Consider the following 110,854-nt stretch of genomic DNA (forward strand, 5'->3'; position numbering starts at 1 on the left):
CTTGTTAAACATATTGGCAAATGTCCTTTTAGGGGTTTTTTTCCCCCTTATTAAAAAATTCTGTGTGCTGTATGGAGAGAGAGAGAGAGAAGAAAAACATAACCACCCCTTACCACAATATTGTGAATCCTTTCCAGGTCAAGAAAAATGATTGAAAACTATCCTGGGGGTCTGTCGCTGTGCCCTGGAGGTGCCGTCATTAGCCGCCCCTATAATGGTGTGCTGGGCAGTTGTAACGGGCTCGTGCCACGGGACCAGTCTCTATGCCCCAAGATTACCCGGGAGGAGAGTGCCAGACATGGGGGTTCCAATCAAGGCATTTAAGTTGCTTAAAAACCTGCAAGGGCTCCCTACTGCCCTTTGCTAAGACTTGGCTACTCGCCTGCCGAAAAGGACCCGCAGCACCTGGCCTTCCTTAGCCAGCCCCTCCGCCCCGCCGCTAGCTCCTGCTGGGTTCTCGGACCTGATCGTGCTTTCTTCATTGCGCCTTCCAGTTTTTGTCTGGAATGCCAACTCCTACCCCACCCGTCAGCTCTCAGCCTTCTCTGCCTCCCCAAGCTGGAATGCCTGCTGACTGCACACAGCATAACGCCGTGTGTCTTCCTTCTAGCTCATTCTTTGTGGCAGAAAAGCACTGACTTGGGGGGGCTTGGGCCCACATTTAGGTCACACAGGTTCTGTGGGTCAGGAATTCCAATGCAGCTTAGCTCAGTGGTTCTGATTTGGGGACTTTCTTGGGCCTGACTTGGGCCTGACCGGGGCTGGTGGGTCCACTTCCAAGATGGCGCCCTCCCTGCCCATGTTGGCGCTGCTGGCTGTTGGCACAAGGCGGTTCCTCCCCATGAGGACCTCTCCCCACAGAGATTCTGGAGTGTCCCTCACAGCAAGGCAGCTGGCTTCCCCCAGAGCAGATGATCCGACCGAGAGCACGCACCCCCTGCAGTCACCTGTTTCCACAATACCCAACTGCTTCCACAGTCAGCCCTACTCAGCGCAGGAGGGGACTACCAACTCTGCTACTGGGAGGGGCCAGAGCATTCCGGGTCTCGGAGTTCAATTAAGCAGAACCACTGTCAGAAATCAACGTCAGGTATTATCGCCTTGACTTGGCCTTACGCGGCTGTGAGTGGTTGAACCGTCCCAGTGAGGTGGTCATGTTCACGCCTCATGCTGGAGCTCGAAGTCCACAGGCAGGCAGTCCGGGAAGACGGAGGTGAAGCAGGAGAGCGAAGGCAAGCTGGGATCGGTGAGGTGGACTGGAGCCCATGTCCGTCTGCCCGCAATGGTGGAGACGGGGGGCGTCCCCCAGGAGAAGCTGGGGCCCCCTGTCCTGCAGCCAGACAGCCTCCTGTCCCAGGTATTGGAGAAGCTGAACAGTGACGGTTGCAGGCCCCAGGCCAACGAGCCAGCGGTGACAAGAGGCGTGAGTTACGACAGCGCCCCGGGCCTCTGTCCCGGCCTCAGAGCCTGTGAACAGTAGGGCGGCTGCTGCTTTCCTGGCCTCAGACCGCACGCAGGGTCTCCTGTGGCCCACCCGAAAGCAAAGCTACGGGGAGCTCTACCCACCCAAGCTGACACCTTACGAACTGCAACGGAGTGAGGTTTGTGTCCCCCTCCCCCCCATTCATACGCTGACATTCTGCCCCCAAGTGATGGTGTCAGGAGGTGGCGCCTTTGGCAGGTGATGAGGTCATGCGGGTGGAGGCTCACGATGGCCCCAGAGAGCGTCCCCGCACCTTCCGCCACGGGAGGACACAGCGACGAGAAGGCCATCACCAGACACGGCGCCTGCTGGTGCTGCGATCTTGGACTCCCAGCCTCCGGAGCTGGCGAAGAACGTTTCTAAGGCACCTGGTCTCTGGGGTTTTGCTGCGGAAGCCCGAGTGCGCTAGGATAGAAACCCACCACAAGCTCAGCTCTCCCTCCGCAGAACCTCAGGGATCGGGGCCTGATTTTGGAACTTGGTGAAAAGAATCAGAAAAAGGAACTCAAACCCCAATTTCCACTTTCAGCTAAAGAAAGTGAAGCCCCTGGAGGCTGCGAGCTGCGGGTGGCCGGGGTGGAGCTCAGGCAGACCTGCCCCTCTCTGGTTAACACCGAGTCCCTCCCAGGCCCGTTTGTGTGCTGCCACCTACCGGAGGGGTTGTAAGTAAGGCCTTTCCGGTCACCAGCCCCGCAGCTTTGCCAGTTCGTAGCTCTAGCACCCCGGGCAAGCACTTCAGCGACAGGAGCCGGGGTTCGAACACCCGCACGCGCCCAGCGGACTCTGCCGTGCGTGGCTCAGCTCCAACGCGGAGCCCCAGCCCGGGAGTCCCTCGCCTCAGCAGCAGCCACGCGGGCGTCCCTGCCGGGCAAGCACAGACCCGTTGTCTTTTCGAGGCCTCATTGGCCACACGGACTCACCCTGGCTCTCCTCCCTTCTAACGGCCCCAGGAGTCACCTGAGCGGTCTCCAGTTCTCCTTCCCCTGGCCCTGCTGTCCTGGGAACCTCCTTCTGAACGAAAGCGAAGGTGCCCCGATGGCCTTTCATGGTGGGCCTTGCCCTGTCCGGGGCTCCTGGGGGCGACAATGGTTGAGGAAGGCAGACGTGACCCCCGTGGGCCCGAGGGCTGCTCCTCTCTCCTCCTGACCCCTAGGAGCCAGGCCTCAAGGCTGGAGGCTCAATGGAATCACGTGAGAGTGAGTTTAAGAGTTTAAAAAAAAGTAAAAGGCAGCAAGCGCGGGGCCCCGGACCCATTACATCAGAAATTCTCGGCTAGAGCCCAGGGGCAGAATGTTTCCAAAGCTCCCAGGGGACTCCGAAGCGCGTCCCCGGGTTGAAAACGCCACGTTAGCACTTCTTTTTGCAGGCAGGTGGCTGCAACACAAAGGTGGCCCCGTCCACCAGCACGTCCACCAGCGCAGGTGAGCGTGAGCGCTGGGGAGCAGGGCCCACGCGGACCGCCTCGCGGGGCTCCAGCACCCCATCTGTCTACAGATACCATTTATGCCACTCGACGTGGCAGATGCCTCCGTACAGGAGGGCAGGGTGACAAGAACTCAGGTCCTTTAAGGGCGACGGAGGGGTCCCTCGAGTACAGAAAGCGCTGTCGTGTGCTGCACGATACGTAAATTCTACTTAAGCTGAAGCTAAATTTTTGTTTCCTCCCTGAATTATTTATTCCTCAAACAATGAATGGCGGCCCCGGGAGGTGGTGGTGACTGCGTGGGTGAGTCGGGCAGGAATGACTTTAAAAATCGTCACTACAGATGTGGCAGTAATGAATTCCACAGATGAAACGGCCCTCGGAGCACTGGTCTCTCACCAGGTCCTTTGGTGAATTTAGGAGGCCCCTACCCACCATCCGTCATCTCACCCTCCTGGGGACTTGCTCGCACATCCGGAATGAGCCAGAGCCAACAGGAGTGCGGCAGAGTCCCACACCGCGAAGGAAGCGCACTCACTTCTGTGGCCGTCGGCAGTCACCCTGACTTGCACGTCTGCACCCATCGTGTCCCTGGGGGCTCCGCTCACGCCCGCCCAGCCTCTCCTACCCTCCCCAGCCTCTGCCTGAAGGTGAGCATGCTTTTCTGTCGGGCCAAGCCCCCAAACAGGACTGGCCACCAGGGCTGGTCGTGACACACCTCGTGACCTCACAGATGAGATTTCACCCCAAGAGCCGGGGGTGGGGGGGCTGGAGAACATTCTGGAATAAAGCAAATCCCCACCATGTGCTGTCTGCAGACAGACCACGCGGCAGGCTGAACGGGCCTGAAGCACTCTGCTGAGCACACTGACGCTGAATCCCACCTAACTCAGGCCAGTTTTCCGGTTTCCACTTTTAATTTCACCAGTTTCTCTTAAAATGGAGGTTTTCACAAAGAGGGGTACTGTCTACCAAATCCCAGCTGTGAACTCAGAGCGTAGAGTCAAAGCTGCAGCAAAGAATTATCATTTGCGCAACTAATTTTAGAAAATAGTTTAGTACATTTTTGTTGTAAAATCCATTTACAGGAGGTTATTCACATGTACTTATCAAATTTGCTCCTGGTGATACATGAAAACATAGAACCAAATAAACCATGCACATAAATCCAAGGAAAAATATATATAGAGAAGCAAAACAAGTTTTTAAGCAGAATATATTCATGTTGAAAGAACGAACAGTGAGAAGACAGGCCACTTTCTTGTAGTGCCGTGGCAAGGACGAAGCAAACAGCCGTATTCCTCACTCTGCAAGATTAACTACCACTCACCAACACTGCTGGGATAGCCACATCGAGAAGGGCCCCATTTACACATAGGAAATGCTTTATACCAGTATTTTTTTACCAAGCGGAACAACAAACAGTTTCAAATGCAGCGTCAGGTGGCATGCGTTCGCAGGGAGAGGTCGGCAGGGCACAGGCTTGGATGGGGCATGTGGGCAACCAGCGGACGGACAGGGCCTTTGAGAGCACACGTCACGCTCATCGGAAGCCCACGGTCCGGGCGTGGCAGCGAAGTCCGCAGCCTGGGAACAGGAACCCTTCCTTCTTAGTCCCCGTGCTGCACCAGCAGAGGGAGAAGTTCCTGACCCCCAACTGTGTCTGTCACGCCTGCTTTCTAAGCCTACAGAGTTTAGGCCCTTTACACCGCTACCGCCAAGAACCTGCTCAAGAAGAGTAGAAGGAAAGTAAACTCAAAGTAACAGTGCCATTTCTTGCCAAAGGCACAAGCAGGAAGCTTAGAGAGCCCCTGACCCGGACAGGGTGGGGCTCGCCCTGCCCCTTCTCACACTGCCGGCCGAGGACCCATGCTCTACCTGCACGCAGGGAGCAGGCCGACCGTGGGGCTGGAGCGTGTGCTCCCTGAGGCCCGGGGGTGTCCGCTCGACGTCAGCAGACCCCTGCTGGGGTGACGTGAGTAATGAAGAAGCAGAATGTCTAAACTTTTGGCAATCAAACATTTAAAGCTTTTAATAACCAGCTTCAGTAGAATTTTCTGACACGAAGCCCTCTTTGCTTAAAAAGCAGATGGCAAAATTTCAAACGGTGCACAGTAATCTTCAAAGGGAGGCCCTCACCAAGTTAGCTAACGGGCTGCCTGGCATTCCCGACAAACCACTAGTTCTGACAGGTGCAAACTGTTGATACCATATATTCTCATGTCTGTGAGTTTGGAAAACTGGACTTTGCAATGAGCGACCCCCCCACCCCCCCCCCCCGGTGCAGGTACTCAAACATCCCCTCCCCACGGCACCCCAAACCACAGCACAACCCCCTCTAACCAGATGACCCTACAAAAGTGGCATCTTTTCAGGAGTTAACACAGTCTCCAAAGATCACAGGAAACCTGTCAACTCTCCTCCTGGGTCTCAACTTCCAATGTCTGCACTTCCCTTCAGCCTTCTCTTCTGAAAGGGTGTTTCTTTCCCGCCTACAGTATTCTATCTGGCTGGCCCTCCTGGATCCCAAGCTGCCAGGTCGGTGACCCGAGGCCCCTGGGTAGACATCTAACATGCAGCTCCCCAGGCTCCCCCAGAGCAATCTGGTTGGATTCTCCCGGCAACCTGCCGGCTTTCACGCACAGGGGTCCCCACGCTGCTCCAGCCCCGGCAACCGTGGGACCTGTCACCCACCAGTTACGGGACACTCACAATATGCTGGGGGCATCTGAATGGTAGGTCAAGAATTATTCTTCTGTTTCATCTGCGTCTATTTCAAGGGGAACAGGAATTTTAGCTAGAAACTCTGTGCTTCCTGAAATAGGAGGCTGGACTCATCAGAGCAGTGCAATATCCTGTGCCAAGAGCCTCATCTGAAAACGTCCAACAGCAGCAGAACTTTACCGAACAGGACTCGGCTGCCCGAAGTTTCCCCCAGGAGACTCCACTTGTTTTCTTAAATAGAACTAGAGCTGTCTGACCCACCGGCATGAACCCTGCCTCCCAGAATACCTGGGCTGCTGAACAGGTCTTGCCGGAACAACATCTGAAAGGGCCTGCCCTCCTCCTCCCACCTTTTTGTTTTGTTTTGTTTCTTAAGTATAAAGTTTGTTCTGCTGAAAATGACTAACATTTTAAGTAGGGGAAAGAAAAGCGGTCTACTAGATTACATTTTAAAACGATTTTGTTATTTGCTATACAAATATACATTTCAACTTCTACAACACCCGCCTCAGTCTGACCCCTTATCTCAGAAGGACAGGAGCTCAACATTCTAAGTCTCCGACTTCAAGGACAGTATTACAGACACACAAAGGCCCTTGAAAGCTTTTACAACTGACAAAAAACTGTGGAAGATGACCAAGAGGCTCAGGTGTTAGGATACATTTTCCATGTTTTCCAACAGCACACAAACTCCTTTAAGGAAAAAAAATAATCTTATCTGGACAGTCCCACTAGCTGGTCATCTTAAGTTTGCAACGATGCCATGGCTGACAGTCTGTGCCATGTGGCTTCACTATAAAAGCCTTCTTTTCTTTGAGCTGCAGTCCTCCTTCTCCAGTCCCCTCTTGTCCCAGCCAGGGCTCCTCTTCGAGTAGTGGCTCTCCGGGCTCCACCTGTCCTGGTCGCCCTCACTGAAAGCCCGGGTCTCTCTTCTGTGGCTGAGCCCTCCTTCCCAGTCACATCTTTTACTTGTGGAGACATCAGTCCCAGCAGCTGGAGGTTCACACTGCGCGTGAGGTTTGTAGTTGTTCAGAGCGGTTCCTCTGGCAGTGGACTGCTGTGCGCTACCCAGATCCTGGTGACTCCCAGGGAAGCCTGGCTCGCCCGAGGGAGGTGTCGCTCCGGGATGCTGGGGGCTCAAGGGCTGCGGATCCCTTAGGCACACCCCTTTGGCTTCGGGGTCCAGGCCCATCCTCCTAAGCAGTCGTGGGTCCCGAAGCCGGTCCTGAAGGAGAGGCCTTTCAGGGTCCTTTGTAGTGACAGTACCAGAAGATTCAGGGGGCATGTGATACAGGGAAGAAGTGAAAGATGTCTTGGCAAATTCACTGTCGAGCTTGTTGCTGGGCAAGCCGCCCTGGGGTCTGGACGCCTCCGGGGCTACGGCGGGAGGGTGAGTCAGACTTCTCTGCAGCACGGGCTTGAGCTTCAGAATCTTCGCTGCGTCGTGCCTATAGTTTTTGTCGCACGTCTTGATAATGGCACCCCGCTTCTGTGCATCCTGAATCAGGTGATTCCAGTGCTGATTTTCCTTGAAACAGAGAAGGGAAAAACAATTACACCCCCAAAACACTCATACGCTTGGGAAGCATGAAGTTTCTGCTTTCGTTTCTGAATAATAATAAATACACTTCACGAACAGATTCTTAAGAATCCATTAAAGGAAAAATAAGTTCAAATACGGAATTATGAAGCCACGTTACCAGAAAAGAGCACCAGTCACTGCCTATGAGAAAGAACTTCCACCATTTTACCCTGTGGCTCATGCCATGTGGGAAGCAGAGCTTCTGCAGACCGGACCAGCTGTCTACAGCCACGAGTAGCTACTTACATTTCAATTAGTTAAAGTTAAGTAAAATAAAGAGTTCTGTTCCATAGCTGCACCAGCCACGTTTCAAGTGCTCAGGGGCCACACGTGCCTAGTGGTTAGTGTGCTGGATGGTGCACAGAACAGCTCTGTCATCCCAGAAAGTTCCCTTGGACACTTGATCTAGAGTCTTGCCTATCTCTCGAAAGGCTAACATTCTGGAGCAGGAAGGCTTGGTTTCAGAGAGCCCTAACTTTTGGGTGTGTGTGGCTATTCTAGAAAGAGGCTCATAGCCTTCACTGAATTCCCAAAGGCCTCCCAGACTCCAAAGGGCTAAACTGTCTTAATCCACTGAGACAACTATTCCACAGAGTTTTCCCACTGTCTGTCTCTTTTCTGGAGGAACTTAAGTTACGAAAGCAAACCTAAGGAGAAGGAAACCCCACCTGCACACATCTCTCCTCTCTTCCCGTTTGACTTTCCTCAGCAGTAAACTACCACTTTACAACCATCAGAATGTGAGCGTGAGAGGAGAAAATCCAAAGCCTAAAGAAAGAGGAGGAGACAGCTGCCCTCACGTGGCCTCCTGCCCTATTCAAAAAACTGGGTGAGGGCAGCAGTATTTACTTGCTGCATGACCGTGGTCAAGTCAACCTCTCTGAGCCTGTTTCCTCATCTGTAAAATGGGCATAATGTTTTATTTAATGGATTCTAAAATGCACATTGTTTTCACATTTAACATTTCTTAATTTGGGGCACCTCCTGGCCAGGTAGCAGTTTCCGAGTACCTAATCCTGGAGGAATTCATGGTTAGGCAACCACAACCCCTTGACTTTCAGTCAATAAACCATTTAAAAAAAGACTGAGTCCCAGCTCTTGTCTGAAAACCTATCCACAGATACCTTCTGATGAGGCAAGACAGTACCAGCACTAACGCCTGGGAGAATGGAGACTGGGAGCTGGAAGAGAACCCTGGAGACCCTGGTGGGGTACCCTTAGGAAATGTGCAGTCCCCAACCCGCTGACTGCACAGGGAACAGTCTGTGGCAGAAACAAGGACGTGTGTGACTGGGACCTGGGGAATGATTCTGTAGTGCTAGACTCGGAAAGTGAAGTCCTTCCAGGAATATTGCAGCCTATTCATTTTGTATTTTCTCTTTTATGTATGAACAAGGGTGATAGAAGTCTGTCTTGTCGAAACAAGCCTAAAAGAGTTCTTTTAATAAATATAAAAATTCTACGTGAAAATAGTGTCACAGTTTAATAGTAATACATAAAATAATGATTCCTATCGTAATGGCTTCTTGGATTGGACGAACTGGGACTGTGTGAGGGCTGAAGGCTCATGCACAACGCGCACGCCCAGGGCCGGCATGCACCAGACAGGCCCGCGCGAGCACTACTGGGCCCGGGGCCTGGACCTCCTTCTCACTCTGGAGCGCTCCAGAGCATCTCACCCTGAGGCTCAAACACAGATGTGACGTGAAGCAGATGGCTTCGCTGCTATTTTTTGCCAAGTCTATGGCACCTCAACTTGGTATTTAATCTGATCCTAGGATCACAAAAACAGTTTTGAGAAGGATCTATTACTCTTGGTTTCTCAGAGGAAACCAAGTACCTTCACCATCGATTCCGTTTCCGTAAGGGAAATTGGGCTAAGAATTAAAAAAAAAAAAAAAAAAGGAAAAAAGCCCCAAGGACCACAGAAGTCAGTTGGAGAGCCCAAGTGATACCCTGGGAGTTTTCCTATTCTGGTCTTTCTGTGCCACTGGTTTCCGAGAGTGCAGACACCCCAGCTCCCCGCGTGCTCTGGGGACACCCCCGCCCCGCTCCGTCCCGCAGTCACCACTCATCCATGCCCAGGCGCTCCAGGGGGTGCACCACCACGGCCAAGGCGCATGCAGATCCCCGGGTGCCACAGAGAGGGGGCAGTAAAACCGGGGGTGCCCAGCAAGCCTCCTTCAATCAGGGCGTCGCTAGGAGACACATAGCTCTAATACACTTTTTACCTTTCAGGTTAAAACATTACCAAAATTCAACCGTGTAAAAAGGATAATTCTAATAGGTTAATCAACTGATAAGAAATCATTTTTTAACACTTAGATCCTTATGGTACCAGGAAAAACAATTCTATAAAAAAATCTTTTAAAAAATTTTAAGAAATAATAAAAAAAAAAAATCTTTTCTTCTGAGGTAAGTACAGATTCACAGGAAGTTGCAGAAAAAGTACAGAGAAGTTCCGTGCACCCTTCACATAGTTTCCCCAGGTAGTTATAAAAATACTTTTTAAACTTTCAATTTATATGTAAATTTTTGTGGCAGAGAAACGTAACAGTGTGAGATAACAGAAAGGCTTTTAAATTATAAAAATATATATCCCCCTGAATTTTATCCCAAACAAGTACAAGTGGAAATTCAATTTCAAAGAGCAGAAAGAATCATACTGCTATCTGTTCCAATGGATTCACTTAAGAGTGATGTAAAGAGGGCGCCTGGGTGGCTCAGTTGGTTAAGCGACTGCCTTCGGCTCAGGTCATGATCCCAGGGTCCCGGGATCGAGTCCCGCATCGGGCTCCCTGCTCAGCAGGGAGTCTGCTTCTCCCTCTGACCCTCCCCCCTCTCATGCTCTATCTCATTCTCTCTCTCAAATAAATAAATAATATCTTAAAAAAAAAAAAGAGTGATGTAAAGATTTTTAATAGTTTTATTTTACAATGCCAATATTTATAATATATTCAAAAGCAAAATCTTAAGCAATACTTAAACTTACCATAACAAATTTTCAATATCAACTTAAAAATAGGTGGTATGCAGCTTTTAAAAATTCCTTCAAGGGGGCACACAAATAACAGAAGCTGAAGACCACAGATGTAGGGAAGAACTGAATGGGAAAGACTGTATTTGAATGCCCTCTGGTGGTACTAACCAGAAAATGGGAAAAATACTGAAAAAAATCTAATGAGTTAGCTCTTCTCCTAACATAACCACTGACTTTGGGAAACACAAAAATGAGAAGAATTCGAAGTTGTGACCCCCTGAAGAGGCAAGCAGCAAACACCTGTGTTAGCCAGCTATCACCGACGGAGGCCACACTCTGCCTACCACGGATGTAAACCCGCCCCGTCTCCTAGAGGAGCTCTGACACGGCCTCCCCCACCCAAGTGACACAGGGTGAGCAGTACGCTCCCCATGCCAAAACAGAAAAGAAGATCCAAGCTTCCTCTTGCAAACTCCCTCGAGCTGGCGTTAAGCTGGGCCAGTAACAGCCACAGTAGCTGAGTGTGTGCTTAAGTGCCCACAACTGTTCTAGCACCTTAGATGTATGGATGGATTTATAGATCTCAACAGTCCTATGATGGAGACGTAATTTTTTTTTCATTATGGATAATGTGGATACTTGGGCCTTGGACTGGGAAAGGGTTAGCAGTTTACATCTATAAAAGTTCCCAGACAGAAGTTGCTGAAGGACAGGACAACCAGTGGGAAGAAGCTCATTATTTTGTAACCCTGCAATCAATTCCATTTTGATGGAAAATAAAAACAAAACCTCAACCGAGTATCAGTCACAATGGGCAAACTTTGGAGCACTCTGGTCCTGAGAATGCACCTACCATGAGGGTCCTTAAATGTCCGAGGATGAAGAGGCTGTACTTGGCTCGTGTGATGGTGACGTTCAGTCTCTGCAAACTTGCCAGAAATCTAAGCAATAAAAACAAAGTTACTTCCTTCTGCAGAATGACTTAGCGTAAGTGTAGGTGACACAGAGACAGTGCTTCAGAGAGCTTTCCCTGCGCTCCTTCTCCTTAAGATTTTATTTATTTATTTGACAGAGAGAGAATGAGAGAGAAAGCACATGAGAGGGGGGAGGGTCAGAGGGAGAAGTGGACTCCCTGCCGAGCAGGGAGCCCGATGCGGAACTCGATCCAGGGACTCCAGGATCATGACCTGAGCCGAAGGCAGTCACTTAACCAACTGAGCCACCCAGGCACCCATCCTTCTCCTTCTTTAATGGTACATCATTTTCTCCCTCTTCCCAACACAGGGTCCCCAGCAAAGAAGCAACTCCCATTAAAACCTGGAAACAAAAGGCCTGGAGCTTTCCTTGAAAGTGATGCATCTGTCTGTCAATCTCCTATTTGGACTTGGAAAAGATACTGGGAATTTTAACAGTGTCATTTTTTTTTTTTCTTAAAGATTTTATTTGACAGCGAGAGAGAGAGCACAAGCAGGGGGAGGGGCAGAGGGAGAAGCAGACTCCCAGCTGAGCAGGGAGCCTGATGCGGGGCTTGATCCCAGGACCCTGGGATCATGACCTGAGCTGAAGGCAGATGCCTGACCGACTGAGCCACCCAGGCGCCCCTTAACAGTATCATCCTTAAAGCTTTAGAAACATCCTAAAAACACGCTACTAGATCAGTTATTCTTAGTATATCTGAGATCAGTAAAATGTTGTGGAGCCAGAGGAGAAGCACACACATATCAGACAAATGTACCAACACATCTGAGGAGAGCTCAGCAATAATAGAACTGCTGTACGAAGAAGTGGCCTTTCTGCTTCACAGGATGCCCCAGAGATACCAATGTCTTCACTTGTCCATGTAGACTCTCTCCAAACAGGGGAAGAGGTAACTCATGTTACTATTTTCTTTAAGAGCAAGAAAACTCATTTATAATCTATAAATTTCACCTGCTCCTCAAGAGCAGGAAAAGGCAGCCACACAAGAGTCTCGGGGCTCTGAGACTCAGGGGAGTTTTCTGTCACTCATTACAATGTCCTTGGCATCTTTAGTGAGTAAACTGACAGGAGTTAAGGTTTACAAACTTAGCAAAGCACAAAAACACAGAGAAGACGAAAAGCCACTCTATGACAGATCGTGGAGAGGACAAGCCCCCTGCAAACTACCCCCGAGCCAAGAGTTAGGTTACTCTTAGGAGGTCAAAGAACAGACTGCCCCTGGACGTGGGTGATAGACAAGGTCCAAGAGAAGCAGACGTGACAGTGGATCAACTTTACAAGTGAAAAAGGAAACTTTCATGAAGTGACACAAGTTTTTATAAAGGAAAATACCGCAAATAATGATATTCTCCAACAGTGATCAAAAACAGATCTGACTCAAGATTACAGACAAGTAAAAAGCCAGTGACACTCACCCAATTGAGCCCTGCATGGTATTTGCTCTGACGCACGTAACAATAACGCAATCCTTCTGCCGGCCCTGGAACCCATCCACGGTATCTACTTCTGCTGGCCTATTTACAAAAGACAAATATGTTTACTGAAAAACGTTAATTATTAAATATGCATATTTATACAGTAGCATTTTTTCAGCTTTTGTCATGGTATCTTTTATCAATATATAATTCACGTAACATAAAATTCACCACTTTAAAGTATAGCATTCTGTGGTTTTTAGTATATTCACTATGTTGTACAACCATCACCACTATGTACTTTCACAACATTTCCTTCATTCGTGCCTATTAGCAGTTAATCTCGATTTTTCCCTCTTTCCAGGCCTGGCACCCACGAATTTACTTTCCGTCTGGAAATTTTATTTATAAATGGAACCATAACATATGTGGCCTTTCCTGCTTGGCTTCTTTCACTTAGAACATGTTCAAGGTTCATCCCTGCTGTAGCGTAACGGTACTACTCTCCTTTTAGGACTGAATATTTGGTTGTACAGACACCCCATGGTCTATTTATCCATTTACAATTGATGGACATCTGGGTTGTTTTCCCTTTTTGACCATTATGAACAATGTTGCTATCAACATTCACTTACGAGCTCTTGTGCTAACATTTTTTCAATTCTTTCAGGTATTTATCTAGGAGTGAAATTTCTGGGTCATACAGGAATTCTACGCTTCACTTTTTTTGAGAGAGAGAAAGCACAAATGTGAATGTTGGGGGAGCGGGAGGGGGAGAGAAAAGAATCCCAAACCGGCTCCACGCCCAGCAGGGAGCCCAACATGGGCTTGATCCCACGACCCGAGATCACGGCCAGGCCCGAGCTGAAATCAAGAGGACACTTGACTGACAGAGTCACCCAGGTGCCTCTATGCTTCACTTTCTGAGGAACTGCCAAGCTGTTCTCCACAGTGATCTACCATTTCACATTCTCACCAGCAATGCACAAGGGTTCCAATTTCTCAACATGCTTGCCCAAACTTGTTATTGTCTGTTTTTCTGAGTCATTTAGATGGATGACATGGGGTCTCACTGTGGTTTTGATTTGCATCTCCCTAATGACAAATGATGTGGAACATCTTTTCATGTGCTTGTGGACCATTTGTTTACAACCTACTTTTGAGAAATGCTATTTGAATCCTTTGCCCATTAAAAAAATTAGATTACTTTTTATTTTTGAGTTGTGTGAGTTCCTTATATAATTCAGATACATGATTTGCAAGTACAGATTTCCCTTGACTTAGGATGGGTTACATCCCAATAAACCCATCGTAAGTTAAAAATACCCCAAGTTGAGGGGCACCTGGGTGGCTCAGTCGTTAAGCGTCTGCCTTCGGCTCAGGTCATGATCTCAGAGTCCTGGGATCGAGCCCCGCATCGGGCTCCCTGCTCGGCGGGAAGCCTGCTTCTCCCTCTCCCACTCCCCCTGCTTGTGTTCCCTCTCTCGCTGTCTCTCACTCTGTCAAATAAATAAATAAAATCTTAAAAAAAAAAAAAAAAATACCCAAGTTGAAAATGTAATTGACTACACTTAACCTACCGAACACTGTAGCTTAGCCTGGCCTACCTCGGACATTAGCCTACAGCTGGGCAAAGTCATCTAACACAAAGCCTATTTTATAATAAAGCGTTGGGTATCTCACGTAAGTTACTGACCACTGCTCTAGGATAGGTACAGGATGGCTGTCAGTGGCCGCGGGACTGCCCGTGAGCTGCACCCACTGCTGCCCAGCACCGCGAGAGGACTGTGCTGCGCATCACCAGCTGGGGAAAAGATCCGGATTCAAAATTTGAAGTATAGCTTCTACTGAATGTGTACTGCTTTCCCACCATCATAAAGTTGGAAAATTCTAAGTCAAACCATGGTAAATCAGGAACTATCTGTATATTTTCCCATTCTGGGGGCTGTCTTCTCCCTTTTTAAATGGTGTACTTTGACACACAAAGGTTTCTAAATTTTTAATTATGAAGCCCAATTTATCTATTTTTACTTTGGTAACTTGTGCTTGGGTGTCATGCTGAAAAACTGTTGTCTAATCTGAAGTCACACAGATTTATACCTTAATTTCAAGTTTTATAATTTTATCGCTTAGATTCAGTGCTCTAATCCACTTTAAGTTCATTATACTGTATGGTGTGAGACAAGAGTCAAAATTCATTTTCATAGTGCCCGGGCGGCTCAGCCGGTTAAGCTTCGGACTCTTGATTTGGCTCAGGTCATGATCTCAGGGTGGGAAGGGAGCCCCGTGTCTGGTTCTGTGCTGGGCGTGGAGCCTGCTTAAGATTCTCCTTCTCCCTCTCCCTCTGCCCCTCCCTCCCACTTGCGCATTATTTAAAAAAAAAATACATTCTCTTGCGTGTGGAGATCTAGTTGGCCCAGCACCATTTATAAAAAGGCTATTATTTCCCCACTGAATGACGTTGGCACCCTTGTTGAAGAGCAACTGGTCATAAATGAACGGGTTCATTTCTGAACTCCCAATTCTATTCTACTGGTTTCTATGTCTATCCTTAGGACAGTACCAGTTCTGATAACCAGCTCTGCAGTAAGTTTGGAAATAGCAAAGTGTGAACCCTCCAACATTTAGTGTTCTTTTTCAAGATATTTCCACGTGAATTTTAGGTTAAGCTTGTCCGTTTCTGTCAAACAGGCAGCTGGATTCTGCCAGAGACAACACTGAAATCTGTAGATCAATCACTCTGGGGAGTGCTGCCCCCTCAACAGCACGAAGTCTTCCAATCCACGGACACAGACTATCTTTCCATTTATCTTGGTATTCTTTAACTTCCTTCAACAACGTTTTGTACTTTTTGATGTGTAAGTTTTATACATCTTTACTACATTCGTTCCTAAGTATTTTGTTCTTTTTGATGCCATTATAAACAATTGTTTTTTAAATTTCCTTTTCAGATTGCTAGTTGCTACTGTATACAAATACAACTAATTTCTGTATACTGATCTTGCATCCTACAAGTTGGCTGAACTCATTAGAATGAATGGTTTATGCGGTTTTTGATATATAAGGTCCTGCCAACTATGAAAAAGGATAGTTTTACTTCTTTTATAATATGGATGCCTTTAATTTCTTTTCTTGCTCAATAATCCTGCTCAGAACCTCTAATACAGTGCTGCACAGAAGTGGTGAGGGCAGGCGTCCTTCCTGATCCTGGGGGGACAGCACTCAGTCTCACCATCAAATATGATGTTAGCTGCGGGTTTTTCATAGATGCCTTTTATGAGGTTGAGGAAGTTCCTTTCTATTCCGTCTATTGAATGTTTTTATCATGAAAGGGTGTTGGATTTAATCAAATGCTCTTTCTGTATCTACTCAGATGATCATGCGGGTTTTCTCCCATTATTCTATTAATATGTTGTGTCACATTGATTTTTGTATATTGAACCAACCTTGCATTCCTGAGATAATCCCACTATGGTCTTGGTGTATAATCCTTTTAATATGCTGAATTCAGTTCCCATTATTTTGTTGAGGATTTTTACATCCATATTCATAAGGGATACTGGCCTGTAGTTTCTCTCTTCTTGTGATGTCTTTCCGTGGCTCTGGTAAGGTAATTTTGGCCTCATAAAGGGAGTTAGAAAGTCTTCCCTCCTCTTCTATGTTTTGGAAGAGTTTGAGAAGGATTGGTATTAATTCTGATCTTAATGTTTGATAGAATTCACCAGTGAAGCCTGGTCCTGGGTTTTCCTTTGTTGGAAAGTGTTTGATTACTAACTCCATCTCTTTACTTTTTACAGGTCTGTTCAAATTTTCTTATTTTTTTCTAGAGCCAATTTTGGTAGCTTGTGTGTTCCTAGGTTAAGAAATTTTTGAATTAATGGATTTCCAATAATTAATCTTTAATTTTATTGTTGAGGTAAGAAGGAGACAAAAACATGATCTTCACCCTGTACATAAAGGCATGAAAAGGATTAAATACTTTATTCTAAGTGAAAGTGTTACTTCGTGAATCTTACTAGAATGAGAATTCAGATTAACAAGTCATAGAAGTAAAGGAAGAGGCCTGGAGGGTTTCTCAGTGGGTTCCACTGCCAATGGTGGTGAGGACATCCCGATCAGCAGGAGGCACTCTGTCTATGGCTGGTCTGCAGGGCCGGGAGTCTGAGCGTTCCCTACCCAGCATGACCGAAGCCTTGAGTCTCCTCCTGCTATATTACCACGGCCTAGGACCATTTCCTAGAGTTAGGTTTCCTTTTATCCCCTCTTTCTTCTTTTTAATTCAACAGAAAAACTGGAAATATCTGTAAAAATATAGATGCCTCACCCTTTTCTATCAAATTCTTTGTCCAAATCCTTCTGAATCATCGTCTTCTGAGCCTTGTAATGGGTTATTATGCCAATGTTCCGGAAAGTAACATCCCTTCTTTTGTCTTTAATAAGTTTAATTATTTCCATTACCAGTTTTATTTCTTGAACATTTACATATGAGCTAAATAAGATGAAAAAAACAAAACAAAACACATCAAAACTAATAGCAGTCCAACTGCTAGCTTTAGTCCTACTTTGTTTTCCGTTACAGTGAAGGGCAGGCAGATATGTTTCACCTTTATTCAGTCATCAGCGGCTCAAAGAAGCTGTTATAATGACCATTAATATTGCATACTTGAAGACCTATAACCACCCAGTGAAACAGGAAGTTGTAAGAAAGAAAAGACTCTGAAGTCAACTGAAGTTTACTCACCGATATCTTCATTTGTTATAACAGGGATAGCAACAATCAGAACAAAAGTATTCATAATAACGAAGATATGAATAATAAATAGCGAACACTAAGAATTTGCTATCTTCCACACACTGAAAAAAGTGCTTTATCATATTATCTTTCTTAATTCCCCACGCTGGCTGGGCACCACACGGCGAGGGGATGCCATCCACACAGGCTAAATGTGACGTAGCCCCCAGAGGTGAACAACATGGAATCCTGCAGCAGGCCTGCATCCTCACTGGCCTCTTCCTGCACTCCCAACTCACCTCCCAAACTACACGCACCCCTTCATTACTGTTCTAGGAGCAACATGCACGGCGCCCGAGGCCACCTTAGCCTCTCACTTTAAGGGCCTTTAATACCCACAATCTTAACTTCTGACTTACTCGACAGAAAACCCCATTAGCCAGCTCTCTCTTCCATCACTGAAGTCTAATTTACTTTACTTGGTCACCTCTCAGGTCAACACTCTTCTGTGACCTTCACCCCCAACAATGCTTATGGCCAACTGCTTCTCTGTATCCCTAACTTCTTCACTCAATGTCCTGTCCCCACACCTCAGTAGCTCAGCTAATACCTAATACTTACTGAGGACGCCCCCTGCTCTACAGCGCTCAGGGACACAGAGGTGGTATCTGTTCTCTCCCCGTACTCCATGCTAGGACCCGTGCTAACAAACACAGCCTACAGACCATCACCCCTCTATTTTCTCACAAGACGCCCTAACTCCTTAGAAGTTTCTCCTACTTAGCAGTCACCACTCCTTTTCAATCCTTCACAGACCACATTAATACGTTCCCTTACACACAATCCCAGACATCAGGTACTGTCCACCCTCTGTCTCCTACCTTAATTCAAATGGATCTATACTGATCCGCACACCGCTTAACCCAGCTGGAATAAGTAATTACCTTGGCGATTACCCAGTTGTGTCTGTCTCTCCTCTTAGATCACAAGAGCCATGCACTGGGGCCATGTCTGTCTTACAACAGCTGTGATCTTATTAGCATGTATTTGCTCAAGTGCTTACCATGCTAGGGATTACCATCCCCATTACACAATTAAGAAGAACTAAAAAGCCGAAACGTATAGAGAAAGATATTAGTAATTTATGATAATAAAGGAAAAGCTAGTAGCCTAGCTCCAGAAAAATGCCTGTGCCCTGGCACTAGGCAAAGAGATGTATGGAAAATGTTTCCCATGTAAATATGAACAAAAATAACAACTCTGGGACCATCCCTGGGGATTGAAGAGAGGAGAACATACTCATTATCCCGTCTTTCTGAACCGTCTCCGACATCAAACACCAAGTAAGGTTGAAATGGCCAGTCTGATGAACACCGACTGGTTTCAGTCTGTCTACAAAAAAGCAACCACCATTCAGAATACAAGTTATAAGAAAATGTTTTATTTTTATTACTATTTTTTTGTTAGGGAGGGAGCTAAGGATAAGAAATACCTTATTTTATCAAAATGTGTTTTAGCGAAAGGTAAAAAACAGATTTTATTTCTGTTCTAGGCTAGGGAGAGTGATCGATGCAATTAAAGATAACTGCAATTGAAAAGTCACTCCTAATATAGTAAGTGAAAAAAGCAAGCCAGAGAATACAGACAAGTCCCCGACTTTGGATGGTTCAACTTAAAATTTTTTGACTTAACTCTGGTGCAAAAGCAATACATTTCGGTGGAAACTGTACTTGGAATTTTGAATTTGGATCTTGTCCAGGGCTAGCAACACGCAGTACAATCCTCTCACGAGACGCTGGGCAGCAGTGAGGAGCTACTCCCAGTTAGCCCCGCAGTCATGAGGGTAACCAACTTCTACGCTGACAACCATTCTGTTTGTAACTATCAGTACAGTATCTGATAAATTACACGAGATATCCAACACTTTATTATAAAATAGGCTTTGTGTTAATGATTTTTGCCTAACTGTAGGCTAATGTAAGTGTTCTGAGTACGTTTCAGTAGGCCAGGCTAAGCCATGTTTGGTAGGTAGGTTTGATTTATGATACGTTTATTGGGACGTAACTCCATCGTAAGTCAAAAAACTGTACTATGCTGAGTATGGTGTGATTCTTTTTTTCAAAAATTTAAAAAGTAAAAAAGTAAAAAAAGATATGCATAGTACAAGGACTAGAAATAGATATACCAAGATGTTACCAGTGATTATTTCTGGGTAGCATAAATAAGGGCAATCTTCCCCCCTTCTTTTTTATCTGCATTTGCTAAAATCAACATGGCTTTTGTAATTAGAAAAAATTATTAAACCTCTGATTTATGCTTTTTATGACGACTTAAGAACACAGTAAAATAGCTATTCTTCCTAAGCAGCTAAGCCCACAAATAAAAATAAGCTAATATAAGCAATGAATGGGAACTCACCTATGTGTTTTCAAGCTTCTGTTATAAACATAATTAGAGGGGAAGAGACATATGTCTGGGTGCATCCTGTACTGAACAGTAAGCTGTAAAATAGGCAGCCTGCCGATCATATTGTGCTCCACGTTGTCTTCCAGCAGCTTGTAGAAGCGTGCCATCATTGACTGGTCATAGCCATATTCCTGTGCTTTCTGGAAAGGGTGAGAACAACAATTTCCAAGCATTTGTTTATACTTTTCCCACTATTTTAAGAACAGCAACTGAGCTCTGATATGTGAGCGGCGTAAGATGGCCAACAACCACAGATTCAGAGAAAGATGTTTCTGACTCCAGGCCTTGAAAAACCATGTAGCTTGACTATAAAAGTTTATTTAGAAAACCCACATACTGCTTATGAAAAGGATGTGATCTGGGGCACCTGGCTGGCTCAGTCGGTAGAGCATGTGACCCTTGATCTCAGGGTTGTGAGTTCAAGCCCCATATTGGGTGTGGAGCCTACTTACTTAAAAAAAAAGAAAAAAAAAGGAAAAGATGTGATCTTGTAATGGCCATAACTAAAGCTATTTTGATGCTAACAGAGATCACCTGAAAGAATCAATAATAAAAGAAACAAAGAATTGCAACACAGATTTTAACAATTATATCTAAGGTATTCTCTCACAGATGGAAATATTGGTTGTCATTGTACACAAGCCTTTTAAAGACCAATCTCATCCATCCAACATATACTGAGAGCACCTAAAAGTTGGAGTGCTGAAACTGTTAAGGTGAATTAGATCAAGTGCCACAGAATTTGTATTCCAGTGGAGGAGAAAGACAAGTGACAATAATTACTAAGTTGATTTCATAAACCTATTAATGAGTTAAGACCTGAAAAATTAGTGACCTAAAAGATAAATGAAGAGAATAGTTCTAACGTTATTGTAGCTGTGCCGTGGGATATACTTTTCGATGTCAACATCATACAAATATTCAAGAAGTATTGTGTCTTAAATCATCTAGAAGCAAATGTGCACTTAAGAATGCACTAAGACAACGGATATGGGATCTTCACACGTGATGCTGAAGACGTGTGTGCGAAGTTCGAAAAACCTATTTCACAAATTAGGAGGGGGGGGGAAGGCATTACTTCCTAAATCATAGGTTATTTCTATATGTGATTTTAAGTAAGTCTGTGTAACTAAATAAAATATTAGTAGTAGACATCCAACGATTTCATCTACATCCCCAGAAGTTGATCTATTCACAAGTTAGCCAAACCTATTTTGAAAAAGAAAAAGGTAACAACAGTTCCACTTCCAGAAAAAGACTGAGTCTACCCTACAGAATGACGTGGATTTCTACGTTCTGACATGGAAGGATATTCCTGATCTATTTACAGACTGGAAAAAAAGACAACTTGGCACAGAATGCTTCTGCCCCCTTTAAAGCAAACCCTATACACATACAACCACCACACACAAACCTTATAGCCACCTGACATACCATATCTTAGCGACTTATTTACTGTTACCCCCTACATGCAAGCTCCAAAAGGGCAGGGACTTTTGTCTGTTTTCTTCACTGTTTTAACACCAGCACCTGAAACAGTGCCTGAATTAGGCTGGCACTCAATATTGATGGAAAGAAATGAATAAACGAACACACAAATGCCCAGCAAAATCTGTTAAAATACTCACTAAACTGTTCCCAGTAATTCTTCTTAGAAACAGGTGGATAGAAAAGCATGTTGAGAAAATTAACTTTGTAATTATCTTCTAAATTTTTCTCAATAAGCCCATATTATTTCTGTGATAATAATAAGCCCAAGCAGATTTTTCTCATTTTTGCTGCTTTTATCAATCACCAAAGTAAGCAGTAAAGTTGGGGCCCATCAACAATCCCTTTTCACGGGCGCCTGGGTGGCTCAGTCTTTAAGTGTCTGCCTTCGGCTCAGGTCATGATCCCAGGGTCCTGGGATCGAGTCCCACATCGGGGTCCCTGCTCCGCGGGAAGCCTGCTTCTCCCTCTCCTACTCCCCCTGCTTGTGTTTCTGTTCTCACTATGTCCCTCTCTGTCAAATAAGTAAATAAAATCTTTAAAAAAAAAAAAAAAGGAAAAAAAAAATCCCTTTTCACTACATGCTGAGTCCCTTCAAGAAGTTAAATCAGTAAATTTGCGAGATACCATGTTATTTAAAAGAAATGCAATACAGAGTCGGTTCTTCATTATTCTCCATGAACAGAATCACCCGCAGCTTTTCCTACGGACACAGGTTTTCACTCAGAGATCTCGGGTGTGCTTCTAGGCTAACACCATAGTGTGATCATGCACGTGTGCTCAGATGTCAAAGAGCTGCACTATCATTTTCAATAACTCCGAAGTCAAAACACAGTAATGACAACAAAAACCACTTGCTTTCATTCCACAACTGAACAGACATGCTTTGAAATGATCTGTTCCCTGGGGTTATTTATGCAACCACTCCTCTGTACAAACAATCTTTGTATTAGTGAAATATACAACTATTAATTAAATTCAAAGCCATGGTCTACACCTATTCAGATTACCCAAAACATCTACAAAAGTCCCGATTCTGGTGTGCATTTCTCTAGGAGCCCTCTGTGGTGCGGTAACAGCAGAGAGGGGCGGGCCACGTTCAAGGTGCTGGTTGGTCCTCCCCACAAGCGGGGCTCACGACCCCTTTTCTCTTCCTGACACTGCACTTTCAGAGGACGAGAGAGGCACAGCGTATCTTTTTTTTTTTTGTATGACAGGACACAGATTTCTAAAACTGGAAATGTACTCTAAGAGTACATTTAAAGTACTCTTGATAACGTTTTCAAATTTGCATACATTTAAATATAAATCAGGAGGTTAGGAAACTTAAAATTTTTCTTTTATTATTGTTTTGGTGTTTATGTTACTAAAATGGATTGGATACAGCCCTTAAAATAGCTGTGCACCGCCTTTCCCCAAGATAGAGCAGGCCGCACACGGAACACGGTCGTTCTCGTCTTCAGGTCTCGGGCACGCGCCCTGCTCGGGTCACACATGCACATAAGCACAATCAGGAACAAAGGGACATTTTTACAGACTTTTACTCTTAAAATTCAAACAGTGGTTCTCTTTCCTTAGCCATTCCCTACTTTGCCTTCCAAATAAGAGATGATGATCCAAGACAGACCCCCTCCAAACACAAGAACAAAAAAGGCCCTTCCACTTTAAAGCAGTATGAACATGAAACTAACTTACCAGAGAAATGACCGTGGGAGGGAGCTGTTTAGGATCTCCTACGAGGATGAGCTTGTTACAACGATGGATGAGTGGAGTAAGAGTCTCAACCTCACAAGACTGCCCGGCCTTGGGAAGAAAGTACAGAATGAGAAAGTGTTCTTAATCATCTTTGCTGTTTCTTTATCCATGTATACTTTATCTAATTCATAAAAGTTCTAACATTCAGAAAAGTATCACACTTTCTCCTTCTGCACTGAGTATCAAAAATAAGGATTTCTGAAAAGTACTTATTGTGATGAACACCAGGTGATTAAAATAATAAAAAATAAGAAAAATGAGAAAAAAAAAATAAGGATTTTTTTTTTTTTTTTGGTTAGAAGATAAAACAACAACAGAAACAAACACTCTAAACAATCAATTAAGAAGAACCACCGCAGGTGCATTGTGAAGCTGGCACCAGTAGGGTACCATGACCACCTGGGAACCAGCCACGGGCTGGAAGGCGTGTAATGCCCCAGTCCTATGTTCTCTGTTCCCTCTGGGCACTTGCCCACGGGAACTGCGTGGCTGTGTGACCCCCCCTCTCCCTGCCACCCCCTTTCTTCCTTGTTCCCCGCAGGCCTCATCATCTGCAAGACTCAAGCTTCTCTTCAATAACATTTTCTTCAATTATTTCATCATTTCCATGGTTTCTGTTCTTTCGTTTTGGTGAAACTGGATCTTGGATTGATCCTCTGCATCTCATTTTCCACGTCTTTTGTCTTCTGGCTCTACATTCTGGCCAACAGTAGGTACCCAACAAATGCTTGCTCAATGAATGAACTACGAATAAAGGATGTTAGCTGAAAACATTGTGGCTCAGAGCTGTCCAAAGTTATATTAAAACTGCTTCAAAAGGGAACCAGAGCTATTCCAAGCAGAAGCGAGATACTCCTTGGGAAGGATCTGTTGGGAACAGTCAGGCATCCTTAAGACTATATAATCCCAATTCTGGGAAAGCCATTTTAACCGTGGGGGGGCCGTCAGCAGCACATTTCAACATAAGAGACTACACACATGTGACAGCAGGTGAAAACCAGCTACACAAGGACTCTGCTCTAACTCAGCAGCAGCACGGTTCCCTCAAGACTCGGCCCTCACAGCAACATCCAGGTCATACCGCTGACCGCCTACTGACCTCATCGACAATGACACAACTGAAGGGGACACCCCCTTGCCCACGAAAAGCAGACTCAAGCAGTAAACCACCACTTGTGCTCAATGTGCAGCAGATGACATGAGACTCTAAGATGATGATGCTCTGTGTTTTTTGTGGGCGTCCTTGAACCTAAGACAACAAATAAAGATGAATCAATATTTCCCTGTATATAAATTGATTATGGGAGGCCTATTTTTACTGTAAAACATCCAACATTTATTATGTGATAAAAATATTTGGTGAACGCTGAGGGGGAATCTCAAATCTAGAGAACGGCAGAAATGTTTAAGATAATCAGAAACCACCGGAGAGAACACTGTGCACTGCAGTGCAGTCTAAGCTCAGAACAGGATTTAAGCACATTAGGAAAAATTTATTCAGGCTTGATTTGGTCAAAGCAAATTACAATTCTTACAGCAGATGTATGTGGGCAGGTATCAGAATGCGTAGAGATAGTTGTGAAGCAATTATCTGAGTTAAACTAGGGTCAGAACTCAGCTTGAACATACATTTTTCTGTCAGTTTTTAAGTATATAATATTGTTCTTTCTTTTACAAAGGCTTGTACCAACGACGACAATGCCTGTGAAAACGAGAAGCATTCTGCTTGCACGTAAGAAAGACCACCTCGGCCCATCTCTGCCACATGGATTGTGTGATGGCGCCAGACAGTGCACCTCCCATTTAGTGTTCAAGCCACTAAACCAGGGTTCTTATCAGAGATTCAGTGAGCCTATTTCGGTTCCTAAACAGGGGTTCATCCCTGCACATTTGTTCAACCCCAGACGTGGACTCCCAAGCATGTGTGGAAGCTTCAGGGAGATGGTGGCAACTGTGGCCCTCCCAGGGACACCCATGAATGCACTGTCACACACCTCTCCTCTCAGCCACCTGAGGAGAACTGCCAAGTACAATTAATTCAATGGCCCACAGAACAAGGTGATGAGCAGCAAAACCCACAGTATATGCAAAAACAGACTTCATCCTTAAATACAGGCTTCATCCTTAAGTTTGGGAAGTAATTTTGGGCTCAGTTTACAATTTTAATAGAAATCTTTCCACATAATTTTTTTATTTAAATGAACAAACAGCTAAATTGTTCAACTGTTATTTATTTAGCTATACTGGGAAGGCTAATACATTCAAGAGAAAAATCTCAGCTTAAAAATACTAATAACGTTACCAGTTGCTATAACCTGCTCTCCCTGACCCCCACTGGCTTATTAGGGCTGCAATCTGGTCATGAGGATATATATCAGGCTCATCCTAGCTTTGATCAATCTAAATCTTGTTCATTTTTTTTTTTAAAGATTTTATTTTTAAGTAAGCTCTGTGCCCAACGTGGGGCTCAAACTCAACAACCCCGAGAGATCAAGAGTCACATGCTCCACCAACTGAGCCAGAGAGATGCCCCTTGATGATATTTTTATACCCAAAGAATACTGGGGAAGAAGTTACACACGCTACAGAAGGATTCTTATGATCAAAAACAAATAGGGTAGGTTTATGCTTTCAGTCAAGAATTGTAAAAGACTTGTTTGTACTCTCTTTTGCCAAATCCCCAGCCACTGTCACGCTACTTGAATCTAGACATCTCATTTTCCTTTTTTTTTTTCCCTTCTCTTTTTGGTGTCCCTGGGTGGGCACGGATTTTATTTTCTTTTTAACAGGGAAAACACCTTCAAATCTACTTTCACTAACTATTCATCTGATGATAGTTATCATAAGCGACTTTGCAGCGCCGGGGGTGTGGAGAGCACCTAACAACGGAGTTTAATACCCAGACCTAGAAAAGGAAAAAATACTTTATAATCACCTCTTTCTTAGAAATCTCAATGACGATAAGAATTATTAGGCTAAAACAAAAACAGCAAATGTACATGTAATTGCATCATTTTCTCTACTTTAACATTTAAAAAAGTTTTTCATAATATTTAAATGCAATTGAGAAAAGCCCATCAGTTGTGTGAAATAATTCATAATAAAGAGAAAGAGAGAAAAACCCGGAAAATGCTACAGGTGAACCACTTACCTCTTTAATTTTAGAAGCTAGTTCCTGCCTCTCTTTTGAAACTTTCGCAATTTTTTCATCTAATTCCTGCCTCTGGGAAAAGTGAGAATGCAATCATTAAAGTTAAACTGAGCCATTTTAAAATGCTTTCCCGCTGACTGCCTTGCCTTTCAGGTGGCACTATAATCTAGCTGCCCAAGACTCGCTTTTCCCCCAGTTCCTTCTCTCTTCCCCAGGAGTCCTGACACCAGGCTGTGCTGCGGCCACGCTACCCCATGGTACTGCGGCCTCGTGCACACTGTCCAGCCAGGCAGCCTGAAGAGACCCTCCATGGACACGAGCCCTCCCGCGAACAAGGCCCCAGGTAAGAGAGCAGCCACAGACTCCCAGCAAATGGAAGCTCCGACAGGACTGCCCTCATGACCACAGTCTCCCCTGCCTCCAGCGCCTGTGTGCCTTATGCACACCCATGCAGCTTATCTAAGCCCTGCTCTTTTGGGCTGAGTTGCCCAATCTGGCCCTAGCCCAGGACCCCCAAAGCACCTCACCCACAGACCCTAACAAAGACGAGCGCCCAGGTCCTGCCTCTCGGTCTGCATTCTGCCTTGACCTCCCTGTGTGGCCCCTGGAGGCGGGACGTGTACTTCCTCCAGGATCTGTGCGTAATAAACGTCTCTATTCAATTTCTCTGTGGTCTGGCACCCTGAGCTTCACTTAAGCGTTAATCTGATAAATCCTTAACACTGTACAAGATTCCGTTCTGTCTAGTGTGTCCCATGTGTGCTATTTCTGTCTGCTGGGCAGTCCAACCCCTGGGGCTCATTCCTCCATTAATTTCTGGGTGATTCAAACAGGTTATTAATCACATCCCAGTCATTCCTCTAGCCACAGTGATGGGCATATAACATAGGCCTGGTAAACTGGCTCACATTCCCTTAAAAACAGGGATTAGACCTGCTTGCACACCCAGGGACTAATCAGACTCCCTCCATGGAACTGACGCGTGGATAGCAGGGAAAGCAGCCCCTTCTTGCCCTATGGGTTTCCTTCCTGCCTGCCTTCCTCCCTTCCTTCCTTTCTTAAAATTTATTTATTTATTTGAGAGAGAGGGAGAAAGAGCATGGGCAGTGGGGGGGGGGTGGAGGGGGGAGGCAGAGGGAGAGGTAGAGAAGCAGACTCCCTGGTGAGCATGGAGCCCAACACGGGGCTTGATCTCACAACCCTGAGATTATGACTTGAGCCAAAATCAAGAGTTGGATGCTTAACTGACTGAGCCACCTAGGCGCCCCTCCCTTGGGTTTTCTAAGCTGGAGCGGTGGTACCCAGAGATGCTGGCACTTGTCTTCTCCAAGATGAGAAATGTCTGACACACAGAAAAATCAAGGGATGGAGAAATGACATCTGGAGCCTCTGGATCCAGCTACACTGGAGTTAATCACTCCCAGAGTTCCTAGGTATCTAAGTCAGTGAATTCCCTTTTTGTCTAACTTGGGTTTAACTTGCAACTGAAAGATATCTAATAAATTCACTACAGCTTTAATACAAGGCAGGCAACAGCAAACTACAGCCTGGGCCAAATTCAGCTCACCATCTGTTTTTATAAATAAAGTTTTATTGGAACACAGCCACATCCATTTGTTTATGTATTATCTGTCACTACTTTTATGCTACAACAGCAGAGCTGAGTAGTTGAAACAGAGACCATATGGCCTGCAAAGTCTAAATTACTTACTACCTTTCCTTTTTAGAAAGTTTTTTAATCCCTAATATAAGGCATACCGCTTTTTTATACATCTTTATACACCAATTATGCTATTCCACAATAAAACATTGGTATCAAATACTCATCACTAGCTTCTGTACTTATCAGCTATTAAAAAATATTCATCAAGACATGTTTAGATACCTGTATTTCCCTTCCTCCTCGGCATAAAGCACGCTGGCGGGAAAGTTCATCAAGTTGATGATCTAGAAATTCCTTTCTTCTATGCATCTCCTGAACATGAGAAGGTAAGTCTTTTTCTTAAAAAAAAAGAATGCTATGGTAAGTCTCACAAATATACACATATGCATATGCAATCAGAAGAAAAACTAGTTCTCAAAGCAAGGCTATTTCGAGTGTCTACAAATTACCTTTAATGCCCAACACATTAGCTATCACATAAAAGGAAACAGAAGTAATGTTAGTATGTGCTTTAATGAGTACTTACTCATTCTGTGGTTAACTTGGCTGTCCAAACTGAATTTTAGGACCTCATTATTAATAGACTTTTCTGGACCGAGACGTACTAAATTTATATCTCCACAGTTCCCTGTTGATAAAAAAATCATACTTAGAGATTAATAAGGACACTGCCAATCTCTGTACATAGTACCTATTTCTAAGCGAGCATACTAACAATCAGGGAAAGGAGCCAACATTAACTATCAATCAACTCCACACCTGAAACTACACTAGAGGATTCATACACATTAGATATTCTTCACAACCACCCTGCAGGGTGAGTACTGACCATTTCTACCTAATAAAAGCTACAGAGGTTGCATAAACAGGACATTACAAAGTTGAGATTCAATTATACCAACATTTCTCAAACTATGTTCTGTACAACATTCCATAGTAAAATACATTTGGGAAAGGTGAGTTGAAATAAGATAGATTTCTTAACCACAGGATATATCAGATATGTAAAGACTTTCATATATTAATACATATTTGAATTTTCAAGACAGAATCATATTTTACTATCAAATCCTTTCGTGGAATATTCACAACAAAGTTTTTGAAACTCTACTCCATATCATGCTGCTACTCCAGAATCTAAGGGACACAAGGTGCTGAAACTGTGGAGTAGATAACTGCAAACAGTGTAAATGTCATTTAAGTGGCTAGCTGTTAACCACACCTTTATTTTCGGTCACCATATTTTATATATTACTTAATCTAAAAATCTCTCACTCCATCATAGGGCTAAATTATAGCAATCAGCACTTATCACAATCTGACACATCACATGCTTATTTGTTTACTGTCGATCTCCTTCCACTGAATAGGGTTTCGTTGTACTCACTGGCTATGATAGTGGCTGGCACGGAAGCACAATCAATGTATGCTGAATGAATGAATGACTTACTAAGCAGTTGTCTACAACATATTTTGTTCCTAGTTCAGCTCATTCTTCTAACTTTGAAGCCATCTTCTCTGGCCAACATTTACTTAAAGGTTTCAAAACTGCTAACTTACTTGTGTTTCCATGAGAAAGGTGGATGAAATTACCTGGAAACTCACCCCCTATAAATACCTAGAAATGCTCCATAAATTAAAACAGACTCCTTGGGCACCTGAGTGGCTCAGTCGTTAAGCGTCTGCCTTCAGCTCAGGTCATGATCCCAGGGTCCTGGGATCGAGCCCCACATCAGGCTCCCTGTTTGATGGGAAGCCTGCTTCTCCCTCTCCCACTCCCACTGCTTGTGTTCCTGCTCTCGCTATCTCTGTCTCTGTCAAATAAATAAAATAAAATAAAATAAAATAAAATAAAACAGACTCCTTTAAACTGCAGGGTGAGCTCACAGAAATGGAAGAGAAATTCCTAGGGGCCAAAAACAAAAAGAAAGCTCAAAACCAGAGTTGAAAGCCCACAAGGTGCTGAGGCTTCCCTGGGGGAACAGGATGAGTCAGGGTTGGCGCCGTCTAGGTGCTCAGAATTTTTTTTTTACTGTACATTCAATAAAATGCAGATGTTTCAAAATCTTTAGTTCTACAGTCTGACAAATGTCTACACTGGCAAAACTACCATTCCAGTGAAGACATAGAACTTTATAATGGAGGCTTGGATTTTAAAGCCCACTGGATGGGGCGCCTGGGTGGCTCAGTCGTTAAGCATCTGCCTTTGGCTCAGGTCATGATCCCAGGGTCCTGGGATCGCGCCCCGCAGTGGGCTCCCTGCTCCGCGGGAAGCCCGCTTCTCCCTCTCTCACTCCCCCTGCTTGTGTTCCCGCTTTCTCTGTGTCTCTCTCTGTGAAATAAATAAAAATAAAATCTTTAAAAAATAAATAAATAAAGCCCACTGGAAAGGAAGAAGGCCTGAAAGAGGTGGGAGGATGAAAAGGAAATGAATCTAACTGCCCCTGGGCTTAGCTGGGAAAAACCAAAATCTCTTCCAGGACTTTCAAAACATAGGCTCATACCACATGTGGATTTAGGGACTAAATATATAATTCAGGGAATGACAAAGGTGACCCAATCAAAATAGAGTTGAGAGTTTTAAAATGAGAATACAACGAGCAACTTTATGCCAATATATTTAAAAATTAAGAGGAAATGTTGATTTTTCTTGAAAAATACAAATTAGCCAAACTCACTAAAATACAGAAACCTGAATAGACCTATTAACAGCTAAGACATTCGGACAGATTAAAACTTACCCATCTGTCAATAAACAAAACAACACTAAAAACAAATTAATCTTCAAGGAATAGATAATCTCTGTCATATATAAAACATTCCAAAGAATTAACAAAAAATTATCCCCAATTACATTTTTAAAGTCAGTGTAATGATACCCAGACATAGATATGACAAAGAAAAATCACAGGCTGGCTTCATTCATGAGTACTCATTTTAAAATCCTAAATTAAACATTAGCAATCTAGCAACGTGTTAAAAAATAATAATACATGACCAAGTTGGCCTTATTCTAGGAATCAAAGATATTTTAGTATTAGAAAAACACTGTACTTTACCCCACTAACAGATTAAAGAAAAAAGTTTCATTACCATTTCAACAGATGCAACAAGAAAAATGCATGCAATAAAATTCAACAGCCCTTCATGACAGAAACTAATGACAAAGGACCAGGACAGCTGCAAGTAGTGGAAGAAATGACAATGAATGCAGTATAAAAGACCAAAGTTCTCTTCTACGGCCAGAAGATATCATTTTTTCTCTAACAAAATGGAAGATCCAACCCGGATGCCTGGCTGGCCCCGTCCTGATCCCGGCCCAGCTGCATGGTCAGCACTCGCCTGAGAGTGCTCACCTTCCCTCAGCCAGCCAGGGACAGGCACGTTAAAACCACACCACTGCGTATGCACTGGAGCTGCTCCTGGGCGTGTAAACTGCTACACCCACGTCTGAGGACGATTTGGCACTATCTAGAAAACCGAAGATGCACAAATCCTTCAACCCAACATTTTCACTTCAAGGTCTACCTATGGTAGACCAGTGTTTTTATAAACTCTTGACCTTTCATATGAGGTACACCTGACCATCAATACCCAATAGAGAACTCACACACCTCCCCAAGGAAACAAACACAGTCCCTGCGTACCCTCACTGCCTGGATCTCACTGGAGAGAGCGCAGCAAACGGAATGCCCAAACCCTCGCCTTCGTGGGGCTTATGACATTCCAGCTATCCTGCACGGAGGTTCTCTCGCCTCTGGTCCCTGTTACTGACAGTAACTTCTGCTAGAGCTCCCCATACCCACCAATCCTTTCCCACGGCTAACTCCTAACTACTCTCCAGGTTTCATCTTAGACATCATTTCCCCCAGGAGCCTTCCTTAACGCTCCACAACTGAACCAAGGGCCGCTCTAAGGTGTCTGAAAGTAGCCACATCTTACTGCTCTTACAGAATGTCCAGATTTATACTCTAACTGCCCACTGATCCACTTCCTCATTATCGTCTCCTGGAAGGTTTCACTGTTGAAACCTCAGTACTTAGCACAGGGCCTTGGCACAGAGTAAATGCTCAATAAAACTTGCTAAATGAATTGATGAGTACGTATGGGCCACAGCCCCAAGCAGAAGTTATTACCACAACTGGCTTATTCTTTGGCATTCAAAGCTGCCCACACTAAACACAGAACAAAACCAAAAACAAATTAAAAGCCATATAAGTATCATACCCAAAGGATTCTTCTTGTCTTTACATTTTTCTTTAAATTCGAGGATGATTTTTTTCATAAGTTCATCAACAGCTGCGTTGGAAGGCGCACACACAAGGACACGGTTTTGTTTGATTTTGGCATTGGAGTTTTCATCTGAATGCCCCTTCCTCTGGTTCTACAATTTGACACACACACGCCAAACAAACAAACAAAAAATACTGATGAGCTCTATTACAGAGTTTTCCAGTTTTTCTCTACTTCCGTGTATGTTTGAAAGTTCCCCTTATAAATACTTAAAAATAAGTAACAGCACCTACATCTTACATTGACATCAAAATGGCTCTAGCAGGACATTTTATCATAGCTTCCCTGAGCCTCACCTCACTACCCAGTTATTTTACTCCATACTCAATCCAACCAAAATGTAGCCCAGGAATACATTCCAGACAGTTTCTTGGCATTAGACGTGACGAGACCACCATTCTAGCCCTTCAGCTTAGTGTCACACAGGACATTTTCTGCTCTTTTTACTTTTTACACCCTTGTCTCCTTCTGCTACCTCTTTCTCAGATACAGTTCCACACAGTATCAAAAAGATACACCAAAGTGCAGGGAGGAGGACCTGTAGCGGTCGTTTACGTATGCCCCCAGTTAACTCCTGAGGGACGACGTGCCCGGCCCCCAGCGCGGACGCCCTCACGTACTCTACCTCTGTCAGCAGGCGGTAGAGGAGGCCAACGATCGTTTTTGATTTTCCTGTTCCAGGTGGTCCGTGAATCAGACAGATCTTGGCAACTGACGGGGAGTGTTTGACCATGGCATATGCAGTTTCTATCGCTTTCTTTTGGTCTTCGTTGAAATCTCTTAAGTAGGCGATCTATGCAAAAGACATTAGTGAGAATGAGCTGCTCTTCCTGGAGTGGCACAGGAGAGGAAGAAGAGAAAACCATTTGAGTTTCTTCTAACCTTTATCAGACAGAAGCTTTGGTTATGATCAGGAAAGACCCCAACATGACCTTTAATCTACAGAACCAATTTCACTACTATGAAGTTATTTATGAGCGTCTGTAGGCTTCAGCCCACCTACAACTACTACAACTGCATTTTTATTTGTGATTCTTACAAAGAGGATCACAATAAATTGTTCAATACTTTTCTTCTATTTATTCTTTCCATAGATAGTACAAAAACGTTCTGAGATTTTCTTTCCTAACATTCCGGATTTTGGATCAGATCTAAGTTTAAACCTCAGCTTCACTCACAAGCTAGGTCTCTAAACTCCTAACCTCTCTGCGCCTATGCCTTTGTCATCCATTAAATCTGGGATTCCTGAGAGGACGAGAAGTGAATGAGATACTGCACAGAAAGCCCCCGCACACAGCAGCGGTCCAAACACTGTTACTTTTCTCTTGCCTTCCTCAGTATTAATCTCCTGGAATGAATATATATAGGTCTTACAGCAAGAACATAACATGCTCATGCAAAATGGCAACTTTACCTGTCAATTCTCCGTCGATCTTTCAAATGCAAAATTAACTCTATTAACCTACTCCTACCTCTGAATTTTAATCACCTAACAAGCATTTAAGTAGGATGCTCATCTAACATTTTAATGCTCCTCTTTAAGCATATTTTCAATCCTTTATCGCACTACACTTTTTTCCTGAGGTAAGGTGAGTAACATAACGAAGCGCCACACGCCCTCACTGTGCACACACGGGGATAGAGCTTTGTCCCAGACATACAGGAATGTGCAATGAATAAACACGACATGATGCTGTCACATTCTGACACGAAATTTTCAGACTTTTTGTTCCCGTTTAACCATGACTCACAATTCTCTCAGATGTTGTAGTTAGTAAATCTTTTGTACAGAAGTCCATGGGGTTTGGATTCAGAACAGCTCTGGCCAGTTGGTTCCGTCCACTCAACAAAGACATGGCTTTCAACTTCCTTTGTGTAGTTACCAGAGAACTGATTACAACGCATTTCACGAGTTCATTTAAATTGACTGGCAAATTATCTTGAGTCTGGATGGAAAGGGAACACTCAGATTTCCCATTGCGCACTATTATCAAGAAGGAGAAAAAGCAATTTCAGTTGCCCGGGAATAATGTTGTCCAGCTAAAAAGGTTATTCAGAATTATGTATTTTATAACTTATGTTTTTTGTATGATGTTGTTCAAGTAATTCACTCAAATGTTTACTGAATGCTTCCAAAGAACCAGGCAATTCCTTTCAAGAAAAGGGAAGCAGATAACCAAATAAACATGTCAGGTGGTGATGAGCACCATGAAGCAAGCAGAGGAAGGGGATGAAGAAGTCATGAGGGATGGGAGGGAGCTGTTACCGTCACAGGCAAGTCAGGGAAGGTCTTCCTGATAAGATGGTATCTTAGTAGACACTTGAAATAAATGAGTAGGCCACGCCCTTATCTGAGGAAAGGGTGTTACCGGCAAAGAATCAACAATTGCAAAGACCATGAAGCAAAGATGTGACTGGAGTATTTCAGGAACAGGGACAAGCCTAGTATGGCTGGAAGGAAAAGTAGGGAGACAAGTGCTGCAAAGACTCAGAGAAGAAAACGGGGCTCCATTTTATAGGGCTCTGCAGACCACAATACTGACTTTGAACCTTATTCCAAGTCAGGTAGAAAGCCACAGGGCAGCTTTGTACTGGGAAGTGACATGCTTAAACTTAGACATTAAAAGAATCGTTCTTCCTGCAGATGGAGAATAAACAGCAATGGGAAAAGCACAGAAGCAAACAGGCCACCAGGAAGCCACTGCAGCTGATGGTTGTGTGGACCAGGATGTAGTAAGCAGACGTGGGGCTTGGATTCTGGATACTTTGCAAAGAAAGAGTCAACAGGATTTGCTGATGAATTACATGTAGGATGTGAGACAAAGAAAGGATCAAGGATGACTGGGGTTTTGGGCCTGAGCAACTAGAAAAAGGCAGGCCCCACTTGCTGAGATGGGAAAAACAGAAGGAATAGTAGATGTCAGGCAGAAAATCAAGCGCTTCCTTTGGTTTTTTTGTCTAACAGATTTGCAAATGGAGATGTCAGATAGTTGGATGCTTGAGGAGCTGGAAGGAGAATACCTTAGAAATATAAATTTGGTGCATGTCATCATTTGCAAGAGTCAAAAGCACAGATTAAGCTATGTACCTCTCCTGCTACGCCCCTAAATGCACTCTACAGGAAGAACTGGGCTGGACCACACTTATGATAGAAATACAGCACACCAGTTTCAGTGCAGCATGATGCTAAACTCCAAGGAGCTTCGTTTTTAAGACTGGATGCAAAAAGGCGAAGGAATAATGAACTCATGTTCTTGTCACATGGCTGAGGCTAAGAAAGCAGCAATGTTAAAAAGGCTGCTCAGCATACAATGAAGAATGTGGGCAACCCTGCAGTCGAACAAATGTAGGTTTCAATTCTCGGCCTACCACTTAATACTGAGAATGACCTTGGGATGAGTACTGAATATCCCTGAGCCTTCATTTCCTAGTGAGCAGGGAATACATAGATCTTACTGCTTTGCAAGGCTTTGAGGAAGACGATAAACGAGCGCAGGCAGGACAAGGCACGTGGCCTGGCACGCAGCAGGTACCGATTACCTCCAAGCTGACGTTACTTCTGCGATGCTACTCCCAGGAGACGGGTCCCTACGACACAAGGGATGGGGGCAAGGGAAACAGCAGAACCTTCGAGGTGCCTCACAATGACTTATATGTTTGGTCTTCTCATTGATACTTAGCCGCAACACCAAGGTTGTGATTTTAAGATACAAAAAACAGATGGTTTGCAAATTGTCTGTTTAATAACAAACACAATGACAGATGAAGAAATGTATCAGAAAGAGAGGACATTACAAAAGAAAGCTTTTAAATCATAAATCTAGAGCAATAAGTACTGGGCTTTTCCCAGATGAGTCTAGAAAAATTAAAAAAAGGACTCTGGATGGCAAGTAACCAACCTGGCAAATACACGTCTCAAATATGTTTAACAAGTATGTGGCCGGTAAAGCACAACTCAGAGGGAAATTAAAAGATGAGCTTATATCTGACAGATTTCTCTTTACAGTCTCATTATCTACTTACTGACTGAAGTGCGGCGAAACTTATGAATATAACCGCAATGATATTCACGGAGATCCTGCATGCGATTTCTCTCTGTATCTTTCTTCTCTCCATTTTGTCTTTCAGGAACCAAAAACACCAAATCATTTTCCTTTGGATGAAGCTGTTTAGCTAGTTCACATTCCTCAAGATGAACTATGAAACAATAAGAAGTTGGCATTGATTCTAACAGAATTATTTTAAATGAGATTAACTTAAAGGATATTAACCCCTTGTACTAAGTTCAAGCAAGTATACAGCACTAGACTTTGTAATATACTTCAAAATAATACTCTAAGCCAGTCAACATTCTCAAATACGGATTATACAGTATTATAAAATGTATTCTTCGCAATGGCTAAAAAGCCAAAATAAAATCATAATATTCAAAAGTAGCTAGTAAACTTCCTTTCCTTAAAACTTATTTTAGTTTTTAACCAAAAAATTTTCTCTTTTGTTCCTCAGTTTCAAAATCCCAGGAGAAAACCCCAAAACAGATCCAAGGACATATAAGAATTTTGAGCCTACTGGTGGCATTTCACACTTGATCTTAGCCAAAAGGCCGAGAAGCGATTACTGGTGGCATTTCAAACAAGGGGGAAAGACTAGTTGTAAACTACGGGGGCTGGGAAAACAGAGCAAGCACTACAACAAAAAAGTTGAGCACACCAACCACCAGATCCAGTAACAATATAATGAACTAAAATATGAGGCACTGGGATTAGACAGACAGAACCACTAAATCCAAACAAGATTTTAAAATGTAGCAGGTTAGGAGTGCCTGGGTGGCTCAGTCGGTTAAGCTTCTGACTTCCACTCAGGTCATGATCTCGGGGTCCTGGGATAGAGCCCCACACCAGGCTCCCTTGCTCAGTGTGGAGTCCGCTTCTCCCTCTCCCTCTCTCTGCCCCTCCCCCCTGCTTAAGCAAGTGCACACGCTCTCTCTCTCTCTCAAAATAAATAAAATCTTTTTTAAAAAATAAATAAAATGTGGCAGGTAAGAAATATCTATGTGAAGGCATCAGAGCAATTATAACAGTGAAGAGTTACTGTGTTGAGATCCAGAAGAATGTGGAAATCCAATGGAGTCAGCCCAGTATTTCCCCTAGAAACATCTCAACTATGCTTGGAGTGGCAGCCAAGAGGCCAGGCCAGACCTGGGATGGCCTTATTGGACTAAAAAGACAAAAACTGGAGTCCAGGGCCTGTCCAGAGTGGGGGCCCTGGTAGCCCTATATGCTTCAGGTTGGGACTACGAAGGACTCAGGACTACACCCAAGGATGAAGCAGAAGCAAACCCGCCTTGACGTGGGCTACAGCCCAGCTTCCAAACAGCTGGGTGCTCCAGAAAAGCCAATCCCTTAAACCAGATTAAGATGATCCCACATCGCAGGTGCCCCAAAGAAGCCTGGCAGAAGCAAAGAAAAATCCTCTGTGGAGGAAGATAGTATCATCCTAGGCCTCAAATTATTTTTATAAATAACATTGCAAAGGTAATGACCAACACGCACCAGGGATAAGCAAGGCACAAGGAGAGAAGAAAAACACAAAGCGGTAGCATCAGTAAACAACCGAGGACTCACTGGGGGCTACCGATTATGTCTCACACAGTTTAAAAGGTTTTACCTCATCTATGGAAACACTTAAAAGAGCTACTAAAACTATAGATTTTGATAAATCAAGGGTGCATGTTTTAAGTTTTAACCTAACTGTTCTAAAACAGCAAAAGATGTATACATTGAGAGATAATTTCCAAACTAACAAGAAAAAGTAAAAAGAAATTTTAAAATGAGAAAAAAAGTAAAAGTATTCAACCAAAACAAAAGGTAATACATGTAATATATAATTAGGTTCATTTACTTCTGTTGTGTTTCACTTTATGGTGTGCTTTTTACAATTCACCTTTGGTAATTTAATAGTTCAAAGTCTCATATATGTGTAAAAAGTATACTCTAGTTCTATCAGGTTTTTTTTTTAAAGATTTTATTTATTTATTTGACAGAGAGAGAGAGCCAGAGAGCACAGGCAGGGGAAACAGTAGAGGGAGCGGGAGAAGCAGGCTCCCTGCTAAACTGAGAGCCCAACGAGGGGCTCAATCCCATGATCTGAGCTGAAGGCAGATGCTTAACTGACTGAGCCACCCAGGCGCCCCTCAGTTTTTTCTTTATATATTTTATTAGGTATATATACATTGAGAATTGTCATCTCCTCTGAACTAAACTTATTATGATTCCCTTTGTATGTAAGTTTTTTTGTCTTACAGTCTATTTAGTCTGATATTAACAGAGCTAAACATGTCTTCTTTTTTTTTTTTTTAAGATTTGAGAGAGAGAGAGAGAGAGAGAAAGCGCATGCACATGTGTGTGAGTGACTACCTGCTGAGCGCGGAACCTGACATAGGGCTTGACCCCACAACCGTGACGTCACAACCTGAGCCGACATCAAGAGTAGGATGCTCAACTGACTGAGCCACCCAGGCACCCTAAACACATCTTCTTTTAGTAGGGTTTACGTGAGTGTCTTTCTCCAATCCTCTGTTTTTTCAACCTTTCTGTATTCTTATGCTTACATGTATTACTTGTTCATACATACAGTGTATTATTATATTGTAATCATATTGTTCTTGAAATAACCATTTTCTTCTACAGGATGCTAAGGCTACTTATAAAATTGCAAGTTCAGATATGGGATAAAAGAATATAGGTAATATTGGTCATATCAGATAGCAAGTCAGCTCTCAAAGACTTGTAGGGTCCTACCTAAAGGGCTTAAATGATAATGGATAGAAACACAAGTATATGTAAGTCCATGCATTTATGAAGTTAAAAAAAAAAAAGCACATTGGTCAACATCAGTGCCTGTGGTGAATTAGCTTATTATTTTAAAAACTGGTCAAGAGTCAAGTACTTTTCTACATTTCTTTATAAAGTACACCAGAGAGTAACCAAATAATATAGAGAAATTTCTTTATAGAACTATTCCAGCTAATAAATGAAGAAATGATCAAATAAAAATATCACCATTTTGTACCTTTAATAAATTAATCTAGGCATTAAGCATCCACAGCTGTAAATATTACTAAAAGAGAAATTAGAGATCATGCACTTCCTGATAAAGGAACATAACACCATCTACGAAATAGTTTTGCCAAAAATAATAAATCAAACTTGAATCAGATCATGCCTCTAGATACAACTATCAATTTACAGGAAATACAGAGGACAGAAAAACGTACCAACAAACACCAGGGGGACACAACAAGTATAGACAATAATTCTAAAGGATCAACAACTCAACTTTTTCAACAAACAAATTACAAAGGGGAAAAAAAACAGAATGAGAAAATTATAGTTAAAAAAACCTTTCGGGCGCCTGGGTGGCTCAGTTGGTTAAGCAGCTGCCTTCGGCTCAGGTCATGATCCCAGGGTCCTGGGATCGAGCCCCGCATCGGGCTCCCTGCTCGGCAGGAAGCCTGCTTCTCCCTCTCCCACTCCCCCTGCTTGTGTTCCCTCTCTCGCTGTGTCTTTCTCTGTCAAATAAATAAATAAAATCTTTAAAAAAAAAAACTTTTCAACTAGTGTCAATGTGTGCACCTAATTTGGACCTTATTTCAAACTCGCCGAAAAAAAATTGTTATTTATGATGAAACTGAAAATTTAAACACTGACTAGCTATCTGATATTAAGGAATAACTTAATATTTTAGCAATAAAATGTAATCTTATTATAAAATTTTAGGTCTGTATCTTTTAGAGATATTCACTGAATTACAAATGACACCCCACCTCCGCAAAAATCAAACCAAAGATAATCTGCAAAACCTCTCCATCGTAAACTCTAAAACATCACTGAAAATAAACCAAAATAACTGGATGTATTTCTTATTCATGAATTAGAAAATTATCAGAAAGATGTCAATTCTCAAAAAAAAAAAAGATGTCAATTCTTGCCCAACTTCCCCATTTTTTCCTCTAAAATTTATATGGGAACTCAAGCAGACAAGAATAGCTAAGGCACTCTTAAGGCAAACAAGGTAGGAGGAACTGTTCAGTCGTTATTAAAACTCATTATAAAGCTGGACTAAGTAGTTAGGCAATGTGATGTGGGCACAAGGGTAGGCAAATGATCCAATAAAGAAATGAGTCCAGGAAAAAAATCCATGAGTTAAATGGACACTAGATTTATGGCAAATATGGCACTGCACAGCATGAAGAGGGTGGTCTTTTCAATAAATGATACTGGGATAACCACAATTCCATTTGGAAAAAAAAATGAAACATGACCCCTATACATCCCATTCATGCATAAAAATAAATTCCAGGGTGCCTGGGTGGTTCAGTCGTTAAGCGTCTGCCTTCGGCTCGGGTCATGATCCCAGGGTCCTGGGATCAAGTCCTGCATCGGGCTCCCTGCTCGGCGGGAAGCCTGCTTCTCCCTCTCCCACTCCCCCTGCTTGTGTTCCCTCTCTCGCTGTGTCTCTCTCTGTCAAATAAATAAATAAAATCTTTAAAAAAACAAAAAAAAAACCACAAAAAATAATAAATAAATAAGTAAATAAAATAAAAATAAATTCCAGGTTGACAAAACAATGAACTCTAGAAAAGGGGCTACAAACTTTTTCTGTGAAGAGCCAAACTTTTTTTCTGCAAGCCACACATAGGGTCTGTTGTATATTCATCATCTTTTTTTCAAAGTTCTTTGGGGCACCTGGGTGGCTGTCGGTTAAAGCATCTGCCTCCAGCTCAGGTCATGGTCCCAGGGTCCTGGGATAGAGCCCCGAATCGGGCTCCCTGCTTGACAGGGAGTCTGCTTCTCTCTCTCCCTCTGCCCCTCCCCCTGCTTGTGCATGCTCTCTCTCTCAAATAAATAAAGTCTTAAAAAAAATTATTTAAAAATGTAAAAACCTGGGGCACCTAAGTGGCTCAGTCATTAAGCGTCTGCCTTCAGCTCAGGTCATGATCCCAGGGTCCTGGGATCGAGCCCGATGCTCCCTGCTCAGCGGGAAGCCTGTTTCTCCCTCTCCTACTCCCCCTGTCTGTGTTCCCTCTCTTGCTGTCTGTCAAATAAATAATATTTTTTTTAAAAATTGTAAAAACCTTACTCTAAGGTAGTACAAAAAACAGGATATGGGGTAGATCTGCAAGCCATAGTTTGCTGACACTTGTTCCAGATGTTAATATATTTATGAGCTGCAGCAGGGAAAGGTTTCCTAAATGAGGCATAGAACACCAACCATAAAAAAAAAAAAAAAAAAAATAGGGGCGCCTGGGTGGGCTCAGTCGATTTAGTGTCCAACTACAGAGCTCAGCTTAGGTCTTGATCTCAGGGTTGTTAGTTTAAAAAAAAAAAAAAAAAAAAAGATGCATTTGCTATGTTAAAAATAAATTCTAGGGGTGCCTGGCTGGCTTGGCAGGGAAGCATGCAACTCTTGATCTTGGGGTCGTGAGTCTGAGCCCCATGTTGGGTGTAGAGTACTTAAATAAATAAATAATAAAAATAAGACATTCTTAATAAAATAAAGCTTTTTAAAGACATCAGTGAGAGTCAAAATGCAAGCCAAACTGAGAGAATGGCATGTATCCAGATTATATAAGGAACTCCTACAAATCAATAAGAAAAAGATAAGAGAAAATTAACAGTAACTTTGAATAGGCACTTCCCAAAAGAGATTACTGAACCATCTACTAAATATATAAAAAGGTGCTCAACCTCACTGATAACAAGGATATGACAAAATAAAACCACAAAAGGCCAGCAAGACAAACATGGCGTAATGGCTAAAACTAACATGACAATCAATACAAATGTGTTGGTGAAGACCGGGAACAATGTGACTTCTCGTACACTGCTGGTGGGGTTTAATGCTGAACAACAGGCTGAGCATTACCTAGTCAACTTGAACATACACATACCCAGAGACTCCATAATCCTCCTCTGGATAGGACTCAACAAAAATGCCCTCCCACCAACACAGGAACGTCAGGGTGGCACTGTTCATGAAATTCTGTGTCAGATTTAACAGAGCACGCCCGAGGCTGCTATCTTTAGAAAGGTCTGCTTACAAGGGTGGCCTTTGGCATGTGGGATCCTGGATCTCGGGATTATCATTTGCTGACTCATCAGACTCGCTGTGCCTAAACCATCTGCAAAAATATGGTCTATACCAAACACCTGCTTTACTTCTGGAAGTCAGGAGTTTAGGCCAGGCAGAGGGTGTTCTGGGCACTGAATCTCTAACACGCTTCCCTAGTAGGTAACATTCTACATGCCCTGCACTGTGACAATTCCTTACTGGGAAGTTAAGTACACTGCATGTAACTCTACTGGGAGAGGACTCAGGCTTGCTCCTGGTGTCGTCCATACTTCACCCCATGTGCTTCTCCCCTTGCTGATTCTGCTTTGTAGCCTCTTAACATAACAGTCACAACCATGAGTATGAGTATATGTTAATTCCTATAAGCTGTCCTAGTGAATCACTGAACCTTGGGGACCCGACACACAGGCCAAAACTACTGAAAATAAAAATGTCTGTCAACAGTAAAATCATAAAAACGAAACAAAAATCACACAGTAACATCAGGACATGTTCACATAAGGAAATACTACTATAATGATGACACACAAAATTGAATTTTACATACATGTTAAATGAAAGAAGCCAGATAAAGAGTAAATACTATGTAATTCTAACATATGATCAAGTTGATGCCAGATAAATTTGTGATTTAAATATTTAAAAGAAATATAAAACTACAAGAAATTATGAAAGTATCCACTTTTTTTTTCCTAAAGATTTTATTTATTTATTTGACAGAGAGAGAGAGAGAGAGAGAGAGACAGCGAGAGAGGGAACACAAGCAGGGTGAGTGGGAGAGGGAGAAGCAGGCTTCCCAAGGAGCAGGGAGCCTGATGTGGGGCTCAATCCCAGGACCCTGGGATCATGACCTGAGCTGAAGGCAGATGCTTAACGACTGAGCCACCCAGGCGCCCCTGAAAGTATCCACTTTCTAAGACCAAAATCAGGCGGGTGCCTGGGTGGCTCAGTGAGTTGAGCGTCTGCTTTCGGCTCAGGTCATGATCCTGAGGTCCTGGGATCGAGCCCTGCATCGGGCTCCCTGCTCAGTGGGGAGCCTGCTTCTCCCTCTGCCCCAGCCCCCCACCCCTCATGCTCAGGTGCGCTCTCCTCTCTTTCTCTCTCTCTCTCACAAAAATAAATTTTAAAAATCTTAAAAACAAAAAAAGACCAAAGTCAGAACCATAAAGAAATAAGTATAATAGTTTTGAACATGTGTAGAAATCGTCTGTGCCTCAAAACCTGGATGTGAAACTGAATAACAAACAACCAAAAGCAATTTACAACAAAGCACACACATTAAGAAGAAAACAATGTCCCTAATGGGGGGGGGGGGCGCCTGGGTGGCTCAGTTGGTTGAGCGATCAGGTCCTGATCTCAGGGTCATGGGATGGAGCCCTGCAGAGAGGGGAGTCTGCTTCTCTCCCTCTTCCTCTCCCTCTGCCCCTTCCCTTGCTCTTGTGCTCTCTCTCAAAATAAATAAAATCTTAAAAAAAAAAAAAAAAAAGGGGGAGGAGGAGGAGGAGGGGCAAAGGGCATGAACCATTATCCCCACATTCCGGAACCTCACTAAGAATACTCATTATCAGAAAAAATTTGGGAACAAAGCTACAAGCTCAGATGAGATACACTTTACATACATAAAACTGGAAAACAAAATTGAAGCTAGCAAATGAGGGAGATGTACATTCTTATATCTTCATGTTGGAAGTGAAACTGATATTCCTTTTGGTAGGCAGAGGCAATATGGAACAAGTCTTAAAATACACATGCTGTTTGACCTAGCAAAGTTTACACTGAGTGTTTGCAACAGTGAAAAACTATAAACGATGTACATGTCTAACTAGACACAACTGGTTAAGTAGATCTGTGGAATATATTTACAATGGAATAACTATAAATATTAAATATACTGTTATTGGGCGCCTGGGTGGCTCAGTTGGTTAAGAGACTGCCTTCGGCTCGGGTCATGATCCTGGAGTCCTGGGATCGAGTCCCGCATCGGGCTCCCCGCTTGGCGAGAAGTCTGCTTCTCCCTCTGACCCTCCCCCCTCTCATGCTCTCTCTGTCTCATTCTTTCTCTCTCAAATGAATAAAATCTTTAAAAAAATAAAAAAGAAAAAATAAATATACTGTTATTTAGTAACTCTGAAAAGACATTTACAGTATATTAAATAAAATTAAGTAAAATACAAATTTCATGAAGGCAGGAATCTTATGTTTCTTCACAGCTATATACCTGGCATCTAGAATCAGACCCTATCAGGCACTATAAAGTCAGTATTTGCTGAATGAATGAAAAATGTCACTACATAGTTGAATGACCCTACTACATTCACATGTACCCAACTCACACAGGTGAGCAGTCTCACAGTAAGATATATACTAGTATTTTCATAGGACTATCTTGGAATGATCGGAATTGGTGATATTTTTTTTCTGTTGGCTAATATTATTTCGGTGTCCTACAATGAACATATAGCACCTTTCCCCAAAAATATACATACACATGTATGTGTATAATTGAATCTATGGAGTAGGATGGGCAGGGGGTGAGGGGGGAGGCAAAAGAGGATTTATACTTTTTATTTTTATTAAAGAGTTCTGAATGTTTGGTTGATTTATAACTAATGCATAAGTGTGGTATGTGTTTCAGACCAATGATGAAATGAGAAGACAGAGAGCAGGAACATTTACTCAGAATCTATAAACACTATGATTTTGGGACACCCTCCCCCAACCAATCTTGTCAAGCTCCCTTCACTCACCCTCTCTTCCATGCCCAGCTTCCACTTTGGCCTGTGGTATTCTAATTATAGAATGGTTACAACCATGAATTTTATATTCATAACTGTCCCAGTAATTGTTCTCATTAAAAGACTTTAAACATTCCTTGTAAGAGGTTACAAATTCAGCTTAGGAAACCTATGTCCCAGAAAATTCAAATGATGATAAGCTTTCCTCAAACAGAAATTTCCAATTATTATATATTCCAAATCACAGAAGAAAGAACTTACCCACAAACTCCCAGTATTTTTTATAATCAGCAGGAAATTTTCGTAAATGCAACTGATAGAATTTCTCTTTGTTTGGAGAGCTGATCCACTCCTGTGCCACCTATATACAGCAAAAAAGCATATTAAGAAAGCAAAAACATTCTGGAAAGCCAATTCTAAACAGCAAAATTTCCCAAAACAAGCAACAAGTAAAGTCTGGAACCTAAAACCTCAAGTGGCAGAACATGAAAAATTAACTTGTGACTTCTGGTTTCCAGTTTGACATAAACTTAGAAGTCACCACTTCATCCTAATGAGTAAAAAGCAAGCTGGAAAATCAACAACCCTTCCCATAACCAGAAGTGACAGGAGCACAAAGCTCAGTGCCAGGAGAGGAAACCCTGAACTGGGACTGATGAGCTGCTTGAGGCTCATGTGGACAGCTCTGAGTGACAATAACTCTAGGGGACGCAGTCGTAAGGGGGACCCCTCCACTTTGTTGAGTTCTACCTCTGAGGAGCCCTTCTAGGCCCTCACAGCGAGTACTGGAGAAAATCCCTTCATGCTTCTAGCACAAGGAGGAGGAAAGAAACCATTTTGAAATATATCAGAACATTCTGATCTTAACAAGGCTTGATCTTGGAGAAACTCCTATATTACCAGAGTTAAACTATTTGAGGGAAAAGAAATAACCAACTGAGCCCGTTCTGGCCATCCTGTCCCACCTAAGGAGGTGGAGGGAACTGAGAAACATGTACGGTTCACAGTCTAGGGGCCAAACCTCACCAAAAGACTGAGAGACTACCACAGGATTACAGAACAATCCCCCTCCTCCACAACTTACCATCATATTACTAAAAGCCTACTTACTGCTGGCTGTTCCTTGCACCTACATCATGTCCACCTTACAACAAAAATTATAAGGCATACTCAAAGGCCAAAAACAGTCTGAAGAGACTGAATAAGCATCAGAGGCAGATATGGCAGGAATGTTGGAATTACCAGAACAGGAAATTTTGTGTATTTTTTTTTTTTTAAGATTTTATTTATTTGACAGAAAGAGAGACAGCAAGAGAGGGAACACAAGCAGGGGGGGAGTGGGAGAGGGAGAAGCAGGCTTCCTGCTGAGCAGGAAGCCCGATGTGGGGCTCGATCCCAGGACCCTGGGATCATGACCTGAGCGGAAGGCAGACGCTTGAGCCACCCAGGCACCTCCTGACCAGGAAATTTTTTAAAAACTATAATTAATACACTAAGAGTTTAATGGAAAAAGCAGAGCACACAAGAGATGATAATGGGGGTGCCTGGGTGGCTCAGTTGATTAAGCATCCAACTCTTGATTTTGGCTCAGGTCATGACCTCACGGTTGTGAGATCAAGTCCTGCCTTGGGCTCCACGCTGGCCATGGAGCTTGCCTAAGATTCTCTCTCTCCCTCTCCCTCACTCTATTAAAAAAAAAAATAGATGATAATGTAAATTCTAAGAATCAAAAAGAAATGCTAGAGATCAGAAACACTGGCAGAAATGAAGGATGATGCCTCTGGTGGGTTCATCAGTAGACTGGACATGGCTGAGGAAAGAACTGCTGAGCTTGAGGATCTGGCAACAGAAACTACTAAAGCTGAAAGGCAAGGAGAACAAAGACTGGGGAAAAAGAACAGAATATCCAAGAACTGTGGGCCAAGTGCCAAAGACCTAATGCAATGGGACAACCGGGAGCAGGAGCAAAAGTAACAGAAGCAAGATTTGAAGCAATCATGCCTGAGAGTTTCCCCAAATTAATGTCTGACACCAAATCACAGATCCAGGAAGCTCAGAGGACACCAAGCAGAATAAATACCAAAAACTATACACAGGCATATCATATCCATACTTCAGAAATCTGAAATAGCGAAGATAAAAAAGTTGTGAAAAAAGTCAGTGGAGAAAAACATCTTACCTACAGAGGAGAAAAGATAAGAATAAGAATTACACCTAACTTCTCAGAAACCATGCAAGCAGGAAGAAAGTGGAGTGAAATATTTAAACGTTGAGAGAAAAAAAACCACCAACCTAAAATCCTGAACCCTACAATTCTCCAAAAGTGAAGGAGAAATAAAGGCTTTCTCAAAGAAAAATTGATGGTATTTGTCACCATTAAATCTATCTTGCAAGAAATGTTGAAAAAGATCTTTTTTTTTTTTTTTAAAGATTTTATTTATTTATTTGAGAGAGAGAGAATGAGAGCGAGCACATGAGAGCGGGGAGGGTCGGAGGGAGAAGCAGACTCCCCGCCAAGCAGGGAGCCCGATGCGGGACTCGATCCAGGGTCTCCAGGATCATGACCTGAGCCGAAGGCAGTTGCTTAACCAACTGAGCCACTCAGGCGCCCTGTTGAAAAAGATCTTAAGAGAGAAGGAAAATCATATTGGTCAGAAATTCGGATCTACAGAAACAAAGAGCATCAGAGAATGAATAAGTGAAGGTAAAATTAAAACCTTTATGTTTCTTTTTCTTAACTGATCTAATAGTTTATTCAAAATAATAGCAATGATATACTCAGTCATGTATGTTTATGTGTGTGTATATATATATACACATATATCTATGTTTATACATAAGTGAAATGAACACCAATAATGATACAAGGGATGGGAGGGAAGAATTAGTAATATTTTGTTATTATGATGTACTCACAGTACCCATGAAGTGTTATCTGAAAGTGGACTCAGATTAGTTGTAAATATGTATTGTAAGCTCTAGGACAACCACTAAAAAAAAGAAAAGAATAATTGATATGCTAAGGAGAAAGAGAAAATGGAATCATATAAAATGCTCAGTTAAAACCACAATGGCAGAGAGGCATGTGGGTGGCTCAGATGGTTAAGTGCCTGACTCTTGATTTTGGCTCAGGTGATGATCTCAGGATTGTGACTGAGCCCTGCTTTGGGCTGGGCATGGAGCCTGCTTAAGATTCTCTCTCTCCCCCTCTGCCCCTCCCTACCCCTGCTCATGTACGTGCTCTCTCTCAAAAAAGGAAAAAAAAAAAAAAAACCCACAATGGCGGAAAAAGCATGGAAGACAAAAATAGGAACAAAGAACAAGGGCAACAAATAGAAAACCATAACAAATACAGTAGAAATTAATCCACTTATATCAACAGTCACCTTAAATGTCAATGATCTAAATACACCAAATAAGGGCGCCTGGGTGGCTCAGTCGGTTAAGCGACTGCCTTCGGCTCAGGTCATGATCCCAGGGTCCTGGGATCGAGTCCCACATCGGGCTCCCTGCTCTGCGGGGAGCCTGCTTCTCCCTCTCCCACTCCCCCTGCTTGTGTTCCCTCTCTCGCTGTGTCTCTCTGTCAAATAAATAATAAAAATAAAATCTTTAAAAAAAAAAAAATAAATAAATAAATAAATACACCAAATAAAAGATCGTCAGAGTGAATCAGAAAATAAGACCCAACTATATGCTGTCTACAAGAAACTCACTTTAAATGTAAAGACACATTAAGGATTAAAGTAAAGGGATGGAGGGGGACCTGGGTGGCACAGTAAGTTAAGCATCTGACTCTTGGTTTCAGCTCAGGTCGTGACCTCAGGGTTGTGAGATCGAGCCCCACGTCAGGCTCAGCACAGAGTGTGCTTAAGACTCTCTCCCTCTGCCCCTCCCCCACCCCTCCCCGGACTCTCTCTCAAATCAATCAATCTTTAAAAAAAAAAAAAAAAGTAAAGGGATGGAGAAAGATAACCATGCTAACACTAATAGAAAGAAAGGAAATAGTAACACACAAGGCAATTTACATGTATTTCTTGACACCACTGCACCTGCTAGTAGATGCCATTTCCAGTTGAAGAAACTAAGAATATTCAAATGACATGCCCAAAGCAATACAGCTAGTAACTGGGCAGACAGGATTTAAAAAAAAAAAACTTATCATCTACATTTTCTAACAAACAATACAAGGAACAATTTAAAAAAGAAAGAAAGAGAGAGAGAGAGAGAGAGAAAGACAGGGAGGGAGGGAAAGAAAGAGGTAGTAGCTATATTAATTTCCAACAGAGCAGACCTCAAGGCAAGGAAAGTTATCAGGGATGAAGAGGGGTATCATTGAGGGACAAATAAGTCACTACTCCAAGATACATGGGTCAATACTCTTAAGATGACACAATAAGCCTTCATATATATGTGCCCAACAACAGAGAATCAAAATAAGTGAGGCAAAAACTGATGCAACTGCAAGAAAAAAATAAATTAATCTAATATTTTAACACTCCTCTATCAGAAATGGACAGATCTAACAGGCAGAAAATTAGGAAAGACACAGCTGAACTCAAAAGCACCATCAACCAACCAGATATAAATGACATCTATAGGCTACTCCATAACAGTAGCAGATCACACATTCTTTTTTTTTTTTTTTTTTTTTTTTTTTTTTTTTTAAAGATTTTATTTATTTATTTGAGAGAGAGAGAATGAGAGAGAGCGAGTACATGAGAGGGCGGAGGGTCAGAGAGAGAAGCAGACTCCCTGCTGAGCAGGGAGCCCGATGCGGGACTCGATCCAGGGACTCCAGGATCATGACCTGAGCCGAAGGCAGTCGCTTAACCAACTGAGCCACCCAGGCGCCCCAAGATCACACATTCTTTTCAAGCTCACATGGCGACCACATCTGAGGCCATAAACCACACCTTAACAAATTCAAAGGACAGAAATCATACACAGTCTGTTCCAGACTATAACAGAATTAAACTAGAAATCAACAACAGAGATAACTGGAAAAGCCCAACATATCTGGAGATTAAACAACACATTGCCAAAGAAGAAATCTCAAGAGAAATTTTAAAAATATACTGAACTAACTGAAAATGAAAAATACAACTTCTGAAAATGTGTGAGATGTAGCAAATGCAGTGCTTAGAGGGAAGTTTATCCACACTGAATGCATAAAAAGAAGAAAGATCTAAAATCAGTAATCTAAGCTTCCACCTTAGGAAACTAGAAAAGAAGAGCAAATTAAATCTAAAGCAAGCATAAAAAGAAAAATAATAAAAGAGCAGAAATCACTGAAATTGAAAACAGGAAATCAGTAAGAAAAATCAATGAAACCAAAAGCTGGTTCTTTGAAAAGATCATAAAATTGATGAGCCTCTAGCTCATGAAGCCTAAGAAAAAAAAGAAGACACAGATTTCCAATATCAGAAATGAAAGAGGAGACATCACTAGAGATCCCACAGACATGAAAAAGATAACAAAGGTTATGAACAACCCTATGACCACAAATTTGATAACCTAGGTAAAATGGACCTATTCCTAGAAAGAAATAATCTGCCAAAATTCACACAAGAAATAGATAACATGAATAGGCCAACATCTATTAAAGAAATTCAATCAGTAAACAAAAGGAACCTTCTGAAACAAAACACCCAGGCCAGCTGAATTCACTGGTGAATTCTACTAAATTTTTGAGGAAGAAATTATACCAATTCTCTATGATCTCTTCCAGAATACAGAAGCAGAAGAGTACTTCCTAACTCATTCTATGAGGCCAACACTACCCTAATACTAAAACCAGACAGACATTACAGGAAAAGAAAACTATAGCTCAGTATCTCCAACATAAAAGTAAAAATCCCCACCAAAACATTAGCAAATGGAATCCAACAATGTATAAAAAGAATTACACATCACGAGGGTTAACCAACCAAGACTCCCCAGCATTTATGGAGTGGAGCATGAGAATTATTTGCTAATGAGGTCAGACTCTGGTCCAACACAGCTACAATCAGTTTGTATCACCCACTTCCATGTCCAGAGTGCCCCACAATGTGGCAGGTCTGAAGAATCACCTTCAAAGACGCATACTATGTTCATAACCTCATTCACGATTGCCAAAACCTGGAAACAACCCAAATGTTCATCAACTGTGACTGGAAAAACAAATACAGCATTATCCATACAATGAAATATTATCTGAGAATAAAAAGCCATGAACAACATGGATGACCCTCAATATCATGCTAAGTAAAAGGAACCAGATGCAAAAGACCAAATATTTTATCATGCTATATATAGGATATATCCAGAAACAGCAAATCTGCAGAGTCAGAAGGTAGATTCGTGTCTGCCTGAGGCTGGCTGCAGAATGGGGAGTGACTGAAAATGGGCTCAAGGGCTAGTTTTAGTGCTACTGGAAATGTCTAAAAACTGGATTATGGTGATGGTTATAAAACTCTGTAAATTTACTAAAAATTATTCATTTGCATACTTTAAAAGGGTGAATTTCAGAGTATATAAATTCTACTTCAATAAAGGTATTAAAATGCATCCTAGTAGGTACAACAGAGAGTGAGAAAGAAAAGGACCGATCAATAAAATCTCAAACCTGCTTATCTTAGAGAACAGGGTATCTGCCTGAGAGTGCCCAGAAGGTCCCAGATAGTTCCCATCCTGGGGAGAGGACAGACTTTTAGTTTGAAATTATTTGGACTTATATTAATTTCTAAAGCAACCTTAGGAACCAGAACTAAAGAGGATCTCTGATCGTCAAGCTATAATGGCCTCCTATTATAGGCCAAACTTATTGAGAGATCACAGAGAAATTCAAAAAGTACTAATGAATATACTCAATATATACTATATATTCACTGGTTTGTACATTTGATGAAGTTACATTTTTATCTGTTTCATAACCTTTTTGGACTTGGAAAATTTAAACATCATGAATGGCAGGTGCTAATATTTTCACACTAAATGAAGTAACAGTTAAATGTACAAGTAAGTGAATGTTTGTGGTCCATCAAAGCAGTATTAAGTTTAGAAGAAATCACCTAGGTTCAGAGAACAAATAATCATGCATATAGTTAGAAAATAAGCTCCCTGAGTAGAACATTTACAATGCACTGAACAGAAACTAACATTCACTGGCTCTTCAAATTATTACAGGACAGTGGAAATGCTGTAATATCATACAATTCACTGTAACTACAAAAACATACCATGTTCCTGTTCTTTACACTGGGAGGAGGGGGACATGTCCAGTCAGGCCCTGTCGTCAGAGGATATACCAGTCTTCTTTTTTCCCAATAGAGAATGGGATTATTCTACAAAACCGTATGTTTCTAAAAATTTGATAATTTTTCTGATCAAATATTCTATTACATTTTGATAAAAATATTACCACTATATACATTTTCTTTGATTATAATGGGACGGTTAAGATAATTCTCTTGATTTAAAAAAACTACATTATTAAAATAACAGCTATTTCACTGTGGAAAAGGAGTTTTTACAAGGGTGGTTCCCAGTAACCAATGTTGCTCTTGCCTTACAAGAAGACAGAACCAAACACAAAACCTACAGAGCAACTGCCACTCATACTCATATGTCCTATCTTCCCTTTCTTCACAAAGTCAAAGGCGAAACCCACTGACTTTTGTTCTGAATCCCTCTTGTCCTCCTTAAGACTCAAATTTCTGAAGTTACCCATTTTCTTAACAACAATTTCTTCCTGCCCATTGTTCCTTCCCATCAGCATACACCTTGACTTACCTCTTGGAAAACAAAAAACCCACCCAAACCATGTGGAGACAAGGGGGTAATAGAGGAACTTTGTGCTTTGTCCTCAATTTTGCTGTGAATCTGAAACTGCTTTATAAGGTTTCTTAATGAAAGGGGGAAAAAAGCACCACTAGCAAACAAAACAAACCCTTCTTTAACTCCCGAATCACCATCCAACTACTGCCCATATTTTTCTGCTCCCCTTCTTTTTTCAAAACAGTCCAGCTATTCACATCTTTTATGCCTGGCTTCTGTCCTAACCACTCCACCAAAATTTCTCATCCAGGTAGCATACTTGACTTTCAGAGATTACTTCCTTGCTCTCTTGTTGCCTCCTTGCTTTTGATTTCAGGTAAACAGTAAATCAGAATTCAAGATATACTCCCATCAACAGTCTATGCAAGGCCTCTCTTGTTCGATTTTTCCTTTTACCCCAGATGCCCACTCCCACAACTTCCACCTTCCACACCCACCCTGTTTCTGGTACTAGTTATCACTAAAAAAATCCAGTGCAGTGTGTTTACCCAAAGGACACTGTGGTATAAATCCGCTTACTTTTTTTCAATCAATACTTAAGAGTTTGTTGCTACTGATTGCAGTTGGAACTGTTGTTACTTCATTCATCCATCCTAACTGGTTCTAATTCCATAAACAATCCTGTAAATAACATCCTGAGACGCACAGATCCCCATGGATGGACAAGTGTGTGTTCTGGTTAGTACACCCCAGTGTGAGACTAAGCAGTCAGAGCGATCACAAACTTTGGCTCACCACTCTGTTACTTTAATGTCCTTTTCTTTGTTTGAGCAGCACTTCATATAGTTATTCACCATTTAGTCTTCCTTCGGTGGACTGCTAGTTTTATTTTTTGTCCATCTCCTATTGATTTCCCTGTATTTTTGTTGATTTACAAAAGCTCTTTGTATATCCTAGTTGTCTCTTGTCACTTTTGGAATATTTTAACTCTTCTTCCTATCTGTTAACTATGAATATGGGGTCCTTCACTGAAAAATTCTTAACTATTACAGAGTAAAATCCAAATTTTTCGTCTTAGGGTTAATGTTTCTTGGGTTTTTAAGACGTTAGTCACCTAAATTGACATGTGTTTTCTGATATTGTTTATTCTATCTTATGTAATTCTACCTTTCAAATATATGTGTTAATTGAAGATAATGTGCTGTAAGATAGTAATGTAGGCTAATTTTTTTCTGCTGGAGTAGGCCAATTTTCCCCCTACTATCGAACAGTCTCTCCTTTCCCTGCTGACCTGTGGTGGCCTATCAGTCTTACCCTAGGTTGTCATACATGCAGGGAAGAGTTAGGTCTCAGGAGCCAAAGGGTCTTTGTTCCATTTCAGTGAGTTGTCTGCCCTTTCCCGTGCCCCTCTTATCTATTTCTATGCTTCGAAATATGTCTTTATATTGAACGAGGGTCCCCTCTCCCCATTACGCTGATTCTTTTTCAAAGTGACTATTATAAAGTATGTCATTCTTCCACACAAATTTTAAAATGCTTATAAAGCTCTTCCAAAAAATCCTGCTGAGGGGCACCTGGGTGGCTCAGTCAGTTAAGCATCTGCCTTCACCTCAGGTCATGATCCCGGGATCCTGGGATCAAGCCCCCAGTTGGGCTCACTGCTCAGTGGGGAGTCTGCTTCTCCCTCTCCCTCTGTCCCTCCCCCCGGCTCGTGGTCTGTCTCTCTCTAATAAATAAATAAAAATCTTTTTAAAAAAATCCTGCTGGAATTTTAACTCAAACTACATCAAATGTATAGATTCAGAAAGAAGTCACATTTTTACAATGTTAAATTGTCTCATCCATGAATATGGCACCTCTCTTCATTTATTCACTCTTCCTTAATGGCCTTTAAAACAGAGTTAAGTCTCTTAATTATTCTCCGTAAATACCTGATGCATTTGCTGTTAGGCTAACTCTTAACACGTTTGCAGTTTGGGTTTTGTTATAACTGATACTTCTTTTATATATTCTAGCTAGTTATTACAGCTATAAAAGAACATTTTTTTTTTTTTTTTTTGGCACATCAATCTTGTACCCAACTACTGATTCTATTGGGGTTTCTATGTAGATAGTGATACCATCTGCAAATGATCAGAATTATGACTCTTCCAATTATTCACTGCTGTTTTCCTCGCCTTCATGAACTGTATTACGGACTATTAGCTGTAGTGCCTGTCATCATCCACAACAACTGCTCTGTCAACTGCTGCTTTGTCTATTTTGAGATTACACTATTGCATCCATTCATGCTCACGGCTGATTGTATGTTCTTGGGTCACTGTTCCTTTTACGAGTTATCTACTGTCTTTGTGTTTCTGAATTATTTTCACATTCAATTTTGTTTGATAATAAAACTGCAATTCTGCTCTCTTTTGGTCATGTTATTCTGTTACTCTCTTTTTCCATCCTTTCATCATAAACTTTTCTGGCTCTTTTTACGCGAGCCTCTGGCAGACAGTATTACTACTGGAACCTGCCTCTTTAGCACGTTCTAAAGGTCTTGCTGCAACTGTTAAGAAGGTGTACATGTGCTTAGTTATATTCCCTTGGCACACTAAGAACCCTTTCAACCCAAACTCTTAAATCCTTCCCTATTTCTGGGAAATTTTCAGTTTTATCACCCCAGCTCATTTTTTCCCTCCTGAGATCCTTATTACACATAGAATAATACTTGTGCCCAACCTTGTGCCTTTTCTTTTCTATTTCCCACTTCCATCCTTTCCTGATTCCTCAGGTTGTGTATATTTAATATTTGTGCCACTTAATGAGTTCTTGATTTCAACTATTCTCTCTTTCATCCACACTATCTTCTGTGTGTTGTTATGGTTTCTCCCTCCTGCTTCATGTTTCATGTTCTCTCCTCTATCTCTGAAAATATTTAACAGGCTAAATCTTCTTCTGTCTGCTCCACTACTTTTGCTTTATCTTTCTATATTTTCCAGGTTGCTACTTTTCTCTTATAGTGACTACACTCCAAGGAGATTCATCTCCCCCTCTTGAATTCATACTCCCCACAGATTCTAGGCATATCAGTTGGAAAGGTATGGGTGGTGGGTGGGGGTGGGGGTGGGAGAGACACAAGGGGCTAAATCAATCCTAGCACCACTCTAGCTTTTGTGCCTCTGCTAATGAATGGGGTAGGGAGTAATGGAGGGGGGGGGGGGGAAGAGACATACCTCAGGAAATGAGCATGAAGTATTATAATCTGCAAATCTACCCCAGCACTTACGTTTTTCAAACTCTAACTCCCTTGGTTATAATAACCTAGCCCTAGGGACAAGAACTCTCAAGAACCAAGAAATTCAAAGACTAACTGTGAGCCATGCCTCACATGGGCTGGGCTACAGAACCACCCTAATGCTGCCTAACCTCTTTTGGCTGACATGAGCTAGCTGCATCTTTTCTGCCCTGTACTACACGGTAACATCAGAGCAGTGTTCTAGCCCAGGGCGATGAGAGGAAGGAAAAAGGGCAAACTAAAAAAATCCACTCTAATTTCCATCTGTAGCAGTTCTTCTAATCTGGTCTGTCATTTCCTTTCCACCCTGAGACCCAAATCACGTCCTACTGTCCCAAGGCTTTCTCACAATATATATTCGTCTGACACATTCAACTATACCCCTCTGGCTTCTGTGATGTCACTTCCAGAAGAGACTGCCATTAGCCCAAACTCATGTGATGCCCAGTAAACAGCATCACCACCTAACCAGATGCTTAAGCCAAAAGCCTCAGAATCATCCTCTCTACCCCTTAATTCCCACATCCATTCCATCAATACATCTCCAAAACTTACCCACAATGCATTCACTTTTACTTCCAGAGCTGCCACCCAAATCAAATTACCATCATCTTTCTCCCAGGCTACTGCAACGGCTCCTTGACACATCTATTGCATCTATACTTGCCTTTCCAGATTATTTTCCATGGAGCAACCAAGAATGATATGTAAAAAATTGCAATCTACTGCATATTACTACTCCCCAGCCTAACACCAACCAACTAAACATCTTCCAACACTTTCTCACTAAACTGAGGATGAAACCCAACCCACAGCTTCCAGGGCCGTACACCATCTGGCTCTTGACTATTTCTCCAGTCTTATTACATTTCCCTTTCCCCCTCAGTTCCTTCACTCCAGACACACCAGCCTAATCTCTCTGCTCATACATGCGCAGTTAGTTCCTATCTCAAAGCATCATGTTCCTGACACTCCCCTCTACCCTGCACAAAATGCTCTTCTTCTGGCTCCCAGCCAGGTCTCAAGAGCAGCTTCCCATCACTTATCGTATCAGCCTGTTTTGCTTCCTTTGCAGAACAAATTACAATCTGAGATTAGCTAAAGAAATGAAGGAATTTCCCTGCAGGGGATTTAGGTACTGATAATCAAAGTTAGTACCCAAGAAGAGCACTTACTTCCTACCTACTCCCTGTCCATACAACCTAAAATGAGCCTGGTGACAGGAGAGGACTGCAGACAAGGACAGCAAATATAAATGTTAAGATTAAAGAGCAAGGGCACCTGGATGGCTCAGTTGGTGAAGCGTCTGCCTTCGGCTCAGATCATGATCTCAGGGTCCTGGGATCAAGCTCCACATCAGGCTCCCTGCTCAGCGGGGAGTCTGCTTCTCCCTCTGCCCCTCATCCTGCTCGCGCTCTCACTCTCTCACATAAATAAAATTATTAAAAAAAAAAAAAAAGATAAAAGAGCATTCGCCACAATGGCCCATTTAAAAAAGGGGAACCTGCCAAAATGGGATACATTTATCTAATACTTTTATGTGTTAAATGCAAGGATTAAAAAATAAATATATCTTCTATCAGGCACATCAGTATACAAAAGACTCATATTGCTAGAAGTTGAATTTGCTCTCATTTGTCTTTTGCACCAAAGGATAATTTACATGTCATTACATTTCACCTGCAGTAAGATGTATTAACTAGATATGCTTTATGTCCTAAATAAGATACCAACCAAATTTTTGTAAATAGCGTCTACACCCACTATAGCATTCTATTGACAAACATTATGAAGTCAAATTACATCAGAATGAGAGTGATGAGCCTTGATGAGGGGTGATGCTATAGCCTGTGGCTCATTAGAATAAAAATTAGAAGTAATCAAGGCATCTTAATACCACCACTAATAACTGTTGGCCTGAATAAACAAGAAATGCGAAAACAATGTTGTTTAAGCTGTATGGTTAAAAAAAGAGAAAGAAAATTTCAAATAAAAATGAGAGATTGAGGAGTGCCTGGGTGGCTCAGTTGGTTAAGCGACTGCCTTCAGCTCAGGTCATGATCCTGGAGTCCCTGGATCGAGTCCCGCATCGGGCTCCCTGCTCAGCAAAGAGCCTGCTTCTCCCTCTGACCCTCCCCCCTCTCATGTGCTCTCCCTCTCCCATTCTCTCTGTCTCAAATAAATAAATAAAATCTTTAAAAAAAAAAAAAATGAGAGATTGAGGAGCACGTGGATGGCTCAGTCGTTAAGCATCTGCCTTCAGCTCAGGTCATGATCCCGGGGTCCTGGGATCAAGCCCCCATCGGGCTCCCTACTCCTTGGGAAGCCTGCTTCTCCCTCTCCCACTCCCCCTGCCTGTGTTCCCTCTCTCGCTGTGTCTCTGTCAAATAAATAAATAAATAAAATCTTTAAAAAAAACAGAGAGAGGGGCGCCTGGGTGGCTCAGTCGTTAAGCGTCTGCCTTCGGCTCAGGTCATGATCCCAGGGTCCTGGGATCGAGCCCCGCATCGGGCTCCCTGCTCCGCAGGAAGCCTGCTTCTCCCTCTCCCACTCCTCCTGCTTGTGTTCCCTCTCTTGCTGTGTCTCTCTCTGTCAAATAAATTTAAAAAAATCTTAAAAAAAAAAATAAAATAAAATAAAAATAAAAAAATAAAAAAAACAGAGAGATTGAACACAGGCATTTCCCCTTTCACTCCTCTTGAAACCCCACCAAAACACCAAAGCAATTTTTAAAAACAGATTAGTTCATTAGGACAAAGAACAGAAGACACATGTATCAAAATGTTGGAAGCTGGAAAGCAGCTGGATGAATGGTAGCTAACTCAGCAAGTCCAAGAAGCTGAACTGCAACCTATTAGCAATCTGATGCAGACCTCTAATCCGGAAGGAGGGCTGAAGAGAGACAGCCCCTCTCTGCAACCCACAAAATACTGCAGAGATTTTGTCTGTGGAGAGGGTAAAAAAACAGTCTTCAGCCTTGGGGACAGCAGTGGGGACAGCAGGCACGGTGGAGACACGGCACTGACAAAGAGGGAAATTAGGCAAATGTTTATACACTGAATGCTGGGACCCTTCCCTGTCCCCCACCCTCATCCCATGGTCAGCTGCCCGTCAGGCCTACCCTTTCGAGGCAAAATATCTGAAGATTCTTCTTTGGGGAATCTGACCTCACTTTAAGAGAGAAAAAAAGACTATAAAGATACTGACTTATAAGGGTGGGAATGGGGCTTTACAACAAAACGCCAATGGTTAACTAGCCTACCCTTTCACTCAGAGCTTCTTTTTAATCTTATATACAACAAAATACAGATTTGTAACTACACCGAAGCATACAATTTTCACATAAAGAATGAAACTAATGCTGGGTTTCACCATGTTATGGTGTCCTTCAGATCACATTTAACTTCCCCACAGTGCAATAAAAAGGATCATTTTAGCAAAGCAGGAGCTTCAGGTATTCCTAAGCATCTCTTTTAACCTGTCACTATTTAAATTCATCCCTTTTTTATAGCGTTTTTACAAACTGAGATGTATTTCATACAATATAAAATTCACTATTTTAAAGTGTACCCTTTCAGTGGTTTTTAGTATATTCACTGTTTTGTGGAGCTATCACCATTATTTAATTCCAGAACACCTGCATCATCTCAAAATAAACCCTATACCTATTGGGAGTGTCCTTTCCTCCTCCACCCCTGGTAACCAATAATCTACTTTCTGTCTTTATGGATTTACCTATTCTAGACATTTCATATAAATGGAATCATACAATATATGGCCTTCCGTACCTGACTTCTTTCACTTACCAAAATATTTTCTTTCTTTCTTTTTTTTTTAAAGATTTTATTTATTTGACAGAGAGAGAGCGAGAGCAGGAACACAAGCAGGGGGAGTGGGAGAGGGAGAAGGAGGCTTCCTGCCGAGCAGGGAGCCCGATGTGGGACTCGATCCCAGGACCCTGGGACCATGACCTGAGCCGAAGGCAGACACTTAACGACTGAGCCACCCAGGTGCCCCAAAATATTTTCTTTTTAATTGAAGTGTACCTGACATATAATATTAGTTTCAGGTATTAGCATAATAGTAACAATAACAATACATATTATATAATAATATTACATTATTATATATAATTTTTCAAGGTTCATCAATGAACATGTAAAAGTAGCAGATAATAGCTTATTCCTTTCTACAACTGAATATTTCATTGTATGGACATTAATACATTTTGTCCATTCTTCAGCTAGTGGATATCTGGGTTGTTTCCCCTTTTTGGTTATTATGAATAATGCTCCTATCTGCTTTTCAGTATCCTGTTCTTAATTGTGAGTAGATCACCCAAAATCATCAGCTATCTGAAGAAAAGAATTAATATAAAAGGTCTGTATACACTAAAACGAACAGGCAAAAAGCAATTGGGGAAACAGGAACTATGCAAAGAGAACTTTTTAACTGACTTTAAAACTATCGTTAACAAACTTCAGACAATAAAAAGATGCCATGGGGCGCCTGGGTTGTTCAGTCATTAAGCGTCTGCCATCAGGTCATGATGCCAGGGTCCTGAGATCGAGCCCCGCATCAGGCTCCCTACTCCTTGGGAAGCCTGCTTCTCCCTCTCCCACTCACCCTGCTTGTGTTCCCTCTCTCACTGTGTCTCTCTATCAAATAAATAAATAAAATCTTTAAAAAAATAAAAAATAAATTAAAAAAATGCCACGCTCATGAAAAGAAGAATAGGATCCTATAAAATGGAATCCTCAGAGAACAAGAGTCCCATGAAACTGAAAGTATGCTAAAAAAAAAAAAATCAATAGGTGAGAAGTCCTCTGATAAAGTAGAAAAAGAAAAGTGAGATGGAAAGTAGAAAAAGTGAGAAAATTTAAGAAATTTTAAGACATGCAAGATTTCAAAACTTTATCATCCACACATCCTTTTTTCAGGAAGCTGGAAGGCTGTGCTTTGCTAAAATGATGGAATAACCAAGAAAGATAACTAGGGGCACAAGAGACAGAGATCCAACACAGGAAAGAAAGAAATGCAAGCCCCGGGATGAGGATGGTGAGTACTTCAGGATAACCATCATAAACCAAGAATACGAAACTTATAGATTACTTCATATACCTGATCATGAGAGATTTAAACATCCAAAAGAGTCTGAAGCTAATTTTAGTTGTAAGTATATAGAAAATTAAATGAGACAATAAATCCAGAGAAAACCAAGAGTTGGGAAGGAAAGGAAAAGCAGTTACAGCATACTACATGACTTAGCTGTGGGTACCTTTTATAAAGTCAAAACAACAAAACACTGACCTACAAATCATAAAATAACTCTGTAATGAGGATGAGGGAACAGGAAAGGTTATGTGAGAATGTAGGGCTGGAAGAAAGGGTACTTCCTATAGCAACAGAAGATGCCCAAAACTGAAAAGTTAAGAAGTCACAAGAGTGACATGTTATTTAGAAATATGGAAGTAGGTATCAAAAGGATCCATTAAGAATAAAAAATGGTTACTGAGAGGGTGAGGGGTACATGCCATTTTTTACAAAAGTATTTGACTATTTCAAACTTTGTGTATGTATAAGGTGCCTGGGTGGCTCAGTCAGTTAAGTGTCTGCTTTCAGCTCAGGTCATGATCTCGGAGTCCTGGGATAGGGGCCCATGTCAGGCTTCGTGCTCAGTGGGGAGCCTGCTTCTCCCTCTCCCTCAGCCACCCCCTCCACTAGCTCGTGCTCTCTCTCAAATAATAAAAAATAAAACATAAAAAATAAACTCTGTGTATGAGGACGCCTGGATGGCTCAGTTGGTCAGGCATCTGCCCTCGGCTCAGGTCATGATCCCAGGGTCCTGTGATCGAGTCCCGCGTCAGGCTCCTTGCTCGGCGGGGAGCCTGCTTCTCCCTCTACCTGCCTCTCCCCCTGCTTGTGCGGTGTCTGACAAATAAAATCTTAAAAAAAAAAAATTTTAAAAACAAACAAACAAAAAAAACAACTCTGTGTATGTATAAATGGAACTTGTGCCTATTCTGTTTTGAAAAGACTAGAGCTACAAAAATGTCCTGAAAGGAAGAGATCTTATAGAGGAATATAGGATTACCTCTTAATTCAGGGAAAAATATATAAAAAACATGTCTGTCCTAAATTTAAGGGCCGTGAATGGCTTCTCAGCAAATTAGTGCTTTCCAGCAAGAATAAAGATTAAAAAATAAGCTTCAAAATGAGTAAAATTTATTTTCCCCAGCTTACTTAACTACATACACTGCTCACTGAGCTAAGAGTTCTTCTATGGGAAGAAAATAATTCTCCTAATACTAAATCAGTATTTCACTTTGCTGCTATGGAGGTATTAAAGATCCTTTGTCAATTAGTTGTTTCTAATGCTTTTGAAATACTAGTAAAATAAATCTTAAAACAATGGCTAAAATTGGGGGCATAAATTGATATAAAAGTATATTTTAAGGATGCTTTGATTCAAGCTTTATAACAAATATTCACAATTTACTTGATGATCTTATCTAGCACACTTGCCCCTTCGTATGATACATTTCCTTTTCCTTCAACACACTAAGCTTGATTCCACCTACTTGTATCTGCTCTCACCCTGCCTGGAATATACTTCCCATGGTGGATTCCTTCTGGTCCCAGTGTAAATACTATCGCTTGCAGAGACTGTCAAACCTTTCTGTCAGAAGTGCCCTATGCCCTTTGTGCTAGATCACACTAGCATCCTTCCCCTGATCTGAAACGATCACATCCAGAAGGCAGAGGCCATGTTCTGCCAGTCTGCCATGTTCACCACTTTACCCCCTAGGCCTGTAATAAAACTTGCCACATATCAGCCACCCAAATATCTTGCAGGTGAATGAATACACAAATATTTACCTCCGTGTTCTTGGTTTTGTTTTTAAGAAACTCAGGTTGTTACATACTCGTTTTTTTTTTTTTTTAAGTAACTTGAAAAAGTAAAAATCTAACTTCTGACCCCTAACCTGCTTTGAGAATACCAAAAACATCTTTCAAAATGCAGTTGCATGCTTACACTTAAAAGTACTGGCTGTTTTTCTGAGGTTCAAATTTAACTGGGAATCTTGTATTTTATTTGGCAATCCTCGTCAGGGGGAGTAAGGAAGATAGAAGAACCAGAATGGGATGTGTTGAGGTAGGGGAGACAGTTAAAGGGAGAGAGCAACCGCTAGGATGAGTAAGAAACTGGAAAGACAGATTATTATATAAAGAGAAATTTAGGATTTACTGCTTTGTGTTGTTCAATGTAATTTACCCCATGCCACCTCCTCAAGAAATCTATAAAAAGGTCTGTATTACTTTAAGAATAAATGCAGAAGGGACACCATCTCCTGATAAGTCTTCCCTTACCTCTGTATCAAAAAACACTCCTGTGCTCCCTCTGCCCTTGGTTCATTAGCACTCTGAATTGTGTCGGGAGGCCCCGGAAGGGCAGAGGCTGAGAAAGTGCTTCCTCTGCAGCACCAGCACCTAGACCAGCGTCTGGCACAAATGCCCACTCAACACGTAATCTAAAGGCTACATCTAAATCAAAACTAGGTCAGTGATTTTAACTGTACTCTAATCACTACCGAAATAAGAAAAGAAGCAACTTCAAAGTCTCAGCAGGTATACAACTAAAATATACTTACTGTTTCAAAAGTATTCAATATCATCAAAGGGAAAAAAACATTAAAATAATCTCCACAATCTTGAAATTTGACAGGCACAGGTCTTGAGATGGACTGACAAAGGCTTGCTGGGGGCCCGCACTGATCAAAGTTCACAAACATTTCGTATTTCCATTTTAAGACCTCTTTGACAAAGGTGTCAGAGATGGACTGCGATGACAAGAGAATGTGGACTGGAGAGGAAGCTGAGAAGGATTTGCTTTCACCAAACGTCAGTTTGTAACCTTGCCTGCTGGAATTACTTGGAGTCTGAGGATGAAGAACATTGCACAAACTCTTCACTTCACCCACTGGCTTTGGAGACAACACAGAGGCTGGCTGTGGGACTTTCAGAACAGCCTGTGCCCCATTTGACTTATTTTTTAGAGCTGGTGGAAGTGCAGAGGCACTTTCCAAAGACTTGGAAAGATTAGCAATTCGTGAAGTACTACTTGAGCTAAAAATCTTAGCAGTGGAAGGTCTCGAAGGCTTGGATGCAGAAAGGGGCAAGCCAGGTTTACGAAATACATCTTCATCTGCTGCTTTAGCTTCACAGTGTTTTGAGCAGTAGTCACCCTGGTTTTTCGGGGTTTCAACACAATCTTTGTACTTACATTTTGTGCTACTCCAAGATTCCAACTGAGGCCGACTTACAGAATCTTCTTCCACCTGAGCTGTATCTTTGCCATGAACTACTTCAATGAGTTTCTCATTACCATTCTCCATCTGTGAACACAAATCCATATCTTCAGGATCGTGCTGTGTTAGAAATATATTCTCATCTTCTGTATCACTGTTGGATTCAGGCTCTCCGTCTTTCAAAATTGCCAATTCTAAATGATGTACTGTTGGGTCACCACCGCCTAAGGGGTCTGCTGAAGCAGAGACAATGATTTCCTTTGTTGGTATTCTTCCATTCAACACAACAGAAGCAGACTGGTTCAAAAGACAAGCATCATTGGTCACCTGAGACACATATTTTGTTTTCATGGGTTCTGGTTCTGAAGACACACATTTTATTAATTGTTTCCCAGTGTTGTTAGCAACCACCTCAGTTCCTCCTTTATGACTATAATCTGAACCATCTGATTCTGGGACAAGTATGTCAGAATTCTGTGCTGGACACAGCCCTGCTCTTGTAGTATCTTTATTTTCATAATCCAAAAGTCCTTGTCTATTTTGTTGTGATTTGGGTCTCATCTGCCTTCGCAACTGAAGATCTTGATTTGTCAGCAGTTTCTTATTGTTTCTGACAGAGAGAGTCTGAGGAGAAATTAACTTAGTCTTTTTGCTAGTATCAACCACTCCAACAGTTTTACCATGGTCGCGTAACTGAACTAAATACTCTAGAGATCGCTGAGACAACTCAAATGCCCTACGAGGAGCCTTCTTCAGACCAAGTTTCTCAACTGTTGAAGTTGGTTCAGGGCACTGGCGAAATTTCTTTGGTGGAACTATAGCAGGAGTTGTCCTACAACTTATATAAATTGAACTTTTATTCTGCCCTTTCTTGGTATCTGAATGTGTTTTCTTAGGAGTTTTAGAAAGTGGGACTCTTCTAATGGGTTTGGAATAAGTACGAAGCTTTGGAGAAGACTTCTTCAGTGAAACCGTAGTGTCTTTGTCTCTCTGAACACTTGAACTGGGACTCGCTGTCCTTAGGTCCATACTTTTAAAATCATTTTCAGTCAGACCTCTCTCATTAAGAATATCAGGCTCGTCCTCATTTCTATCAGAAGGTGAAGGCCTTAGAGGACCTTCAGCCATAGGTTTTTCAAATCGTTTTCTCTTACGTTTTTTTACTTCAATTTCACAAAATTCCCCAACAGAAATACTACTCTCTGGTTCTGTGTGTTTTTCAATGCCCTCTGCTACCTTCTTAATAACCTCTTCAGATACATAATCTGTCTCATAACCCCAATCATTCGTGGTATCAGCTATGTCAGTCGAACAAGATTTTTTTTCATTCTCTTGAACTGAATTCTTCTCTGCTTCCTGATCTTGCCAAACTGAAAACACTTCACATGGACTTTCAAACTCAAAAAACTGAGAATCTGATTCTTCAAACTGCAAAAGGGACTTTGTCTCCTCTTCCTTTTTTAACTTCTTTTCCACATTCGTACTAGCTATTGAAGTATGCTGCTCCGGGCATTCTTTCTTGATGCCTATTTTATCTTGTTTAATATGTTTCTCAAAACCCAGAATTCCTTCATCATCACCATCATCATCAGAATCTGAAATAATAATAATCTGGCCCCGACAGGCTTCCCCAGTATTATTCTGGTCAGCCGGGAAACATCTTCTGTCGTCTTTCACTCTTCTTTGTAGCTGGGATGAGCTTTTTTGAGTTGAATCTGATGGGAACTTAATAACGCTGGCTTGAGCTATTAAAGATAACTTGTGGAGGTCTCTGTCTATCTGAGAATCTGATAAGGTGTCAGACTGAGGACTGAGGCCAGGAGCCTGTTCTCTCAAGTGAGAAGACATCTGACTGGTATTCTTGCTTATTTCCTTATCTTTTGATTCAAGAACAGTCACAGGATCTTTGAAGGGAGACATTTTCTTCACGGAAGTGTTGGTCACTTCTGTAAACGAGACCAAATCTTTATCATCAATGTGACATTCCTGTATTTGACAGTCGTTTTCACAGGAAGAGAAAATATCTAACTCTTCACTCTTCAGTTGTTTCTTTTTCAGCAATAAACTGTTTTGAGATTTTTGTTCCCCATTTTTATCATCCAGAATGCCGAGAGGGTCTAACGAGAGATCGTGCATGAAGCCATCCCCTTTCTGACCTCCTGAATCTTTCCTTGAATAGAAACTGTCAATGTTAGACACAGTTAGGTTTTCCTCTAAATTACCAGTATCATTGATCAAAGTACTTTTCCTGTGTTGCTTCTTTATTACATGTGATAACTTAGCACAAATTTCATCTTTATGTGCCTTAGTTTTTGATTTTGAGGTTTTGCCAAGAGCATCACCCTTGAAAGAGAAATCCTCATTTGATGTGCACGACTTCTCCAGAGAATCAGTGCTAGAGTCGGTCAACAAATGTGTTGACATTATTATTCCTCTGTCACATCCCCTTTCTGGACCATTCCTTGAAGTACAATTCTGCAGTACATTTCTTGAAGTACAATTCTCTTTCACAGACTTCTGCTTCCCTGTACTTATTTTAACTTGATCTTGAGCTCTTTCAGTGAAAAGGTTTTTACTACTCTTCTTTATGCATGACTCGGCTGAGAGATGATCTTCTAGTTTCCAATCTTTTATATAATTTTGCTCATTATCCTCTTCTGTGGTGTTACTTGCTTTAATCAATATATTCTCTTGTATTTGATATGCCTCAGCTTTCATTGGTTCTTTAGAAAATGTTGGGCTGGAGTTTTCCAGACACTGCAGATCTTTATTGGACTTCCTCTCTATTTGTTCACTTTCTTCTTTACTATAAGATGCCGGAGAGCTTTTACCTGCAGGACTCAGATCCACAAAAGTGTTACATTGAGGTACTTTGACTTTTATGTTTCTAATAATTTGCTTTAAACAAGTTTGTAACTCATGGGTTTCCTGAGTAGTCAACTGCCAACCTAGAGACAAATTTCCACGCAGAAATAAATTGAGTTTATCCCAGAATCGCTTACATAAAGTTTGCTGCCCAAGCTGATAACCTTCTTTAAGGAGACTTCTAATCAGCTGCACACAAGCCAGTTGTACAGAATTCGATGGCATTGAATGCAATGACAGAGATGATATCATTGCTGTTCCTTTGGAGCAATTTCCAGATGACTTCTCAGAACTCCGTGCAAATGCAGTGGTAGGTAGCTTGGCACATTTTACAACGGCTTCTACCCATTGCTGGGAACTAACCCACAGCAAATGCAGACATTTTTTATTTCTATGCAGCTCAATCACGGACACCAAAATCAGAAGAAAAAATTCAGTAACTTTGTCACACATGGCATCTGTTTGGTTGAGGACATCTTTGACTTCGGAGTGCAGATGATGAATAACCTCTACTATATACGCCACACCCAAATCCTTAAGATCCATGAGGGACTGAACAAAAGGGATGAACCACAGAAAGGTGCTGTTATGAACACGCATGTCTTGACCAATATCTGACTGAAGCACACTGGCTAATGTTTCCATCTCTTCATACATGTTAGGACAATAATCTGGGCAAATGGCTGATCTCCACCCTGAATCCTAAAATGAAAGAAATACTGACATTAGATAAGCAAACAGAATTCATGACGGATTTAATGCATAGCTATTAAACAATGTATCACTTAGTTTTCCTATTTTGGTTCACATATACGCCCCAAAAATGGAAAACATAGGTCAATGTCGAGGTCAAGGATTCATGAGTACACCTCGTCTTCTTTCCATTAGCAGGTTTCGATTCCAGTCATGTCACTTATCTCCCTCATCCTATAACCTTTCCACCCTTCCTAACTGCCCTTAATCTTCCAAAGTGTGCACCCTGTAGTGAGAGTCCATTTTCCCCATGTACATCTGTTCAATCAGAAACCCCTTATGCAGCAGTGGATTCAGAATAGCTATGGTATCATAACATCAGTAATTCAACTAATTATGTACAATATCGCCTACACAATATAAAGGCAATACAGGATCATCTGAATTCTCAACATGTTTTATACCTTTTTGGTCTTTTCGGGATTATAATTGTATACAATCTGGCTGCAAGTCACCATATCATCCAAATAGGACTCCGGTTCTAACTTGGTCCTTAAAGAGCAAGAATAAACAGAAATTACTGAAATGAAAAAAAAAAAGCAAAAAGGAAAAAACCCTATTGCTAAGTCAGTTACAACAGACTTCCTCATTGAGATTATTTTAAAATACTGACACATTAACTGAACTAACCTTACAGAGCTGTTCCGTATATTTTGGATCTCTTTATTGTAGCTCACATTGTTGATAATGGTTTGAAATGCCTCAATAGGATCAATACGTTGACCCCAGACCTTAGATCCAAGGCGATCCAGAATCACCATGAAACAGTGTAATGCTGGCCAAAAAGGATCCACACTATCATCTGAAATACAGTGGAGTAATTGCTGGATTACAAAATGATCAGAAAAAGATGCTAAAACATACTGAGAATGAAGCATTCTTTATCTGGGTAGCAAAAAAAACTGAAAGCAAAGCAGCTAATTTAAAATAAAGTGCTGCCAACCACAGGTTTTAAAAACCTAGTAAACTTTAAAGCTAATTCTGCATTTTTTTCAAGCAATACTATACACCCCTAAGAAAATTTTTAATGGGGAACAAATTGAGAGTCTAGGTAAACTCACCTCTCTCACCCTGTTTGCCATACCTGAAACAACCCTTCCTACCGAACAAAGCCCATGATACAAGAAATTCTGGTTTTAAGCATGATCTGAATTATGTGTGCCATTTGGCTGCTGTAAAGGACTGAATCCCTTAGCTAATATTAGGCTAAGCAGATACACACACCCTTCATCCATCCATATCGCAACTTGGCCTTGTTATCTACTTTTCATCCAAATGGTAGGAATTCCCACTACTGAGAAGCTCTTACCTCCAGTCCTTTCCCTCTCCTCTATCAGATACGCAGTGGCAAACTACTGCCCTACTCAAAAGCCTTCCAATTGCTCTTCAATGTCTTCCAAGAAAATTCAAAGTCCTCAGTCATGCACTTACTTGTAAGATCCTACTCTATTGTTTCTTTCCAGCTTTATTTTTCACACTCCCATAATCACACCCTATCTACAGCAAAAACAACTGGCTTTTTCCCAAGTAAGAACCAGAATGCCTTCACTATTAGCACCACCTCTCAGAATCCTCCATCCTCAAGCCCAGCACAAATGCTCCTACTATACCAAACATTCCGTGGTCGCTTACTCTTCTCTAGCACTCTTCTGGACCAGGTGCTCCCACTCACTCAGTTACTGATAGGTTATCTGGTCACCTAGAACTTTCTGCTGTATTTGCTTCAGGGCTCTTAAACTCTACTTGCTTTACCATAGGCATTTGTGTAAACCTTCCCATACACTTTCTTGTCCTTTCCTGCAGCTCATAGTGTCTTATGGCCAGTAAGCTCTCAAGTAAGGAACAGAGTCGTCAGTTTGAAGACCATTATGAAAGCCTTCTTAAAGAGATGACTCCCGTTTTGAAAAACATTAGGGGAGCTGGATTAATGGAGAAGACAGAATTGTATGGGCAAGGCACAAAGAAATGAACTACTAATGTAGTAAATGCTGGTAAATGAATTAGTAATAACTTTAAGAATAATGTAGCAAGAAAATGTATGTGATCACAAAAAGAGTAACACTGCGGGGGGCGCTGGGTGTGGGGTGGCACCGGGGCTGGGGATGGTGGTGGCCATGGTTGAGGAGGCTCCGGGATGAGCAGGAGGAGCACCGTGAGATGGGCCGGCTCCCAAGGCAGCAGGGAGGACACTGCCTCTTACTACAGCTGCTCAGAGGTACTAAAGGAAGCTCAGCAGATGTGGGCACCCCAGCCAGCAGCAGAGAGGGGTGCAGGGGAGCCACAGAGAAGCCCCTTCTGATGCCCCAAGGAACAAGCCGACCCCATCCAGGCTCCAGGAACACCACAAAGCAATATGAAACCTGTTCATTAGAGGAGTCAGGAATGCCTTCCACCAAAGAAATGTGACCAGCGAGGATATGAAGAGAACTACCAGCTGCTCAACTAACCACACACCCTCCAGTGATGCCTCTGAATGGTCCCGAGGGGTTGTGGTGGCCAGGCAGAGTCAGGCAGGAGCCAGAGTCAGCCTGGGGGGTGATGGAACTGAGGCCATCGCTGATCTGATGGTGGACCAGGATGGTATGCTGTATAAGGTGGCTGTGCCACCTGCTACCTCCTCCCCAACTGGCCTCCCATCTGTGGTAAATATGAGCCCCTTGCCCCCCCCCCCCGAAAGAGTAACATTTACATAGCTCTTTTAGAATCCTGCACAAATGACTTTATATCCACGCTGGAGTTGTCTAAAGAGAAGTGAATGTGGGGGAAAAATGATTCATTGTATTTTCATAGGATCTGACATCCTTGATCTTTATTTACTCCTTCATCAAGATTAGAAATATTCAGTACAGATCCTCCCTGATCAGCCTGATACAACCATGAGCAAAAGAAAGTGAGGGTCTAATAATAAACATGACGACAAGTTTTACACCCTGTTTTCTAGACTATCTCAACAGCACTGTCCAAGAGTGCTTTCTGCGCGGATGGACATGTTCTTTACCTACACTGGTCGATACAGGAGCTACAGCTACACGTGGCTACTGAGCACTCATAGCTCGTGGGGCTGCAAAACCGAATGCTTCATTTAATTTTAAGTTTAAATAGCCACATTTGGTTAACAGTCACCATGCTGGACAGTGGAACCCTAGAGAACCAAAGTGAAATGAAGAACCAGGAAAAAGGAAGACCCTAGGACAGGGAAGGCTTTCTCCATAATTTTAACTACCATGTCATTAGAAATTTATCTGCTAGTCTTTTTTTTTTTTTTAAGATTTTATTTATTCATTTGAGACAAAGATATATATAGAGAGAGAGAGAGAAAGAGAGAGAGAGCATGAGCAGGGAGAGAGGCAGAGGGAGAGGGAGAAGCAGGCTCCCCGCTGAGCCAGGAGCCCAATGTGGGACTCGATCCCAGGACTCTGGGATCATGACCTGGGCCGAAGGCAGACGCTTAACCATCTGAGCCACCCAGGCGCCCCCTGCTAGTCTTGATTCTACCACTAACTGGGCATTTCAACATGAAACAGTAAGTTAACTTCCCTGGGCTTCAGTCTCCTCGTTTATGAAGGTAAGGTGCTGAAATTAAACTCTAGAAGTCCCTTCCAATTTAAAAATCTGAATCCGTGACTTAACCATACAAACGTTCTCTCTTCTTTTGTCCACACCATACACCCAAATTCTTGCAATGACACTAGTATTTTAAAAGGGCACATCACAGTATTCAAAAGCATTTAGCAAATAAAGGTTATTACCATCTGCTTGCCTCTCCATGGTGTGAAGTATTGATTGCATAAAATCATTCTGTTTGTCTGAGCCCAGCAATAGTGAGTCCATGGCCTGCTCCTCCAGAATGGTCAGCAACATGCAAATACCTGTAAGATCATTGACAAACGTTTTCTTGACTTGATTAAGTAACATTGCTCTCATGCCTTCTCTGGCTTAGTTGGCAAAAGAGTAACAAGGTGAGGGCGCCTGGGTGGCTCAGTTGGTTGAGCGACTGCCTTCGGCTCAGATCCTGGAGTCCTGGGATCGAGTCCTGCATTGGGCTCCCTGCTCAGCAGGGAGCCTGCTTCTCCCTCTGACCCTCCTCCCTCTCATGCTCTCTCTCTATCCTTCTCTCTCAATAAATAAAAATCCTTAAGAAAATTATAAAAAAAAGAATAACAAGGCGGTAAAATGAAGCAAACCAGTATCCAGTTCCTCAAACATTTAAGTCTGAGACAGTCATACACAACTGCTCCCAAGTAACAGGACTTTAGACTGACTTGAAAGCAAAAAGGGAAAATGGTACAAACTGGCTAGAAAACAACTGCTATGACGACTACCACACAATTTGTATTTCCTCAAATCTAAGGTGCCTTCAATTTTAAGATCACCATATTTTGAATACTCATCACTGCCAAATATGACACATGACTGTAAGACTCAGAATCAGTAAAGTAGGGTAGAACTATTTTGAGTCAGCGTAGAACGTGCTGAAAAACCAAAGCTATTATCTCTTTCAACCAGGCAATATTTTACAGATGGGAAAATCTCTTTAAAATATATCAAACCCCATTAAAGTCAACTGTTATACTATTATCTTGTTATATATAGTATCGCTTTAAAGATTTAGTTGCCATACTCGAACATGTACCTCTTACAAAGATGGTTTCTAGGATAAATAATGTTTAAAAACAGGATATGTAATGGCTAAGTCAATTTAACAACAGAAAAAGAATTGGGAACTATGAAATCCTTGATCAGATCACCAAGAAACCACTTCCTTTGCAGGATACTCATTAAGAATCATGAAAAATACTAGTTATATTTGTGTAGGAACAGTACTTACCTAACCAATAGTTTTTGTAGTTGGTGGTATCGTACATGTGTGAGGGCAGAAGAATCAGTTTACCCTTCTCGAGGACGGAAGAAGTATAAATGTCTGGACTTTCCAAAAGCCCCAATTCAATGACTTTAAAAAGGCAAGTCAAAACCTCCTGCAAGTCATAATAATCATCTCTGTCCACTTTTCCCAAATTTCTTGCGGTCAGGATAGCCCAACGCCGAACCTAAAGGCATAACATGTTCACTACTTCATTCAACAAATAACTGTCTACATGCAGCAAGAACCTAGTTAAGAAAATCGGATTCTCTGTAGATTTTACAAGACCTAAGATACAGGTGGCCTGGGTGGCTCAGTCGGTTAAGGGACTGCCTAAGATACTAGTAACGCCATGCTTGGACCTTATTTTATCCTCATTTGGACCCTAAAAAAGCATTTATGAGATAATCACTTAACCACTGATTAGAAATATACAGGGGCACCTGGGTGGCTCAATCAGTTAAGCGTCTGCCCTAGGCTCAGGTCATGATCCCAGGATCCTAGGATCAAGCCCCTTTCAGGCTCCCTGCTTGGTAGGGAGCCTGCTTCTCCATCGCCCTCTGCAGCTCCCCCTGCTTGTGCTCTCTCTCTCTCTCTCAAATAACAAATAAAAATCTTTTTTCATAAAAAAAAAAAAAAAAAAGAAATATATTAAGGAATTATTTTAGGTGTGGTGATACGAATTTTTTTTAAAAAGTCATTATCTTTAGAGACATACTGAAGTATTTTATGGATGAAATGCTCTGATGTCTAAGATTTGCTCTAAGTAATCCAAAGGGATATAGAATATTGGCTATGTAGTGATAACTCATAAAGCTCAGTGATGGATATATAAGGGTTCATTATATCATTCTACTTTTGTATGTTTGTAATTTTCCGTAACAGAAAGTTAAGAGGGGGGAAAAAGTGGAGCCTCAGAAGAAATCAAGTCACCTCTAAATGTCAATATAGCATAGACAAGTGATTTTAAATTTCTCGTGGGCAAGGGGTGCCTGGGTGGTACAGTCGGTTAAGCATCCAACTCTTGGTTTTGGCTTAGGTCATGATCTCAGGGTCATGAGATAGAGCCCCGTGTCGGACTCTGCACTCAGTGTGGAGTCTGCTTAAGATTCTCTCTTCCTAGGGGCGCCTGGGTGGCTCAGTCAGTTAAGCGGCTGCCTTCAGCTCAGGTCATGATCCTAGGGTCCTGGGATCGAGCCCCACCTCTGGCTCCCTGCTTGGCGGAGAGCCTGCTTCTCCCTCTCCCTCTGCCTGCCTCTCTGCCTACTTGTTCTCTCTCTGTCAAATAAAAAAAAAAAAAAAGATTCTCTCTTCCTCTCCCTCTGTCCCTCCACAACCAAGCTCCCTGCCCCCCGCTCTTTCTCTAAAATAAATAAATCTTTAAAAAATTTTCTTGTAAGCTATGAATTAAATTTAGTAATCATGACCAACCTTAAAAAACTAATAAAATAGAACAGAAAAATATCAGCATGCATCCTGCATGTTAGGAGTATTATTTTGGGAAATGTTTGCGTCACATATGCATATGTATATGTGTACTCAATGAAAAACACTTTTTATCATAGGTTATGGTCAAAAAAGTTTGAAAAATATAGAGCTAATGGATGTAGGAATGGACTGGCTCTATACCAACATAAGTAATGAATTTTAAACTTTTGGAAAAGATACAAAGGAATGCATGAGTCCATACTGGTAATAAATAGGTAAATAAATGGGAGAAAGGAAAAGCTCCCGGTTATAGTACAATCAATGTCACGTGTTAACTGGTAAATGTGTTGAGTGCTGGATGGGAAAATTACTTCACAATCTTAGAAAAACTGGTTCAGGCAAAAGCATCAGTTAGCACTAAATATAGGAGAAAACTTTGGTGAGGAGCAGGGCATTTCTGTGATCTCCAGTATCTAAGAAACAGAAAATATACAGTGAAGAAACTGGACAACACCTTGACCAGCTGATCAAAATTAACATAACCACAAAGGGCAAATGATATGATGCGCGTCTGTTATAGGACACTCTGAGAAGGACATCACATCACTTTTATGGAGTACCCCAGCTGGGAATGCATAGCCTGACTCTAACAAGTAAGAAACATTAGACAAACCCAAAATGAGGAGCATTCTACTTTTTAAAAGGTGCAGGGAGGGTCGCCCGGGTGGCTCAGTCGTTAAGCGTCTGCCTTCGGCTCAGGTCGTGATCCCAGGGTGCTGGGATCGAGCCCCGCATCGGGCTCCCTGCTCTGCGGGAAGCCGGCTTCTCCCTCTCCCACTCCCCCTGCTTGTGTTCCCTCTCTCGCTGTGTCTCTCTCTGTCAGGTAAATAAAATCTTTAAAAATAAATAAATAAATAAAAGGTGCAGGAACAGGGATGACAGCACTCTTCAGAAATGTCATAAGATGTCCAGATGAAGGGAGACTCAGGCAACATAACTACGTGTAAGAGCTGATCCTGACCCGGATACTGGAGCACGGGGGGAAACACTACGAAGAACACTGGAGAGCACATGGTACAGCTGGAAGACAGACATTACTAAATCAGTGCAAAATTCACTGAAGCTTGTAACACTGTCCTTACAGAAAGAGAAGATCCTCTTCTCAAGAGATACACATGAAGTACTTAGCGGTAAAGCACACAGAGGGATGAAACCGACTTTCAAATGGTTCGGAAAAAAAGCTGTGTCACTTGAAAGCAAATGATAAAGCAAATGGAGACACTAACAATTAGTGAATATGGCTTAAGATGATACAGGTATTTTATTCCTGAGAATTTTCTGAAAGTGGGAAAGTACTTCCAAACAGTTAAAAAACCAAACCAAACCTAGGGGCTCTGGAGCCCGGCCGCCTATCTACACACCCTGGTCACCACACGCTAGTCTGTGTAACTGATTCAGTTTCCTCATCTATGAAATGTGGGCTGTAAGGTTTTAATGAGTTAACATCCGGAAACTACACAATACTGCACCTGAAACACAGTAGACCTGAATATTCACAGTCATGAAAAGCCTTTATCCAAGAAAGCAGTATGTCATGTAATACTTAGGATTGCCCAAACAAGGTGAAAAGGCTGACGCTGACTTTGCACAGACTGTTGGTGGTAAAGGACCCGAGCTGTTTGAAAGGTCTTTATTTCACCTTCTCTCTTGGGCGCTTGCTTCTAGATGGACAGCTCCCATTCTTCAGCACAGGGAAGACACTGTTCCATCGTCGGTTTTATTCCTATGACTGAGAAGCTAACTGCAGCTCTCTCGTAGGTAGTCTTTTCTCTGGCTCCTTTAAAACCTTTCTGTCTTTAGTATCCTGAAGTATTACTACAGTGTGCATTGGTGTGGATTTTTCTTTTATTTCTCCACCTCAGGATCTGTGAGCATGCTTATCTGCGTTTTTCACTGACTTTGAAAAATAACGCACCATCACCTCTTCATCATTCCGATTCTTTCCTTCGCCAACAGAGCGAACTGAGATTAGATCTTCCCACTGTACCCTGCCTTTTCAGCATTCCCCCTCCATCCCTTTGTCTGTCTGCTTTCTAAAGTAACCTGTTCATCTTCTAAATTCATTAATTCTCTCTTCAGGCACACCTAACTAGCCGTTCAATCCATCTAAAGTGTTTAATTTTATGTGTTTCATTTCTACATATTTTAATTGAATCTTTAAAAAATATTCCTGGTCTTTTGATAGTGGGTTTTCAAGTCTCCCTTCTACTGAAGCACTTTATATTCTGTATCTGATCATTCTAATAAAGGAGTTCTTTGGGTACACTTGCTCATTTTTATTTCCACTCACACACAGTGGTTTTGTTGTTTTAATTTTGGTACCTTCATTGGGATATACCTGTGGGAATCTGGCAAGGACTCAGTTGATGTGTCCCTCTGGAAAGGATCTGCAATGGTTTCTGCAAGTGTCAAGCAAGCAGGCAAACAGGAACTTCTCTTATGAAGAGAGGGCTTTGGTTACAAATTTTCAGGGAAGCCTTTTCTCCTCACCCAGATTTCAGAGACAAACACATTTCTGTCATCTGTGAATTATTTTCTACTACCTTTTCGACTAAGGGTGTGGCCCATCAAGTCTGTTTTATTTTTTTTTTAAAGATTTTATTTATTTATTCATGAGAGACAGAGAGAGAGAGAAGCAGAGGGAGAAGCAGGCTCCCAAGGAGCAGGGAGCCTGATGTGGGACTCGATTCCAGGACCCTGGGATCATGACCTGAACTGAAGGCAGACGCTTAACCATCTGAGCCACCCAGGCGCCCTCAAGTCTGTTTTATGGTAGAGCCTCTAACTCCCTATCCCAACAGCTTAATATACATCTGTTAAACATATACTTTAAGGTTTTACTAACTTTGGCTAACACTCTCTGGATGCCTGTGGCTTCACTGTCCACCTTCTACTCTGGGTTCCAGTTCCCTGTCCATTACACTCTACCTTCTTGGACAAGCCTATAAACCCTGTCACATTTTACCTGGCATACGTAAGTATTTTGGCGGAGGAACATTTTTCAGTTTATAGAGACACTAGACTGCCAGAAATTGAAGTCTTTTGCTGACATCTTTTTTGGATGAGGGTTAGGGAACAAGACTTCAGAATTAGACTATAACCTTTTATTCATGACACACTTTTATCTTTGGTCCATGCGTAGCCCACTTTTAAATTTAAATTTTTATTATTAATGCAACATGCATCCATAAACTCATCATCCAACACAAAAACTAAGGCCCCTTTACTGTAACATGCATCTAACTATATGGGGCCCATCCCCCCCCATCTTCCTGCCCCTTCCAACCTGAGGTGACCATCATCTCGAATACCATGTTCTTCATCCCCTTATTTTTTATATAGTTGTGGTATCTACCTGTAAATAATCATTTTATTTCTAACTTTATAAAAAGAGTTTCCTCCTATATGGAATCTTCTGAAACTTTATTTCACTTAATGTTATATTACCAGGATTCACTTATTTTGTTTCAAGTTGATAGTTTGTTTAGATTGCTACATGATATTCCCACGTGGAGATACTTCACAGTTTATTCACAGACTCCCCCACCACCAGGCATCCCAGTTGTTTGCAGGTTTTTGTGAATTCTAAGTAGTGTGCTATGGAATTTCTTATATACGCCTCCTGTTACAAATGATCAAGAGTATCTCTCTTACATACACACTCAGGAATGAAACTGCTAGATGGGGCACCTGGGTGGCTCAGATGGTTAAGCATCTGCCTTCAGCTCAGGTCGTGACCCCAGGGTCCTGGGATCGAGTCCCACATTGGGCTCCCTGCTCAACGGGGAGCCTGCTTCTCCCTCTGCCTCTCTCTCTCTCTGTCTCTTATGAATAAATAAATAAAATCTAAAAAAAAAAAAAAAAAAGAAAGAAACTGCTAGATCATGGGACATAGGAATGTTCAAATTTAGACGAAGCCAAACTAATCTCTAAGGCGCTGCCCCAATTTACACTTCTACCAGCAATGAGGTCCTGCAGATCCACATCCTAATACTTATAGCCTCAAACTAGCACACACTACAAAATACTGTGGTTTTGCTATTTCCTTGTCATTAATGTCAAACTGTCCTTCATATGTTTATTAGCCACAGAACTTCCTCTTCTGGGAAATGCCTGTTCAGGTCTTCTTACACTTTTCTTTTGGGGTTTTGTTAGTGTTGTTTACAGCTTCTCCCAATTTTTAACTTGTCTTTTCACTTTAAGATGTCTTTTGATAAACAAAAGTTCTTAATTTTGATACAGTCACGTTTATCAGCCTTCCTTTTATAACCAATGCTTTCCTTCCTTAAAATCTCAGTGATATATACCTATATTTTCTGCCAAGAGTTTGCCCATTTTGACTTTTTTTTTTTTTTAAAGATTTTATTTATTTATTTGACAGAGAGAGACACAGTGAGAGAGGGAACACAAGCAGGGGGAGTGGGAGAAGGAGAAGCAGGCTTTCCGCGGAGCAGGGATCCAGATGCGGGGCTTGATCCCAGGACCCTGGGTTCATGACCTGAGCCGAAGGTAGATGCTTAACGACTGAGCCACCCAGGCGCCCCTTTATTTTTGACATTTAACCTCCAGTGTTTAAATACTTGATGTTGGGCGCCTGGGTGGCTCAGTCGTTAAGCGTCTGCCTTCGGCTCAGGTCATGATCCCGGGGTCCTGGGATCGAGTCCCACATCGGGCTCCCTGCTCGGCGGGAAGCCTGCTTCTCCCTCTCCCACTCCCCCTGCTTGTGTTCCTGCTCTCACTATGTCTCTCTCTGTCAAATAAATAAATAAAATCTTTAAAAAAAAAAAAAAAAAAAATACTTGATGTTTTAAGTATATGACTTAAAAATATGATTTCCTCCATAGAGATACCTTTGTATCACTTCCATTTCCAGTCCTTCCTTTCCCCATTGATCTGATGCATCATCTCTATCAAATACCAAAGATCTAAATATGAGTGAGTCTGTTTGAGTCTCTATTGTATACCACTGGCCAAAGTATCTGTCTGCACATCACTATCACATTGTCTTAACTAGCAGAGCTTCATGGTAAGTCTCCCTCATCCTCAGAAATGTCTTGGCAACTTTGGATCCTTCCTCTTCCATATACATATTTTAGAAACATCTTAACGTGTTACATTAAAAACCCTGCTGGAATTTATTTAAAAACACTCTGAATCTATAGATCAATCTGGGGCAAACTGACAGATCTTTCTATTACTAAGCTTTCTTATTTATGAACACAGGGTCTAGGGGCGCCTGGGTGGCTCAGTCGTTAAGCGTCTACCTTTGGCTCAGGTCATGATCCCAGGGTGCTGGGATTGAGCCCCGCATCGGGCTCCCTGCTCCGTGGGGAGTCTGCTTCTCCCTCTCCCACTCCCCCTGCTTGTATTCCCTGTCTTTCTCTCTTTCAAATAAATAAAATCTTAAAAACAAAACAAAACAAAAAACACAGGGTCTTTCTTTACTTATTCAGGTTCTCTTTCATGTGTTAATTAAGTTTTATGATTTTCCTGTAGAAGTTCCATATCTTTGTTAGATTTATGCCTGGGTATTTAATATTTTCTGAACCTGTAATAAATGGAAATTTATCTTTATTAATTTTTGGCTGGCTGTGTACAGAAATACCAGACTTCTGTAAATAATCACCTTGTTAAACACTTATTTCTCAAAACTTGTAGATTCTTTGGGGTTTCCTAAGTAAATGATCTTATTGTTACAAAGTATATCATTTTTACTTCTTCCTTTCAAATTCTAATGCCTCTCATTTCTTTTTCTAATTTTTTTTACTGCATTGACCAGAACCCCAACTTAACACTCTACAAAAAGTGGTGATAGTGAGCACCTTTGTCTATTTCTGATTTTAAAGGGAATGCCTCACTAAAAGTTAGTCAGTTTGGATAATGTTTCCTTTAGGTTTTTTACAGATACAACTCATCAGCTTATAGAATTCCCTTCCATTCCTAATTTGCTAAGCATTTTTAATCTGAATGGGTGCTGAATTTTATCAAATGGTTTTTCTGCATCCAATCAACCATATGAGTTTTTTAACTTGTTAGTAAGGTGAAATTCTATTTATAGATTTTCTAATATTTTGTTTAAGATTTTTGCATATTAATGACCATCATTTAACCTTAATGTTTTAGGTGTCTTGTTTTTGTTATTATGTCTTTTTATTATTTATGTTTTTATGTTGTTATGTTTTTGTTATTTGTATCTTGTTACCTGCTTCATAGGATAAATTTAAGAGTATTCTTTTTCTGGAAAGACAAACATAAAATGAGGATAATCTATTCTGAATAATCAGCTCATAAATTTTGAAGCTTTATTTCTCTAATTACTTACAGTTATAAATTTCCCTGAAAGCACCTCTTTTGCTACATCCTATAATTTTTTTATGTAACATCTTCATTAGGATTCAGTTCTGGGTATTCTTAAGTCTTGATGATTTCTTTTTTAGCATATGTTAATTTCAAAATGTGGAAACTCATTTATCTTTTCATTAACTTCTATCTAAATTGTGTTATGATCAGAGATCATGGTAGTCCTTGAAATGTGCTGAAACATTTATCATGGCTTAGTATGTGATCACTTTTGTCATGTTCAACATGTATTTGAAAAAATGGTTAAACGCCCAGTTCACATATATATTCATTAGGTTACGTCTGTAAACTATCTTATATATATATTCCCTTCCTTGCTGGGGTCTTTATTGATCTATTGATTCAATACTGAAGAGGAGGACACGGAAATCTTTTACAATAATGAGTCTACTATCCCTTCCCGTAGTTCTACCAATAACTGCATATCATTTACTTGAGCCTATTTTAACCAGCATATTACTTGTTTAAAAATGCTATATGGTCTTGATGAATTGAATTTTTATTATGTAGTAACCTTATCCATCCTTATCCAAATGTCTTTTTTATTTGATATTACAATAGCTTCACCACTTTGTTTAGGTCAGTATTTGCCTATTAGTTGTTTTTCCATCTCTTACATCAACTTTTTACACAAACTTTTTGCAAAAGGTATCTTTAAACCTGTTTATATGTACAAACTTTTTCTATTTCTTTTAAAGCATTTTCTAAATAAATTCATTATTTAAGATAATTCACTACCTAGCTCTGCCCTTAACCAGATGAGAACCTCGCATGCATGCTCTCACATCTTTCGTCTCCTTGCCTGCCAACCTCATCACGTTGATACCACCTAGTCCAAGTTATTATTGATATATTCACTTTCCTTGAACTTACTGGGTTTTTTTTTAAATAATAAACTTTACCACAGTATTCAATCAACTTTATATATTCCTGACAACATCTTCTGAATTCTTCTCTCTCAAGGACTTCATCAGCAGTCTAACACCAGCAGCTCAGGACTCCCAACCACTGGTCACTGAAAGGACACTGAAGACTCAGTCACAAAACCTGTGAGGGCCTGGCCCGGGTCGTGCAGGCTCGGCTGGACCTGCTTCCTCTACTGCTATGCAGCTGTAAAAGGCCAGGCCCAGAGGGCACCTGGCTATACTTTCTGTCCATTTTCTTTCACAGGCAGGGGCATCTCACCTTTATGCTGAGCACAGGCCTTGACCCTGGTCCTCTGCCTTGCCTGGAGTACACTTGGAACTCCTGTTATCCTGACAAACTGTATCCCCGGCTACCTACAGCTACCCAGGCCTACAGGTTTCCACTGTTTATCACTCTGTGTTTCTGCTCCATTGCTGCTCCCCAGAAACATTTACCTTTTGAGGGGTGTGAGTACACATATTTTTAACAGTTTAATATTTTAAACAAAATATACACCCAAACCCTCTATTATAACTATCTATATCTATATGTGCAAAAAATACGTCCTTTCATTGCCTACTACTCATACTCACCATTTCATTGGGATGGACCAGAAACAAATAGATGCCTGGATGTTTGTCAAAAACCTGAAAGGAGCAATTAGCTTGTTCCATCCGACAAAGTGCTTCAACACATAATTCATCTAAAAAAAAAAAAAAAAAAAAAAGCCAGTAAATAAAAGACATAAATCTTATCAGCTTATCAAAACCCCCTAAATATGGCTCCTTTGGTTGTTCTGTAAGTAAATAAAGTTGTTCCTTTCTTTTTTTTTTAAATGAGGCATTAAAATGCTGATCATGTAACAATATTTACCTATCTGAAAGACTAGTCTAGTGTGACTGATCATGGTGTGTTCCTATAAACTACCCTGACTTTACTGGTATACACATTTTTTCTTACATTTGGCATAATTATACCCATAGGATATCTTCTTAGAAGCATGGATATCAGTCCAGTTCCATTAGCATTTTACATTTTGATCCACATGGACTTTATTTAGTACTAGTGATAAAGTGAGCTTTCCCCTCAAATGGCTATTTTGTCCTACTCTCATTTATTGACTAATACAGCTTCTCCACTGGTTTGAAAAGCTACCATCATCAAACAAGCTTCCCAAATATGACTGGTTCATTTCCGGACTCAATGCAGTTCCCTAAGTCTATCTATGCTTACACTGTTCTGATTCCTGCTGCTTTATGGAAATCTCTTCACTACCCTTTCAGAAGTATCCTAAATAGACTCCTACATTTACCCTACCTAATCAATCAGCTTTACTTTCTCAAACTTCAAAGAATATTGTTAGTGACGGAGGATGGCTTTGGGAAACAGTGATAGTAACAGGAAAAGCATGAAGGAAGTGCTTGGGTATTGATGGTTTGTTTCTTGTTCTGAGTGCTGGCTACATAGGTGTATTTGGTGAAAAATTATCATTTATGTAATTTTCTTGGATAGAGTATCTGTTAATAAATGCTTGAAAACTGACTTGTTAGAATTTTAAAACCTAATTATTTAAAACTTATTTAGAAAGAATTGATGTATCTAACCAAATCTTTAGATCTACTTTTCAGTTTATTGAAAATACAGAGAATAAAGAAGTTAAATAACATCACAAGTAAGCAATCTAAAAAATCCAGAAAGTGCATTATACATTATTCTACAGGGTAACTATATGGTCTCATATAGTCAACATTATGGCAAAAAAAAAAAAATGTGTATGTGTACAAGTTGACTGTTTTAGATTCAAAGAGATGTACAAAATATGAACCAAGGCAACATATGGTCCCTGATTGGTTCTTATTTAAACAAACCAGCCAAAAACCTCATTTTGCAACTACTGGGAAAATCTGAATATGGACTAGATCCTAGACAGCTTAAAGGTATTGTTATCTGGGGGGGGAAAAAAAGTATTGCTATTTTGTTAGATCACAAAAATGTCTTCACTTTTATAAGATTCACATTAAGAAATGCAAATATAAATGACCCAAATCTATGCACCAATAATATGCCACACCTTAGTAATTAGTGAAAATTACTACAGACCAGTAGTTCTTAACCACAGACAGTTTTGCCTCCATGGCGCCCCGCTCCCCGCCCACCACTCAAGGCTCAAGGGACATCTGGCAGTATGTGGAGACAGTCTGGTTGTCATCACAACATGGGTAGTGGGAAGAGCAGAGGGCTACTGGCATCAGTGGACAGAGGCCAGGGATGCTGCTAAACATCCTACAATGGACAGCACAGCCCCCACAATGAAGAAGTATCCAGCCCAAAATGTCAATATGCCAATGTTGAGAAACTCTGCTATAGACAAATTACAAGAACAAAAATTAACTAAAGGATAGATGAGTAAATGTGTGATAAAGCAAATAGAGTAAGATGTTAGCAACTGGAGAATCTACACGATGCATATATGGTGTTCACCGTATCGTTCACTTTTCTGTATGTTTGGAAACTTCCATACTTACAATGTTGGGAGAAAGTATGAAGTATCCTAATTATATGTTTAACAAGCAGATTTTCAATACAGATAAAACTAAGCTTTTACAATTCTTAAAAAAGACTGATAAAACTTGTAGAACCCCCACGATACTCACTAACACGCTCATGTAAAAGCAGGTAAGGATATTTCAGTATTTCAAGAAGAGGAACTCGAAGCTTATTTTCAAAGTCTTGGCCAGTAAAGTCAAACAGTTGTGCCTCTCCATTGTTGTCTACTATATACAATTCATCATCATCTCCAATTTCTGCCTTCATGGATTTTTCAAAGTGATTTATGAGACGTAAGGTTTCTAATTCCCATAAAACCTATAGAAAAAGAAAAATGGGCAGTACGCTTTATATCTTATTATCAACAGAACACTGGATGTCATGATCTTTTTAGAAAGCTTTCTAACAGAAGTTTAAAGAAGTAATAGATATCACATTAGATCTGAAGAAAACAGTTCCTAAATAAGGCCACTTTTATGATATATGAGTACATACAACGTGAGATGTGTAAACACTGCCCTTGAAGAGTTTTGTTATAAATATCTCAACATCCCTTATCAACTATTAAAAAGGGAATGATGGGACACCTGGATGGCTCAGGTGGTTAAGCCTCCAGCTCTTGATCTCAGGGTCGGGAGTTTAAGCCCTGCACTGGGCTCCATGCCCACTCCCCCAAAAAAGGGGGGGATGAGAAGTTGGAGCTTCTCTGTCAAAGGCATGACCAGGCCTTCTCTGTCTTCACTTCCATGGTCCAGCCATAGGTACCCACCTTAAAACATTAGCTTTAGCACAGACACTGGTTAGCTTCGTAACTAGGAAACTTAGCAAAGGTTGTCTCAACAGATTCATAACTAATCAACCTCTCCTCCCTTCTCTGTATCTGCACATATCTCTACAGTCTGATTGTGTTTTTCATGTAATAAACCAAATATTCAAAGCCACATATTTAAAATATGTTTCACTTTGTTTACGATGACCAGCAAATACACCTGCCCTTAGAAGTTTATACCATTTATCCATTAAAAAATGAAAAGAGAAAAAAGAATCAACCAATAAAATAACCCAAGCCATTCAGATACATGAATGTAACACTATCAAATATACAGCCTTAAAAACATAAACTGAAAAAAACCCATACGTCATTTCATAAAATTGCTTTATATCACGATGACTAAAAGTGAGGGATCCTAAAATTCTACTTAAGGTTTCAATTCAATTCCATCCATCAATCCTGCCTCCTGAATGATTCCAAAAGAGTTCAGGTTTCTCCTCTTCCTCGTAATCAAGCTCTGAAAAGTACTGTTCATCAAATGTAAATTACCTCATGCAAGAACGGTAAATCATCCCTTGCTTTGTGGTATTCGGCCACACACTCTAAGCAGTAGCAGAGGTCTTCATCAGCTGTTTGAAACTCACTGGAGTGGGTCTCGGATGCATAGCGCTGTAGGAAGTCAGCGGTGGAAATGCCACCTGGCGTACACCAGCAACATGTGCTCATTCTGCACCTGTACCCAGAAGAGACAGTATCTAAAGAATAAAGAAAAATAACAACACTTCAGGCCTCTCCTGTGTGACCCTCATCTCTAACTTAAAATATGCCTCCACCACATGGAGAATGTTCTCCTGGTCAGCTTATCAATTACTGAATGAACTCAAATTTGAACCCACTCTTAAAAACTTTATCTTTGACACATAAAAAATATGAAACGAAAGTACTTTGTTAGTAAAAAAACATCACACAATACACAACTGTACTATAGAGAAAGCTCAAAACTGTGTAGTACTGATGGAAAATTACAGAGACAAAAACTTATCAATGCCTTCAAAGTATAGATTTTGGAGTATTCTAGTGATGTACTGGAGCCAAGTCAAAAGTTCAGAAAACCTTTACATTCCTAGAAGACATTTTTCCAGAAATCCATGGAAATAGAAAAATCCATATTAATCCATACCAATAACAAAACTCAAGAGAATGTTCTCTGGTTGAGAAAGCAGAGGTGCAAGAATCTGCACATGGTGTGCATGAATCCCACTGTAAGCTGTAACAGCTACAAATGTTAACAACCTATTGCTACTAAGTTTAATACCATTTTTTACTATCTCCAACTTTTTGTTTCTGTAATAACATCAGAGCCTCCACCATCCAAACTCATGTGAAAGGGTTAAGATAAAGTAATTTTCCAAATCCTAGCAGCCTCAAAAAGAGCAAAGTAACAGGAAGGTACCAGTAAACAAGAGGAAATCCCAAGAACCAAATGTGTCAAAGGTCTGAATAAAGATGCACGAATGAGGCAGGTTTATCAGAACTACAGACGGCACAGAACCGAGTGGATTAGCAAATAGGATGGAAGCCAAAATCCAAAGAGATCTCCAATTCCAATGAGGTGTAATAAAAATAAGATGCTATATTTTTATTCTTAACTAAATGCATACAAAGGTAAATACAAAGCTCATCATCAGTAAACGATGTGTTATGACTAAACAAAAATACAAGGTGAGCCTGGAAATACTCAAAATACAAAAGGATGTGGGCATGTCAAAGGAACACTGGAGCCAACCTCAAAGAGCTCTGGATGGCCAAAGCTGAAACAATTTGATCAACAAAATAACAATGTAATTGTGGATTATAACCCACAGTATAGATATACCTGAGTCCACACGGATATAAATAAATGACTGCATGAATAAACAAATGTGGGAGACCAACCTTCCTTACAGAAGAATTCCAAATAATACATACACATACTCTGTTCCAAGAGGTGGAGCTTAATCCCACCCCATCTTGAATGTGGGCTGGACTTGCTGACTCACCACCAAAGAGAGTATGGAAAGGGAGATACTATAACATTACAGTGGAGACATCTGGCAAACACAGACTTAACCAAGTACTCAAGGCTCACCTCACCGGAGTTGATAACCCCTCACCTAATGTACTGAGGAAGGAACTTCAATGCCGTAGGATGCTTCTCCAAAACCCATAACCCCAGCCTATTCATGAGAAAAACATCAGACAAACCCAAAGTGACAATTATCTACACAGCTATCAGCCAGTCTGCAACAAGGAAGAAAACCACACCCAAGAAGAATGAAGCAAGTGTTCTTTCATATGAAAATGATGATTTATTGGGAATTGGCCCAGAAAAATATCCAACAAGACTGATCTTCAGAAATTTGATCTTAAATTAACTACCCAATGAATATAAAATATCATCCTAATTAATGGGAAACAAGCTGCAAACCCAACTGTAAACTATACACTAACAATTAAGTCCATTTCATAACAGGATGGACCTAACCCAGGCATTCTCATCAGGGGTGACATCATCCTCAAGGAGATGAAAATTGGTTAGTGGGACACAAAAAAGTCCTACCTTTATGCATAAAGTACATAAAGAGATATACAACGTACTGGTGGTTTAAAACTCACGGGAAACTCATAGGAAAGAATGTCTAAAATGTTTCCTTTCAGAGAGGGAGAAGGGACAATAAAAGGTTAAGAAACATGACCAAGTCATTAAATATTTGGATACAGAAACCCGGCAGTGTGATGTTTTCAAATGCATTATCATCCTAAACTCAAGAGTGCAAAATCTCTGCTAACGGGAAATCAATGACCTCTTGATAGAAATTGTATTTCACTGCAGAGCCTTTTTTGGCATACTGCCAATTCCTAAAATAAGCTGTTTTTTAAAAAAATTCCTTATTTTCTTCTTACATCATTGATTAAAGAATTATATATAAATGCGTAAGTAAAATCAAATACACGATTTGTCTTGTGAATTTTTTTTTAGATGTTTTATTTATTTATTCATGGAAGTCAGAGAGAGAGAGAGGCAGAGGCAGAGAGAGAAGCAGGCTTCCTGCTGAGCAGGGAGCCTGATGCGGGACTCGATCCCAGGACCCTGGGATCATGACCTGAGCTGAAGGCAAGACGCTTAACCATTTGAGCCACCCAGGCGCCCGTCTTGTGAATTTTTAAAATTAATTTATTAAAGTACTAATTGTATGCTTTCTTCATGCAAAGAAATTAGGGTGACTTTCAACATTAAAGCTGAAAAGGACATATAAAAAGGGACATTCAGAAAACATACAGAAAAGGACATTAAAAAGGAGAAATCAAAACTCATTTATAAGAAGATTTCACTAAGTCCTAAATTAGGAGCTTCCTGAAAAGCAAAGCAAAAAAATAATGTGAGTTACACAGTCCTCACTTGAAAAATAAAAAAAGTATGCTGGTTCAGCTAGAGAATCCTACTCTTTCCTGACACTAATTCTAATTCAATTACATTCTACTAATGCCCACCCTGTGCAAGCGTGCAGCAAACTAGGGAATACCAAGTAATATAACAGATATTATGGTTTTGCAGAATATAAAATTATTTTATTCAAAGAAGAGTTTCTTACACCTAAAATGCCAATATCATAAATACTCGGAAGTTAGAAGTCTACAGAAGCTGTTTTTTCCGGTGATCTAATTCAAAGTGGGGAGTGAACTTAGAAGATCTAAGATCTAAGAATAGAAAGTGAAACTCCTCGGAGATTTCTCAAACATCATCAGTTGTGTCAAGCAGGATTTGTGCAGTCAATAAAAACTTTGAAAAAATTAAGGATCTGAAGTACAAATAAACTGGTGTAACTTTAAAATAACTAACACTTAACCAACAAAACAAAACAAAACAAAACCTTTCTATTAAGAAAATGAAGGAGTCTGTTTGTTTCACTCACCCAAAGAGCTAGCCTACTTCCATACACCAGAAAGGACTAAATTTTCTTGTCATATAACAGATGAGTGCCATGAGTGCCAGAATACAGAAAATAGTGCTATAGAGCATGTCAACAACAGAAACAGTTCCTATGATTCCTCTCGAAAGGTCATAAATGGGTGGTTATGTCCCCAAATCTAAAATCATCACTGGCCTGATAGTTAAGCCTCAAAAATCTAAATGAGATATACAATGTAATTTTTATTTTAAGAGAAAACTGCAGGTAGGTGACCACAAATCCTGTAAGTTTTTGCACAACCCAGTTCTTCTGAAAGTCAGTTCTGTTCATTTCCTCAGATTTTAACTGCTTGGAACTATTACTGAGCCACAGATGGTGGTGTCCAGGGAACCCTCAAACTGCAGGACAGAAATAAGAGCTGCACTCTGAGCATCAGAAGAGAGCTGATTTGTCAGTAACATAGGATGCTTCACCAGAAGTATGGACCGACTTTCCAAAGACTGGCCCTGAGGATATCATTTCTCAGTATTAGCCGGCCAGAAACTTTAAATAGCAATCACTTCCCTCTACCTTTCTCAGCTAAACTTCTTGAAAAAGTAATCTAGATTCACTTCCTCAACTCCCTGGCAATCTGGCTTCTACCCTTACATTTCACTGCCACGTCTTACCAAATCCCAGACGTTCTTTACTTGCCGCCTGTGAAGCATACAGAAATGCTGACCATGCATTTTTTAGCTAAGACAACACACCAATCTCCTTTCACTTCCTCTACCTCATCTCCTTCACAATCACCTCTTCCTTTTTTCTCCCTCTCAATATCAGAGTTTCCAAAGGCTTGCCTCAGGACTCTTCACTGACATCCTCTTTCTGGGTAACCTAATTCAAACCACTGCTTCCATTACTACCTATAATGAAACCACCCAAAGACTGCGAACGTATGTAAAACTCTCAATGCAACGTTTAACTGTAATTGAGCCACTCAATAAATGACAGCCTAACCCAACCTACAATTTCTATTTGATATCCAACCACATGAAGTCAACCTCTACTCACCTGACAGGCACCTCAAAGTCAAAAACAGAGTAAAACCCTCCGCTTAAATCTGTTATTCACCCTGTACGCTCACATTATGATCCCTTCAGTTTTCAAATCAGTTACCTGGTAATTATCCTATACTCGCCTTCCCTTAGCCCCCATCTTCATGAATTCCATAAAGCCCATCTCCCTTATTATATCTGCACTTTATTCTCAGTGACACTGCCACCGTCTCAGAAGAGTACATTTTCACCATCTGTGTGGATTACAGAAGCCTAAATGTCTCTGGCTCTTGTTTCATCCACCAATTTTTCCTCCAAAATGCTGCTGAAGGGCAAAGCAAAAACTGAGTTTTGAATTCTTACAGTTTGGGGATAAAATTCTAATTTTTGACCTCACCACAGAAGGCCCTCCCTAATCTGGCTTCGGCATTTCCTGCCATTCTCCCTCACTTGCTCTTCCTAAAATGGTGGTATTTGGCATTCCCTGCCTTTATAGAAGCTCCTTCAACTGCCTTGAACACCCGCCCTCCATCCCTCTCCCTGGTTCTTAACCCTAAATGCATACCAGAGTCACTGAAGGAACTTAGGAGATAAATAAAATTCAGATTCCATTTTTTAAAAGAACTTCCCCACTTATTCTGATAAAGAGTTGAGAGCTACCTGTGTGCAGTGCATCCCTGAGTGTCACCATATCCGGGGGCTTATCTGACCCATCCTCTCTGCCTTTGATGACTTTTCTTCTATCCTCTGGGAACTCTGTATACGTTTCTGTCACTGCACTTAGGGCGCTGACTTGAGCTGTTTACTTTGGTCTCCCACCGCTGCCACCCACCTGCTCCATCCTCACCACGTCGGAGTCTGTGAGGGCAAGGATCTGTTTCGTATATTTCTACTCCAGTGCTTGACATATCAAGTGACGGAAAAATGTCTTAAACGTTTGTTTAAAAAATAATTACCTGGGCTAATGGCCTACAGAGAAGTGATCCTCTCAGTCGAGATTCCTAGGCTTATTTGTGAATGGGTGAGGATTTGCACTCACATATACCCAGACTCTGGCCCCAAGAGAACATTTCTGAAATAAGACAGAAAAACAAAACTGATGAAGTGGTTTTTCTACGACATCTGAGCGTCATTCTCATCAATTCTATGAAGTGGAGGCAGATGGTACCAATCGGTCAAACAGCACGGGCTCAGGGAGGCTAACAGCCTGCCCGTGGGCACCCAAGTCTGAAGAAGGTGCGAGTGCGCTTCTGACTCCGCAGGGGGGCCGGCTCCATAGGGGACTGTCCCCGCGCAGAGAACAGCTGGGCACCTCGTCCAACACCCCCCAAATCGGCGAGAGCAGGTAAACTGAGCCCTCGGTCCGCCAGTAACTCTTCCTCCTAACCGGGGGCTCTTCCCCCCTCCAGCCCCCACGCCGTTCCCGCAGGGCCGAGCGCGTCTTCGGCCCCTTGCAGCCCCGGCAGGCGCGGAGGCGGACAAAGCCCCTCCGCCGGCCGCCGGCGCCTTCAGGTGGGGAGGGCAGGGCCATCCGGGACAAGCACACTCTCCGAAACGGGGAGAGGGACCCCGGGGCGCGAGGACGGAGACTGTCTCCCGCGAGCCCCCGACTCATCCCCAAGTAAACTACGCAGTGGCCAGACCAACGGCAGCTCGCACGAGACCGCAGCGGAGACGACAGCGAGGGAGGGGCGGGGGTCCCGACGCCCGGGACCCCGGGCTGCAGGAGGCGCCCGCGGGCTGCTCCCGCCTCCGGCGCCGCGGCCCTCCTGAGGGAAGCGGCCCCACTCGCGCCGCCCCTCCCCCACCCGCCCGGGCCTCACGCGCCGCGGCGGTTACTCCACGCGGCCCCGCGCGCACTGGTCGCGCGCGAGCGCTCACGCCCGCCGGGCCCGCGGCCTCGAGCCCGCCGCTCGCCTCACCCCGCTCGGCCTCGCGTCGGCCGCTAGCCCACCTCCATGCCTCGGCTCAACAGTCGGCCGAGGGCGGATGTACGGGCCCACACCCGGCTGCCTCCGTCCCGACCCGGCCACCCAACCCGGCGGCGCCGCGCGCGAAGGCGCCGCCCCCCCGCGCTCGCGGCGTTGGCCAAACGCAGGCCCCGCCCCCGCCGCAGCTTTCTTGTTTTGGTGCGCCGAGGGGCGGGGCGTGGGAAGAGGCGCACCCGGGCTCCGCGGGGAGGCCGAGAAGCTCGCGTCACTTCCGGGATGCCGGGCTCGGCCAATCGGGGGCGCCCGTGTTGGGGGAGGGAGGGGCATTGGCTGCGGAGCGGTGAACGCAGCCCCGCCCAGCACTTGCTTCCGGTAAGGGCCGCGCCCTGATGCGCCTAGCCCGGGGCGGGTTGCGCGCCTACCCTACTACGTTTTTTTTCCGTCCCTTTTCTTCTCTTTTCAACGCCTCAGGTACTGTTAAAGATCAGGAAGGATTTTTTCCCCCCTTTTTTTATCGCCTTTAAATACCTAAGATATGTAATCAACACCTAATTTTGGGATATATACACCCTGTATTACAGAAAAAGGATACACGAAGTATAGTAAAGACAGCAGCAAACACCACTGGGAAGCATACCCGGTTTGGACCGCCTACCCCTGACTTGGATGGCGAGGTGTCTCCACCTGCCTCTACTCTGATGGAAGAGGCGGAAACCGGTGCCAACCGACGCTACCGAGGACCGGAGCGGCGGGCACTGGCGGGCCAGCGACGGCCGCACCGCAGGGACCCGTCACCGAAGACTGAATGGAGGCCGGGGGCGTGGGCGGGCGGGGAAAACCTTCCCGCAGGGGGGCGTGGCTTGGCCCCCCTCCCCCCACTCCTGTCCGTTGTGGCACCTGAACTGTCCCCGCACCGCGCGGTGCAGCGCGAGACCAACGACCGTTACTCGCCTCGTTTCTCGATGCTTCTCTGCCACACACCTCCCCCCGCCAAGAGTTTAAGAACGTTACAGAACCGTTGCACACCGTACTCGTTACAAGAAGTTGTGTATGTGTCCTCATTAAAGTACTATGTTTACGGAATACTGGTCTGAAATGAGGTTCTGGATGGCTATTGGCAAGAAATTTAAGAGATGGATAAGATGATAAAAATAAATAACCTGGATTTCGCATTTCCCTGACATCACCATTTTCATGTAGACCCTTGCAGAATGTATTACTTAGGTTTTGACTAAAGTAGACGGGAAGGAGTATTGGTAAAACGTCAAGCTCCTCACCACCGTGGCGGAGACAGAATTATCACCTTGAATACTGAACAGGGTATTTTGTCACCAGACACACGAAAATGTTTTAACTTCTTCGAAAATTAGAAAAAAAGGCGCAAGTTTAGGTTGGATCAAATCTTTTAATAGTTAACATATGTGTCTTTATACCAACATAGTCATAGTTTTGGTATTTTTAAAGAGGAACTTGCTCATGAAGGCAAAAAGTGCCCAATTCACAATTTCATCCTGCCTCTGAGCCTTCTGTGAGCCTTTTAATTCTACCACATTTGCTTTCAATCTGTAAATGATATATTGATATATTTGCATGCTTTTTAACTTTATGAAATTACCCTAAATGCGTTTTACTGGAAATTGTTTTTTTACACTCAACTTTATGTCTTGTGACTCACTGATCCAGGGTATACTCAGGATTTGTAGAGCCCAGAGCTTACACAATTTGAGGGTTAGGGTTAGGGGCTCAGCAGGCAGCCTCCCTGCAGTTGTAGGACCCCCAACGGTCCCCTTCATGAATACAAAATTAGGAATAAAATTAACATTTAGGATGATTAGCACAAATTATACATTTTTTAAATAGACAAAATCCACTAATATAAAAAAAAATCACCCCCCCCGAAAAACAAACTACAAACACAGCTCTACAAAAATTGTGTATTTTGGCTTCACACACTTTAATTACCTCAACAATAAGGTTGAAGATCATTTTCAATAGAGAACCCAAAGGGAATGCAGTCTTTTCTCTAGCAAGGGTGATGAAATTTTATTAAGAGTTTATAAAAGTTGGGCGCCTGCGTGGCTCAGTTGTTAAGCATCTGCCTTCGGCTCAGGTCATGATCCCAGGGTCCTGGGATCGAGCCCCGCATCGGGCTCCCTGCTCAGCGGGAAGCCTGCTTCTCCCTCTCCCACTCCCCCTGCTTGTGTTCCCTCTCTCGCTGTCTCTCTGTCAAATAAATAAATAAAATCTTTAAAAAAAAAAGTTTATAAAAGTTTTGGGGCACGTGACTGGCTCAGTCAGTAGAGTGCATGACTCTTGATCTGAGGTTGTGTGTTTGAGCCCCAGGTTGGGTGTAGAGATTACTTAACATCTTAGTGGTGCCTACGTGGCTAAGTTGGTTAAGCATCAGACTTTTGATTTTGGCTCAGGTTGTGATCTCAGGGTTGTGAGATCAAGCCCCAAGTCAGGCTCTGTGCTCAGCAGAGAGTCTGCTGGCTCTCTCTCACTCTCTCTTCCTTTCCCTCTGCTCCTCCCCTCGATCTCTGTCTCTCTCTCAAATAATAAATAAATATTTTAAAAAATAAAATAGGGGTGCCTGGATGATTCAGCCAGTTAGTGGGCTGCCTTCGGCTCAGGTCGTGATCTCGAGCCCAGCGGGGAGGTCTGCTTCTCCCTCTCACTCTGTGCACGCGCAGACGTGCTCACTCTCTCTCAAATAAATAAAATCTTTTAAAAAAATAAAACTTTAAAGTTTATAAAAGTTTCTTTCAAATTGATTCCATCTGATAATGTCATGTAAATTTTTAGGGTTGTCAAATTAAAATTACTATCAAGTTTTTTTTTCACATGACCTGTAAGATTTCAGAGCCCAGTTTCTGATGTAGTGACTGAGCCTAAATATTTAGAATTGATGACACATTATTACAAGGCTGTCATGGATGTTCTCATCTTTAGAAACATATTTTGACTTTTATATGTCAGTACTTTATGTCAAAATTTCAGTACTTTGGGGTGCCTGGGTGGCTCAGTCGGTTAAGCGTCTGCCTTCGGCTCAGGTCATGATCTCAGGGTCCTGGGACCGAGCCCTGCATTGGGCTCCCTGTTCAGCGGGGAGTCTGCTTCTCTCTCTCCCTCTGCCCCTCCAAACCCCCCCACACGCACTGTTTGTACTCTCTCACACGTGCTCACTCTCTCAAATAAATAAAATCTTAAAAAAAAAAAATTTCAGTGCCTGGGTGGCTCAGATGGTTAAGCATCTGCCTTTGGCTCAGGTCATGATCTTGGGGTCCTGGGATCGGGTCCCACATCAGGCTCCCTGCTCCTTGGGGAGCCTGCTTCTCCCTCTGCCTCTGCCTCTCTGTCTCTCATGAATAAATACGTATAATCTTAAAAAACAAAAATTTTTTTCAGTACTTTCGGCATGCCTGGGTGGCCAATCAGTCGGGCGTCTGACTCTTGGTTTCAGATCAGGTCATGATTTCAGGGTCCTGGGATCAAGCCCCACGTGGGGCTCCATGCTGAGTGGGGAGTCTGAGATCCTCTCTCTCTCCCTCTCTTTGCCCCTCCCCCCACTCGCATGCTCCCTCTCTGATAAATCTTTAAAAAAATTTCAGTAATTTCTCCAGGTTGATCATGTGACTCATTCCTCATCGTCATTTGCATTATCGACAACCTGAGAATCTCTTACTCATTATTTCTATTTGAAATTGATCTCTTAATGAATTATTGAATTTTTGTTATGATTTCTACTGATTTCAACATCATTCATCTTCACTTCTGTCTCATATTCCTTTAATTTTTGTCAACTTTATGTAGTTTATATAAAGTTATACACAATAAAATACTGAGATTCTAAATAGTGCATGGTTTGAGAACTTTTATTTTATTTTACTTTTTAAAGATTTTATTTATTTGACAAAGAGAGACACAGCGAGAGAGGGAACACAAGCGGGGGGAGTGGGAGAGGGAGAAGCAGGCTTCCCACAGAGCAGGGAGCCCAACGCAGGGCTTGGACCTGAGCCAAAGGCAGACGCTTAATGACAGAGCCACCCAGGCGCCCTGGTTTGAGCACTTTTAACAACTCCATAATTTCATGTAACCATCTCCAAACATGATATAAAACATTTTTTTTCAACCCAGAAAGTACCCTTGGGACACTCTCCAGTAAATCCCCTTCTCCACACTCACCCAATGGAACTGGTGATCTGATTTCTGTCACTTTATCTATCACCATAGATTCATTTAGACTGTTCTAAACTTTTTTTTCTTTTTGAGAGAAATAGTCAGAGGGAGAGGGAGAGAGAGAATCTTAAGCAGACTCCATGTTCATCAAGGGGCTCAAAGTCACAACCCTGAGATCACGACCTGAGCCAAAACCAAGATTCGGATACCTAACTGACTGAGCCACCTAGAACTCTAGGTACCCCTAGAACTCTTTTCAATGGAATTATATATTATGCACTCTTTTCTCAGGCTTCTTTTGTTCAACATGAAATGTGTGAGGATCAGAGATGTCACTGCATATATCATTCATTTTTATTGTGGAGTATGATATCATTAAGTGAATATACCACAATTTTTTTCACTCATATACTGATACTGGGATATTGGGTGATTTTAAGTTTTCTGCTATGATGAATAAAACTGTTATGAATATTACTGTACAAGTCTTTCAATGGACATGTTTTCATTTAACTTGGATAAATAATCAAGGAGTGGAATTGCTACATGACAGGGTGTGTCTTTAACACTATGAGATCTTACAATCCACTTTCCAAAGTGATTTTACCATCTTACATTCCTATAAGCAAATGCAATTTTCTCCACAACCCACAATCCATTTTCTCTACAATCTTGTCAACACTTCCCATTGTGAATCTTTTAAACTTCTAGTCATCCCACTGGGTTAAAAGTGTACCTCATTTGTTTCTTCCTGATAACTAATGATGTAGAATATTTTGTCATGTGCTTATTGGGAATTAGTGTATCGTCTTTGTGAATTGTCTGCATGAGTTCCTTTGACCATTTTTTTAAAGGACTTAATTTTTTTAGAGCAGTTTTAAGTTCACAGCAAAACTGAAAGTACAGAAATTTCCAGTATACTCACTGCCCCCATATAGGCACAGCTCCTCCATTGTCAGCATCCCTCACCAGAGCAGTACATTTGTTACAACTGATGAACCTACACTGATACATTATTATCACCCAGATAGAGTCCATCATTTACATTTGGGTTCACTCTTGGTATTGCACATTCTATCCAGTTTGGACAAATGCGTAGACAGGTATCCATCATTATATCGTAGAAGGCTTTCACTGCCCTAAAAATCCTCTGTGCTCTGCCTATTCATTCCTCCCCAGTCTCAACCCTGCGAACCACTGATCCTTTTACTGCCTCCATAGTTTTGCCTCTTCCAGAATGTCATATAATTGGAATCACACAGTATGTAGCCTTTTCAGATTGGCTTCGTTCACTTAGTAACATGTATTTAAGGTTCCTCCATGTCTTTTCATGTCTTGACAGCTTTTTTTTTTTTTTTTTTTAGTACTGAATAATACTCCATTCTCTGGATGTACCACAGTTTATCCATTAACCTACTGAAGGGCCTCTTGGTTGCTTCCAAGTTTAAGCAATAATGAATAGAGCAGCAATACACATCTATGTGCAGATTTTTGTGTGGACATAAGTTTTCAGTTCATTTGGATAAATATCAACAGCACAATCGCTGGATCCTATGCTAAGAGTATGTTTAGTTTTGTAAGAAGCCACCAAACTGTCTTCCAAAGTGGTGGTGCCATTCTGCATTCCCACCAGCAATAAATGAGAGTTCCTATCCTTCACATCCTAGCCAGTATTTGGTGGTGTCAGTGTTCCAGATTTTGACCTAACAGGTGTGTAATGGTATCTCATTGTTATTTTAATTTGCAATCCTTTGATGACCTATGATATGGAGCATTTTTTCATATATTAATTTGCAACCTGTATATCTTCTTTGGTGAAGTGTCTGAGTCTTTAGTCCTTTTATTCAGCAGGTTGTTTTTTATTTATTTATTTATTTATTTAAGAGGGAGAGTGAGAGCAAGAGTGAGGGAAGGGGCAGAGGGAGAGGGAGAGAGAGAATCTCAAGCAGACTCCCCACCGAGCACAGAGTCTGATGTAGGGCTCAATCCCATCACCCTGACATCATGACCTGAGCCAAAATCGAGCTGTATGCTCAACTGAGCCACCCAGGCACCCCTGTTTGTTTTTTCTTATTGTTGAGTTTTAAGAGGTTTGTGTATATTTTGGATGATAGTTCTTTAACAGCTGTGTCTTATGCAAACATGTTTTCTGAGTCTGTGGCTTCTCTTCTCTTGATATTGTCTTTCACAGAGCAGAGGTTCTAATTTTAATGAAGTTCAGATTGTCAGTTATTTCTTTCATGGATTATGTGTTTGGTGTTGTATCTGAGAAGTCATCACCATACCCAAGTTCATCCATGTTTTCTCCTATGGTATTTTCTAGGAGTTTTATAGTTTTGCATTTTACATTTAGATCTATGATCCATTTTGAGTTAATTTTTGTGAAGGGTGTAAGGTCTGTGTCTACCTTCATTTTTGTTTTTTGGATGTCCAACTGTTCAGCCCCACTTGCTGAAAAGACTGTCTTTGCTCCATTGTGCTGCTTTTCCTCCTTTGTCAAAGATCAGTTGATGGGTCAGATCATTTATGGGGATCTATTCCTAGGCTCTCTATTCTGTTCCATAGATCTACTTGTCTATTTTTCTACTAGTATGATACTGTCTTGATTACTATAGTTTTATAGTAAGTCTTGAAGTTGGGTAGCATCAGTCTTCTGACTTTGTTCTCCTTCAGTATTTTTTTTTTTTAAGATTTACTTGTCAGAGAGAGAGAGCACGCTCACAAACAGGGGGAGCTGCAGGCAGAGGGAGAAACAGGCTCCCTGCTGAGCAAGGAGCCCGACGCGGGACTCGATCCCAGGACCCTAGGATCATGACCTGAGCCAAAGGCAGACGCTTCATTGACTGAGCCACCCAGGTGTCCCTGTTCTCCTTCAGTATGAATTGGTTATTCTGAATCTTTTGCCTCTCCATATAAACTTTAGAATCAGTTTGTCAATAGCCACAAATAACTTGCTAGGGGTTTGACTGGGACTGCAGTGAGTCTATAGATTGAGTTGGGAAGAACCAACATCTTGACAATATTGAGTCTTCCTATCTATATGAACATGGAATATCTCTCCATCTATTTACTTCTTTGATCTCTTTCATCAGAGTGTTGTGGTTTTCCTCACATAGATCTTGTACATATTTTGTTAGATTTATACCAAAGCATTTCACTTTAGGGGCTGCTAATGTAAGTGCTATTGTGTTTTTATTTTCAAATTCCACTTGTTCATTGCTGGTTTAAAGGAAAGCAATTAACTTCCGTATATTAACCTGAATCCTGCAGCCCTGCTATAATCTCTTATTAGTTCCAGGGTTTTTTTTCGTCAATTCTTTTGGATTTTCTAGATAGATGATAAAGTCACATGTGAACAAAGATGGTTTTATTTCTTCCTTCCCAGTCTGTATACCTTTTATTTCTTTTTCTCGCCTTAATGCATTAACAAGGACTTCCAGTATGATGTTGAAAAGGATGGTAAGAAGGGACACCCTTACCTTGCACCTGATCTGAGTGGGAAAGCCTTGAGTTTCTTTTTTTTTAATTAAGATTTTATTTATTTATTTGAGAGAGAGACAGAGCACAAGTGAGGGAAGGGAAGAGAGAGGGAGAAGCAGACTCCCCAATGAGCAGTGAGCCCGATGTGGGGCTCGATCCCAAGTCCCTAAGATCATGACCTGAGCCGAAGGCAGACGCTTAACCAACTGAGCCACCCAGGTGCCCTAGCCTTGAGTTTCTCACCATTGAGTGGGACATAGCTACTTTAAGTCTTTCCTCTGGCTTCTTTCAAGAATTCTTTTTTTTTTTTTTTTTTAAAGATTTTATTTATTTATTTGACAGAGAGATAGACAGAAGAGCACAAGCAGAGGGAGTGGCAGAGGGAGAGGGAGAAGCAGGCTCTGCACTGAGCAGGGAACCCGATGCGGGACTCGATCCCAGGACCCTGAGATCATGACCTGAGCTGAAGGCAGACGCTTAACCATCTGAGCCACCCAGGCGCCCCTCAAGAATTCTTCTTTATCTTTGATTTTCTGTGATTTGAAAATAATATGCCTAGTTATAGTTTTTTGGCATTTATCCTCTTGGTGTTCTCTGAACTTCCTGGATCTGTGATTTGGTATCTGACATTAATCTGGGGGAAATTCTCTATTATTATTTCAAATATTTCTTCTATTCTTTTCTTTCTTCTTCTGGTAGTCCCACTATGCATATGTTACACCTTTGTAGTTGTCCCACAGTCCTTGGATACTGTTTTTCAGTCTTTGTTCTCTTTGCTTTTCAGTTTTGATAGTTTTTTTTTAATTGCTATATCCTCAAGCTCAGATTCATTTCTCAACCATGTCCAGCCTACTACTAAGCCCATCAAAGGCATTCTTCATTTCTGTTACAGTGTTTTTTTCACTGCTAGCCTTTCTTTTTAGTTCTTCCTTAGGATTCCCATTTCTGTACTTACATTGTTATGGAACCTGGACTGGATTGCCAGATGGAAGAACCAAGTGGCACCCGGAGACCTTGGAGGATAGGTTTATTTAATGCCGGCGGGCTCAGAGAAGAGTCATCTCCAAAGGTCTGAGCCCCGAGCACAAAGGGGGTAATTTATACACTTCTACTTCCACATCCTGGGCACTGTTGGCGCGTGCACGAAGCGGGGCAGGGAGAGGAACCCGGATTGGACGCGCGGGAAGCAGAGCAGTGAGAAGAACCCGGAAGAGCCCTGGGGCAGGGGCTGGGACTCCCTTGCTGGCTTGGTGGGCCATCTTAGGACACAGATTTTTCCTTATCAATATTGCCCATCTAGTCTCATGCTATCTACTTTATCCATTAGAGCCCTTAGCACTTTAATCATAGTTTTATTTTTATTTTTATTTTTTAAAGATTTTATTTATTTGAGAGACAGAGAGCATGAGGGGGGTGCAAAGGGAGAGGGACAGACTCCCTGTCAAGTGGGGAGCCTGACACGGAGCTCGAGGGGGCTCAGTATCAGGACCCTGATGATGAAGGATAGTTGGAAGGCAGGCAGGCAGGGACAAGGGGCCTGTGCCCTAAGAGAAAACCAGCCTTAAAAGGATTTTACACCGCCCTGGAAGGAGACATCCACCCTTTCCCGTAAGATAGATAGGTGACAAAAATTTGACTGGATGACAGGTACAGGGAGGGTTATCCTAAACTTTATTTAGATTAAAACAGCCTGCCAACAAGCTCATAAAAACCCTAGACGTAGAAACTCTGGTGGCAACCCCTTCGGGTCCCCTCCCTCCTTGGCAACTTTGTACTATCACTTTGCTATCGCTCAAAAAACCTTGCTTTGCTGCCCACCAGTCACTCTGTCTGGTCTACCTCTTCATTCTTTGAAGCGGACTGACCAAGAATTGTGGGCACCAACAGAGTAAAAATCCTGTTAACACTGAGATCACGACCTCAGCCAAAGTCATATGCTTAACTGACTGAGCCACCCAGGTGCCCCAATCATAGCTTTTTTGAAATTCCCACTCTGTGAAGTCCAAAATCCTGGCCATGTCTAGTTCTGATGCTTGCTGTCTTTTCGAATTGTGTTTTTACCTTTTGATATGCCTTGAACTTTTTCTTGATAGTGGGGCATGATGCACCGTGTAAACACAAGGGTTGTAAATAAGCCTTTAGTAATGTGATGGCGAGGTGTGGGGGGAAGTGCTCTATAGCCTTATGATTAGGTCTCAGTCTTTAGGTGAGCTTCCACCACTGGACTGTTAACTTTAAAAGTGTTTATCATTTTTTTCTTCCCTTTAGGAGAGGATGGCCAGAGTGGGCTGGAGTTGGGCATTTCTCTTCCCCCAAGTAACTGGAGCTGATTGGATTTGGGTCTTGTCTTTCCCCCAGGTCATTTAGGTTCTGATAATACCCAGGCAGATTTGGCTCCCGTTAGCTGGTTTCTCCTGAGGGCAGGTCTTGTGAGAGCAGGGTGCTCTAGTGTATTTCAAAATGGTTTCTTTTCCCCTCTGCCTACTGGAAGAACAAGGGGGTTTTTCCTCTGATATTTACTGTGGAGACCTGGTCAAGCTTAAAATCTTTTTTTTCATTAAAAAAAATCTTATTTTTTTAATTTTAAAAATTAAATTTTTTAATTTAAAAAAAAATCTCAAATCACTTTACACTTTAAAAATCTAGAAAAAGAAGAGCAAAGAGAACCCAAGGTTAGCAAAGGAAGGAAGTAAAGATAAGGGTGGGGAGAAATGAAAAACAAGAGAGAAAATTAACAAAAGCAAAAGCTGATTCTTTGGAAAGGTTAACAAAACTGGCAAATTCTAGCTAGGCTGACAAAAAAGAAGTAAGACCATTAACACTGACTTTATAGAAATCAGAAAGGTGCATGGGAATACTAAGAAAATTGTAGATAACCCTGATGCAATGAACAAATTCCTAAAGAAACCCCACAAACTATCAAAACTGACTCAAGAGAAAATACAAAGTCTGAAAGACCTATAACATTAAAGAGACTGAATCAGTAATTAAAAAGCTCCCAAGAAGGAAAAATCCAGGAACAGATGGCTTTACTGGTGAATTCTACCAAATGTTTAAAGAATTAACACCAATATTTCTCAAAGTCTTCAAAAAACAGAAGAATATGAGGTCATTCTATGAGGTCAGCATTATTCTGATATCAAAGCCAGACAAAGACCTCACAAGAAAATAAGACTATAGACCAGTATCCTTCATGGGACATGTAAAAAGTCCTCAATAAAATACTAGCAAAATAAACTCTGCAGCATATGACAAAGATTATACACCATGACCAACCCCCAATGCAGGGGTTGGGGTGCCTGGGTGGCTCAGTCATTAGGCTCGGGTTATGATCCCGGGATCCCCGGATCAAGCCCTGTATCAGGCTCCCTGCTCTCCCGCTCCCACTCCCCCTGCTTGTGTTCCTGCTCTATCTCTTCTGTCAAATAAATAAAAATCTTAAAAAAAAAAAAAAAAAAAGGAATGCAGGGGTTGTTCAACACAGGAAAAATCAACCAATGTAATACATCACATTAATAGAATGGAGGGGGAAAACATGATCATCTCAACTGATGCAGAAAAGAACATCTTCTTTCACAAAACCCAACCTCCTTTCATGATTAAAAAAAAAAACAACCCTCAGGAAACCAGAAATAGATGAGAACTTCCTCAACATGATAAAGGGCATATATGAAAAACCCATGGTGGACATCATACTCAATGGTGAAAGACTAAGAGCTTTCCTTCTACTTAGATGAGGAACCAGAAGAGGATGACTACTTTGACCATTGCTATTCAACACTGCTGGAAGTTCTAGCCAGAGCAACTGGGACATAAAAAGTAGTAAAAAGCCTTTCCTACTGGACAGGAAGAAGTAAAACCATCTCTAAACACAGGTGACGGGATTCTGCATACAGAAAAAACAAAGAAAGCACAAAAAGACTAGAAATAATACCCTTCAGAAATCTCCAAGGCAGAAACTTAAAATTCTCAGTCATGTTATTGAAACATTCCAAAGCATCTTTTCAAATTCAAAAGTTGTATTTCTTTTCTTTTTTTTTTTTTTTAAGAGAGAGAGAGAGAATCTTAAGCAGGCTCCACGCCCAGCATGGAGCCCAGCACGAGGCTCAATCTCACCACCCTGAGATCATGATCTGAGCCAAAATCAAGAGTTGGATACTTAACCGACTGAGCCACCCAGGTGCCCCCAAAAAAGTAGTATTTCTACAAAAAATCCCCCCCAAAACACATCTCCAAACTGTCCACCACCCTTCCAATGCCACCTGCCCTAGAAATGACAGAAATTTAATGTTGAAGTATCATGCTTTTGAAATACTTCTAAAAATGTTCTATCTCCTAATGCAGCGACTTCAAATAAAGTTTTTCCTAGTATTTGGTGGAAAACTTGGTCCTGGGAGAATAGGAAGTGAGGTATTTACTATCATGACTGAGCTGAATTTCAGTCCCGTTCCCTTCCATTCCTTGTCCCGTAGGCCCTCAGTATACCCTTCACACCTCTTCCAAAACCTTCTCTTCCCGAGCAGTGAGAGTTGGCAACAAGGGCCATTTAACCCTCAGATCCATGAACACAGAACCTGGGGCTTTGGAATTTGCAAGAGGTTAATAAAATGTTGCAAGCCTGGAAGGAAATTACTGAATGAAAAATCTAAAGCTATAATACTAATATCAATAAATATTGAAGCTTTTACAGAAAGAAACATGTCTAACCATCCACTGCAATTCATTTCAACTCACACAATTTTACGCAAATATTCTCAAACGTGGGCTGTAGGGTATCTGATATAATGTGAGAGATGTAGGGCTTCCAAGAAGGCCAGAATGCATGGAACCAGTAGAGGCCTTCTAGGACCCTTCCTGGTAGCTCAGCCTTTTCCCTTTAGCTTTACCAGCAGTCCTGAAATCAGGCTACCCAGCCTCCTCTGCTTGCAAACAACGGTGACCCCAGAAGAGATGAGTGAACATCTCTCCTGGATCAGCCTGTGCTACTAGACCAAGCCTGAGGGTGAAAGGTGGCCTTCGGTCCCAAGGTGAAAACCGCTCAACAGAACAGCATTTTCAAGGAAGGAAGTCAATGCGCCATAGGAGGCAATGACTGGTTTGAGAGAAGGGGAGAAATACAAGCTTCATCTTTTGACCTGTCCAATGAAAGACATGTTCTCAAGTGAATAGATGCAATACACGGGGACTTTATTACTGAGCTTGGGGAGGGATAATAAAACACACAAATTAAAATTTTTTTTAACCTTCTGAATACATGACTAGCGCTTCTCTCAGCACCTGAGAAAGTGCCCTTGCAGATGATGGCCCCTGGAGCTGAAGCTTTAGCAGCTTCATGGTCTGTTCACCTCTGCATCCATCAATCCATTCGTTCATCAGATACTTATTGATCATCTAAACTAGGGGGGGGCAGCGATGAAAATATCATTGCCCACAATTCTGGTGTGCTGTTGCTGTTGTAGATAAAGTATCTTTCATGTTTGTTTCATGAGTCTGTCTTTGCACAAGTGCTACATTGTAGATTTACAGTAACTCTTGAAACTGGCATGTAAACATTCCCACCTTGTTTTATTCCAAGATTGTATCCGCTTTTTGCTTTTCTGCATAAGTTTTAGAATTAGCTTATTCATTTCATAGAAAATCTTGTTCGTATTTTTACTTTATTGTATAGAGTTTATAGATCAATTTGGGGAGAATTAACATCTTTACAATTGAGTCTTCCAGTTATCAAATATACTGTATTTCCCCATTTATTTGTCTAAGTTTCTGCCAATAATATATATATGTACATGTATATATACATGTTTTATTTAGAAATCTTTAATATTAAGGCATTATACCTTTTTAAAATTAATTATTTATTTATTTTAAAGATTTTTATTTTTTGTCAGAGAGAGAGAGAGAGAACACAAGCAGGGGGAGCGGCAGGCAGAGGGAGAAGCAGGCTCCCTGCTGAGCAGGGAGCCCGATGTGGGGCTCGATCCCAGGACCCTGGGATCATGACCTGAGCTGAGGGCAGATGTTTAACCAACTGAGCCACCCATGCATCCCTATACCTTTTTTTAAAAACACTTTATTTTTAAGTAGTCTCTACACCCAATATGGGGCTCAAACTCAACCCTGAGATCAAGAGTCACATGCTCCACCAACTGAGCCAGCCAGCCAGGTGCCCTGGCATTACACCTTTTTTAAGAGAAGTATTAAAGAAATTATATAGGGTAACAAAAAAAATGAAGTATCAGTATTTACCAATGTTTTGTTTACCTGAAATGTTATTTCAGTTATAAAAACATCTCCTATAACAAAAAATAATCAAAACCTTTACTGGATTTAACCCTTTATTTTAAAGTCCTAAATATTTTTTTCACTTCTTTTCTTAAAGATTTATTTTATTTGGGGGGAGAGCATGGGCTGGGGGCAGGGGCAGAGACAGAGGGAGAGTGAGAATCCCAAGCAGGCTCTGTGCTGAGCCCGGAGCCTGACGTAGGGCTCCATCCCACGACCCTGAGATCATGACCTTGAGCCACCGATACCAAAAGTCGGACGCTTAACTGACTGAGCCACCCAGGCGCCCCTAAAGTCCTAAATCTTAAGGTAAACAATATTTTGGGTAGAAAATATGCTAATTTTAAAAGTTTGGTATACTATTTCTATGGTTTATTAACATATATTATGTACACGTAGCTGGTCCTTTTTATAGTAAACCTGGCTAGGTTAATCACTTATACTAAGCATTGTAAAATAAAGGTAAGAGCAAAATGTTTTTAGCAAAATACTCTGTATGAAAGAACTATAAGTATCAAATATATTCATTAGTAGTTGTTATAGACTGAATTGTGTCCCCCACCTTTCCCACATTCCTATGTTGAAGCCTAATCTCCAATGTCACTGTAGAGACAGCATTTAAGGAGATAATTAAGGTTAAATGAGGTCATAATGAATAAGGAAAGGGTTAAGGTATAGGCAGGGAGAGGTAGGGGGCCCCTGGCTGGGCTCTGAGACTATTCCTGGCAGGCAGAAGCACTAAGCCAGAGTGAACAAGAAATAGGGAAACAGACCCCCTGGCCTCGGATGGTGGGGAATATTTTTTCTTTGGCAGCTACAGTGTAATCACAGAAAATGACCAAACTTCAAAGAAGTAAGTCATGAAAGGTATTATCAAGAGTCCGTGCTCAAACCAAGATGGCACAAGAATCTCAAGGCCACAAGCTTCCAAGTTGGTTTTCAAGAAAACACTGCCCCTAAAAGCCCTCTGTGGCCACCCATCTGGGACCCCTCTCACTCTAGACAGCTTCTTTGCTTTCCGCTCTCACCTTCACTTAATAAACTTTCACTTCACTTCACCCTTTTGTGTCCGTGAGATTCTTTCTCTGACTTTGTGAGACAAGAACCCTGTGATCCTGTAACAATAAGGATGAGTCCCTAAAACCAACAGGACCGGTGTCCTTATAAGAAGAGGAAGAGACACCAGAGGGCACACACAGAGGAAAGTCCACAGAGGACACAGCGAGGGAGAGGGCTCACCAGAAAGCGACCCTGCTGGTACCTCCATCTTGGAGCTGCAGCCTTCCAAACTGTGAGAAAATAAGTTTCTGTCGTTTAAGCCACTCAGGCTTCCGCATGCTGTTATGGTAGCCCTAGCCCATGAATACAGTGGTTGGTAATTATCTGTGACAAAACATGTAACAAAATATCTTCACTGAATTGTCTTTCAGATTACAGCTGCCCTTTGGCATCCGAAAGGATGCCCCATAAAAATACGCTGCAGTGAAATTCACTTGATTAGTTTATATCGATCTTTTTTTTTCTTTTTTTTTCCTCCCGCCTCCTTTCACACTGGCACCATAATATTGGAAGCATTAAGTACCTGGGATTCACGCCTTCTATAAAGACATTATTTGAGGGCGCCTGGGTGGCTCAGTTGGTTAAGCGACTGCCTTCGGCTCAGGTCACTGTCCCGGAGTCCTGGGATCGAGTCCCACATCGGGCTCCCGGCTCAGCGGGGAGCCTGCTTCTCCCTCTGACCCTCTCCCCTGTCATGCTGTTTCTCTCTCTCTCTCTCTCAAATAAATTAAAAAAAAAAAAAAATCTTAAAAAAAAAAAAGACATTATTTGAGTAATTTCAAATAATGCATAGCTCTTTGTGTTAAAAAGATGCTTTGTGGTCACAACTACTTCAAAAAGCCAATTATATTCAAATAGCCTGACATATCCTGCTTCAGCAATGACAGAAGCATGTTTTGAGATGTGGCTATTTATTTATTTATTTATTTATTTATTTATTTATTTATTTAAAGATTTTATTTATTTGACAGAGACAGTCAGAGAGGGAACACAAGCAGGGGGTAGTGGGAGAGGGAGAAGCAGGCTTCCTGCCGAGCAGGGAGCCCGATGCGGGGCTCGATCCCAGGATCTCGATCCCTGGGATCATGACCTGAGCCGAAGGCAGACGCTTAATGACTGAGCCACCCAGGCGCCCCGAGATGTGGCAGTTTTTTCAGTTAGGGAAATGTGAAATGCTAAAAGATGTGACCAGTCATGCCTCTGCTTAAAGTATATAGTGCTGCAAAACTCAGATAATGACCTAATGTCTTCAGATAACATAACCAGCCCAGTTCGGCATACTAAATCATCAAGACTTTGGGGAGCACAATTCCAAAGAAGGGAATAACTTTACCAAGTTATAACATTTCACTAAATCAATACAGTAGTCTTTAATATAATAAAGTCATACTTTTGTTGGAGTCACATACTACTTTCAAGATAATTTTCAGTCGATAAGTATGATGGAAGTACCAAATCAAAACAACGTAGATTCTAATGATGGATTTATAAGATTGAAAATAGTTCCCAGAAATTCATATGGCTTTAAAAAGAATGTATTTCGCCACTGAAATTTCCTCATGCAAGTCGTTGAAGTTTAACACGGAAGAGCAATTGCGTGTATATAAAATGTGGTTCTTCTTTATTCTGGGGTTGGTCCAAAACCAGGTAGAGTTTCAATGCACAAAAAGCTTCAAAATTCTATCTTAAGGAGATTCAACAGCCTTTAAAATTTTTTTCCCAATAATATTTTATAGCTCTTTTGCACAGAGGACTTGCACATTCATTCCTAAGAATGTGATACTTTTTCACATTATTATAAATGGTGACTGTAGCACGCAGAATATTGGTCCACCAGAGATGGCCATATCCTAAATCCCCCCGAGATCTGTGACTATGACATGTTACATGACAAAAGGGACATTAGCTTTGCAGATCAAAATGAAGGCTGCTAATCAGACCTTCTTAAAGCAGAGAGATTATCTAGGTGGGCCCAATCTACTAGCTTAACAGCTAAAGACTGAGGCAGAAGAGTAGATCAAAGGGATGCTACATGAGGATTCAACCTCTTTGGGGGCTCTGAATGGAGGAAGGGGACCACAAGCCAAGGAATGCAGTAGCCTCTAGAAGTTGCGAATGACCTTGAGTTTACATCCAGCAAGAAAAGAGCTCTGCAACCATGAGGAACTGAATTGTTCCAACAAAGCCAAATGAGCAGGAGGCAGATTCTCCTAGAACCTCCAGAAGAGTGCAGCCCTGAGGCCATCTTGATCTTAGCCTTGGGACCCACACCTTTGAAGACACTATGACATAGAGTTTGACCATTACCCACATGCAGGGTAACCCACAGGGAACCCACGACACGAGTTTTAAACAGGGTGATGTGATGTAACCAATTCTGCAGCTGTGGGAGAAGACTGGAGAAGGGTCAGTAGCGGCAGGAGGGAGATCGGTGTAGTTAGAGGATGATGTCTGAGACCATGACAGAGGGGGGCAGAGCTGGACAGATTCCAGATGATTGACTGGAGGTGGAGTTGATGGGTTTGGTAAGGGACTAGATGTAGAGGGATGGCGGCAGCAACAGTGGGTGGTTCCCAGGTTTCTGATTTGAACTCTGTGAACGTGATACCACTGGCAGAAATGAGAAAGCCTGGGCGGGTGACGCACTTTGAGGTGTGTGGGGGTGACTAAAACATTGTTAACAAGTCAAACTTGAGATGTGAGACACCTGAATAGAGATCACAAGTAGGCAGATGCGGTTTTCCTTTTTCAAAATTTTATTTATTAAGTCATCTCTTCCCCCAACATGGGGCTCAAACTCACAACCCTGAGATCAAGAGTGCACGCTCTGCAGACTGCACCAGCCAGGCATCCCCCGGTGATGCATCTTTCAGCCTGGAGTTCAGGGGAGAATCTGACCTGTAACCATGCAACTGGAAGCCGTCAGCATGTCGAGATTATTCAAAGGCACTGAGGATGTGAAGAGAGGCCTCAACAGTCCCGAGGACCACGGACATTTAGAAGTTGGGTGCAGTGGGAGGAGCACAGAGGAAAGTGCCCATTCCACACTTGTACTAATACGTACATATTACATATATATTTAAAGATGGGTGATATGGGAGCATGTTTATGGTGATGATGATCCAGAACAGGAGAGACTGACGTTAGGAGAGGATCAGCAAAAGATCAAAATCTTCGAGACAACGTAAGGGGCAGACCGTGGGGCTCAGGCGCAGGGCGAGGCTTCGGGCAGGAGGAATGAGTGCAGATGGAGGCAGGATCACCTGGTTGGTGGAGGGAAGAGGGAGTTGACGTCCGCTGCCTTCAACTTGCTCAGTGAATCATGTAAAGGGCAGAAGAAGGGTGTGGGAGGGTTGAAGGCATAATGGCTGATGCGGGGAAAGGACAGCAAATGTACCAGAGAATCAAAGTAGATCCTCTGGTGACGCTGTGTCTGTTTGAGGCTGACAATCATTAAAGTGAAACCAGCCAGCTCAGTTGTTTTTTTTCCCCCAAAGATTTTATTTATTAGAGAGCAAGTGAGCACGAGCAGGGGGGTGGGGCAGCGGGAGAAGCAGGCTTCCAGCTGAGCAGGGAGCCCAATGCGCGGCCCGATCCCAGGACCCTGGGATCATGACCTGAGCCAAAGGCAGATGCTTCACCAACTGAGCCACCCAAGCACCCAGCTGCGTGGTTTTCTTCCAGAAATAGTTACCTCTTAGGTGCAGGGAGGAGGCAGATGGAAGGGCTCACCCAGGCTTGGCGTCTTGAACGGGAAAGTGCCACCAAGGGAGAGGACGCAGAGCAGAGGGTGTTCGGAAGAGAGCAACAATAAAGACAGACTCGGTGGCAGCTTGGTCAGGCTATGAGCCAACTGGTGGACAGATGCACCGTTTGATGAGGCCAGGGAATTAGGACTGGCGGGTATTTCAGGAGCTGAACTGGAAATGGTGTTCAACAAGCTCTGGATTGTGTCGCCTGCAAGTCTGCCCGGTTCCCTCTGGCATCTTCAGCTCCTGCTGTGCTTACTCAGTGTGTGTGGTCAACAACTGTGGA

The 110,854-nt window shown here is 42.0% G+C and overlaps 1 protein-coding gene and 1 long non-coding RNA gene across 8 annotated transcripts; both read right to left on the reverse strand.

Annotated features, from left to right (window-relative positions):
• Nucleotides 1–4,911: 4,911 nt before the first annotated feature.
• Nucleotides 4,912–91,943, reverse strand: SETX (senataxin). Of its 7 annotated transcripts, none has more exons than XM_036079742.2 (26): nucleotides 91,843–91,943; nucleotides 90,845–90,960; nucleotides 85,451–85,656; nucleotides 84,237–84,447; nucleotides 82,176–82,285; nucleotides 72,796–73,015; nucleotides 71,717–71,836; nucleotides 68,598–68,769; nucleotides 68,372–68,459; nucleotides 63,693–67,916; nucleotides 45,264–45,363; nucleotides 36,157–36,330; nucleotides 33,885–34,117; nucleotides 32,759–32,926; nucleotides 32,068–32,224; nucleotides 28,367–28,468; nucleotides 28,063–28,178; nucleotides 26,178–26,249; nucleotides 24,126–24,275; nucleotides 22,967–23,074; nucleotides 19,736–19,923; nucleotides 18,617–18,709; nucleotides 16,910–17,074; nucleotides 12,586–12,684; nucleotides 11,046–11,133; nucleotides 4,912–7,158 (listed from the first exon to the last, which is right to left on the reverse strand). In XM_036079742.2, exons 3-26 carry the CDS (start codon nucleotides 85,625–85,627, stop codon nucleotides 6,424–6,426), a joined length of 8,070 nt encoding a protein of 2,689 aa, XP_035935635.2. In that variant the 5' UTR covers nucleotides 85,628–85,656; nucleotides 90,845–90,960; nucleotides 91,843–91,943; the 3' UTR covers nucleotides 4,912–6,423. The 7 variants fall into 7 exon arrangements, 6 of the variants coding, with proteins under 6 accessions (XP_035935635.2, XP_035935636.2, XP_035935634.2 ...); XM_036079743.2 differs by having other exon boundaries at nucleotides 85,451–85,634; nucleotides 91,811–91,927; XM_036079741.2 differs by having other exon boundaries at nucleotides 91,811–91,927.
• LOC118527767 (uncharacterized) lies at nucleotides 39,194–41,526 on the reverse strand. The gene is made up of 2 exons (XR_004913257.2): nucleotides 39,742–41,526; nucleotides 39,194–39,535 (listed from the first exon to the last, which is right to left on the reverse strand). It is a non-coding gene; the product is annotated as an uncharacterized LOC118527767 (long non-coding RNA).
• Nucleotides 91,944–110,854: the final 18,911 nt, after the last annotated feature.

Source organism: Halichoerus grypus, chromosome 14 (assembly GCF_964656455.1).
Source record: "Halichoerus grypus chromosome 14, mHalGry1.hap1.1, whole genome shotgun sequence".
In the NCBI taxonomy this organism is placed as follows: domain Eukaryota; kingdom Metazoa; phylum Chordata; class Mammalia; order Carnivora; family Phocidae; genus Halichoerus; species Halichoerus grypus.

Excerpts from the sequence above, each read along its gene's own strand:
- SETX (XM_036079742.2), bottom strand. The coding sequence starts at position 85,627 with ATGAGCACATGTTGCTGGTGTACGCCAGGTGGCATTTCCACCGCTGAC. Across the intron at positions 68,770-71,716 it reads CATGGAGAGGCAAGCAGATG|ATGATAGTGTGGATCCTTTT; the intron begins GTAATAACCTTT and ends ACTGTATTTCAG. Across the intron at positions 11,134-12,585 it reads ACCATGCAGGGCTCAATTGG|ATTTCTGGCAAGTTTGCAGA; the intron begins GTGAGTGTCACT and ends TTTATTGCTTAG.